The 111,551-nt window shown below is 44.1% G+C and overlaps 1 protein-coding gene across 1 annotated transcript; it reads left to right on the forward strand.

Annotated features, from left to right (window-relative positions):
- The first annotated feature begins 25,209 nt into the window (after positions 1-25,209).
- On the forward strand, positions 25,210-81,973 carry HNF4A (hepatocyte nuclear factor 4 alpha). Its single transcript, XM_082271210.1, has 10 exons — positions 25,210-25,438; positions 53,356-53,530; positions 55,952-56,046; positions 58,912-59,018; positions 60,899-61,054; positions 65,837-65,924; positions 72,801-72,953; positions 74,527-74,763; positions 78,150-78,275; positions 81,471-81,973. Exons 1-10 carry the CDS (start codon positions 25,318-25,320, stop codon positions 81,611-81,613), a joined length of 1,401 nt encoding a protein of 466 aa, XP_082127336.1. The 5' UTR covers positions 25,210-25,317; the 3' UTR covers positions 81,614-81,973.
- The last annotated feature ends 29,578 nt before the right edge of the window (positions 81,974-111,551 follow it).

The raw sequence follows: 111,551 nt of genomic DNA on the forward strand, positions 1-111,551 counted from the left end.
TGGCTGTGTGAAAATGCACTGTGACTGGCTGTGGATCAATCAGTGAGAGGCTTGAGCACCAATATTCAAGAGTCTCATTTGGGGGAGGCTACACAATACTATTGCTGGGTAACCTTTGCAGTATTCTGAACTTTATTATGGCTCAAACTATGTAACTAGGGTCAAATAGTAAACATCCTCTTCACTTTCAGGTCAAACGGTATCTAAAGGAAATTGGAGAAGCATTCCACAAGTCTCAGTGGTGACCATAAAGGAAAAAAAGTAACTACTCAATACTACTTGGATAAATCAGGAGCCTAGTTAGGACCTAAAGAAAAGTACCACTTGCTTCTTCCCTGCCCTAGACGTAAACAGTGTCCAGGTCTACATTTCAGCACCTGCCTAACCTATTTAAAGTACAGATGGACTCCCCAAGTCACAGGGGGCACTTGTACAGTTGCACGATCTGTACATATCACAAATGGTGTGTCCACCCCTACAAATACTCTAGAAGTAGCACCCTCCTAGTTAGGTTGCAAGGTTTGGCAAGGCAGATTTTGTTTTCTGGCTCTCCTGTAATCAGTTGAGCTGCGATTGATTTCTTTGGGCTTCTCTGGGTTCAGCAGGCTGCAGCTTTGATTGCTCCCCCCTGTTTTCTGGAGATTTCCAAAATCTAGTGGGTGGGAGAATCAAACAGGCTGTCTGAATTTTTATGTAGTTCCAGCCAATCCCTAGGGAGGTGTGTCCAGATGGTGGTTGGAAGATGCATATATCTATAAATTATTATTATTATTATTATACAGGATTTATATAGCGCCAACAGTTTGCGCAGCGCTTTACAGTGTGGGGAAGACAATACAGTTACAATACAATTCAATACAGGAGGAATCAGAGGGCCCTGCTCGTTAGAGCTTACAATCTAGAATATAAATATACAGTATCTCACATAAAGTGAATACTCCCCTCACGTTTTTGTAAATATTTTATTATATCTTTTCATGTGATAAGTTAACACTGAAGAAATTACACTTTGCTACAATGTAAAGTAGTGTGTACAGCTTGTATAACAGTGTAAATTTTCTGTCCCCCCAAAATAACTCAACACACAGCCATTAATGTCTAAACTGCTGGCAACAAAGGTGAGTACACGGCTAAGTGAAAATGTCCAAATTGGGCCCAAAGTGTCAATATTTTGTATGGCCACCATTATTTTCCAGCACTGCCTTAACCCTCTTGGGCATGGAGTTCACCAGAGCTTCACAGGTTGCCACTGGAGTCCTCTTCCACTCCTCCATGATGACATCCCAGAGCTTCACAGGTTGCCACTGGTGTCCTCTTCTACTCCTACATGACAACATCACGGTGCCGGTAGATGTTAGAGACCTTACGCTCCTCCACCTTCCATTTGAGGATGCCCCACAGATGCTCCATAGTCTTTAGGTCTGGAGACATGCTTATCCAGTCCATCACCTTTACCCTCAGCTTCTTTAGCAAGGCAGTGGTCATCTTGGAGGGGAGGGGATCATTAGGGAGTGGATCATGCTCTGCTTTAGTATGTCACAGGCAGTACATGTTGGCATTCATGGTTCCCTCAATGAATTGTAGCTTCCTAGTGCTGGCAGCACTCATGGAGCTCCAGACCATGACACTCCCACCACCATGCTTGACTGTAGGCAAGACACACTTGTCTTTGTACTCCTCACCTGGTTGCCGCCACACACACTTGACACCATCTGAACCAAATAAGTTGATCTTGGTCTCATTAGACCACAGGATATGGTTACAGTATTCCATGTCCTTAGTCTGCTTGTCTTCAGCAAACTGTTTGCAGGCTTTCTTGTGCATCATCTTTAGGGGAGGCTTCCTTCTGGGATGACAGCAATGCAGACCAATTTGATGCAGTGTGCGGCGTATGGTCTGAGCACTGACAGGCTGACCCCCCACCCCTTCAACCTCTGCAATGCTGGCAACACTCTTATGTCTATTTCCCAAAGGCAGGCTCTGGATATGACGCTAAGAACCTGCACTCAACCTCTTTGGTTGACCATGGCGAGGCCTGTTCTGAGTGGAACCTGTCCTGTTAAACCGCTGTATGGCCTTGGCCATCGTGCTGCAGCTCAGTTTCAGGGTCTTGGCAATCTTGTAGCCTAGGCCATCTTTTTGTAGAGCAACCATTCTTTTTTTCAGATCCTCATAGAGTTCTTTGCCATGAGGTGCCATGTTGTTGCATCAAGTCTGCTGCTAGAGAGAGCAAGAGGACTTAATTCTTCTATAAAAGTGGCAGTATGGGTAAAGCAGTGTGTCTGCTTCCACAAATAACCCGGTGAGGCCAAATGAGAGTTGTCCTTATCTACTGTGAATAGTTCAAGTTGGAGTATCCCACTATTCCCTTCTCCCATCCAAGGTCCACAATAAATACCAAAAACCAAATCCTCTGGACTATTTATTGAGTAACGAGCAACTGGGAGTAAGGATGGATGTGTGAACTGTCCCCTAGTGACTGTCTGCAGGTAATCAGAGGAGGCCCAAGAAGTCATCACACAGCAAGTCCTACGGGGACAGTGCTACATATGCCCCAAAAGCTTTCAGATGTTTGAACTGAAATTGTTGCATTCAACATTTAAGTACCATCCATGGGCAGAATTGTAGTGTCCTAAGTGAGTTTTAATAAAATGCTCAGAGTGACCCCACCTGTTTTTAGGTCCACCTTGTGCCTACGTCATTGTCATCTTTAGGAAAGAAACAGACAATCACCTGTCCAGCATTCAGTGATAGTCAGGCCATCACCAATTCACAAATAAAGAGGTTCAGCTCTATACACGTGCAGGATTTTCCCAAGGGATATGCAAGAGCAGAGCATGTTGTCTGTAAAGAGAGAGCAGACAGGAGTAAAGATGGTGCCAGCATAAAAAAGGGGCAGCGCTATCAGGTGCAAACATTGCTCTACCTGAAAACTATTGTACAAATTATGCTTATGTAGCACTGCCCCCTAGAGGGCTGCTGGATATTAAACTTTAGGAATTCCCCTGGGTTACCCGTTGCAACTGGTTGCAGAAACTTATCACTTTAAGTTCTTGGCTCAGTCAAAGATCAGTCCAGGGGATGTTGGTTTTGTGGTTTTATTTAAATTGGGATGGGAGAAGGGATGATTTAACTATTCACAATGCTGAGGACTCTAAACTTGAGAATGCGGCAAGGCCGCTGCTTCATCCTGCCACTTGAATGAAGATGAGATAAGTGTTCCCATTACATTTCTCTTTAGGGTACTCCCCTAGTACCCCCTTTCTCTCTGGGCTAGCTGACACCCATCCACTGACTCTACACTCCAGAGTGGTCTTCTTCCTGGGCAGACCCGTGGACAAGTTCCTCTGTACTCACGGTCACTGTTTTTCCAGATTCTGCTGTGCCCCAACTCCTGTAGTCACCTCTGGGTTCAGTCTCAAGCCCCTGGTATACCAGGCCGACTGCCTGTGCCACCACCAACTGTTGCAGAAGAGAAGACAGCTGCCACCCTCTTTCTGGGACCTGGCTTCCCGCCCAAAGACCTCTACCTCATGTGCCCCTGGCTTTTTTATACCCTGTCCCATAATGCACCACTGTCTGTGCCAACCCATTGGGGCAGTACCAAAAGCCTGTGTACCATTGGTCAGGTTTCCTCCAGCATCCAACGTGCCTCCCCATTGGAGCTGCTGGGGACACTCTTTGAGATCAAATGAATACACACTGGGCACACTGAGCAGGCCTAACTATCAATGTTGCTCCCTGATAAGCAGAGAGCGTATAAGGTTTGCCTGTTGCTCTGCTGATAAGCAGACAGAGCCAAAAACTACTCTGCCTACCTAGCACCTACCTAGGAGGGTGCTACACCTATATAAATTAATATATAAACACTCAGTGGTGTATTTAGGTTTTGTGCTGCCCTAGGCCTGACTAAACTTGTGCACCCCCTAATTTACATCTGACCCACCCCTTCCTGTAAAGGCCACGCCCTTTACTGTTTATGACCTGCCCTGTCATCTGTGATCCACAGACCCCAAGTCTATCAGTGCCCATCAGCGTAGCCTCATCCGTTCCCGTACATTCATCAGTGCCCATCTGTGCAGCTTTATCAGTGCCGCCTCATTACTACCCATCAGTGCAGCTTCATCACTGACCGCTTTATGGGGGTGCCAGACTGATTTGCCTCCTGGACTCTGCCCGCTGGCCCAATTCACCCCATAAGACTGGCACTATACTAAAAGTGTAGAGCAAGCCGGCGGAGACCCTTTTCATGCAAGACCCAGGAGAAGGCTGTTTTTTTCGTGCAGGGTGCAGCTTTTTTGCTGCCCCCCTGCAAAGTGCCTCCCTAGGCCTGGGCCTTGTTGGCCTAGGCCAAGATACAGCACTGTAAACACTGAACACTTTATTATTAATGACTAACTGATGCTCTTTCGCTCTTGGAAGCAAAGCCTTTTATCCATTGGGGGATTAAAAAAAAAGTCCCAGCATGCTCTGCCTCATGATTCTTCAAAGCAGCGGTCACATAACGTGGGGGCTTTAATACTACACAGGTAACGTATTTTCTCTTACTCCATCCAGAACTCTATATTAAATGTTGGGTGGAGACAGCCATGATGTGGGAACAATGGACAGCTTACTCAGGAACTACAAGTCATAACGCGCCCATTAGCTCCCAGTATTTGTCAGACGTGATATAAAAAGAGCAAACAATAAACCTTCACCCAAGAGTTATGTACTCCTGACACGCACAGAGATCTCATGTGACTTTTATTGCTGGATTTCACAGATATTCCCAACAAGATGAATTTTATCACCGCTAATTATCACTAAGCAGATCTCCTGTAGGCGTAGAAAAGATAAGAGTTTAAAAAAAGAGGGAATTGAATTGCTACGTTTTCATGTTTGATTGGGGTATAATTCTAATAGTAAAAAATGTTTTTAAAAAAATTCATGTCACTGTCCCATGTACACAGAGTTATTGTATACAAAGCTATAAATGATGTCTGATTAAAGGAGGAACCAGAGGGCCCTGCTCGTTAAAGCTTGCAATCCAGGAGTTTACAATCCCATGATAAATAAAATATGTAATTGCCTAATGCAGCTCTGTATTCATTAATATGTATGTAGCACCCTCCTTGGTAGGTGCTGGTGGGAGAGTATAGTTTTTGGCTCTGTCTGCCTATCAGAGGAGCAGCAGGGAAATCTATATTGCTTTCTGCCTACCAGTGAGCAGGATCTGTGAGTTAGGTCTGCTCAGCGTGCTCAGTGTGTGATTCGTTGGGTCTAGAGAGTGTTTTACACTGGCCCAATAGGGAGGCATGTTGGACAGTGGGAGAAAACCTGACAAATGGATACATAGGCATTGATACAGTCCTGGTGATTGGTAGGGAATGGCTGTCTTGGTGCATTCTGGGACACTGTATAAAAGCCAGGAGCACATGTGCTGCGGGGTCTTTGGCTGGTGAGCATAGTCCCGGAGGGAGGGTGGCAGCTGCCTCCTCCTCTATAGTGGTGGTACGTGGTCGCAGACGGTCAGCCTGGGGATCAAAGGAACGGAACTGAACGCAGAGGTCCAGGAGAACTGACTAAAGGGGGAGAGACACTGGAGACCCTCGAAAAACAGTATCATGAGAACAGGGGATCGTGTCAAGGGGCCTGACCTGAGGGGGCCACCCCGGTGTAGGATAGTCAGAGGACAGGTGTCAGTGTGTCAAGTGAAAGGGGATACTAGGAGAGTACCCTGAAGAGAATTAGTTTGTCAAGTCTTCTGGATAGAAACTTAATCCAAATTTACCTAGCGGCAGGGTGAATCAGCAGCCTGGCTGCATCATCAGACAGGAGTCCTCATATCCTGTGAATAGTTAATTTAGAGTATCCCACTATTACCTTCTCACATCCCTATTTAAGATAAAACACCAAAAACAACTACAAACCCCGGGACTGTTCATTGACTGAGCCAAGAAGTAAAGTGTTAAATTGTGAACACCAGAGTTGCTAACGGTAACCCGGGGGACCCACAAGTGTAATATCCAGCAGTCCCCAAGGGGGCAGTGCTACATATCAATATTAAATGCAAACTATTGTTGTGTGAGGGATCTATTGTTGCTAGGATGGGGTCTATTTTTGTGTGGGGTCTATTGTTGCTGGGGTGGGATCCATTGTTGCTGCATGGGGATCTATTGTTGCTGGGGTGGAGTTCATTGTTGCTGAGGGGTCTATTGTTGTGCGGGGGATCTATTGTTGCTGGGTGGTCTATTTTTGTGTGGGGGGTCTATTGTTGCTGGGGGTGTATTGTTGCTGGCTGCAGGGGATCTATTTTACTGCTTTTCTTGTTATCATTAATAAAATCCATAGAAATTATTTAGCACCAAAAAAAGATACTTGGTTCTGTATTCTCTAAAAGGGGCAGTACTGGGAGGTGGGTAGGGGTTGAACCAAGGGACAGTGCTCAGAGGTGAATAGGGAGCAGAGACAAGGGGTGACTCAGAAGGGGGAGCTCCTGCACCTATTCCCTGAGAAAAAAAAAGCCCTGCTGATAGGAGGAGACAGCAGGGTGACCAAGAAATTAACTCATGAAAATGTGGCTTCTCCTTTCACTGTCCAATCATAGGTTGCAGGAGGAACAAGACTTGTAAGCAGTTGTGGAACTACCAGAGTTGCAGCAGTCACACTTGCGACTGGGCCCTGGAATTCAGCCACTCCCGCCGCCCGCCGCCCGATACTTCTAGGCAATGATCGGGGGAAATATGTCCCGGATATAGTTGTACACTGTGGGCGCCACCATTCGCTGCCGCTAATCCCATCCCTCCATCCCACCACCCCTCTGCCACTGATCCCATCCTTCCACTATCCCCCCACCATCCCTCTGCCACTGATCCCATCCCTCCATCCCACCACCCCTCTGCCACTGATCCCATCCCTCCACTATCCCCCCACCATCCCTCTACCACTGAACCCATCCCCTCACCATCCCTCTGCCACTGATCCCATCCCTCCATCCCCTCCCACCACCCCTCTGCCACTGATCCCATACCTCCACGATCCCCCCACCATCCCTCTGCCACTGACCCCATCCCCCCACCATTCCTCTGCCACTGAACCCATCCCCTCACCATCCCTCTGCCACTGATCCCATGCTTCCATGCCATCCCCCCACCATCCCTCTGCCACTGATCCCATCCCTCTGCCACTGATCCCATCCCTCCATGCATTTCCCCCCACCATCCCTCTGCCACTGATCCCATCCCTCCCATCATCCCTCTGCCACTGATCTCCTCCTTCCCACTATCCCTCTACCACCATCCCATCCCCTCCCACCATCCCTCTGCCACTGATTCCATCCTTCCATGCATTTCCCTCCACCATCCCTCTGCCACTGATCCCATCCCTCCCATCATCCCTCTGCTACTTAATTCATACCTCCCACCATCCCTCTGCCACTGATCCCATCCCTCCAGCACCATTCCTCTGCCACTGATCCCCTCCCTCCACCACCATCCCTCTGCCACTGATCCCATTCCTCCTCCACCATCCCTCTGCCACTGATCCCATCCCTCCCACCATCCCTCTGTCACTGATCCCATCCCTCCATCCCATCCCCCCACCATCCCTATGCCCCTGATCTCATTCCTCCCCCACCATTCCTCTGCCACTGATCCCATCCCTCCCACCATTCCTCTGCCACTGATCCCATCCCTCTAACACCATCCTACCCCCCCCATCTCTCTGCCACTGATCCCATCCCTCCCACCATGCCTCTGCCACTGATCCCATCCCTCCCACCATCCCTCTGCCATTGATGTCATCCCTCCCACTATCCCTCTGCCACTGATCCCATCCCTCTACCGCTATCCCATCCCCCCCCACCATCTCTCTGCCACTGATCCCATCTCTCCCCTGCCACTGATCCCATCTCTACGACCATCCCTGTGCCACTAATCCCATCCCTCTGCCACTGATCCCATCCCTCTGCCACTTCCCCCATCCCTCCCCCACCACCCCTCTGCCACTGATCCCAACCCCCACCACCATCCCTCTGCCACTGATCCTATCCCTCTACCCCATCCCTCTGCCACTGATCCCACCCCTCTACCACCATCTCTCTGCCACTGATCCCATCTCTCTACCACCATCCCTCTTCCACTGATCCCATCCCTCTACCACCATCCCTCTGCCACTGATCCCATTCCACACCACCATCCCTCTGCCACTGATCCCACCTCCCACGACCATCCCTCTGCCACTGATCCCAACCCCCACCACCCTCCCTCTGCCACTGATCCCATCCCCCACCACCCTCCCTCTGCCACTGATCCCATCCCCCAAACCACTATCCCTCTGCCACTGATCCCCCCACTGCCATGGATCCCACCACCGCCAATAATTCCATTCCCCCACCACTGCCACTGATCCCATCTCTCCCTCCCACCACCACCACCGATCCCATTCCCCCCCCACAACCACTACTGCCACTGATCCCAAGGGGGCACTCAGGGGGATGTAAGGGGGCACTCTGCGAGTACTGTTTTAGTACCTGCAGAGTGCCCTCATATATCTTCCAGAATGCTCCCTTACATCCTCCAAAATGCCCGCTAGTAATAGTTAGGTCAGTGGCAGAACTACCAGGGTCTTAAAGGTCGCACTTGCGACTGGGCCCTGGCGTTCCCCCACCATTAGGAGGCCTCAAAACGACAGGAGGGGGCCCGCTGCAAACCATGATTTCTTGCACTGGGGCCCTTAAGGTTATAGTTATCCCTTCTCCTTATCCCTTCTCCTTCCATACCTCTGCCACTGATCCCATCCCTCCACCACCATCCCATCCCCCCACCATCCCTGTGCCACTGATCCCATCCCTTCCACCTTCCCTGTGCCACTGATCCCATCCCTCCATCTATCCCCCCACCATCCCTATGCCACTGACCCCATCCCTCCTCCACCATTCCTCTGCCACTGATCCCATCCCTTCCACCATTCCTCTGCCACTGATCCCATCTCTCTAACACCATCCTATCCCCCCCACCATCTCTCTGCCACTGATCCCATCCCTCCCACTATCCCTCTGCCACTGATCCAATCCCTTCCACCATACCTCTGCCACTGATCTCCTCCTTCCCACTATCCCTCTACCACCATCCCATCCCCCCACCATCTCTCTGCCACTGATCCCATCCCTCCCACCATCCCTTTGCCATTTACATACATAGTAGGTGAGGTTGAATAAAGACAATAGTCCATCCAGTTCAACCTGTGTAGGCATGTGTGGCTGTAATCATCTCCCATACCCCTGAATGTTCTGATCCTTGAGATGTAAGTCTAAGAGTCTTTTGAAAGCCACCATACTACCCGCAGAAACCACCTCTTGTGGTAGAGAATTCCACAATCTTGTAGCCCTAACCGTAAAGAACCCCCCGCGTTGCCTGAGGTTAAAACGCTTCTCCTCTAATCGCATTGTATGCCCTCGAGTCCTCATGCAATCCCTTCGAATGAACAGCTTTTTTTCTAAGCTGGGATCCCCATTAAGATATTTATAAATTGCTATCATGTCCCCCCTCAGACGTCTCTTCTCCAGGGAGAATAAATCGAGCGATTGTAGACGCTCTTCATAGTCAAGGTCCTCCAATCCCCTAATTAGTTTAGTTGCCCTTCTCTGGACTCTCTCCAGCTCCAACACATCCCTCCTGAGGACTGGCGACCAGAACTGGACGGAATACTCCAGATGCGGTCGGACCAGAGTTTTATAAAGTGGAAGGATTATAGTCTTATCTCTGGAATGCATCCCTTTCTTTATGCATGCTAATATTCTGTTGGCTTTGGAAGCTGCCGCTTGACATTGCATGCTGTTTCCTAATCTATCATCAACCAATACTCCCAGATCCTTCTCCATTTTTGATTCCCCCAAGGGCTCCCCTCCTAACGTGTATTGTGATTTTATGTTTTTAGTCCCCAAGTGCAAAACCTTACACTTCTCCACGTTAAACCTCATTTGCCATGTCGTTGCCCACTCTGTTATTTTGTCCAGGTCATTCTGCAGGATATCTGCTTCATGTTGTGAAGTTATTGCCCTGCCCAATTTTGTGTCATCTGCAAAAACTGATATCGAACTACTGATCCCGACCTCAATGTTGTTTATGAATAAATTGAACAAGGTTGGTCCCAGGACTGAGCCTTGGGGGACCCCGCTTACCACCTCAGACCAGTCTGAGTATGCGCTGTTTATTACTACCCTTTGGACCCGCCTTTTTAGCCAGTTCCGTATCCAAGAGCAAACCCTGCTATCGATACCTGCAGACCTTATTTTATAAATTAAGCGCTTGTGGGGAACTGTATCAAACGCCTTAGCGAAATCCAAGTACACCACATCCACTGGTCTCCCCCTATCTAGCTCACAGCTCACCTCCTCGTAGAATGTAAGGAGATTGGTTTGACAAGAACGCCCATTTGTAAACCCGTGCTGATTACTGCTGATGATGTTGTTGTCCTTAGCAAACTCTACAATATAGTCCCTTATCATCCCCTCCAGAAGTTTACATACTACTGATGTCAAACTGACAGGCCTATAATTTCCCGGGATATGCCTCTGGCCCTTTTTGAATATTGGAATCACGTTAGCTTTCTTCCAATCCCCTGGTACATCTCCTGTCCTAATACTGTCAGCAAAGATCAGGAACAGTGGTCTCGATATAACTTTACTGAGTTCCTTGAGTACTCTCGGATGTATGCCATCCGGTCCTGGTGATTTGTTTGTGTTAAGTTTATCCAGCCTTTCCCTGATTTCCCCCTCTGTTAGCCATGGTGGCAAGTCCTGTTTATTACTACTAACCATACAGTCATGGTCAGTGTACCCCTCCTTTTCCTGTGTAAAGACTGACGAGAAAAAAGCATTTAGCACGGTTGCTTTTTCAGTGTCCTCTGTAACCATCCTCCCACTATCACCGCCATTGATCCCATCCCTCCCACTATCCCTCTGCCACTGATCCCATCCCTCCCACCATCCCTCTGCCACTTCCCCCATCCCTTCACCACCATACCTCTGCCACCGATCCCATCTTCCACCACCACCATCCCTCTGCCACTTATCCAATCCCCCACCACCGACCCTCTGCCACTGATCACATCCCTCTACCACCATCCCTCTTCCACTGATCCCATCCCTCTATCACCATCCCTCTGCCACTAATCTCATCTCCCCCACTATCCCTCTGCCACTGATCCTGTCCCCCACAACCATCCCTCTGCCACTGATCCCATCCCTCTGCCACTGATTCCACCCCCCACAGCCATCCCTCTGCCACTGATTCCATCCCCCAAACCACTATCCCACTGCCACTGATCCCCCCCTACCACCATTGATCCCACCACCTCCACCATCCCGCTGCCACTGATCCATCCCCCACCACCATCCCTCTGCCACCGATCCCATCCCTCCACCACCATCCCTTTGCCACTGATCCCATCCCTCTATCACCATCCCTCTGCCACTAATCTCATCTCCCCCACTATCCCATTGCCACTGATCCTGTCCCCCACAACCATCCCTCTGCCACTGATCCCATCCCTCTGCCACTAATTCCACCCCCCACAGCCATCCCTCTGCCACTGATTCCATCCCCCAAACCACTATCCCACTGTCACTGATCCCCCCTACCACCATTGATCCCACCACCTCCACCATCCCGCTGCCACTGATCCATCCCCCACCACCATCCCTCTGCCACTGATCCCATCCCTCCACCACCATCCCTTTGCCACTGATCCCATTCCTCCACCACTATCCCTCTCTATCACTGACCCCCCCCCCCCACCACCATTGATCCCACCACTGCCACTGATTCCATTCCCCCACCACTGCCACTGATCCTATCTCTCCCTCCCACCATCAACACCACGAATCCCATCCCCCTCACAACCAATACTGCCACTGATCCCAGGGGGGCACTCAGGAGAATGTAAGGGGCACTCTGCAGGTACTGTTTTAGCACTTCCAGAGTGCCCTCTTCTATCTTCCAGAGTGCTCCCTTACATCCTCCAAAATGCCCGCTAGTAATAGTAAGGTCAGTGGCAGAACTACCAGGGTCTTAAAGGTCGCACTTGCGATTGGGCCCTAGCATTCCCCCACCATGTGGAGGCCTCAAGACGGCAGGAGGGGGCCCGCTGCAAAACATGAGAAAGGGCCCTGGGATGTAGTCGTGGGGGGCGCCCTTCATGGTTTCTTGCACCAGGGCCCTTAAGGTTGTAGTTACGTCTCTGCTTGTAAGTGTTACTTGAAATGAAAAAAGAAGAAAAATAAATTTCAATCCCAGTTGACACCTTCTGAGGAGAAACGTGTCAAGCGGAGCCAGCCGTGTCGTCATTGCGCGCAGACCGCACTGCAGACAGCCGTGCTTCCATTTGTTTGATGCCCATTCTAAGCATTTTTCATGTAAGTGCAATTCTTTTTAAAATAAATGTAATTGAAAGGTAATACACTATCAGTCCTCTTCTCTTCTTCTCATCCACGGGCCGAGAGTCCCTGTCTGACAGGGAAGGTGACATAGAGTCCACTCAGTGGAGCATTTCTACATGCCTTCTGACCACTGGTGTCTGGTAAGTGGCCATTTAACCCACTGTTGAGCACGCTGGTGATGCTTGCAGCACCCAGAGGAGTTTATGAATGGCACCTTCCCATTTTTAATTTAAGTGAACTTTTTTTTTACTTTTGAATTTTAATTAGTCACAGCGTTTATATGGAACTTTTTTAGTGATGGATATATGAGGAGGAGCCCGGAGCCATTCATAAACCCGGAGGAGTTTATGAATGGCACCTTCCCATTTTTCACTTAACTGAACTTTAATTTTACTTTTGAATTTTAATTAGTCACAGCATTTATATGGAACTTTTTTAGTGATGGATATTTGAATGTCCTTCTTTTCACAAGAGAAGTTTTCTTTTTTTTTAATTTCTTTCTGTTATTCACTTATCCCATATGTCACGTCCATTTTGTACATTTTAGGTGCAACATTTGCAGGAGCATTAGGTGATTGGCTTATGTATGTTTGATCGCCATTTTTTCCTGGATTTTTCATTGGGAATTTTATTATTTAATCATTTGTGGTTATGTTATGTGATTTAAATTTGTTTTAGATAGCACACACTTTTTTTTTTTTCACTCATTTGTAAGTGTTACTTAACTGCAGCAAAAAAAAAAATCAGGTCTCCTGCCCTCCAAGACAGGGCTGTGCTATGTGGCTGAGTTGTGTTAATAAAAGAACTGGATGGAAAGACATACAAATCTAGAGTGAAATCACAAAAGTGGTGTCAGCCCTGTCTAACTCTCTTTTGTTAAACTGCAGATTTCCTCCACCTCTCATCTCCACAACATAAGGGGAATTGTTTTGTAGTTCAAGATAAGAACTGGGAGGGCTGATTAGACTCCCTAAGAATAATGCAGGAAGAATCCACAGGACATGGGACAGTTCTGGAATTCTGGCAGGATCAGCTGGTATTTTTTGCACATATCAAAATCCCTACTCTATTCAATGATGACATTTCCATTTTGAGTAAATACTGATGTGTTAAATTGCACAGCAGTTTCTCATTTTCTTGGGGACCCGCTTTTCCATTTCTGCTGCAACCCATACTAAGCCCATTCACAGTTTCCCAACCTCCTACCTATTGAGTTTCTATAATGTTTAATAAACTAACAACTGGGGGATTCAGCTGTGACAACTCCGTAATAGCCCTGGTGGAGGGGATAGGAGGGGAAAATGAAAACCCAAAATACCATATAAAGATATCTCCACCATGTCTACTATTCTAAGAAAATCAGTTATTAAAGGAGGTGGCTTTTAACCCCTTAAGCCCCGGAAGATTTTACCCCCTTCCTGACCAGGGCCTATTTTGCGATTCGGCACTGCGTGACTTTAACGGACAATTGCGTGGTCGTGCGACGCTGTACCCAAATTAAATTGACGTCCTATTTTTCCCACAAATAGAGCTTTCTTTTGGTGGTATTTGATCACCTGTGCGATTTTTACTTTTTTGCGCTATGAACAAAAAAAGAGCGTAAATTTTGAAAAAATAACAATATTTTTCACATTTTTTATATGAAATTCCCCCCCAAAAAATGTAAAAATCAAAATTTTTTAACATTTTAGGTCAATTTGTTTTCTGCTACCTATGTTTGGTAAAAAAAAATCGCTAAGCGTATTTTGATTGGTTTGCGCAAAAGTTATTGCGTTTACTAACTAAGGGAAAGATTTTTGTCATTTTTATTGTTTTTTTTTTTAACGAGTAATGGCGGCGATCTGCGTTTTTTTTTTTTTTGCGGGACTGCGACATTGCGGCGGACAGATCGGACCCTTGACTGACATTTTTGACACTTTTGGGGTTACCAGTGACATTACTACAGTAATCAGTGCTATACATATGCACTGTTACTGTAAAAATGACACTGGCAGGGAAAGGGTTAAGTTTATTGGAGAAGGAGGGGCTAAGTGTGTCCCTAGGGGCGTGATTCTAACTGTGCAGGGATGTGGCTTGTTGTGTAACAACAGAGATATACGATCCTGCATAGCAGGACTGTATGATCTCTGCACTTACACAGGGGAGAATGACAGGTGGCTTTGTTTACATTAGCCACTTGCATTTCTCCCTCTCCACGGGGAGATCGTGAGTGACCGGCGGACATCGGGCCCGCCGGTCACTCGCACGGACATGTTAGTCACTCGCGTGGACAGCCCCTAGAGGCTCACAGGCTAGCGACGTAGATCTACTTCACTTTGCCTGTGAGGGGCTGACTGCCGACGTAGATAGTCGTGCGGTGGTCGGCAAGTGTAAAGAACATCAGGCATGCAAAACAAAGCTCCCTTTAGTTGATATACATTTGCAAGCAGCCACTTCCAGCGCTAAAAGGTCCTCAGTGGTGTAGAACAGCAAGGACAACGGTAACCTCAAAAACCTAAGCGGATACTGCCTTCCTCAGACGGGGTGGTCCAATTGGTACTACAAAAAAAAAAAAAAAAAAATGGAAGGCGCACACACCTGGTGCATTACTATACAACCATTTATTCAATAAAAGAAACAGTAAAAAAATGGGTACTCACAAAAGAGGTGAAAGGAACAAGCTATAAAACTATACACAACACTGGACAGTGTCAACACATGTGTCGCATTGCGGGGTAAACAGCTGATGCGTTTTGGGGGCGCACCCCTTTCATCAGAGCTAGGCTGATGAAGGGGGTGCGCCCCCATGAGCACCTCAAGGCAACTGCCTAAATGAGAAAATCCTAATTCAAAGGATACGTCCCCAAAATGACCGGGAAAGAAAAGAAAATTATGTAATGATATAATAATATGATCAAAAGAAATACAAATGTAAACATTAAACATAGTTTATTATTTTTTATTTTTATTATTTAAAAATTGTAGAAAAAAAAAAGACACATGAACATTGAGATGGCCATAAAGGCCTCATGAGTTCTGACTCACCATCATTCAAACAAAGATGGCCGCTGCATTGCCAATGCCATCTCCTATAATAAACAGAGGTACCTGAGGAGCGGGTGTGTGGGCGCCTCTGAGACCTGGAAGTGGCCAGAACGATTCCCAATGCAGCCATGTCGTGCCCGGCCTGAGCCCAGTGGGAGCACACAGAGGAATTGTGTGCCATCTCCAGATGGAACAGGAATTCCAGCACCAGGGAGACATCGTTTTAAACCTTACACAGAGGTAGAGTCAAACTTTATTTGGGGGGCATTTTCTAGGTTTATTCAGATTTGAAGAGCTATTTTAAATTGTCAGAGAAGTTAGGTTTTCCATCACAGCTCTCTCTGGACAGAAGAAGAAAGGAAAAATGTAAAAGTTGCTTGAAATATTGAAGAATTGAAATGTGCCTACAGTCACTATGCATGCTCCCATCACAGAACAATTGTTTCATGAATGATAGTTGAACAGATTTGTATACTCTCATTGGGTGAACTTTCTTTTTTTTGTGTCTGTGGAGCAAGGAGGAGAGGTGCTGAGGTTCTGATTTGTCTTGGGAAGGAAGGGGGGGCAAGGGTGAGCAGTCCATCCTAGCCAAAAGATTTTTTTGGTAAGACGGGTTGGCCAGAAAACAGCAGGAAGAGCATACAGACATATGCCTGCTCCCCAATTCGTCTGGCTGGATTGACATTCAATTCACAGGGCCATAAAAACATTTAGAATTTTGTTAATTCAGATAAAAAGACAACAAAAAATTACAGTCGAAAACGAACATTGATTGTAAGCTCCTTAAGGGCAGGGACTGATATGAATGTATAATACACATGTAAAGCACTGCCTAAATTGACGGCGCTATATAAAAACCTGAAAATAATAAGTAAATACATTTCCCCATTGACCAATGAAAAATCAAACATTCCTTTTTTAAATAAAATCAAATAAATAAATGAAAAAAAGTTATCATTTTATGGCCAACTTTACTTCTTTGCTCCCCCAACCATTCAGCCACCAGGAGAGATGAAAAGCCCAGAGTAAGCTATGAGTAAGCTATGAGTCACCCAAGTCTTAGCTAATGCAAGGCTATTGCCAACTTTATATAACAGTTCTGATTGGCCCAATATTGCACCAGGGAGGAAGCCACTTGCTCATTTTTAAAGTCCCAGTTATTTCTATCATCTTCCAGCACTGAGTCGTGCAAAAGGAGAAAAATAAAGGTAAGTATATCCTTTGCTCTGAGTGGATAAAGCACAGGTTTGCTTTAAGTTAGGTAAAAATTGCTCTTATAGTGTCATAGATGAATTGCTGACCAAAGAAATATATATTAATTTCATGATTCTACACCAGTGGTCTCCAAGCTGTGGTCAAAGTTTGAATGTATCTGGCCCTTGAAATTAATGATGGGTCACCATTCCTCCTACTGACACCATTAATGGGGCACTATTCCACCAACTGGCACAAATGATGGGGCACCATTCCCCCTACTGGCATGATCAATGGGTGTACTGTTCCACCCACTGACACCAATGATGGGGCACCATTCCCCTGACTGACATGATCAATGGGGGCACTATTTCACCAACTGACACCAATTATAGGGCATCATTCCCCCTACTGACATGATTAATGAGCATACTATTCCACCAACTGACACCAGTCATGGGGCACCATTCCACCTACTGACATGATCAAAGGGGGGCACTATTCCACCAACTGACACTAATGATGGGGCACCTTTCCCCCTACTGACATGCTCAATGGGGGCACTATTCCACCAACTGACACCAATAATGGGGCACTATTCCACCAACTGACACCAATGATGGGGCACTATTCCCATTACTGACAAGAGCAAGGGGGGCACTATTCCACCAACTGACGCCAATGATGGGGAACCATTCCCCCTGCTGACATGGTCATTGCAGGCACCATTTCCCCAACTGACATCAAGGATGAGGCACCAATCCCCTTGCTGACACCATCAATGGGACACTATTCTACCAACTGACACCAATGATGGGGCACCATTCCCCCTACTAACACCATCAATGGAGCACTATTCGTCTTACTGATATCAACAATGGGGCACTATTCCTCTCATTGAAATCAATAAAAGGGCAGTTATGCAGGGACATTTTTTAGTCCCAATGGCCACCGTCTGATCCCCCTAAAGCCTAAAAGACAGTAAGGAGGCCCTTTGCTTGGAATGTTTCGAGACCCCTTGTCTACACACTCAGTTAATATATTTACCAAGCCATAAACTAGATAATCACTGCTTACTGGAACAACCTGTTTGCCATATACAGTTTTCAAAAATGATCTTCATGGTAAAAATATCTGTAGTACTTCACCCATAAACAAACACTAATGGAGCTCTGGTATTTTAAAACTGTTGAGTCCACAAAGCATGGGAAACAGTCTGTGGTCACCTAATCCTCACACCTATATGAGCTTCGTGGACATCCCATTCTACAACCATGGGTATTATTATGGAGTACCCCAATAATAGTCTCTACTCTTCTAGGAAGGCTTTACACACGATGGAGTTTATCTATTGGAACTTTTGCCCATTCAGCCAAAAGAACATTCATGAGATGAGGTACCGATGTTAGATTAGAAGATAAGGCTCAAATATTGCAGGCCAACAGCATACCTTCCCGACACTGCCTGGTCCTTGTTGTTCTCTGGACTATGGCTGGGGTGGACCACTTATATGTTGGTTCTTTTGCCTTTCCTATCTTTAAAGTGTTGTAACTGATGTATATAGCCATTGCCCTCTAGTTTTTCTTTGCTGCGTTGTTGTTCAGTCTTACAAGAAAGATAAATGCTTTGCCTCGAATTGTCAACAATGTACCATTTCGTCTCTCTCCCTGTGCGGAGATCACTAATACCCACATTGTCAGTTCATCTGTTGGCGGTAGCCTTTATGTCACCTTATAAAAATGTTTGAATGCAAGAAGACCAGGCTCGAAATCTGTATTCTAATTTAGAGATGTTCAGTAGGGCTGAAGTCAAGGCTTAGCGTAGACCACTTGAGTTCCTCCATACCAAACCCATCAAACCATGACTTTATGGAGCTGGCATGTCCACAGGGGCACAGAACAGAAAAGGGTCTTCCTCAAGCTATTGTGATAAAAATGCGTATTTCTAATGGACCACATCTACACAGTAAACAACCCACCTGGCCCTCAATACACTATAACACAGGTGCTATGGTATGTTGTGAAATAAAGTCAGGAAGGTTTTTTCATGAGTGGTTACTTTCTGATGATCCAGAAAAAATGAATGGGAAGATGCAATGCCACTCAAAATGTACCCTTCCACACAGGGCTGCTGTTAGAAATTGCGGGGACCCGTACAGACTACCTGGCAGGGCCCATCCCAAGAAAACATTAAAGATATATTTAGCTAAAATGACAACAAAATCACTATTAGCAGACACAAATATAACATAACTCACATAATTCCTGCTAAATCTAAAAAAAAAACTATGTTAAATAAAAATGAAGATGAGATGAGAAAAATATACTGGCTGGGCAGTTGGAGCTCCTAGATCAGAAAGACAGAGAGAGAGAAACAAAGTTACAAATAAACTCCTGAGCAGAGATAACATTAGAGCCAGTGCTGGGAGGGGGGCCCACACAGGAAGGGGGATTAGTGAGGGACAACTGTCTCTTTCTCAGCAGATAAAAGCTGATAGCAGGGAGAGGGACAGATCAGATTCAGATGCTGGAGGAAGATTTCTGTATTTGTTGTCCATCACTAATCCCCCTCTCTGTGTGGGCCCCCCTGTGTGCTTGGGCCCCCTACAAGAGGGCTGGTGCCCCCCCCCCCCCCCTATCAGCGGCCCTGCTTCCACACTCTGCACTGTATGTAAATAGACTTTCAGTTGTACTATTGCCATCTGTGTACCTGCTGGGGAGATTTTTCTTTACTTCCTGTCTATGTGGGTGCAAGGCTAAACAGAAACTGAGAGTATAGCTCTACAACAGGGACTATGGCAAAAATATAAACATAGTTTCTAAAACATTAAAGGAGATCAATGATTTTTTTTTTTATTGTTGTCTTTGTCTACATTTGGGAGATTTTTCCTCTCTTCCTTTCCAGGGTGACAGACAGAACAGAAAGATAATCTTCTCTATGGGGAGCAGAGAAGCCATTCTCAACTAGGGTTCCTCCAAAGGTTACCAGTGGTTCTTTGGGTTGTGGGCTGATTGACCTCCCATTGATGGTGCCTGCATAGTTCTAGGGCCAACGTCACTAGATAAAGCCAGCTGAAAGACACAAAGGGGGCATTCTGACCAACAATGTAGGGGTTATAGACTTCCTACTGACCAGAGATGTATAGTAACTAAGTAGAACTACTTTCCTAGAGTAGAATTTTTTTCTCCTACTTCCACTTTTACTTCACTACATTTTTTCGATGATTTCAATACTTCTACTCCGATATTTTTTTTTGTGCTGCATAGTTACTCGTTACTGTTATAAAAATTACCACTGCCAGAACAGTAGATGGCAGGTTTCATGAAGCTCAAAACATGTGTATTATCAGCGAATACAAAAATAAATGCTACTGTATGCATAAATAAAAGCTGCATTTGAAATAATAAAAAACAATATGATGTTCAAACTTTTGACTTCTTTCTTTAATAACTACATAGCACAGTACTTGTACTTTTACTTTCAGAACTTGAGTAGCAATTTTTTTTTAAAACTACTGGTACTTTTACTTTCAGTACTTGAGTAGCAAAATGAAAAAAAAAAAACTACTTGCAATACTTAAGTACAAAAAATGTTGAATACTTTAGTACTTCTACTCAAGTCACTTTTTGATCGAGCACTTGTACTTTTACTCAAGTATGGGTTTCGAGTACTTTATACAACTCTGCTACTGACCACCAATGTAAAAGGGGCATTTTGCGTACTAACCTTGGATAAATTGGATTTAGCAGGGGTTCCCCAAGACCTCAATATTATTTTTGGGGTTCCCCTGGGGTAAAAAGACTGAGAAAGGCTGCAACAGAGGTTCTAACTCTTTCCCATCCTGTCTCTAAAACTGTAAAGAAAGTGTTGTATGGAGTTGTCCTCTAAATTCCTGAGATTGGGTGGATGTCACTCTCTCCTTATTTGTCTTGCAGTGATTAGTCCTAGCCTTGGCTTGTTGAGCACTCAGTTTGAAGTTAGTGAGCTGTGTCCATTCTTCTTCATGCTGTGCTGTGTATCAGTGTACTATTGTGTGTGTCCATTTGTCTGGGTTATCTTTGTGTACCCAGATAGGGCACAGTGTGTGTGTCTTTCTGTCCGTTCACTAGTGTTGTTTATGTGTCACACACGGGTTGTGTCTCTACATGCGTGCTACTTAAATTAATCAGACTCATCAGGATCATAAAAGAAACAAATCTTGATCTCTGATTTATATGCTTTGAGATACCTGTACATAATGGATATTAGGTATCAATGGCTACGTGGTCATTTCTCTAACTGTGCTGATGTATCACTACAAAAAATGTGTTTTATTTTATTGTATTTTTAGAAAAAAAAAAAAAAGAGAAAGAAATCTAAAATATAACCGCACCAACTTTCTTCCTGTATAAAGTTTTCATTATTTGGTCCAAAATCCAGGAAGACTTTTTTTTTTTCTTTTTTTTTTCTTTTTTTCTTTTTCTTTTTTTTTTATACTACAGGATGTTTTTCTTACAGTTCTTCTATGTGTAAAATTCCAATATTAACATCTTTTTATGATTTTGAAATTGTGTTAACTATAGAGATTTGTACATTAGCCATTAGAGGCAGGTCTCATTAGCTCTTTTTAATTACTGTCGTTCAATGTAAAGTTAGTCACTAAAATCTCATACCATGGTAAAAACATTTAAACAGTCACCTTCAATATTATTAAATCTGCATCTTTCATTAAAGTGATACTAAACACACACTGTTTAATTTACATTGCCCCTTCTATTTCTGTATATGAGAAAGAATGAAAAATACAATGTCCCACTGGGGCGGTTACCATGGACATGAAAAAGTGTCAGTGCCACGTCCCTTTCACATATTTCTGTATGTGGATGACAGCACTGTATTTATTTTAACCACTTAAGCCCCGGAAGATTTTACCCCCTTCCTGACCAGGGCCTATTTTGCGATTCGGCACTGCGTGACTTTAACGGACAATTGCGCAGTCGTGCGACACTGTACCTAAACGAATTTGATGTCCTTTTTTTTCCCCACAAACAGAGCTTTCTTTTGGTGGTATTTGATCACCTGTGCGATATTTTGATCATGCGCTATAAACAAAAAAAGAGCGTCAATTTTGCAAAAATAACAATATTTTTCACATTTTTTTTATATGAAATTCCCTAAAAAAAATGTAAAAATCAAAAATTTTTAACATTTTCGGCCAATTTGTTTTCTGCTACATATGTTTGGTAAAAAAAAATTGCAAAAAGCGTATTTTGATTGGTTTGCGCAAAAGTTATTGCGTTTACTAACAAGGGGAAAGATTTTTGTCATTTTTTTTTTTAACGAGTAATGGCGGCGATCTGCGATTTTTTTTGCGGGACTGCGACATTGCGGCGGACCGATCGGACCCTTGACTGACATTTTTGACACTTTTGGGGTTACCAGTGACATTACTACAGTAATCAGGGCTATACATATGCACTGTAACTGTAAAAATGACACTGGCAGTGAAGGGGTTAACTTTTTTGAGAGGGAGGGGTTAAGTGTGTGCCTAGGGGCGTGATTCTAACTGTGATTGGATGTGGCTTGTGGTGTAAGAACAGAGATCAACTGTCCTACATAGCAGAGCTGTATGATCTCCATTCTTACACAGGGAAGAATGACAGGCGGCTTTGTTTAAATCAGCCGCCTGCCTTTCTACCGGTGTAACGGACAATCGCGAGTGCCCGGCGGACATCGGGTCTGCCGGGCACACGTGCGGGGGGGTCCGTTACTGAGCGGCACGTGCTCGCTCCCTAGAGCCTCACAGGCTAGCGACGTAGCCCTGCGTCGCTTTGCCTGTGAGGGGCTGACCGCTGCCGTAAATAGTCGTGCGGCGGTCAGCAAGTGGTTAATAATAAAAAAAAAAAAAAAATATAAGTACCCTTTTCCTAACTGATATACAGCTGTCACTACTAGCAGCTAGTAGACTACTGGTCACTTGTTAAAAAAAAAAAAAAAAACAGCCTTTGGAATACAGAGTAAAAATAATTAATATCAATAAACTGTTTTAAATTGTCATACAAATATATATTTGTAATTAAACCTTTATTATTTTGTGATAAATGGTGTGGGTGGATTTTTGCCAATCACTGGCAGTAGCCTGTGTCTTAGAATAATAGGAAGGTGAAGCCACCATTAATCTACATGTAATATCCCATCCCCAATGTGTTTTTTTTTTTTTTTTTATTCTTGCAAAGTCAACAAAAATACAAACTGTATAAATGATAAACAGCGGTGAACAATGGGAAAACAATACAAAACAGAGACGGCCCCGATACGAGTAGAATACACATCTGATCACCGACAATACATAGTATGTTCACATTTTAAGGAGAAAAGTCATGCATTAGGCGTAATAAATTGAGATTTAACTGAGATCAAACATGAGCGTGGGCCCGGGGGCTTTGCCACACAGGACCCATCCCCAATGTGTTTAGCTGGCTAGTGGGCATGGAGGAGGAGATAGGGAGTGTGCTGTCATTTACTACTCTGTATACGCCCACATGTGTGACTCTATAGTCACATGGGCTGCTCATATATGATAGGGAGGAAATGCTCAGCATAGAAACTGAAAACTGAGCATGTGCAGAGTTGCCACCTCACCTGCAAAATCTGCAACTGCATTGGGGACATGAACAGAAGGGGGAGATAAAGAGCTGCAGGATCAACCAGTTTTTTTGCAGAATACATAAAATGAGTCTCATAGTGACTGAGTGAATATGAAGAGCTTGTAATACACCATTTATTGATAGTTTTTAAATGATGTGGGTTTAGTGACTGTCAAGAAAATGGCTGTAGGAGAGCTGTCAACATTGCCAGTAATACCAATGGGTGCATCCGGCGCATCCCTGTACGCCCTTGCGTAAGAATGGTGATTGCGCATGCGCGAAGGCGCAAAGACGCGAACGCAATGCGTGACAGACACAGCCTCCTGCTGGCCTATAAAAGGTGGCTGTGGGATCCTACTCATTGCTGGATTATCTTCAGCTCCCCAGTGTTCTTGTGCCTCCTGTGTTCTGCTCTTGGATCTCCTGTTGTGACCTGGTTTGCTCCTGACTCTGCTTGATCTCCTCCTCCTGGTTTGACCCTTGGCTTCCTCCATTCACCTTCCTCCTGCTACCTACCGTGTATGACCGCGGCTTGCTTCAAAGACTTTGGCTATCCTGTCTTTCTCCTGTGCATGACCTCGGCTTCTACCACGATTTCCACTGCCTGCTCCAGTCCCAGACCCCGGCCAGTTCCTGTCTCTTCTACTAAAGACTACTCCGCAGCACAAGGTTGCCCAACTACCCCAGAGCTCTTGAAGACTTCCATCCTGTTGTGCTTCCAGCTCTTCCAGCATGCTCCTTGATTCCCTCAGGATCCACCCATCTGCCTCCAGCTGGTAACCCGTGCCACTTGGGGCGCTACACCCTCTGTACCACCTTCAGGGGTGTGCCACACTGAGCCGCAAGGGGAGCCCTCTCAGCACTCCGACTTCATAAAATAATATTTTAACGCGTTTCTTAAGAGGAAACATAGCACTTTGGGAATAGAGACCAATATAATTTACAGCACACATTACTTTGTCACAACTGGAGAGGTTGTATTGTTCTAAGCCAATCTGAACAGAGTGATGAGCTTGTATTGAGGCTCTACTTGCCTTCCCACAAGAGCTTGCAATCTAAATGATTTAATGGAGGACACTGACATCTAGAACCAGGGCCAAGAAGCCATTGAGGGTCCCTCTGGCTCACTAATCTCCATCTCAAGGGTGATTCCATAATTCCTTATATATATATTGCCTTTTTTATCTTGCTTATAGTTTATATGTGAAATGACTCAAAAATGTTCAAACACTCGTCCTCCCGGTATTGTTTGACAGATGCCAATTTTCTTTGGTTAGTGCTGTTCAGTGTATTTATCATTGATTCAGAATGATCTACTAGTACCTGTCTACATACATCCCTGTGATAGCTGAATGGCATTTCTCAGGGGGGGTATTCTGATGGTGACAGCTGTGAACCATGCCAACATAATCTCTGCTAAGCTAGTAACTTCTTGTCTCCATCAGAGGCCCATGTGACAGGGTGACAACACATGAGCGCATTTGGGAGACAGGGACAGAGTGTTGTCACCCTATAACAGGAAGTACCTAAAGAAGGACTCTCATGGCAGGATCACCAGGTATTAGTTTACTAAAAGCTGCAAAACTATTTCAAACTTCAACATGTTAAATCTGAGATGACATTTTAGTGATTGGGTTTACATATTTAAGTGCTGTTAGCTGTTGTTTGCTAGAAAGGCGACAATTCATCAAGTGTGTGAATGTTCCGGTCGTTTGGATTTTAGATTGCTATAAAAAAATCCATTTACCGACAGGAATATAAAGTGTCAATGCAGCCGTAGTAGCCAAGCTTGTCAATGAAAGTCTCAGTAAGCTGTGTATCTGTAGAGGAGGAGGGGAGGAGGGGGGTATACAGTGTATACTCAGAGTATGATTAAAGATTAACCCTGAACTCCACCCATACACAGCTATAGGCTTCCCTGCTCAGGTAGAGTGCTACCTTCACTGCAATGTAAGGCCATTGGTGGAGGAGACAGCTGGAGTCCATGTAATAGAGATCAGAGGCCAATAACCCCGGAGTGATCCACTGCTGGAGGACAGCCGCTATTTACTGATGATAATGAGAGATTCCAAACCTTTAATAGATATGGAAATGGCAGATTACACCGAGGCTCTGGATCCCGCTTACACCACGCTGGAGTTCGAGAATATGCAAGTGCTGACCATAGGGAATGGTAAGACTCCGGGCTCTGTCTGGGGGCATCATGGGGGTAGTTATAGGAAATATATTCATTATGATAGGTGACCAGGGAGACGTGACTACACTGTCACCTTATCAATATCTATCATTGTGTATCATTGTACTGAGCCGTGACTACACTGTCATCATATCATTGTGTATCATTGTACTGAGAGGTGACTACACTGTCATCATATCATTGTGTATCATTGTACTGAGAGGTGACTACACTGTCATCATATCATTGTGTATCATTGTACTGAGAGGTGACTACACTGTCATCATATCTTTGTGTATCATTGTGTATCATTGTACTGAGAGGTGACTACACTGTCATCATATCATTGTGTATCATTGTACTGAGCCGTGACTACACTGTCATCATATCATTGTGTATCATTGTACTGAGCCGTGACTACACTGTCATCATATCATTGTGTATCATTGTACTGTGAGGTAACTACACTGTCATCATATCATTGTATATCATTGTACTGAGAGGTGACAACACTGTCATCATATCATTGTGTATCATTGTACTGAGAGGTGACTACACTGTCGTCATATCATTGTGTATCATTGTACTGAGAGGTGACAACACTGTCATCATATCATTGTGTATCATTGTACTGAGAGGTGACTACACTGTCATCATATCATTGTATATCATTGTACTGAGAGGTGACTACACTGTCATCATATCATTGTACTGAGCCGTGACTACACTGTCATCATATCATTGTGTATCATTGTACTGAGCCGTGACTACACTGTCATCATATCATTGTGTATCATTGTACTGAGAGGTGACAACACTGTCATCATATCATTGTGTATCATTGTACTGAGAGGTGACTACACTGTCATCATATCATTGTATATCATTGTACTGAGAGGTGACTACACTGTCATCATATCATTGTATATCATTGTACTGAGAGGTGACTACACTGTCATCATATCATTGTATATCATTGTACTGAGAGGTGACTACACTGTCATCATATCATTGTGTATCATTGTACTGAGAGGTGACAACACTGTCATCATATCATTGTATATCATTGTACTGAGAGGTGACTACACTGTCATCATATCATTGTGTATCATTGTACTGAGAGGTGACTACACTGTCATCATATCATTGTATATCATTGTACTGAGAGGTGACTACACTGTCATCATATCTTTGTGTATCATTGTACTGAGAGGTGACTACACTGTCATCATATCTTTGTGTATCATTGTACTGAGAGGTGACTACACTGTCATCATATCTTTGTGTATCATTGTGTATCATTGTACTGAGCCGTGACTACACTGTCATCATATCATTGTGTATCATTGTACTGAGCCGTGACTACACTGTCATCATATCATTGTACTGAGAGGTATATCTATCGGTATGATTTTCTTTTTTTGATAAGCTCTTTTATTTAGTCACAACTGGTCAGCAGTTGCTATAACCTTGCAGTGTTACCTAAAGCCTTCTATACACATTACAACCTAATTGTACAATCTCTATACAATCACCTCTTCATACATGAAATCTATGTGCTGTGATTTTCTTCAGAAACAACCCATTTTACCTTCAATAAATATTCTAAAAATGAAGTTCATTGGGACGGGTCACACTGGATGTGGTGCAAATTCGCCTCAAATTCTCATTGCATCAAAATCACAAACCTGTTGATGTGAACTGATTGCGGAGTGTATGGTAAGTTAATGACAGCCCCGCAATCAGTTTACAAAACTCAGCGTGATTTGCAGAATCCGATTACATGAGTATGAACGCCCATGCGATCCGATTCCGGTCCGGCCAAAAAAAGGGTCCTGCATGAGTTTGGTCCAAATGCAATAAAAATGAAGCCATACGGTTACAGCAATGCAGGGCAAAACGCATGCGATGTCTGACATCACACTCGTGTGAACCGACCCTTAAACATAAAATATAAAAATAAAATAAAAGATAAAACTGTTCACCTTTAGGTCAGAGAAATCCCCTTCCTGCCACAAAATGTATTTTTCTGATGGTCAGCATCATTCCGTCTGCACTGTCTGATCCCAAGTTGTCCTGGACCCTCCTATCCTTTGGTTGGACAGAGGAATGAGAAGCGGCATGTAGGGGGGTACAGTCTATATTTTATATTGCAGGTGGTGCTCATCCACAGCAGCAGATGGGATAGGATTTTGAGAGAAGACATGTTTCTCTATGATTTCCTTGGTCACTTGGGTAGTGATCTGTGATCCTGGTGGCCATCTTGGCTCAGGTAGTGTCTATTTAGGACTCTGACCCCTGAGTTTAGCATGCCTTATGCTAGTGGACAGGTTAGAGACAGATTTCCTGTCTGGCAGGGACAGGGAGAGTGACAGCAATAGAGAAAGGGACTACGTCTACCTCTTCAGGAAGCTTCCCATTTGGGTCGGACCAGCCAGGCCGCACTTTGTTCTTCATGGCAGACACTGCCGTCATCCCTGTGCCTTCAGACCACTAATAATTCACTGCAGTGGCTCCAGGCAGTGAGATTCCTGCTGGGCCTGATTATTCTGTGGACTACTGTTCAATACAACATTGTTTGCAAATCGGGACTCTAAGGGGTTGATTTACTAAAGGCAAATAGACTGTGCACTTTGCAAGTGCAGTTGCTTCAGAGCTTAGTAAATGAGCAGAATCTCTACTGACTTCCATCATCCAATCATATACAAGTAAAAATGCTGTTTTTTTTTTTTTTTTTCCCTTGCATGTGATTGGGTATTCTTTGACAAATTAAGCTTTACCTCATTTACTAAGTTCTGAAGCAACTGCACTTGTAGAGGGCAACTGCACTTTGCAAAGTGCACAGTCTTTTTGCCTTTAGTAAATCAACCCCAGTGTATTTACTGTCTGCTACACCACACTGCGCCTACCAAACAAGCACATTGATGAGCTAAACTCTATGTCACTCGGCTCTCTCCTCCTATCAGCATGCTTCCAATCAGTATATGGAATGATTCTTCCTCTCACTCTATCATAGTGATGTACAGGGACTGCATAGAGCTGATACCAGGTCATATTCAGGTATTCACACTGATTGCAGTTATAAATACAATTAAGAATGAACTATTGATTACAGAGCTGCAATAACAGGTCAGCTGTACATGTAGCTAGGCAGGCCCTCGGGCTACATAGTTCTTCACAGACCTAAATTATATTGTACAATCAAATTGCAGGTCGGTGTTGGAAACATTTACTAACTTTGTCTGGCATTTCCACTTGAGTGTCAGAAATCAAAAGTCAACTGAAGTTGATACTTGTCAATTGCCTGACGTCATTTGCTGTTACCCGGCTCCTGAGTGCACATGGCAGCTTTAAATAACTGAGCCCTGCAGTTAGACTGTGTAAACCCTAACTTCTTTTATTTGCTCCCTTTGATTTGGTAATTCTACTTTTTATAATTCTATAAATAATTCTACCTTTTATAGCATTTTGTTTTACTGGTTTGAAGTACAAAAAAAACACCTGTGGATCCTGCCAGAAATCTTGTGGGCAGATAACTTAAAGCGTTTATAAAGCCTAAACATTTTTTACCTTAATGCATTCTTTGCATTAAGGTAAAAAATGTTAAGGTGTAAGCATCCCCCCCCTCACCCCTCCATTTACTTATCTGAGCCCTCATTCGATCCAGGGCTGTGTACATCTGCAGCTCTTCTCTCCCCTCACTTCCGGGTCTCACTGGCTTTGCTGAGGCAGCGGGAGGAATTGGTTTCCAGTGTTGTCAGTCAAAGCCAGTGACGAGGGAGTGGAGCCGTGTCTCGCTGTCTGTGTCGATGGGCGCTGTAGCAGGGCTCGGGTGCGAGCACGCACAAGTGGCTTCCCATGGAGGCTCGTCTTGAGTCCATTTATTGCAACATCCCAACAATGATACACACAGGACAGGCAGGTACAGGAGGTCGACGCGTTTCATGCAAATACACTGTGCTTATTAATGGTGTGCAGCCATTTCTTCTTCATATATGAGTTCCATTGAAGTGAGTCAGGGCTAGCACCCATGTGTGGAGTCCAATCAGCATAATTATCTCACCTGGAGTGGCATATCCCTTGCTTCATTTCCATGGGGGCACTGGATAGAGGGGACAGGCCAGGAGTGCCGGTGTTCTGCCGAAAACTCCAACTTTGCCGAGAACTCCAATCACGTCACTTCCGGTGACTGTACATCATATATCATTTAAAATTTGGGCAACTTGGTGTTTTCACAGAACAGGGAGCAGTGTATACACTCCGGTACACGCTATAATGAGTGGACATTGTTAGTCTGCCCGCTAGTAACCAAAAACATGGCCGCCTCCAAGGCGGCGAAACTAGCCGACCAACTAACAATGTCCACTCATTATAGCATGTAGCGGAGTGTAAAGGCTGCCGGTGTTCTGTGAAAACAGCAAGTGGTCGAAATCTCCAATTTCTTATGGTGTACACTCATCGGAAATAAGGTTGTTGGAGTTTTCGGCAAGTTGGACTTCTCAGGAAGTTGGAGTTTTCGTCAGAACACCGTCAGGGGACCGGAAAAGAGGAGGTTAGCAGTCAGGTAAGTATAGACATGTTTGTTATTTTTTTTATTTTTTTATTTACTTTTACAATCATATTTACTGCGGCAGTCAGCCCCTCACAGGCAGTGACGTAGGACTACGTCGCTAGCCTGTGAGGCTCTAGGGGGCGAGCGCACACCGCCGGAGGCGCGATCCCACCCCCGCTCGTTCCCTAACATGTCCGCGCGTGTGACCGGCGGACCCGATGACCGCCGGTCACTCGCGATCTCCCCCGGTGGAGAGGGAGAAAGGCAGACGGCTGATGTAAACAAAGCCGCCTGTCATTCTCCCCGGTGTAAGAACAGAGATCATACGGTCCTGCTATGTAGGATCGTATGTTTCTGTGCTTACATCACTAGCCACGCCCCTTTACAGTAAGAAGCACGCCCCTAGGGACACACTTAACCCCTTGATCACTAATAAAGTTAACCCCTTCCCTGCCAGTGTCATTTTTACAGTAATAGTGCATATGTATAGCATTGATTACTGCAGTAATGTCACTGGTAACCCCAAAAGTGTCAAAAATGTCAGTCAAGGGTCCAATCTGTCCGCCGCAATGTCGCAGTCCCGCAAAAAAAATCGCAGATCGCCGCCATTACTCGTTAAAAAAAAAAAAACAATAAAAATTACAAAAATCTTTCCCGTAGTTAGTAAATGCAATAACTTTTGTGCAAACCAATCAAAATACACTTATTGCGATCTTTTTTTTTACCAAACATATGTAGCATAAAACAAATTGGCCTAAAATGTTAAAAAAATTTGATTTTTACGTTTTTTGGGGGGGAATTTCATATAAAAAAATGTGAAAATTTTTTTTATTATTGTTATTGTTTCAAAATTGTTGCTCTTTTTTTGTTTATAGCGCAAAAAGTAAAAATCGCACAGGTGATCAAATACCACCAAAAGAAAGCTCTGTTTGTGGGGAAAAAAGACGTCCATTTCATTTGGGTACAGCGTCGCACGACCGCGCAATTGTCCGTTAAAATCACGCAGTGCCGAATCGCAAAATAGGTCCTGGTCAGGAAGGGGGTAAAATCTTCCGGGGCTTAAGTGGTTAATGTGCTTATTCTTATCATTTATCATTGTTCCCAGCTCTCTGTGGACAACAGAACAACCCCCTCCTATGTTATGGAGAAGAGAATTGGGAGAATAGTCCTACATTACTCCCACACAAGGATTGCAGGGTTTCCCGCATTGCACCAGTGTGAACCCAGCCTTAGACTTGAGAGTGCAAATTCTGGTGCAGTTCTGCATAGAAATCAATCAGCTTCCAGATTTTTTTTAGTGGAAACAACAAGCAAACACAAGGGCGCACCGGCCTACTGCATTATCCTTTAGAAGGTTTATTAAAAAGAAAAGTTAAAATACTCACAAACGAGTTCTTGATAAAAGCATATCAAACAAGGAACGCAGTCCTCAGCATTGAGATCCAAGGGCGAGCCATCCCCTGAAGTCGTGAAGGCTTACGCGTTTCGAGGCTTAGCCTCTTCCTCAGAGCCTCAAGGTTTTTTTTAGTACATTAGCTAAATAATATATTAGTATAACTAAAGGCAAAACTTTATTTTTTAGTTTTGGGTAGAGATGAAAGGAATTAGAACACCTATAAATGTTTTTATTGCTGTCTGTGTCCCCGTTGGGGAAATTCACCTCTCCTATTAGTCCTGTTTACCATTGTCATTAAAAGTGAAAGTAAAAGAAAATCCCAAATTTTGGGTTGTCCTCAGAAAAGTAACTTTCCTATGGTGACACTAGTTGTTGTCTGGGGGGCCCCAAGGGATTCCCTTAACCTCCCTGGCGGTATGATTCTTTTGGATTTTAGGTGCTGAAAGCGGTACCATTATTTTAGGTGCTGAAAGCATGTAATTCTTGTGAATGAGCAGCCCAAACCAACTGTATACATTTATTATACATATTATATATATATATATATATATATATATATATATATATATATGTATGTATACATATATTATATATATATATTATATATATATATAATGTATACAGTTGGTTTGGGCTGCTCATTCACAAGAATTACGTGTATATATATATATATATATACGTGTATATATATATATATATATATATATATATATATATATATATATATATATATATATATATATATATATATATATATATATATATGTATATATATATATATAATATGTGTGTGTGTGTGTGTATATATATATATATATATATATATATATATATATGTATATGTGTATATATATACGTATATATATATATATATATATATATACTGTATATATATATATGTATATATATATATACATATATTTACATAAAAAGTACAGTAAAACTGCAGGAAAGGGCACTGGGGGGTAATGTAATGTGATTTTATTTTATTTTGAACGATATCAGTGTGTTTGGTGCATTTTACATTCGAATTTGCCGCCGGTTCCACCCCCCGGCGGACGTCACGTCGCCGGAGACGGAAGCCGGGGCTTGCAGACGATCGGGAGGAAGCTCCGCCGCCGCACACCGCTCGCAGTCTTCGCTGGATCCCGGAGAAAGGGTAAGTAAAACCTCCTCCAGCATCCAGCGATCTTCCTAACGCTACCCCGAGTGTGACTCGGGGTTACCGCTTTTGGCACTAAAATCTAACCCCGAGTCACACTCGGGAATACCGCTAGGAAGGTTAATTAGAAAGATTTCCTCTCGCTTCCTGTTTTGACTATGGAACGGGAACTGAAGGTAAATCTCCCAAATGGGACACAGATGGCAATAAAAAAATTTTTGCAGGGGTTATAATGCTACCTTACTTTATCCAAAATAAAAAAATAAAAAGTTTTGCCTATAGTTCTACTTTAATTGAATAAGCTGAAGTTAGATGCTGATTGGCTACCATGGACAGCTGCACCAGATTTGCACTCTTGGCCCATACACACGATCAGAAAATCATACGAAAAATATCGCTTTTGAAGCGATTGTACGATAATCTGATTGTTAGTACAGACTTTTCGAGAGTCGATCACAAATGTTTATCTGATATTATCAGAGTAGACAAGCACAAAAAATTTTCTTGTACGATACCTGATCGTACGATTTTGGTTTATTCAGTACAGTTCTCGTTCAAAAATACAAAACAAATACACTACAACACATTACATCACTTCCAAATTCTTATTCTGTCGTACCAGAATTTTCGTAACTTTAGTAAACTTTTCACTTTCGATATGGAGACTAGCATGTAAAAAAAAAGCATGATCTTTCGTCTGATAATCTCATTGTGTGTACCAGGCATTAGTAACACAACCCCTGTGTATGGTGATATCTGCAGCCAGCGTCCAATCTATTGCTGAAATCTGCTCACGGAACGAGATGGGAAAGATCACATTCATATCAATGTTTTTTTTTTCTAAGAATTCTCATCACTTCCCTACAGCCAATTAGAGACTCTCTGTCCATGAAAAATGCAAGATGGACTATAAAATTGCAATAAATTATAAAACTTTGCTTATGAACGTGTTCCAGTGCTAAACTGGTAGCACAATCCTGGGTTTTGGACCAAAAGGCTCCATGACTGCTGGAATATGATTACTAAGCAACACAGTTGATTTCCCTTTACACTTCAAAAACCAAACAGTGGAATTTTTTCCCCAAAAAAATGTAATTTTTTTTTTTTTCAAACTTGGAATCGCTGGGTATTATTTGTCCATCTACAGCAATAGTGAGAGATCCTGCACCAGTCTCTGCCCTTAGTCTGCTTAAACTTAAGGGCATCTCTGCTTAAAAACCTAAGAAAAACTGTCCTTCCAAAAAACGTTCCACGCTTGGAAGCTTGTGTATTGGAGCTTCTTAATGTACAGAGTATTGAGAAACAGATACCACTATATACCCATTGATGGGTAGATTATCTAAAAAAAGATAACCCAAAAAATGATGTGTGTTTGTCTAATTTGTGAACTAATGTCTAAGTCAGCTGTTCTCATCCAGAGTTTCAGTGAACACCACTAGGGTTCCTCCAGAGGTTGCTAAGAGGTTAATTGAGCTGCGGCTGATTGACTACCCATTTGATGATGACTGCATGATTCCAGGGCCAACGCCACTTGGTAGAGCCATTTGCATAACACTAATGATCTTTTAAGCTTTCTGAATTATGACCACCGCTGTAAGAAGGACATTTATTCCACTGAAAATATAATGAAGGGTAGGGCATGTTACCCATTGACCACCAATGTAAGGGGCATTCTTCTCACTGACCACCAATGTAAGGAGCATTTTTCCCATTGACCACCAATGTAAGGAACATTTTTCCCATTGACCACCAATGTAAGGAACATTTTTCTCATTGACCACCAATGTAAGGGGCATTTTTCCCATTGACCACCAATGTAAGGGGCATTCTTCTCACTAACCACCAATTTAAGGGGCATTCTTCCAACTGAGCATCAATTTAAGGGGCATTCTTCTCAATGACCATCAATGTAAGGGCCATTCTTTTCGCCGACCACCAATGTAAGGAGCATTCTTCCCACTGACCACCAATGCAAGGAGCATTTTTCCCAATGACTATCAATGTAAGGGGCATTCTTCCCACTGATCACCAATGTAAGGGGCATTCTTCCCACTGACCACCAATGCAAGGAGCATTTTTCCCAATGACTATCAATGTAAGGGGCATTCTTCCCACTGACCACCAATGCAAGGAGCATTTTTCCCAATGACTATCAATGTAAGGAGCATTCTTCCCACTGACCACCAATGTAAGGAGCATTCTTCCCACTGATCACCAATGTAAGGAGCATTCTTCCCACTGATCACCAATGTAAGGAGCATTTTTCCCAATGACTATCAATGTAAGGAGCATTCTCCCCACTGATCACCAATGTAAGGGGCATTCTTCCCAATGATCACCAATGTAAGGAGCATTTTTCCCAATGATCACCAATGTAAGGAGCATTTTTCCCAATGACTATCAATGTAAGGAGCATTCTCCCCACTGATCACCAATGTAAGGGGCATTCTTCCCAATGATCACCAATGTAAGGAGCATTTTTCCCAATGATCACCAATGTAAGGAGCATTTTTCCCAATGACTATCAATGTAAGGAGCATTCTCCCCACTGATCACCAATGTAAGGGGCATTCTTCTCACTGACCACCAATGTAAGGGGCATTCTTCCCACTGATCACCAATGTAAAGAGCATTCTTCCCACTGATCACCAATGTAAGGGGGCATTCTTCCCACTGATCACCAATGTAAAGAGCATTCTTCCCACTGATCACCAATGTAAGGGGACATTCTTCCCACTGATCACCAATGTAAGGAGCATTCTTCCCACTGATCACCAATGTAAAGAGCATTCTTCCCACTGATCACCAATGTAAAGAGCATTCTTCTCACTGATCACCAATGTAAGGAGCATTCTTCCCAATTTTGTTTATTAAAAGTCTTGCAATCAATAAGCATAAAATCAATATACATAAATAAATATATACATATTTACATGAAAAGGGGGGAAAAAAAAATACATAGCAAATTCTGCTCTCAAATAAAGACTGCCTTTACAGCAAAAACAAAACTCACATCATGAAACACATCATTACCGGAAAAAATTATCTTAATAAGACTCACACCACCACACCAGACATCAAACCTGCGAGGTCAAGAAACAAAACCACTCCCATTATGCATGCAGCCCTTCTTCAAAAATGAAGATATTAACTAACAAAAGCTAAGGGCGTGAAAGAAATAGCATAGGAAAAAAGCTTTTCACCCAGAGATGGACAGTTCATCAAAAGCAGGTCTGATATTCCTCCACGCCCTTATCCAGACCGCTCGAGGCTCCCTGCCCTTCTCAAGACCCCGAATCTTCCCAACCTCACCCAGAATATCGTACACCACCACCTCGACAGGGAGGACTTTCTTCCGCAGGGTAATCTGGCACCGTGCATTCCACGTGAAGTAACGGACAACTATACTAACTAGAAAAAGTGTATCCAAATCAAAATCCCAGCGAGTCGGGAATGCCCCGTACACCCACTCCGCATAACTCATGCAATAGAGAAAGGGGATGCCTAGAGCCCTCCCCACCCTTTTATACACCTCTATGTTAAAGGGACACTGGAGCAAAAAGTGGTCCATAGACTCCACTTTACCAACACACTCCGCTCTAGGACAATCCCGATCATCCACAGGGCGATGCTTCAGGTTCCCTCTCACATAGAGCCTTCCATGGAAAGCGAGCCAGGCTTGATCCCTAAACTTCAAAGGGATTCTTCCTAAGTTAATTAAACGCAACCCCTCCCTCATTACGGGGCCTGGGCAATCCCTTAAGGTCAGCGACACACTGAAAGCAGAGCCCAAAATCCTCTTCTCCAGAAGCTTTCTGGGGAGGGACTTGATATCCCCCACTGTCACCTGCCACTGCCTAAGTATTTTCAGACACGGGGCAACATAAGCCGGAAGCTTGCCATGTCGGACTCTCAGACTTTTCACTGGCCCGCCATCTTCCCAGCATTGCAGAAAAGGCCTAAACCAAGATTGAAAAATACCCACCCATCCCGGCGGGGTCTCTGCTAACATATTACCAAGATTATACTTTAAAAAAAGCAGAGAAAAGAAAACTATAGGGTTGACCATTCCTAGACCACCCTCCCGCCTGGACAGGTAAGTTACATTGCGTTTGATCAGGTTCAGCCTATTTCCCCATAACAGTTGGAAAAAGCAGCTGTACACCCTTGCATAGAGAGATTCTGGCAAGATACAGACAAAGCTGACATATAAAAAGATTGGGATCAGGTAAGTTTTAATCAAGTCAACCCTTTCCCTCAAGGAAAGTTTCCATTTCTTCCAGCTTGCCACCTTGGCATTGGCATTCAACAACCTGCTTTCCCAATTTCGATGACCATAGTCACCAGGACCAAATTTGATGCCCAACACTTTAATTTCCTGCTGGGGCTCTGGGAAGGCATCCGGAAGTTCGAAGCTTTCACCCTCCTCACCCATCCAGAAAACTTCACTCTTTTCATGATTAATTTTAGAGCCAGAAGCCTCAGTGTACTGCTCTATCACAGAGACCACCTCCTGCGCCTCCTCCATCCCAGAGATAATAACAGACACATCATCGGCATAGGCCACGACCTTCAAAGGTGGCACACCAGCAATGCCCAAAGGGCAAAAAGGGCCTTGAAAAGTCCAACGATCCACTCTCTAACCTTCTTATGAAGGGGTCGATTGCGAATACATATAGCAGGGGGCTCAAAGGACACCCCTGGCGCACACCAGAGCCAACCTCAAAAGGCCGTCCAACCCAACCATTAACAAGTGGGAAGCTCTCAGCCCCTTTATACAATGTTTTCAGCCAATCAATAAACCTCCCCTGCAGGCCGTATCTACCAAGTAGCAAATACAGGTACTCATGATTGACTCGATCAAAAGCCTTCGCCTGATCCAATGCCAGCAAGTACTTTCTCCATTCAGCAGCCCTGCATCGCTCCAAAGCCTCCCGGACAGCTAAAATTGCTGAAAAGGTACTTCTGCCCTGGACCGAGCAGTGCTGATGATTGGACAACAAATCGCCTGCTACTGACGACAAGCGCCAAAAAAGAATCTTCGCCAAGATCTTTCTATCAACATTGAGAAGACTGATGGGGCGCCAGTTCTCAATTATTGAGGGGTCTTTACCTTTTGACAGAAGAATCACAGCGGATTGCCTCATGGAGGGAGGGAGAGAACCCTCTTCTAAACAGCTGTTATAAACCTCCGCTAAAAAGGGAGCCAGAATGGACTTAAAACACTTGTAAAATTCAGCTGTCAACCCATCTGGCCCAGGCGACTTTTTGGTAGCCAGCTTCTCTATAGCACGAACTACCTCATCCGCTGAAATTGGTTCCGTCAAATCCATCAAAGGCAATGTATCATTTCCCAATCCTGGAGTAGAATCCAGAAAGCTTTCCATCCTGTCCCGACTAAGGTCCTTTCTTCCCAGAAGGTCTGCGTAATATGACCTGAAGATCTCCAGGATCCCTGATCTGGACTTCACCAGGGAACCCGTACTATCCCTCAGACCTATGACCGTCTTAACTGCTATGCCTTGCTTACAGTTCTGGTAAGGATCAGGCGAGTGATATTTCCCATAATCTCTCTCCAGAACCAAAGAGGCATGCCGGTCGTATTGACACTTCCTAAGAAGAAGCTTTACCTCCGAGATCTCCCCTGGATCTCCTCCATACGAGACAAGACGATCAAGCTTCCTCCGCAAATGCTGGTAGGCAATATACATACCAAGCTGCTTCTTCTTACTTATGGCCTTGAAAAGTCCAATCGCCCTTTGTTTCACAAGCTCCCACCACTCTGACTTACTGCTGCAAAAGTCCAGAATAGAAACCTGTGCCTGAAAAAAATCCTCAAAGGATTGTCTTACCTCTACATCTTCCAGGAGAGCCGAATTCAGTTTCCAGGTACCCCTTCCCCTGGGTGGAGTGTCCGAGGCATTCAGAGTCACAGACAGCATACAGTGGTCAGAGAACTCCACCGCCCTCAACTCAGGAGCCGAGAAAGCAGAGTTCTCCTTTAAAAAAAACCTATCTATCCTACTCTGACTATTCCCTCTCTGAAATGTGAATCCCGTGCTGCCAGGGCAGTGCTTAATGTGCACATCTACCAGGCCTGCTTGTCTAACCATATCTCTAAGAAAAACGCTATCATAACCCAGCCTGTCTATGGAGACCCTCCTGTCTTCAGGCCTAATTATGGTGTTAAAGTCACCTCCAAAGACAACCTGCTGGGATGTAAAAAGGAAGGGCTTGATCTTTGTGAGGAGGCATTTCCTGTCCCATTTTGACTGCGGTCCATAGATATTGATCAGGCGCAGGTCCTGCCCCCTAACAGAGACGTCTAAGACCATGCATCTCCCCATTTCTACCTCAATTATCCGCCGGCACGTTACCATATCGGTTTTAAAAAGAACCGCTACTCCGCTGCAAGGCTCAGCCGCAAGAGACCAAAAGGAGGGACCGCATCTCCACTCCCTTTTTGCTAGATGGACATCGGCCAAAGTATTGAGCCAGGTCTCTTGCAAAAATAAAATCTCAGCATCAAACTCACTGAGCAAAAATAAGGCAATATCACGAGCTCTTGCAGATTTCACGCTGGCGACATTAATGGTCGCCACCTTTATCAGAGCGGGCACTGCCATCAGGATGATTGGGGTAGTCGTTTCTTAACCTCCACCACACTCTCATCACCCGAGACAGCTCTCTTTACACTATGTGACTCCCCCTCATCCATAGATGATAAACAAATAGATAAATCCGACACCAACTCCTCCCCTGATAAAACCGAAAATGTGTTGCCAAGAGGAACCCCTCCTGGCTCTAACTGTAAGGAAGAAACGACCACTTTACTGGTCTTCCTCTTCTTCTTTTTCTTCCTCTTTGTCCTCTCCCACCCCTCCTCATCCGAATCCTCCACAACAGAGGGTGAGACATGGGACATGGACACCCCTCCCTCAACCCCATCGACCCCACCACCATCCAGCACCCCTGCACCCTCTTGGCCGCGTTTGCGGTGTCGAGAGACAGGGACTGGAGGTGGAGTAGGCCGAGGGGGAAGATCCACTATACCCGCCCCCCCAGCAGCTTCCGCTAGTCTGGAGGATCTACGCACAGTAGATGTAGGAACAACCACAGGAGGGACAGACTCAGGGACCACATCACCAGGGGAAACAAAATCTGACACAACAGACACAGGAAGGACAGACTCAGGGACCACATCACCAGGGGAAACAGAATCTGACACAACAGACACAGGAGGGGCAGCAACAATTTCCTCTCTAACTTCAGCTGCTTCATCTTCTTTATCAAGCCTCTGCAGCTCAGTCTCCAATCCTGGCAAGTTATGCAGTGCCTCTGGGCACTGGCTATATGGATGACCCAGCTGCTGGCACAAATTGCACCGAATCTGGGTGCATTCTCTGGCCAAATGGCCTAAATCCTGGCACAGTGAGCACTTCTTGTGGGTGCAGGACGATGCAAAGTGGCCTTTATCACCACATTTATTGCACACCTTAGGCTGACCTTGGTAGAAAATGGTCAGCCTATCCCTACCCAGAAAGGCTGAGCAGGGAAGGTGCTGAACTACATCGCCCAGCACCCCCAATTTTAGTGACACTGTCCAGGCCCCTGTCCATATCCCATGCTCATCAAGGACCTTCCGCAGTGGAGTGAGGACCTCGCCATATCGGCGTAGCCATACTAATAAATCAGCCTCTGGTATGGATTCGTTACGCACCAAAATGGTCACTGATTTTATCAGAGGCTGTCTTGAAATCACTTTTGGCACCAAACCACTCCACTGCTGAAGGCCCTGCACCTCCTAAATCTCTCCCAGAAGAGATCCAAACTTTCAGGTTTTACAAACGACAAATCAAATTCATAACTCCCCACCGGGCAAATTAAAGCAAAAATATCACAGACTTTAAACCCCATTTCCAAAATCAACTCAGCCACCCTCCCCCTTACTGGTGGAGTTCCATCCCCCACCCACCTCAACTGTACCACATTCCTCCTCCTATACCCACCAAACCTCCCTGAATTTTGACCAATAACAGAATTCCCACCACCCACCCTGGTGTGACTCCCCAAAGCTGAAGCATAGCTTCCAACATTCCTCCCAGCAGAAAATCCATCCGTTTTTTTTAAATTATCTGACACACACTTAGCAGATAACGATTGCACAGATTCGGGATTGATCTGTGCAATCGAATCTTTCCTCTGCTGAGCAGGAGGAGAAATGTCATTTTTATTTTTCCCAGCATTACTAACCCCTTCACCACCACCCACCACATTCATTGCTTTAACATTAATGTCATTTTTTATACTTGCTGGGATATTTATTATTGCTGTTGTCTTCACAGCAGAATCCATAGCTGCTGCTGCACTGGTAAAAACTCCAGCTGTCATCTCCTCTTCCACTAGGACAGGGTTTTCAGCTGTGGAAATAGCATTCTGTTTTAACACAGCAGCAGGTAAAGCATTGCAGGATATTTCCATTGCTACTTCAATTCCACTTCCAGAACCATGTTGATCCCCTCCCCCATCAGCACTCAGCTGGTCAATCAGCACTGGAAGACTGGGAGGCTCAGGTGAACATGAAGCAGGCTCTTTGGAGCTGGCAGCCATTTTGCTTGCCGTGGGACTACTGGTCTCAGCCAGACCAGCAAAATCCATGCCTGGGGTGTTTAATGCAGGTCCATCCACATTCATCTGATGGTCCGGGGATTCCACGGTCAGGGATTTTCCTTGCATGTCTGTCGGTTTCTCCACAGCGGTAACTCCCATAGGTAGCTGTATGCAGAGCTCCTTCTCACCTGGGACACCATCCACTACAGCAGATGGGGCAGACATGTTGGATGGCAGCATGGTGTACTGGGATTTCTCCACCATTACTGGCTTTGCTGGCCTGTATCTCCTCTGCCCATCCTCAGGGATTTCTGATGGATCATCAGAAAAGACAAACTTGTCTGCTTTCAGGGGTGACTCCATCTGCTGGATGAATGTCAGGGATCCATGTCCACTCTCAACCCCCTGGCTGGTTGCCGCTGGTGATTCCCAGTTCTGGCATGGGGGGAGAGGTGCAGAGGCAGATGGAGCCTGGTCATCCATTAACTGAGCCTGCTGATCCACAGAACTTGCTGATGCTTGGCTGGTAAAACGCCTCTCATTGTCAAACTTTTCTTTAAATGCTCCACTTCTATCTTTCAGCCTTTCCAATAATAAAGATTGTTCCTTTACCTTTTCTTCCAATTCCTGTAACTCAGGCTTCATGGCTGTGCGATTTTTACTCCAGGCCTGGAAATACTTGGTTTTGAAGGATTTGTGTTCAGCCTTCAAAACTTTAAGTTTTTCTTCCGCTCTCCCAATCGCCCTAAAACGATTGATAACCTTCTGGCTGAAGACATCCGCATTCTCACCAGGGCCTGGACCCACAGACAGGTCCTCCACCTCCTCCTCACTAGGCCCTGTGTCATCAGGGGGATCCCTCCCAGGGCCTCCCCCAGGATCAGGCATTGTTCCTGGGCCAAGCTAGCAAGCAGGGCCCAGGCTTGAAAAGGGCTGGTTCTCACAGAGAGCTCCTTGGGTGTGTCCTCCTCCTTCTTCCCACTGACCACCAATGTAAAGAGCATTCTTCCCACTGATCACCAATGTAAAGAGCATTCTTCCCACTGACCACCAATGTAAGGAGCATTCTTCCCACTGATCACCAATGTAAAGAGCATTCTTCCCACTGATTACCAATGTAAGGGGGCATTCTTCCCACGGATCACCAATGTAAGCAGCATTCTTCCCACTGATCACCAATGTAAAGAGCATTCTTCCCACTGATCACCAATGTAAAGAGCATTCTTCCCACTGACCACCAATGTAAGGAACATTCTTCCCACCGACCACCAATGTAAGGAGCATTCTTCCCACTGATCACCAATGTAAGGAGCATTCTTCCCACTGACCACCAATGTAAGGAGCATTCTTCTCACTGATTACCAATGTAAGAAGCATTCTTCCCATTGACTGCCAATGTAAGGAACATAAGAAATACCCATTAGAAATCACCCAGGATGCCAACAAGATAGGAAAGCCTCTAGTACCCTGGAAAAGATGGGTTTTTAGTAGATTTGACCACTATAACAAATCAGGATATTTCGAGGGAAGACTTTCCAACACAAGACTTTACTGAAAGTGGCGGCAGAGCCGGGTTATCTCTGAGAGGACCACTCTACATGTGTAAACCACTTAGCTGAAGAATGTCTACAGCTAACACCCCCTGTGTCCTCCATCTACAGCAAACAACACAGGGCAAACATTCCCTATCTATAGTAAACTGCAGCCTTGTCATGTGGGGATAGATCCTGTGGCCAGAATGGCACCCTTTAGTTAAAAAGAAGAACCCAGAGCTGTGAAAGCATTTCCATGCAAGAAGACCCCTCACTTCCTAATATTTGTGGTGAGGAATTCAACCACACTTAAAGTTTTTTTAATTTCTTATAGAGTAAGGAAGAGTTAGATTCCCTGAAAAGCCTCATTTAAAAAAAAACTGCACCAAAATTGTACAATCATATTGTAGCATGCATGGTCACTTTAACCACTTTACCACTAGAGGATTTTGCTGTCTTACGTCTGGGCCACTTTTTGCGATTGGGCGCTGTGCAACATTAACTGACAATTGTGCGGTCGTGCGACGCCATACCCTAACGAAATTTACGTCCTTTTTTTCCCACAAACAGAGCTTTCTTTTGGTGGTATTTGATCACCTGTGCGATTTTTACTTTTTGCGCTATTAACAAAAAAATAGCGTAAATTTTGATAAAACAACAATATTTTTCACATTTTTTTTATATGAAATTCCCCCCAAAAAATGTAAAAATCTAAATTTTTTAAAATTTTTGGCCAATTTGTTTTCTGCTACCTATGCTTGGTAAAAAAATCCACAATAAGCATATTTTGATTGGTTTGCGCAAATGTTATTGCGTTTACTAACTAAGGGAAAGATTTCTGTCATTTTTGGTGGGTTTTTTTTAACGAGTAATGGCGGCGATCTGCGATTTTTTTTTTGCGGGACTGCGACATTGCGCAGACAGATCGGACCCTCGACTGACATTTTTGACACTTTTGGGGGTACCAGTGACATTACTACAGTAATCAGTGCTATAAATATGCACTGTTACTGTAAAAATGACACTGGCAGGGAAGGGGTTAATTTTATTGGAGAGGGAGGGGTTAATGTATGCCTGGTGCTTACTAACGTGTGGGGGGAGGTGACTGAGTGACACAAGGACAGATCCAGGGTTCAGCTATGCTGAACCCTGCAATCTGACCCTGCCTGTCACTTAGGAGATGCCCGACGATCGGGGAAGAGCAGCGGCCATCGCCGCTGCTCCTCCCCTGGCCCGACTCCCGCTGTGACTGAATACAGCGTGAGCGAGCCTCCGGCGGCGCGCGCGCCGCCGAGAAAGGGGAGTGTCTAATGACGTAGATCTACGTCGTCAGACGATAACGAGCCACTTTGCCGCAGTACTATTACCGTAAGCAGACGGCAAGTGGTTAAGTAGATAGCCACATTAAGCCTGTGTATCCTTGACCAAATTTTTTTGTTGGTGTGAATTGAGTGTAGAAGCATTAGATCCACTGTCAGTTTTTTTTTTTTTGCCCGTGTCCCTGTTGGAAGAATTCTCTATTTATCCTGGTGACCATTGTCACCGAGAAAGTAAATGGTTGCCAAACCAAAACTTTACTGTTGTCACCAGAGTAAGAGGGAACATCTCCAAATGAAGACACCTGTTCTGGTGTCCACTGTCCCCCACTGTAGAGATTTCATCTCACATCCTCTTATATCTCCAGCACAAGAAGTGAAGGAAAACTCCCCAAACAGGTCCTAACCCTTCCCTTCTCTATCCAAAACTAGAAAAAGTTTTAGCTATACATACACATTAACCTAGACTTGTCATCAACCTGGAAGTTCAAGATCAAACCCAAACTTTAAGCTTAAATTGATCGTACAAGAAGATAAAAAGGCAGTGAAAGCTCCATGTCAAAATGATTTGTAGATATAGATTTTTATACAGATGGAACTATGTGCAAATGGTGACTCATCGGTGGTCATTGAGTCTTTAGAGGTGGTTCACATTTGACTTTTGCAGTAAAAGTTTCTATTAGGAATATACCCATAGGCGTGCGCACAGGGTGTGCCAGGTGTGCCTGGGCACACCCTAATAACCCTGTGTGGCACAGATTCACCCTGTTTGAACCCCTGATATTTCAGCAAAGCCCCCTAACGGCTCCGACAATGTTTTTTAAAAAATACTAAAAATAATAAAATTGTAAAATATAATAAAAAATAAAAACTACTCACACCAGCCACTGCCCTCACACCACTCTCTGCCCTACTGACAGCGTTCACTGCTCTACTGACACCATCAGTATATATACACATGTATGTGTTTGAGCTTTGAGGTGCACACCCTAATGCAATAGGCTGTGCACACCTATGAATATACCTATAGTTGTCTCTCTTGATTGTTTGGCTTCTTCTGGACATTAATTTAAAGTTTACTGAACTGACCTTTACTGAAGAGCAGAGTGGTGTTCAGTTTTATAAAACTTTTTACATTTTACCGCAATTGGACCACTCAGATGACAGATAAGTTAAAAAATGTTTTCTGATCAGCCCGCACCCTTTTAGAAGCGGGGCCCTGAGGCTTTGTGCACACCTTTACCCCTCCCTTAGGGCCGAGTTCTTTTTGTGTCTATTGGACACTTGTTTTTGATCATATATTATTTTTTTTTGGATCATATAATATTTTTTCCATTCTTTTAATTGTCTAGCAATATGTGTTAACATATTTTTATTGCATTGAATTTCACAGTATATATTTGAATAATTTGATGATTTACGGCACAAGTTTAACAGGTGTTTATGTTATATGCACCATAATCAAGTATCACTAAACCACGTGGGGCCTTAAAATTATAATCAATATAACCGTTTACTTTGGGTTTAATCCCAAAATTGATGGCGGCTGCATGGTGATTAATTGTACACATAGGGGGCGCCATTTCTTTTGTATAAATTTTCAACTTTAGTATCGAGTAGGGACTCCTTGAGATGGTAAAGAAATACATGTTATGTAGAAATCAGTCATAGAATGCAAGGCAACCAATCCCTTTAAGGATCTCCCCAAAAAACATAGATCACAGTCTTCAGAAGTATAGTGTCTCCAGTATAAGCCCGTTAGGTCTTAGGTGTCTATGTCCATTATTTCAATGCAGCTTGTCCACACCCTCACACAGCCCCCACCTCGGTAGTGAGTTTGTCGGTAAATGGTCTTGAGTTGGGGTGAATTTAGATATGTTCTAGGGCCAAGGTTTCTCAACTAGGGTTCCTCCTGAGGTTGCTAGGGGTTCCTTGAACAATGGGCAATTTCTGCCTCTCCGATAAGTTTCCAATGACACCATTGTTCCTTTTAGCTATCTGTAAGGGGGTAATTCTTCCCAATGATGACAAGAGTAATGCCTCGTACACACGTTCAGATAATCGTACGAAAATAATCGCTTTCGACTCGATAATCTGATCGTTAGTACACAGCTTTCGACAGCCGATCACGACATTTCGTCCAACAAAATCGGAAGGGACAAACAGGAAAACTTCTGTCGTACGATAGCCTAGGGAACGACAATTGTTTAATCAGTACACTATGCGTCTGCTAAAAATTGTTCGACAGGACCACGCATGATCAGAAACACTAAAATAGCACGGAAAAAGCCTGGCTGCCATTGTTTTTGTTTTTCACCATCTGATACGTAGCGAAGCAACCAGGAAGCTTTTCCGGAATCGTACTAAAAAATCCTATGTTTATATGCATTGTTGAATTCGATATTAGTATCATGCAACAAAATGTGAACGATAAGTTGTCTGATTATCTGAACGTGTGTACGAGGCACTAAGCTGGATACACACTATACAACTTTTGGTGGTAGATTTCCTTTAGATTTACCTCCAACTGTGTAGTGCCTGCCGGATTGCATACAAATTAAAAGTGTTTAGGTCTGACCTCATAATATATGGTTTTGGTAAATCTAAAGGAAAAAATCTAAAGACAATTGTATAGTGTGTATCCAGCTTAACCACTTGCCGACCAGTCACTGGGACTGTACTGCGGCAAAGTGGCTCAATTCCGTCCAGCGACGTAGACCAACGTCGCTGGACTCCTCCCCTTCTGGGCGGCGCTCATGCGCCGCCGGAGTCTCGCTCCCGCTGTTTTTAGTCACAGCGGTAGTCGGGCCAGGGGTGGAGCAGCGGCGATCGCCGCCGCTCTTCCCCGATCGTCGGGGAATCGAGTCTGGAGATCCGCCCGCTTGTGTAAACAAAGCGGGCGGATCTCCTAAGTGACAAACAGAGACAGATTGCAGGGTTCAGCATAGCTGGACATCCGATCTGTCCCTGTGTCACTCAGTCACCTCCCCCCACACATGTCAGTAAGTACCAGGCATACATTAACCCCTCCCTCTCCAATACAATTAACCCCTTCCCTGCCAGTGTCATTTTTACAGTAACAGCGCATATATATAGCACTGATTACTGCAGTAATGTAACTGGTCCCCCAAAAGTGTCAAAAATGTCAGTCAAGGGTCCGATCTGTCCACCGCAATGTCGCAGTACCGCAAAAAAAATCGCAGATCGCCGCCATTACTCGTTAAAAAAAAAAACACCAAAAATGACAGAAAATTTTCCCTTAGTTAGTAAACGCAATAACTTTTGCGCAAACCAATCAAAATACGCTTATTGTGATTTTTTTTTTACCAAACATAGGTAGCAGAAAACAAATTGGCCAAAAATTTAAAAAAATTTTGATTTTTACATTTTTTGGGGGGAATTTCATATAAAAAAAATTTGAAAAATATTGTTATTTTTTCAAAATTTACGCTCTTTTTTTGTTTATAGCGCAAAAAGTAAAAATCGCACAGGTGATCAAATACCACCAAAAGAAAGCTCTGTTTGTGGGGAAAAAAGGACATAAATTTAGTTTGGGTACGGCGTCGCACAACCGTGCAATTGTCAGTTAAAGTCGCACAGTGCCAAATCACAAAAAGTGGCCCAGACGTAAGACAGCAAAATCCTCCGGTGGTAAAGCGGTTAAGGAGCATTCTTCCCACTGACTGTCATGAGTTGTAGATTTTTAATTTTTAGCAGGGGTTCCCCGAGACCAGAAATTTATTTCAAGGGTTCCTCTGTGTTGAAAAGGTTGGGAAAGGCTGATCTAGAGGTCTTGCCCTGTTGCAGACACGTGACGTACCTTAGGATTTCAATCGGCATTAACTGGTCGTAAGTTTACTTTCCAGAGAAAGTTACTGCTGAGTGGTCCTTACAATGCTGATTGATAAACGTATCCTACAGACTAATATTTGCAGCCAGATAGTATGTGGAATGGACATAGATCATTGCAGTGCTAGATATGGTGGTTGTGATTGTCTTTTCCTGTAGATCTAATGAAGAAACACATATCATATAATCTCTGCAGTGTGGGGTGTACAGGGAGTGGAGGGGAGAGTTGGGTGTGATCTATTGTTTCCACATCAGTGTTGTTGATTTATGGCCTATAGGATGACACAAGGGTCAGAATGGTGATATTTCTCACTTTCCTAAAAAACCTTAAACCTAAATGAATATTGTCTAGGAGCCATGTATTCTTATTGAATCTTGATATGCTTTATGTATTTCTTCCAGACCTGTTCAGTAATTCAGTGTGAGACTTTTCCATTTCCTGTAATAAAGACCGCTCACTGCTGATCTCTCTCCTTGTGCAGGGTGACTGGTCTTGTCTCCGCCCCTTCCTGTAGTTCTTTAAATGCAGCCTGCAGTGGGTGGGGCTTACTGGGTACCTCCCCCAGTTTTGCTCTCTGCACAGACTAAGTACAGCAGAGTGATGGGATAATATATGGGCTTGTTTAGACATTTGCTGTTTAAAAGTAGATACAGTATATATATATATCCTGCGTCACTATTGAGAAATCTATTTAGATGCAAGTGTCTGTGCCTGACGTTTACCATTAACCTTTTTACTGCCGCCGGCGCTGCTATACTGGCACTTCTCCCTGCTTCACCCTGCCTTACAACTCTTCCCTACCTAACTAATCCCTATAGCACCTCTCACTATAACGCTGTACACCAACCCCCCCCCCCCCACACCCCTGCACCGATCCTGACCCCTCCCTGCCCCCCCGCAAAATGATGCTCCATCCTTCTCTGCCCTCCTGCCAGGTTATTTTCTGCAGGGGAGGCACATATAGGCAAAAAAAATTTATAACTTACCGGCCGCCATTTTGACCCCCCCCCCCCCTGTAGTGCTCCGCATTGTCAATCCCCCGGGACCCCTCCCCGCACTGCACACGACCGGCTTTCCCTCCCTGCCTCCTGCCGGCTGCATCAGATCCGGAATCGCTTGCTGTCACAAACATGTGTTTACCAGTCCCCTTCCTAGGTGAACATAGTGAGCGATTGGTAGCGATCACTCCTATGTTCAGCTGTCACTGTGGCATAGTAAACAGTGTTTACATTGGCCCAGTGTATGAATGAATGGGAGCCGCTATGCAGAGGCTTCCATCCATTCATAATTATTACAGCTGAGCCTACAGAGAAAGGGAATAAACTCTCTTCAGTCTCTTTCTCTGCTTAAAAAAAGGGACATTTGATTTGAGGTCTGTTTAGACCCCTGATGTTTCTCTAACCCCCCACCACCACCATAAAAAAAAAAATGTAAAAAAATAAAAATAATAAATTGTATCCGTTTTAAAAAAAAATTATATAAAATAAAAATCATAGTAAGACCCCTTTCACACAGGCACCTCCATAGGATGGAATCAGTGGGAGATCAGTCTGCTGATCCCCCACGGATGACAGGTTCGTCTCCCCTCCGCTGTGCAGAGCGGAGTCAGATACAATCCCACTCTCCTCTATGGGGGGATCGGGTGAAAACAGACCGCCTGTCCATTTTCATCCGATTGCATTCGATCTGCCGGATGGATGGAAAATAGGACCACCATCTGTCTGTTTTTTGCGGACAGGGTCGGATAGCGGCAGATGTCAGCAGACATTTCACTGCTGACATCCGCCGCTCCAAGGAGGAGACTGGATAGTCAGATCAAGTGCACCTGAAAAACCCGACAGGGGAACCTCATTGGACAACCCATGTGAAAGGGCCCTAAGGGTGGATTTAGACATGCGTTAAATCGCCCTTGCCTCTGAAGCCCCGAGGCTACGCTCCAGGAGGCTACTGATAGGTGGTGAGGAAGCGATACGATGCCTCATCACCACCTGTTTTACCCCATTTTTGCCAACAAATGCGCTGCAACTGCATGCATTGCACTTGGTTGCGGGGCGTTTGCGGCACTTCCCCATTAATTCAAATATGTAGCAATCGGCAGGCAGCATCGCTACAAGTCAGGTCACCTTTGCCACGGGTGCAAAGCACTGCCTAGTGCAGCTTGAGGGGTGTGGTTGGTGGGTGGCAGAAACGCAGCTCAATCGTGCACTTTTGCCACTTTTTGGAAAAAATTGCAGGGCCTTAAACAAATACCGCGGGGCCTAAAAAATCAGTAGCAGCTTCTTTTTATTCTAGAGGTCATATGCTTTCAGAAAATATGTAGTTTGGGGGGGGGTTTACAAACTCTGAAAAATGTAAGTGAAAAATGAAAACATTCAGAATTTTTGAGAAATTTTTGGTTGCGTTCAATTTTCACCAATTTGCAAAAAGACGCAATGTAGAATTTACAAATATTTGTTATTTATCAACTCAACACAGGATAAGGTTCTATATGTAGTAGAAATTTAGCAGGAATTTTGTAAAATTATCTGTGTTTTTATCTGCTAAGAATAAATTTAGTGTATTTTTAGCAAAAATATTGTTTTGATAAACTTTTGCGCAAATACGACGGGGTCTAAAAAATCAGTAGCATCTTGCTTATAATCTAGAGGTCATAGGCTTTCAGAAAATATATGGTTGGGGGGAGGGGGGGGGGTCTTTCACAAATTCTTTAAAGGAAAAAATGAAAACCTTCAGATTTTTTGAGAAATTTGGATATTTACATTTTTGCGTACATTCAATCTTCACCAAGTTGCAAAAAGGCGTAATGTAAAATATAGGTTAAGCTTTAATATTTATTAGGAATTTAGCAATAATTTTGTAAAATTAGCTGTGTTTTTATCTGCTAATAATGGTTTTAGTGCCGGTTCACATTAGTGCGATCACAGAGATCGCATGTAATTCGGAGCGCACTGCTCCTAAATTACATGCAATGTCTGTGTGGTGCAAATTTCAGCCATAGAGTTTGTATAGCTGAATTCGCACCGCAATCGCACTAAACACGCATGTGACCCTTTTTTTTATCCGCAGCAGAATCGGATCGCATGGTGGTTCACACTTGTGCGATCCGATTCTGTGCGAACTTGCAGATCGCACTGCGATATGCGATCTCAACTGGGGGTGTCGTTATCTTTTAATTGACACCCCCTGCGTATCGCATATGGCAGTGTGAATTGCCAGGGGTGCGGATGCGATGCGGGAACACACTGTATATCCGCAGCATTCCCGCATCGCAGCAGTGTGAACCGGGACTTAGTGTATTTTTAGAATAAATATTGTTTTGATAAATGTTTGCGCAAATACTGCGGGGTCTAAAAAATCAGTTGGACATATGATTTCAGAAAATATATGGTTTCGGGGGTCTTTCACCAATTCTGAAAGCTGTAAGGGAAAAATGAAAACCTTCAGATTGTTTTCAGAAATTTGGATATTTACACTTTTGGTTCGATTATACTATTTCACAAAAAGGAGCAAATTAAAAAATTACAAATATTTGTTGTTTATTAACTCAATACAGGTTAAGCTTTTATATTTAGTAGGATTTTTGTAAAATTTGCTGTGTTTTTATCTGCTAATAATTATTTTAGTGGATTTTTAGCAAAAATATTGATTTGATAAACATTTGTGCAAATATCTTGGGACCTTAAAAATCAATAACACCTTCTTTTTATTCTACTGGTCATGTACTTTCAAAAATATATGGTTTTGGGGGTCTTTTACAAACTCTGAAAGTTATAAATTGAAAATAAAAAAAAAGGAAAAATTTGCCAGCCTAGTTTAAAAGTGGAGCACAAGGCCTGGCAGCAAAAGGGTTAAAGGATACCTGTCACATTGCCTATTAAAGGTCTAAAAACAGGTTCTCTTTATAGCTTACCTCCTCCGCACTCCCTCATGACCTCCCTAGACACAATTATAGAACAGGACCTGACTACTACTTCTATTAATCAATTTGGATGATTAAAGTGTTTTTTTCTTTTTGATAGCTAAAAGATCAGATTACCTTCTTGTACCAGAGTCAGCCTCCATTCATACTTGTAGGACTTTGGAGTGCAACTTTGGTGCAACTTTGACGCAACTTTCGATGGGTGCAACTTGGATAAGACTTTGGCTTTGTGATAATGGACAACTGTTGCATAGCTGTTGCATTGTTATAAGATTCAGGTACAACTTTGATGCACCTTTTAGGGGTTAACAATAAAGTCTATGGCCCTTAAGTTGCATGAAAGTCAGACCAAAGTAGTGCATGAACTACTTTGAAGTTGCTGCAACTTTAAGTCGCACATAAATTTATGGGTATCATTGGAAAACATGGGGAACGACTTGTCATGAGACTTTGATGTCCAAAGTTGCATGACAAGTTGCACAAGTGTGAATGGAGCCTCAAGGATGCATTTGCTTCTTCTGAGTAGAAGCAGGCAGCTTTAAGGTTGGTCTTGCACCTGAGGAATTTTGCTTTAAAATTGTAATTTTCAATAAAATTTGTTTGATTATCTAAAAGTAAAAGGGGATGAATTGGCAATTGGTTTCAACCAGAGCAAGTGAAAAAATTAGAGAACAAAGATGGAAAATTGTTGTTGAATCTGATGGTAACAAATTTGAAATTGTTGAATTCATTCCTGGACAAGAAATATGGTAACTAGCCTTATACGCATGAACTTGTCAAAGTTAATCCAGAAGTAGAACATTTATTCGACATAAATCGAGACATTGCAATGGTATTTGAACAAGAAGAAGTTGAAAATTAGTCCACGAAGGCACCATTGAATGGTTGGCTGAGCAATTGTTATACTTTCTCTTCCAAACACTAGAAAATAAATCTAAAGGGCCATACACACTATAAGATTTTCTGAAGACTTTTTCCTTCATTTTTAACTTTTCTATGTAGTGCAAGGGCCTGCCAGATTGCATACAAATTTAAAGTGTTTAGGTTTGACCTCATATTATATGGTTTTGGTAAATCTAAAGGAAAAAGTCTTCAGAAAATCTTATAGTGTGTATGGCCCATTACAGGTGTAAGAGCCAGCATTGCTTGAGGTGCCATCGATAATGGACTACTGTTGTTTTTTTTTTAATTTATTTGTCCCTTGTCTGTGATCTCTCACAGACCTGTAATACATCATTAGAACGTTTTTTCTATGGCTTTAGGACCCATAAAGACCCACCTACACACAGGAAACTGCAGTTGCTTGATAGCAAGATAAATAACTGATTTGTTGACTGTAGCTTCATTTGCAATCCATTAGTTACAGTTGAGGCGGTTGTCATTAAGGGATAAATCTCATGTTAACCAGCCACAACTGTGATCAACACATTAAACCTCACCTTTCGCTGAGGCTGAGATCTGATTGGTTTATGAATTTTTCCCTTTATTGTTGCAGGGTATTACACCTACAAGGGTTGTTCGTAGAACATAGCAATGTGCTAACAGCAGTGTTTCCCTTTTCTATATTTCCTTCACAGATACTTCACCATCAGAAGTGACCGGTATCAGCTCTGCAAACGGTATTGGGGTTAACTCTTTGTGTGCCATCTGCGGTGACAGAGCAACAGGGAAACATTATGGGGCGTCCAGCTGTGATGGCTGCAAGGGGTTTTTCAGAAGGAGCGTCAGGAAGAATCACATGTACTCCTGCAGGTGAGTGGAATTCCCCTGCACTATCATTATCTATAACAGGCAAATATTACCCCCTCCCCCTTTTATTCCAGCTATATAGTCATTCAATGTTGAATAATAGTGCAGTTTGTTTTTATATTAGCTTGCAGGATTTAAGCCAGCCATAGACAGATTGGAATTTGGCCAGTTAAACAGGAACCGGATGAATTTCAATCCATCTATGGGCAGGCTTCAGTACAAACAACCTCTACTGTCGAGTAATTGTCTTCTCCTGGCCAGGAGAAAACGGTGATTATCGCTAGACGCTATAGCAGCCGTTTGCGTTTATCACAAGCTAATCCAGCAGGCTGGTTTTACCCAAGTTGATTGATCGATCAACTTGGTACATTCAGTCTACTCATTAATGGTTCGAATCTCAGCTGGTTCCATCTAGGGCTGGCCTTTGGCTGGGAGAGGAAGGGGCAGCACTACAAGCTCATGAACTAGGTCTATGCCTTTAAAGTGGAAATTCAAGCTTATGTTCATTTAGGAATATTCCTCAATAGTCACAAAAAATATAAATCCACTGAGAAAAGCGAGATATATCATTGTAAAGATAGCAATGATGCCGTCACTGTGCTGTCCATAGCCTGTGCAGAGGGTAGAGCTGTGGGAGGGACTCAGCAGACTCCACCCACTACAGGCTGCCTGTAGAAAATTACAGGAGGGGGCGGAGACATAACCAATCACCCTTTACAAGGAGAGAGAGCGGTCTTTATTACACTCTGGATCACTGCACAGATCTGTAAGAAATACACACCAAGATCCAATCAGAATACACATGTCTCTTTTATTTAGACAATATTTCCTATATATATTTCCAATATTGCCGGGTGAGAACTAGGGATCGACTGATTATCGGCAAATATGCACGTTCCCCAATATATCGGAATCTGCCCCTGAGGTTACCGGTATTGCCGATATTTCAGGAAAGTGCTGTACCAGAGTAATGCCTGCAGCTAGAGGCATCACCCCGGGACCGGCGTCTTTAGCCGATGGTCAGCTGTCTTGTAATAACAACCAATGCGGCTGAGAAGCCGCTCGGCTGTCATTAAAAGGAGCTAGAGGGGATGTCCCCCCCCTCCCGCCGCATTTCGTGGCTCGCCTGGGTCTCACGTCCCACTGGCCGCCGAAGAGTAGACCCGATCAAAGCCGCTTTCGGCTCTGATCAGGTCTCCATGTAAAAACCCAGAACTGATGTCATGACATCACTTCCGGGTACTCAGGGCCAAATTCAAAAATTTTACAGCATTCAAAACATCCAAACTTGGCGTTTTGAATGCTTTTAAGTGCAGAGGAGAGATTTGGGGTCTTTTAGACCCCCCAGATCCCTCCACAAGAGTACCTGTCAAAAAATAAATAAATAAAATGTTTTAACGTACAAAAATATTGGCCTGTATCGGCCGATACTGATATGTGATGACCAAAGTATCAGTATCGGCAATAAAAAAACGATGTCGGTCGATCACTAGTGAGAACCAGGCTGTGCTGTCTGATACAGATGTCTGGATGAGTAAAATAGTGTAACAAAAAGATTCATTTTTAAATAGATAACGCTGTTATCATTTCAGCTGTGTTGTTAGTGGTGTGCCTTCCACTTTGAATCCTCACTTTGTTCCCATAATGATGAGGATCATGGATGTGTTTTCAAAGTAATCTGAGAGCACGTTGGACTTTTTCATTCCAAAGAAAAATACAAAACAGATCTAAAAGCATGCTCTAACACCTTCCTGATTGACAGTTGATTCCAATTGTTATTTCCAATCCAAACAAGTAGCTCTACCCCCCCCCTTTATCTTGCTTTCGCTGTGACTTACAGAGGATATTGAAGGGTTTAGAGGTTTGTTCCATCATGGCGTTTCGTAAGGATGTCCTAATGAGTTACTCACAGTTCTCTTGTCCATAGCTTACAGATTCCACCACCACGCTAATTCACGTTCTGTCTTTCTCTAAAAACCTTCCCTCCTAAGAACTGTGCACTCGTTGGCGTGGGTGTCAGAATCTCCACTGCTGGCTATTGTATTCAGGCAGCCCTGACACCCATGGTTGTCCGAATACATTGGTGCTACTAAACACTGAGTGTATCTGATAGTTTTCAGTCACCATTCAGCTAATAATTTTCTTCTAAATTTTTAAATCAACTTTTTTCAAGCTGGTTGGTACTTGCAGGGCCACTCTTGGTTCAAATTTTGGCTAATTTACCAGGAATCTGCTTAAATTTGACCCTTCTTTGGCTAGCCTAAGCTAATTGAGGCTGTATTGCTATTGCTTATCATCCTCACATAATAGAGTAGTAAAAACATGATCCAATCATTGTGTAAAGCTGGCCATAGATTGAAATTTGGACAGTTCAGCACCAGGCTTTAAATATACACACACCCCATCCTGTGCTTGTCATTTCAGGTTCAGCAGACAATGCGTGGTCGATAAAGACAAGAGGAATCAGTGTCGTTACTGCAGATTAAAGAAATGTTTTCGGGCTGGTATGAAGAAAGAAGGTGAGGTGCCTTTCCTGAAATAGCAACCCTGTCATTTTGTTTCTATATAAAAATGACCTGTCACCTTGTAGTCCACATAATTTTGTAAAGAAACGGAGTGATGGAAGAGTACATTCATCTTTCTCATAAAGGTCCCAGTGTAGTTCTAAAGAATGGCCTTTTTACTAGTCCTGCTCCACTACTGGCCAGATACTCTCGAATCTGTTGACTCTTTTAGTTTGGTAGTCATCTGTTCATTAGAGGTTGGGTTAAGATCTATAAAGCTTGCCATAGATGGTATGATAATAGTTAGCAATGCTCTATATTGCAGGCTAGCAATAACTGGGCTGTCTATGAATCCTTATGCCCCGTACACACGCATCGATTATTGGCCAGGAATTTTCGGCCAGCGTCGGATCGGTCGTTTTTCGGCTTGTTAGTATGATGCTTTTGACAACCGACTCCGACTTTTCGCCTGAAAAAAATCTGGTGTGCAGGCTATAAAATTTTTGTTGGCCGTCAACACAACGGCCGATTTTCGGGCAGTCAGTACAGATTTCGGCAGACAAAAATCTGATGAGCAAGACTGGGCATGCTCAGAGAAGAAAAAACACACGGAAAGTAAACCAGCACATGACATCACTTCTGAAGTAGATTTTTGTTGGCCGAGAAAATTCGTGTGCAGTCTAGGCACATTCCAACCAACAAAACACCTCTCTGGACAAAAGTCGGACAATCGGTCGGCCGATAATCGTTGCGTGTGTACGAGGCATTAGGGGTAAGATAACAAGTGCCTATGCCAGTCAAAAAATTGTGGTATGCCTCTTTAGATCCCAATTCATGGTACTGTATGACTTTTCTGTGTCTATATGGACTTTACGGTTGACATTGCTTGCTTTTACCAGGTCATTTTTGGCCATCATTGGCTAGGCACTGCAGAAGAGTGGAGCTATCAGCAACATTCAGTAAAGATCCATAAGAAATGTGTGGTGCCTTATCTCCACCTAAGAAATGTCATATTACTGTATTCAAACTAACTACTAGAGGGTTTCTGATTGGTTGCTTTTGACAGTAAAGTGCACAGTTGTTGTCACATTAGTTAGTTAGTTGTCACATTCTGACCCTGGGTTTTTTCTCAAGATTAAAGAGGATCAGAGTTCACCCAGCTTCTTCCTCCTGGTGACCTCAGATGTCAGGTTCAATTCACGGGGCAGTAATCCTGTCTGTGAGCCTGGGGACCTAGGGGTCACCATGTCTTCCCTTCTGGCGGAAGCCATTTACTATACTGTGTGACATCTAGTGTTCTAGACTCACTACCACTTCATAAATCCCAATTTTTGTAAATATTTCGGACACTTTAGTATACCATAGTGGAGTAAAAAGTCCACTCAATATGAGATTATCACACTACATGAAACATTCTCCATAAACAGCCTGGATACCTGATTGCCATGTTATATGTGCCGGTGTGACAAGACAAAATAAAAGTGACAATGTTGGCACAATATTTTTGTTTAAGTGTTACTTCAGCCCAAACAATTTTTTCAGTTTTGGATAAAAGGATGAAAGTTTAGAATCATTGTCAGGTGTCATTTGCTGTCTCTGGGGCAATGAATGGGAAGTCCTCAACAGTTACAATACTCTCAACAAGAGCAGAAGGGAAAATCTCCAACCAAGACACACAAAAAATGTTTTTGTGGCTGGATGGAGAATTACCCTTACGTCCTATCGTGGTGACGCTGTTGTTACTTGGGCAGTGAGATCAAACTTCCCCAATGAATCCCCAAATAGCCTAACCTTTCTTCTTTTGGCTGAAAATACACTTTGATGGCTTAGTACAGTGGGGCCACTCTACTGTAGGCTGCAGTTCTTTTTTTCTGACAATGGCTCCACGTGGCAGCTTCTTATCTCCAACTGGTTGAAAACTTAACATAACTATTAGATGTGGGAATGTATCTTTGAATATCTATTTCAGAGGCGTAACTAGAACCTTCAGGGCCCCGGTGCAAGAAACCATGAAGGGCCCCCCGGACCCCTGGCCGGAGCCTTTCCCTTCAAGCCTGGGGCTCTTCCCATTGATCATTGCAGGGCCCTTTATTAGGGTCCTGCAGCAGGACCCTTTCACAAGTTCTGCAGTGGGCCCATTTCCTGCCATCTTGGGGCCTCCCCATGGTGGTGGAATGCCAGGGCCCGGTCGCAAGTGTGACCTTACATACAGAGGAACTGATTTAGCATACAGAGGAACCAATCTCCTCCATTTTCCTCCTGCAGCTACAGGAGGAAAAAGGAGGACAGTGATTTCTCTACATGCTGCCCCCGCCCTCCTATCCAGGTTTACAGGGAAGCCGCACAGGCCCAATGGAGCATGGGGCCCGGTTGCAATTGCAACCCCTGTAGTTAAGCCCCTGATCTATTTCCTAGGTATGCTTTTATGCCCATAGAGGTGGAAGAAGGGGTAAAATAATAAGGGATGCAAAAAGAACTGGCCAAAAATATTCCAACCAACCTATCACCAGTTAGTTGGCTGGGAGTGTTTGCTACTGTCTGCCATAGGACTGTTATGGGCCATATACACTATCAGATTATCTGAAGACTTTTGTCTGTAGACTTACCAAAACCATATAATATGGGGTCAAACCTAAACACTTTCAATTTGTATGCAATCCGACAGGCCCTTGCACTACATAGAAAAGGTAAATCTGAAGACAAAAGTCTTCAGATAATCTGCACGTGTGTACGGGGCATTACTTGACGAAGCCAAAAGAGTGGATCGGTGACAATCATCTCATATATATAGGTACTTTTGCACAAGTGTTGGGTGCTGAAGCCTTATGCATCAGACCTGTTGTCCCAGTGTCCTATTTAACCACTGTGTTTCCCTTTTAGCTGTACAAAATGAACGAGACCGGATAAGCACGCGGAGGTCAAGTTACGAAGACAGTAGCCTGCCTTCAATTAATGTATTAATCCAAGCAGAAGTCCTATCACAACAGGTGAGTGACATCTCTATAATAATCCATCTGCAGCGCCAATAGAATGGCAGGGCCTTCAAGTGGCCTACCAAACCTACCAGCTTTCCAGTATGTATGTAGGTGAAGGAAGGATGCTAAGAAATAAGCTTAGATGGTTCTTAGTAGTGATTTAGTTAAATATATTGCTTCTGCATGATGGTGATCAACAACCCAGCAAGCAATCGGACAAACTTAGTAAATCTGGCCGTAAGTCTAATGCTTTGTAGACCTCTGCAGACCTTGTGATGTAGGTCATGGCTTATTGATTAGGAATGGTTGTTGTTTTAGGTCTGTTTGTTTAAGATTTTACCAGTGAGTACACAAACCAAGCACAGCCAGCTCTTAACATACATGGGAACATCCCTTTTTGTTTTCATGGAAAAACTTTTTGGATGGCTGGTGTGAAGCTCTTAGAAGAGTATGTTTATGTGCCATTACCTACAATTTTTCCCCAACAAAAAACATTTTTCCATTTTGCCTCTTTGAATTTTCTGATCACTACGGTCGAAAATGTTCGTCAGGATGATCCCATTAACCTCCCTGGCGGTATGATTATGTCAGGAATTTTGCACCAAAAGCGGTACCATTTTTTGCATGGAAATTTGGTGTTATGTATTGTAGGCCTACAATTCTTAGTAATTACTGACTTAAAACTGACCAAACAAGACTCTAGTAGACATCATATATATATACATATATATATATATATATACGTATACATATATATATATATATATATATATATATATATATATATATATATGTACATATAAATATATATATATATTATATATATATATATATATATATATATATATATATATATATATATATATATAATACACACACACACACATACACACATATTTAGTAAAGTAATCCAATAGGATTACACGTATCAGTGTGTTTGTGTGTTTTACTTTTTGAATTTGCCGCCGGTTCCACCCCCCTGCAACACAATGCTCGCAGGGAACGAAGCCAGGGCACACAGCATCAGACGGAAGATTCGGCCGCCGTACTCTGCCAGGATACATTGCGGGATCCTGGGGAGAAGGTAAGTAACCTCTTCCAGGATCCATCGACTTCTCCCTGGTGGTACCCCGAGTGTGGCTCGGGGTTACCGCTAATGGCACTGAAATTCCACCCCGAGCCACACTCGGGAATACCACCAGGGAGGTTAACCATTAGAGGATGGAAAGAATGAAACGCTAAAGCCTGGTACACACTAGTAGTTTTATTTCATTCAACCCAACAGGGCTGAACAAAAAAATAAATAAATGATAGCTCAGGAGGAGCCGCTGTACTAACTATTAGACATTAGTACAGCGATCTCACCTGCTGTTCTTTCGTGTTCTGAGAGGGGGGGTGGCCCCCGGCAGAACATTCCAGTCAACACCCTCAATCGTCTGCTGAGAGCGCTGATTGGGAGTCGATCGGCAGACTTTTTTCGGTAATGACCCTTTGACGAACCAACTCCAGTACACACGGACCGAATGTCAGCCGGTTTCAATTGAATCGGACGATGCCGCCCAACATTCGGCTCATGTGTACTAAGCTTAATGGTGTATGGCCAGCTTTAGACTTCCTTCTGGCACTCTCATTAGATTTTTACTGTTTGTGGATTTCTTCCTTCAAAATTTTTGTTTTCTTTTACTAGAATTTTCATACTACACATCTGCTGATAATTAGGTCATATTGTATATTGTTTAAGGCCGATAGATCTGAACGGTATGGTATGGTATTCGTGTGGTTGAACACGGACTGAATAGGCTACTCCTGGGTTTTGTACGATTGCTCCTGTGGTGCTTCACAGCCTCTGAAGTTCACAATTTCAGATAAGTACATTGGACTTTCTCTTGCAGATAACCTCATCAGTGACTATGCTGAACACAGACATCCGAGGAAAGAAGATAGCCAGCATAACAGACGTCTGCGAATCCATGAAACAGCAGCTTCTGGTCCTTGTGGAATGGGCCAAGTACATCCCAGCCTTTTGCGAACTTCCCTTAGACGATCAGGTGGGTATGTGACTTTAGAATGTTAGTGATCACGCCTTCATAAATGGTTCTACATTGTCAGCTGTATCTGTTCTGTTCACGATAAAATACAAAAAAGGGTAAGATTAAATGTGGAACTACCACACTTCATTAAAACCTTAATTGTTGGAAGAATATATTATAGTATCTGCCTCTACTACCCTTCCCCTAATGCATTTGTCAGCCACTTGATAACAGGTACTCTTTACTGGTCTTATGACCTTCCTTATGATCACTGTGCTGTCCTATCATGCGTTTGCTTGGTTTTAGATTGTGTTTGAGCAATTTTGTGTGCATGCAGGGGTGTGATGAACTCTTATCCACCCCACCCATCTATCCTGCTATCATGGGCGTCCGCAGAACTTTTTTCAGGGGGGTGGCAACATTTTAAGGTCACCGATGCTCTGTCCTTTTTCAACAATGTCATTATACTTATTTTGAGCATTTATTTTTAAAGAGCAAACAGCAGCATTTATTTTTAAAGCATTTGTTAACCTAGAAAAAAAAATGATCCTGTTCCCTTAAATCATGTTATACAGTGCTTTGCTGTATAATTTGGCCCCTTCTATCACCTAAAATACTTAGATGATCCTGCCTGGCTATGTCCTCCCCTCTGTAAACTGACCACGGTATACCATGGCGGCTGAGCCCTGACACTGTGGTCAGTTTACGTGCCTCCATCATCCTGTGTGCCCCTGTGTCTGTGTTTTATAAAAATAAGCCATTCTTTACAAGTTTTCAGAACGCCACTCGACGCTCACGTGACCCAACACCTCTCTCCACCTCTCCCCTCCTCCCCTCCCGACTGACATCAGTGAGGAATCCTCGGCCCCAGCTGTCAGACGGGGAGAGGAGAGAGCTGACGGGTCACGTGAGCGGTGTTTGACCCTCTGAAAACTGGTAAAGAACGGCATATTTTTTTAAAACACAAACACAGACACCGGGGCACACAGGATTAATAAACAGACCAGACAGGGTGGTATAAAGTGGCTTAACAATCATTTGAAAGGGGAACTTGAGATTCCAGGGGGGGGGGGGGGCATTTGCCCCCCCCTTGCCCCTACCTGCAGACGCCCATGCCTGCTATGAATGGACATTGGAGGACTGAATCCCAAACTACACTAAAGTTTCCACCTCTGAATGTCACTACTTTCTCTGTACTCACAGATCCAGGTGGGGTAGATAACCCATTTGCGCAGTGATCAAATCTGCTGATCTACGTGGCCCATTTTTGCTTAGAACTTTGGTGAGGTCCATATATGACCATTTGGCCAAACAGGTCAAATCTGGTAAAGATTTTTCTGCCCAAAACTCAATGTTCAGAGGTTCCCACAACCAGAATCTCTAGAACTATACCATGCTGTTGAGTAATACACTCTGCTGAACTCAAGCCATAATTGAAATATCAGTATTGAGTGGTACTGATCCCGTAATCCCATTCTTCAGATACCTTTTGTGTCCTGTGATGGAATCTGTGATTGCACAAACAGATAACTAAGGTAAATTCACTACTTCAAAGAGCCCATCCACTCTGAAAACTTTCATGTATATCAGATAGTCAGTGGTGGGTGCCAATAGCTAGGGAGATTCACACGTAGTGGTGACACTAATTATTAAACGCTGTCCTTCACAGGCTCTTACATCAGCTGCCCGCTGACAGAGCCACTCGTTAACCTCTGTGTCTTCACTCACCTTTGATGTTTAACTTTGGATAGTGACAATGCTTAACTGAGTTAAAGGACCAAGTCATCCCAGCATGTAAATTGTATCTAGTCTTTTATATTTTAACTTACCCGGCTTACCTCTGAGCTGTGTTTGTTCCCGATGAGGAACTTACTTCTTATGAGCCCATTTATGCTATTGCGTTTTAATGCATGCATTGAGACACACTAAAACACATGTGCTGTTCCTTATAATATAGTGTCTGTTACTGTCTCAACGCATTTTTAAAAAAAAACAAGATATATTTTTTTTCTGTGTTTTAGTGCTTTGGGTGGTCTATAGAAGTCAATGGAGAGAAGTCAATGCATATAACATATGATTTGATGCATTGGCAACAGGTATTAAATAGGGATTGACCGATTATCAGCAAAGCCAATATATCGGGGGCCGATATGCACTTTCCCCGATATATCGGAATTGGCCCCTGAGGTTACCGATATTGCTGATATTTCGGAAAAGTGCTGTACTGGAGTGATGCCTGCAGCAACTAGAGACATCACCCCGGTACCGGCGTCCATAGCCGAGGGTCGGCTGTCTTGTAATGACAACCGATGCGGCTCAGAAGCCGCTCGGCTGTCATTACAAGGAGCGGGAGGCCCGGGCAACCACCCTGCATAAAGGAAAAGGAATTGGCAGCACTCCAGGTTGAGTCAAAATCCAGATTTATTGACTGGACATCCAAATATGACAATCATGACAAGGTAGATGCGTTTCACACACTGACTGTGTGCTTAATCATTAGTAGTAAATCTACTATCAATAAATCTGGATTTTGACTCAACCTGGAGTGCTGCCAATTCCTCTTCCTTTATCAATTTTCCACGGAGGCGAGCCGGGGCATGCACCGGTGTGAGTCATCAGGCAATTACACCACCTTGAGCAGTGAGTTCTTGTCTCTTCAACCACCCTGCATGGCCGCTGAAGAGAAGACCGATCAAAGCCGCATTCGGCTCTGATCGGGTCTCCATGTAAAAACCCGGAAGTGATGTCATGATTCGGCACCAAATTCAAAAACATTACAGCATTCAAAACAGCCAAACTTGGCGTTTTGAATGATTTTAAGTGCAGAGGAGGAGTTTGGGGTCTTTTAGATCTTAGGTATCTGTCAAAAAAAAAAAATATGTACGAAAATATTGGCCAATATTGGCCAATGCCGATAAGCGATGACCAAAATATCGGTATCGGCAATAAAAAAAAACGATATTGATCGATCACTAGTATTAACAAGTCTTGGCCAAGGGCTACCACCCCATCCACTCCAATTTCTAAATTCAAAAACACATTGAAAACACCCATCAATGTCATCAGGCAATTACACCACCTTGAGCAGTGAGTTCTTGTCTCTTCAACCACCCTGCATGGCCGCTGAAGAGAAGACCGATCAAAGCCGCATTTGGCTCTGATCGGGTCTCCATGTAAAAACCCGGAAGTGATTTCATGATTCGGCACCAAATTCAAAAACATTACAGCATTCAAAACAGCCAAACTTGGCGTTTTGAATGATTTTAAGTGCAGAGGAGGAGTTTGGGGTCTTTTAGACCTTAGGTATCTGTCAAAAAAAAAAAAATATGTACGAAAATATTGGCCAATATTGGCCAATGCCGATAAGCGATGACCAAAATATCGGTATCGGCAATAAAAAAAAACGATATTGATCGATCACTAGTATTAACAAGTCTTGGCCAAGGGCTACCACCCCATCCACTCCAATTTCTAAATTCAAAAACACATTGAAAACACCCATCAATGTGCGTCAAAACACATATTAGCACACAGAGGAAATGCACATCTTCACATGACAACGCACCTGCCTAACACTACAAAAAAAATACAGCTCTACGCACACACATAGATCCTTATAGGCTCTCAAAGATATCAGTGGAAGGTCAAAGTTGATGCAACTTTTTTTTAATAAAATACTTTTTTCATCGTTTGTTACATTTGATTGCTGCTGATCTCCTGACACTTCATGTCTACATACACTCCACCAGTGACTACATGGCATTTTGCAGAGCAGGTTTTCTGATGGTGACAACATAGTTGCCAACATTTAAAAAAATTTTCCAAGGACACTTTGCATCACAGCTATAAATTACCACACCCACTTCCCTGAAGCTCCGCCCACTTTGCATAATTATTCTCGCCAACTTATCAGATTATAAAGTCTACTCCAATATAGAGAGAATTACAGGAAATTAAAAAGGGAATTTCAAACTTAATGCCAAAATAGCAGAGTTGAAATATGTCTCCCATTCAGCTGTACTACTTCTGTGTAACATTTATGGGCAGCCCGATTTCCAGGCGCTTCCAGGGACAATATAAATTACCTGGGACAGGCTCCTATTTGCAGGGACTGTCCCTGGAAAAAAGGGACAGTTGGCAAGTATGTGACAACAGTGAACATTGCATGGATAATGTGCGCTAAAACAGCCACTTGTAATTCCCTTTAGAAGACTGTGTGACGGGGTGACCATGTGGGAGCACAATTGGTACACAGGGACTAAGAGTTGTCACCCTGTAATAGGAAGTGACTGAAGAAAAGTCTTTTTGGCAGGATCACCATGGAAAGCTGCAGACTTAAAAATGATTAAAATTAACTTTTGAAATTACAAAGCTTATGCTATGTGGCTTTTAATGATTGGGTTACATATTTTAAAAATTCTACTTAAAACTAGTGGATATCTAGTAAACAAACTATTGCCAGCAGAACTCTTAGAAGGTTTAGACGCCAATCTGTAAAGAATGCAAGGTTGGAATTTTTCAGCTGCTCCTGCACTGAAGCCTATTATATGTTAACAAGGCTATGGAGTTGATTTACTAAAACTGGAGAGTGCAAAATCTGGTGCAACTGTGCATAAAATTCAATCATCTTCTAACTTCAGCTTGTTTAATTAAGCTTTGACAAAAAAAAAACTGGAAGCTAATTTGTTTCTATCCAGATTTTGCATTCTCCAGTCTTAGTAAATTAACCCCTATAAGTGTTCAATCACCTCATAAGATGACTCAAAGGATCATCCTACTTCACATCTTTTTTTTCCCTAGGTGGCGCTGTTACGTGCACATGCTGGAGAGCACTTACTACTGGGGGTTGCCAAGAGGTCAATGATCTACAAAGACATTTTACTCCTAGGTGAGCAACAAAGAAGCACTCTAATTCTGTTTGAAGTGTCTGCAACTTTAAGTCGCACATATATGAATGGTTCTCATTGGAAAACATGGAGAATGACTTGTCATGTGACTTTGATGTCCAAAGTTGCATGACAAGTCGCCCAAGTGTGAATGGAGCCTAAAGCATAAAACAGATTGCATTTTCATTAATTTGCTCCATCTCCTAATTTGTACAATTATATTTTCTAAGAAGAATTTTATCACATAGATGAGATTCATTTTTTGCACCCATGTTGAGATATTTTATATGTAAAAAAATCAGTTGATGATTCTGCATGACTTTTTACTTTGCTACTTTCTGTGCGGAGAATAGAGAACGGGGAAATTCCAAACAGGAGAACATGTTACATGAAGAATTGAGGCGTCCAGTACTGGGGAAATAGTCCACATAAATAATGACCCAAATTATTAAGCGATAAATATAATAAACACACTTTAACCACTTGCGGCAGGCTGGCTCGGCTGCGCAAACTGCCGTACCTGTGCGCCGGAGTGCACCAGAGTTTTTCTGGGGGCGAGTTCACGCCGCCGGAGGCGCGCGCCCGCCCCCATTAGGAGGCGGGGAAGCCAGTCCACAGGGCTGGCAGCCACGATTGCGATCTTTATCTCTCTCCCCTCTTCGTCCATACTTCTGTCCAGGACTGGCCTTCCATACGTGTGTCCGGTTCTGGAGACCTCACTTACAGAAAGATATTGATAAAACACGAGTCTAGAGACGGGTAACACAAATGGTGAAAGGTGAGAGGGATAATAAAAACATATCAACAGCGATTTCAGGAACTTAATATGTACAGCCAGGAGGAAAGAAGGAAAAGAGGAGACATGATTAAAACCTTTAAATACATTAAGTGGGTGAATAAGGTTCAGGATGACAGTTTTTTCAATAGGAAACCAAAATCAAGAACAGGGAGACATGACCTCAAACTACCTGGAGGAAAGTTAAAAAAAAAATCTTAGAAAGTTTTATTTTACTGAACGGGTAGTTGATGCTTGGAATAAACTTCCAGCAGAGGTAGTGAGACAGTCATCAGTAAATGGCTTCAAACATGCTTGGGATAAACACAGATCTATAGTCAGACAATAAAATTAACAAAAAAAGAAAAATAAAAAAAACATTGGCAGACTCTATGGACTACTGTCTTTTTCTGCCGTCACTTTTCTATGATTCTTATCTCTCTTTTCTTCTCTTCCTCCCTTCTTTCTTCACTCCCTCTTCTATCCTTTGTTTTTTCATCTCTCTCCCCCTTCCTCCTCTCTTCTCCTCCTTCTCTCTCTCCTTTTTCCTCTCTTCTTCTTTCACTCTCTCTCCCCCTCCTATCATTCGCCCCCTTCATTTCTCACATCCTTATTCCTCTCTTCTCTTCTCCTCTCTCTTTCTCTCTTTCCTTTTTCCTCTCTTCTTCTTTTGCTCTCCCCCCCCCCCTCCCTCCTCTCTTCTCCTCTCTCTCTCTCCTTTTTCCTCTCTTCTTCTTTCTTCACTTCCCCTTCTATCATTCACCCCTTCATCTCTCTCCTCCTTCCTCCTCTATTCTCCACCCGCTCTCACCTTTTTCCTCTCTTCTCCTCACTCCCTCTCCTTTTTCCTCTCTTCTCCTCACTCCCTCTCCTTTTTCCTCTCTTCTTCTTTAGCTCTCTCCCCCTTCCTCCCCTCTCTCCCTCTCCTTTTTCCTTTCTTCTTCTTTCACTCTTTTCCCCTTCCTCCTCCTCTCTTCTCCTCTCTCTCTCCTCTCTTTTCTTATTTCGCTATCTCCCCCTTTCTCCTCTCTTCTCTCTCACTCTCCTTTTTCCTCTCTTCTTCTCTTGCTCTCTCCCCCTTCCTCCTCTCTTCTCCTCTCTCTCACTCTCCTTTTTCCTCTCTTCTTCTTTCACTCTCTCCTCTTTCCTCCTCTCTTCTCCTCTTCCTCCATTTCCTTTCCCCTTCTATCATTCACCCCTTCATCTCTCTCCTCCTTCCTCCTCTATTCTCCACCCTCTCTCTCCTTTTTCCTCTATTCTTCTTTCTTCTCTCCTCCTTCTATCATTCGCCCCCTTCATCTTTCTCCCCCTTCCTCTTCTCTTCTCCTTTCTCTCTCTCTCTCTCTCTCCTCTTTCCTCTCTTCTTCTTTCACTATCTCCCTCTTCCTCCTCTCTTCTCCTCTGTCCCTCTCCTCTCTCTTCTTCTCTCGCTCTCTCCCCCTTCCTCCTCTCTTCTCCTCTCTCTCACTCTCCTTTTTCCCCTCTTCTTCTCTCGCTCTCTCCCCCTTCCTCCTCTCTTCTCCTCTCTCTCCCTCTCCTTTTTACTTTCTTCTTCTCTCGCTCTCTCCCCTTTGCTCCTCTCTTCTCCTCTCTCTCCCTCTCCTGTTTCCTCTCTTCTTCTCTCGCTCTCTCCCCCTTCCTCCTCTCTTCTCCTCTCTCTCCCTCTCCTGTTTCCTCTCTTCTTCTCTCGCTCTCTCCCCCTTCCTCCTCTCTTCTCCTCTCTCTCCCTCTCCTTTTTCCCCTCTTCTTCTCTCGCTCTCTCCCCCTTCCTCCTCTCTTCTCCTCTCTCTCCCTCTCCTTTTTACTTTCTTCTTCTCTCGCTCTCTCCCCCTTCCTCCTCTCTTCTCCTCTCTCTCCCTCTCCTTTTTACTTTCTTCTTCTCTCGCTCTCTCCCCCTTCCTCCTCTCTTCTCCTCTCTCTCACTCTCCTTTTTACTTTCTTCTTCTCTCGCTCTCTCCCGCTTCTTCCTCTCTTCTCCTCTCTCTCCCTTTCATTTTTCCTCTTCGTCTTTCTTCACTCCCCCTTCTATCATTCCCCCCTTTTTAGGGGTAAAAGAGAACAGGGGATGAGTTCAGGAATATATCTCTCGTTTTTTTTTTCCTGCCCCCCTCTGTCTATCCCCCTCCCCCATCGCTCTCTCTCTCCCCATCATAGATAGAATCATTCCATGGGTATCAAGTCACCAGTCTCCAGGTTACTGTTTTGTTACAAATACCAGTCACCTGACATCATGTTTATGGCCCGTTGTTAAGATAATGTGTGATATCTTTATATGTTAAACATTAGTGACCCTGTCCGATAAGCATCCGCATTGAAGAGAGACAGACAGAGAGAGCACTTAGGCACACCTGCAAACAACCCCCTGTGTAATTTGGGATTGCTGTGAAGGATAGGAGTTGGGGGAAGGGGGGGGTGCATTAAACACAGTTTTGCACCTTAAAACAAAAAAAAGCTTTTTTTCTGTTTTTGGACACAGCACAGGAGGGATTGAGGCCTCTGTCAGGTTTTTATTGCTGTTCCTGAACCCATTGAGAATAATTTCCTTCACTTCCTGTGTGGTCACCGAGAGAGCAAACCAACCAAATCTTTTCAACTGGGTCACAGAAAGTGATATTTTTTTTTTAATTAACAGAGTGGAGATAAGTGGGAACCTGTATTATATCTATGTGACCGCAGAAACTTGTAATACTTACCTCCAGAGACATAACTATAGCTATGGCAACCAAGGCATCTGCTATCGGGCCTAGTAGTTGGAGGGGCTCCAATGGGGAGGTTGTTGAGTGTGCCTGTGCAGAAAATACAGAATCAGTACTGTATCATTAACTCCAACCCTGAGCTGTCCCTTGTCACAGATCTCCTCTGCTCCACCATTTATGAGTAGATTTATTGTTTTCAGAGCTTCTGGTCATCCTGACCATCACCATTATAATAATCAGATATGTGCAAGTGGTTTCGGTCTGAATGTAAATTTGGACATATTTTTGGTTATTCGGAGATTCAGATGTATCCCAATCTCCGAATAAAATAGCAACGAATTCCGTTGAAATTAATTTAATTTCGTTTCGTATATTCGTTTTCTAATGGATAAATGTTTTTCAAATTTTCAGAATGGCTCAAATTCAGATTGGTCGAAAAATGATTGACCAATTTGAATGCTGTTTGAAGAATAGCTGGTTGTTAAGGAGCAGGCCAGGAAGCCGGCCGCCGCATCCTTAACAACCGATGACTCATCAGCTGTCAGCAGGTTTCCCCGCCGAGAGCTGAAATGTAAACAAAAGAATGCAGGTGATAGAAAATTCAGTGGAGCCCCCCCAATCCATACCAGGCTCTTTTGCAAGCATGCAGCCCGACAGGCCAGGAAAGCGAGCGCCCCCTCCATCCTAAACCATACCAGGCCTCATGCCCTCAACATGGGGGGAGTGCTTTGGCCCAAAGCCCCTTGCCCGCCTGTTAATGGGGACAATGGCCTCTTTCCCACAACCCTGGGCTGTGGATGTGGTAGTCTGTGGGCAGGAGGGACTTATCAGAATCTGGCCAGATCCTGCCCCCCCCTCCCCCATGTGAATAAGTATGGGGTACATAGTACCCTTACCCATTCACCAAAAAAGTGAATAGAGTTTTTTTGACAAATCCTTATTAAAAAATAAAAAAACAATGTCCCTCGATGTAGATCCATCGTCAATCATGCTGCCCGCTGGACCTAAATATTTCCTGAATAGCCAAGGGCAGAGACATTCGATGATGTCAGCGGGTGACCCGGCCACCTTGTGATGTCATCGACCCAGCATGCCCCTCTGCCCCAAAGCACCCCCCAATGTTGAGGGCATGTGACCTGGTATAGTTCAGGAGGGGGGGGGGGCGCTTGTCCCACCTTTTTTCCTGGCCTGCCGAGCTTCTTGCTCAGATAAGGGTCTGGTATGGATTTTGGGAATTTCTTCTGCCGGTATTCTTTTATTTACATTTCAGCTCTCAGTGGGGAATCCCGCTGACAGCTAATGAGTCATCGGTTGTGAAGGACACATCGGCTGGCTTCCCATCCCGCTTCTTAACAACCAGCTATTCGTAACGCAGAAATCGAATCAGTCGATCGTTTTTCAACCGATAACAATTTGAATTGTTTCTAAAATTTTAGAAAATTAATAAAGGAGACTAAATGAAACAAAACTAAATAAAATGGATCAAATTATGAAACGAACCAACGAAATTAGTAACAAAATGAATCTACTCAAAACAAAACAAATTTTTCTGTTCTGCACATGTCTAATTTGAATCCTCTATCTCTAACACTGTCTTCCTAAAGCTATAAACTAATAGGTCGCATTTTAAAGAAGTTTATTTTAATGTTAAAAAAAAATTGTGCATTAAAGCACTTATTTTGGTATTATTATTTACTGACCTGCAAACCACAATGTTCAGCACTTGCTGGCTAGGGTGGTGGAAGGGCATAAAATTTGCATCACAGCCCCAAGATCCCCAAAAAGTTCAGTGGATGCTGAAAAATGCTGGTGAGCTACTTAGTAAAATGTAAAGTTTGTTCCGTGCACTGATGCTCTTCACAGCCAACATTTATCCACCACACTGGTCCCTAGTGTATAGTACTGACTATGCTGACAGCTCTTTGAATTACCGGTACACTATAGTCTCAATTGACACAAATGTCACAGAGGGAGGTCACTAGGATCCCCAACAAAATTTTCGTATGGGGCCCATGAATAGTTGTTATGCTCTTGCTTACTTAGCAGCAGCTCCAGGCTCCCTCCAGCTGCCATAAACCCAACACGGCTTCCATGGTCTGTCAAAGAGCGGGATCTGTGATCAGACAGAGCTACTCATTGGCTGGTTATGCCCAGAGATGTATAGTAACTAAGTAGAACTACTTCACTACTGTACTTAAGTACCGAAAGGCAGTATCTGTACTTTCCTAGAGTAGAATTTTTTTCTCCTACTTCCACTTTTACTTCACTACATTTTTTCGATGATTTCAATACTTCTACTCCGATATGTTTTTTTTTGTGCTGCATAGTTACTCGTTACTATTATAAAAATTACCACTGCAAGAACAGTAGATGGCAGGTTTCATGAAGCTCAAAAAAATATGTATAATGTCATGTGTACTTTTGACTTTTTTCTTTAATAACTTTAACTTTAACTTTAATAAACTTTTGACTTCTTTCTTTAATAACTACATAACACAGTACTTGTACTTTTACTTTCAGTACTTGAGTAGCAATTTTTTTTTTTCAAAATTACTGGTACTTTTACTTTCAGTACTTGAGTAGCAAAATTTAAAAAAAAACTACTTGCAATACTTAAGTACAAAAAATGTTGAATACTTTAGTACTTCTACTCAAGTCACTTTTTGATCGAGCACTTCCACTTCTGCTCAAGTCACTTTTTGATCGAGCACTTGTACTTTTACTCAAGTATGGGTTTCGAGTACTTTATACAACTCTGGTTATGCCTGAGCGCCATTCCATACCTCCCAATTTTTTGAGATGGGAATGAGGGACACCTATTAGAAAAAGTATGTAGGCATAGGACACACCCCCTGCCACGCCCCCTTAAAGAAGAATTATTAAAAAAAAAAAAGATTAGATAAGCCCAAGAGTGCTTTTTCTTTTTTTTTTCTTTTTTTACCTGTACTATCCCTGCTGGCTTTTGTAATGTACAGATGCAGCAATTTAGAAATTGGATGAAAGGTTTAGCACTGGGAGCCACTTTTTTTGAAAGACAAATAGTGAATTTAATATACAACTATACAGATCAGACCAAAATGAGGGAAAAATTAAGAGGAAAGAGGGACGGGGGGCCTTTGTTCCAAATCAGTGATAGTCCCTCGAAATCAGGGACAGTTGGGAGTTATGCCATTGGACTACCAGGCCACCAGCATTTTCATAAGGAGCATTTAGGAATGGCATCCTTCACATTTTTTTTTTTTTTATATAGTCTCTAGGTCACAATCAGTTATCAAGTGGTCACTGTTGGAATGTTTCATGTAAAATTTTGGGAAAGTTGAGAGAGTGTCAACTAAAAGATGCCTAGTGTCAATTTATTGCTCTGGCCTACCTCTAAGGAGCCTAAAGGAAATGTATTTTTTCTTTAGGAAATGACCGAGTGATACCAAGGAACTGTCCGGAACTTGAAGTGGGGCGAGTGGCGGTGAGAATCCTGGATGAACTGGTGTTTCCATTCCAGGAGCTGCAGATTGATGATAACGAATACGCCTGTTTAAAAGCAATCATCTTCTTTGATCCTGGTACGTATCGAGAAAATTGCATTTATTATTATGAACACCCTGTTTGTTCACGTAACCCAAAGGAGTGGGTCTTATTCCAAGTGGATGAGGCCCTCCAAATGTTATCAGCCACCGCTATGAGATGAACAGATGTGAACACTTTTAGAGAATTTTATGGAACAATCCAGACCCCCCTGCTCTGTCTTATGTTCCCTTTGAGAATCAAACATAGAGCCAACGGCACCAATACTATGGCTCCTGTCTTCCAGCATGATACATCTGTTTTCTGTGCTGGTAGTTGGGAACCAATGTGTCTAGGAGCTGTCCGGTGGCAGCTGGTGCTCCATGGGCTGGGGGGGGCGTCAGACGGACCACACCATACCCCCCCTTCCGGACCACACCAGCCCGCACACCATACTCCCCCCCCCCCCCCCCCCAGTCACCAGCTCACTCACCCTCTTACCGTACACATGTGGAGGGCAGTCAGCAGGGGTGCCGGCGGCGGCTGCAGTCTCCTGTGTCTCCTCCCTCCTTCTCCTCGGCCAATGGTATAGCTTCTCCTTTCGGTCAATCGGGAAAGGGTCTCAGGACCCACTTCCTGATTGGCCAGGAGGAGAATCTGTGTGACAATAGCGAATATTAATTTCCTATTGTCACACAACTGGGTGGGCTCAGAGTGCAGTGCTTTGTGCCCCGACCCCACCCTTTTTTGAAGCCTATTAGAGCCTCTGGCTCTAATCACGTGCTTCAAAAAAGAAAAACCCCATTGAAATCCATGCGTCCGGCATCCTGCATGTAGATTAGGGGGCTGGACTCATGGATAAGGGGGTTGGCGCCCCTGCGCCCCCCAATGGATGGGCCTCCCCTGGAGCTGGCCAATGTGTTACCCCAGAAAAAAACTACAACCCACCACTTGTCATAAAATATATCAACAGTCAAAATTATTTTTTTTGTTGAGTTTTTAATAAAATTCATTTTTTTTTGCTGCCATTGTGGTAATGTCTTCATTTCCTTTCCTAGAGACACAATATGAAGAGAGGCGGGTAGTCTCTTAAAAATCTCCTCTTACATACCTATCATTGAAACAGGTATTCACTTGGGGAATTTTCCCCCACCTCCTGTTCTAGTGATAACTGTAACATTTTTACAGTTTTTATCACTGTTTCTCCCAGGGGCAATGGTGACTAGGAATAATGGAGAGGGAGAATGTTCCCATTGGGGACACAACAATAACAGGTCTAATGTTTTCCTATCCTGCCTAAAACTAGAGAAATTATTGCCCTAATTCTTAATCATTCTCTGAAATGAATATTTAAAACACGTAGCCCAACTCTGACATCTAATAGCACCAGGATCTCTGGCCCAAAAGAGGCCACCACACTTTGCGTGTCTTCTCCCTGGGAAAACTTATATTGGCAGGACTGGAGCCAGGAGGAGATCACAAAATCTTCAGCAATCTGGTTTGGAGTCAAACCTGGCCCTTTCTATAGAAGAGCATGGTGTTGATGAAATTCTGGTGCAAATAAGAAATGTTTACGAATTATATAATATTAATAAAAAATAATGTATATATATTTTTTTACCTGTTGTCAAGATGCCAAAGGATTGAGTGATCCTACGAAAATCAAGAGAATGCGATATCAGGTTCAAGTGAGTTTGGAGGATTATATCAATGACCGACAGTATGACTCTCGAGGAAGGTTCGGAGAGCTGCTCCTCCTCCTGCCCACTCTTCAGAGCATCACCTGGCAGATGATCGAGCAAATCCAGTTCGTCAAACTGTTTGGAATGGCGAAGATTGACAACTTGCTGCAGGAGATGTTGCTGGGAGGTCAGTATAGCGCCTAAATATCCATCAACCATTTTTGCATGCTGTTCCACAAGAAAATATTAACACGGATGTAAACCCTAAAAATGTATGTATTTTATTTGTTTCCTTTTGGTCTGTTAAATATACCACTGGAAACGTATTGTTATATCTGATAAGTTAAAAAGCCTGTTGAGCCTGCCACAAATTCAGTGAGCTCCTAACTTCCTGTGCTATCTGCTTCTACTGCACTACAAAATAGTTATATTGCTTCCAGGTCTGCCTGTGAACTACAGAACACCTCTTCCAATGTTATGGGGGTGGAGAGGTGTTTAGCAGTCCTGTTCTTGGATGACTATGCTGCTTCTCCATAGATATAGCACAGTGTTTCTCAACCTTTTTTCAGTCAAGGTACCCTTTAAAATTATGGACAATCTCGAGGCGCCCTCCAAAATTATGGATAGTCTTAAGGCGCCCCATTCTAAAATGTAAAAACTATTCTGATAGTTTTACATAATGCAGCAACATCAATAAATGTAGGACACCCAACTTTAAAGGTGATTTATTCTTCCAAAGCAAATATACTTTTGCAAACTGGTACTGACTAGTATTCCAGTCAGTGGCGGCTGGTGCTCAAAATTTTTGGGGGGGCGCAAACAGAAAAATGTAATAGGCATTGCTTTGCGGCAAAAAACGCTGTAAAAAATTGCGTGACTTTGAGGTCACAAAAGTGTGAAAGGGGCCTTCAGTAATTAAAGAGGTTGTAAACCCACATATTTTTTTTTTTCTTCACCCTGAAAGAGAAACACATAATGAGCTAGTATGCATCGCATACTAGCTCATTATGAAATACTTACCTTAGAACGAGCCCCCGCCGTGCCGCCCGCTCCCCTGTATGACGGGCGACATGTCCAGTCGCCCGTCTTCCGGGATCGCGGCATCCGACCATCTGATTGGCCGGAGCCGCTGTGACGTCACTCCCGCGCACGCGCGCGGGAGCTGACGGTCACGGCATGGGACTCTGAAGAAACGGCAAGAGCGGCCGTTCCTTCAGAGCGCATGCACCAGTGACGTCACTGGCTGCACGTAAGGTAAATATCTCCTAAACGGTACATGTTTAGGAGATATTTACAGTACCTATAGGTAAGCCTTATCATAGGCTTACCTATATGTACAACTTGCAGAGGAGGGTTTACTTCCTCTTTAAGGTATAGTGTTCCCCCTTTCAATGCAGAGAGACCAGCGTGCCCCCTTTCAATGCAGAGAGACCAGCGTGCCCCCTTTCAATGCACAGTGACCAGCGTGCCCCCTTTCAATGCACAGTGACCAGCGTGCCCCCTTTCAATGCACAGTGACCAGCGTGCCCCCTTTCAATGCAGTGACCAGTGTACATGCCCCCTTTAATGCAGTGACCAGCGTACATGCCCCCTTCAATGCAGTGACCAGCGTACATGCCCCCTTCAATGCAGAGATCAGCGTACATGCCCCCAATGCAGAGACCAGCATACATTCCCCCTTCAATGCAGTGACCAGCATACCATTCCCCCAATGCAGAGATCAGCGTACATGCCCTCAATGCAGTGACCAGCATACATGCCCCCAATGCAGAGATCAGCGTACATGCCTCCAATGCAGTCACCAGAATACCATTCCCCCAATGCAGAGATCAGCGTACATGCCCCCAATGCAGTCACCAGCATACATGCCCCCAATGCAGTGACCAGCATACATGCCCCCAATGCAGAGATCAGCGTGCGTGCCCCCTTCAATGCAGTGACCAGCATACATGCCCCCAATGCAGTGACCAGCATACATGCCCCCAATGCAGAGATCAGCATGCGTGCCCCCTTCAATGCAGTGACCAGCATACATGCCCCCAATGCAGAGACCAGCATACATGCCCCCTTCAATGCAGTGACCAGCATACCTTTCCCCCAATGCAGTGACCAGCATACATGCCCCCAATGCAGTGACCAGCATACATGCCCCCAATTCAGAGATCAGCGTGCGTGCCCCCAATGTAGTGACCAGCATACATGCCCCCAATGCAGTGACCAGCATACATGCCCCCAATGCAGAGATCAGCGTGTGTGCCCCCAATGTAGTGACCAGCATACATGCCCCCAATGCAGAGATCAGCGTGCGTGCCCCCAATGTAGTGACCAGCATACATTCCCCCAATGCAGAGATCAGCGTGCGTGCCCCCTTACTTACCTGGAGCAGCAGCGGCGGCGGGCGGCTTCTCCTCAGTCCCGGTGACCGGCGGTGCGTCTCCTCCAGTCCTTCCGCTCCCGCCTCCTCCTCTGCCAATGTCATGGGGTTTGCCTTGCGGTCAATCAGGAAGCGCGTATCGGACGCGCTTCCTGATTGGCCAGGAGGAGGATCGGTGTGACAATAGCGAATATTCATTCGCTATTGTCACACAATGGGTGGGCTCGGGACGCACTGCTCTGCGCCTCGGGTCCACCCTTTGCATCGCCCTATTAGAGCCTCTGGCTCTAATCAGGTGATGCCAAAAAAAATCCCCATTGAACTCCATTCGTCTGGCGCCCCTGCATGCAGATTAGGGGGGCCGGACGCATGGATGGGGGGGCGGCGTCCCTGCGCCCTAAGTACACCGGCCGCCACTGATTCCAGTGTTTCTCTTCTCCCTCAGTTTTTCTCCATCACTTAGCTAATGAGACCCCAAAGCTGATGGAGAGAGGCAAGGGTGGGTCAAACAAGGAGGATGTAGGAATTGGACATCCTCCTTATCAACTAATGATGTCATTGGTCGTTAGGAGGTTGGCAGCTAGAAGGTTGTGGCTTTGTGTAACTAAAAGGCAGGCTTTATCCACCCACCAGCTTGTATATAATTTTGGGGCAATTTTTTTAGGCATTCTGCCAAGGCACCCCTGAAGCAGAGGCCTTCCTGGTTGAAAAAGGCTAATATAGCACACTGAGGAACTGTAACCACCCAGGTCCAGGAAGTGTGTTATCGGCAGTATCATGAGTTGAAAATAAAATAAAATTGCAAAAAGAGAATGCACCCACCATGTTTACGAACCTGTAAGCTTCAATATATTACATTTTGCTCTTAGGGTTTCAGTACACTTTAAAGAAGTTTTTATAAAGGTGCAGAGCTGTTATCCTAACCATAACTCCATTACCTAGTAGGTCATTGATCAGGTCCTTTATACTTCTTCTAGGTCGGTAGCTCTCCAGGTAGTGAAGCCAGGATGATACACACAAAGTGTGTTCCTTTAACAACCTAGTTATCAACTGCAACCCCCATTTTTCGTGTCCTTCTACTGTACAGGGGTTATTCAGCTGCCATCTTTATATCTCTAGCCTACATGACTCTGCTGTATGTGTACCATACTACACCCAGCACTGACATCCATTACCATCTCTATGTTCCTCTGTCACAGGATCAACAAATGACGCCCCCCATTCTCATCATTCTCTTCACCCCCACCTGGTCCAGGAACATTTGGCAACCAACGTCATAGTGGCCAACAACACGATACCATCTCAGCTACACAATGGACAGATGTGTAAGTAGGCAATACTTCCCTCTTTACAGCCTAGTAGGATTAAAGTGTACCCCAAGCTCAGAGGTGGGCTTTTTTATTCTGAGCGCTATTTAATACGTTTTCAGTATTCTGACTTGGCACGCTGGCACCAGACTTTCTGTCCATTATGTGATATCCCTAGGTCAAAAATTACCATCTCCACCAAATGGAGCCCGTTAAAGTAGAACTATAGGCAAGATTTTTTTTTCTTTTTCATTTTGGATAGAGCAAGGGAAGGTTATAACTCATGTCAGATTTTTTTCGCCATCTGTGACCCATCGTGGAGATTTCCTTTCTCTTCCTCTCCCATAACCAAACAGGAAGTGAGAGGAAATCCCTGCAAATTAGGGGAATCTCTTGGGGAACCCCACCAGAAATAAGGTGCCCATTGGAAGATTTCCCCTCTATTATTTTTTTAAGGACAACCCAATATTTGGGATTTTCTTTTACTTTCACTTTCAATGATAATGATAAACAGGACATATAGAGAGGGTGAATCTCCTTAATGGGGCCACACACAGCAATAAAATCTGACTGGTGTTCCATTCCATCTCCACTCGATCCAAAACTAAAAAAAAGTTTTGCCTTCAGTTATACTTTAAAGTGGAACTTTAGTCAGAAAATGAAGTCCTGCTAGATCACTTCAGGCCGGCCCCTTTTGCAGGTATAGATATGTAAAACATTAAATAGAAGTGCCCATAATGTTTAAAATCAACCAATACACTGCCTCACCCTGTTCTGCACATGCTCAGTTGCTCTCCATTTTTAGGCATTTTTTAGGCACTGCTGAGTTTGTAGAGGCCGATCTGCTGACAGCCTTCAAGTAGAATTAAATTACAGCCAATGAAGCTGCTTCTGTTCGATCTGCAACTGCTACAGTGATGCTCGTGTGATCATGACACCAGCCATTTGTTGGCTTGACAGTTTGGTTGAGGACACAAGCAAATTTGACAGTTAGCAATCCTGGCATTCCAGGAACGTAACTGTTTTTTTTTTTAAACCGTTAAAAGGTAACTCCACTTGCTTGGGGGAAAAAAATAGCAAATAAAGAAAAAATAAAATAACGTATACAATTGTGACACAAAATGTCAATTGTGACATATTGTGATTGAATGTTATTAAAAAATTACCTTTCCTTTTCAATCTGCAGCTCTGTCATTTTCTGAAAATGCAATGCAATATGGCTACCTGGAGGTGTCCTGTATGTATACAGGATGACCCCTAGAGACATAATTTCCTGCTTGTGTGATTGGCTGGCTGATTTTCCCAGAAGTCTGCACTAAGATACAAGTCAGATTTCAGGCATCCCCTGCAACAAAAATGTCATTTTTGGTGAGATACTCCCAATAGGAACATGTCCAGCAGCTTTTCTCCTTAGTGCAGCTGCACAGCTGACTGATAATTATGAAACCACTCCCATTAGACCCACTCGGCACAGGAGGAACAAACAGTGATTTCTTCAGAATAACAAAGGTAGGAATCTGCACTAAAGTTTGTTATAATCCTTGCAATGTTTTTTTCCCAATAAAAGTGGAGTTACGCTTTAATATAAGTGTCCATAATTTTTAAATTCCAGCAATACACTCTTCCCTCCTCTGCACGCACTCAGTTGCTCTCCATTTTTAGTCATTTTTTTCTTGAGTTTGTAAAGACTGATCTGCTGACAGCCTTAAACAGAATGAAACCCTTCTTTACAGCCAAGGAAGCTGCTTCTGTTCGATCTGCAACTGTTATGGTGCTGCACATGTGATTAGTGTGATCATGACACCAGCCTTTTGATGGTTTGACAGTTTGGTTGAGGACACAAGCAAATGTGACAGTTAGAAATCTCGGCATTCCAGAAATGTAACTGGTTTTTTTTAAACTGTTAAATTGATGGGTTTAGTACCGTTTTATGATTTACTGCTGGAGCTCTGGGCTTTAGCAAAATGGTGGCCTCCAGCAAGAAGAAACAGGAGCAATATTGGAGGCAATTTACCGTAGGGTGATCAGACATCCCTGGACAGAGGACACTGTCCCCATACCAAATTTGTCCCGGTTTTGTCATCGGATTTAGGGCGGGATTAACATAGACAGGGCATCCCATGCTGGCTGAGAAACAGCCTGGTGGCTCAGATGCAGACGCCCCCTGCTGGACAATCTCACTGCCGCTCCTGCTGCTGTTCAGTGGAAGAGAAGCAGAGCCAAAAATTGACTGCGTGGACGGCTGAGAACGGGAGATGAGTAGATGGGGGGGCGGGACTACTGTTTGTACACAGGTGATGGCAGTGGGGGGGTGGGGGTCAGAGCTGATGCAGCTGCATGGAGAGATGGAGAGTTTAGTTATTGTGGGTGAAGATCTAACAGGTGGCTGCAGAGATAATCTGTGAGAGAAGGGTGCAGAGGTGAGCTATGGATGTGGAGGTAGAAGTGTCCTCTGTGCATAGCAAACCTCCGAACCCTGTACTCTATGCCTAACACCCTCCTGTATATTATGTAGTCCTGTGCCCAGCGCTCTGTGTATTATGCACTCCAGTGCCCAGCGCTCTGTGTATTATGTAGTCCTGTGCCCAGCGCTCTGTGTATTATGTAGTCCTGTGCCCAGCGCTCTGTGTATTATGTAGTCCTGTGCCCAGCGCTCTGTGTATTATGTAGTCCTGTGCCCAGCGCTCTGTGTATTATGCAGTCCTGTGCCCAGCGCTCTGTGTATTATGTAGTCCTTTGCCCAGCGCTCTGTGTATTATACAGTCCTGTGCCCAGTGCTCTGTGTATTATGCAGTCCTGTTCCCAGCGCTCTGTGTATTATGTAGTCCTTTGCCCAGCGCTCTGTGTATTATGTAGTCCTGTGCCCAGTGCTCTGTGTATTATGTAGTCCTTTGCCCAGCACTATGTATATTATGTAGTCCTGTGCCCAGAGCTCTGTGCATTACGCAGCCCTGTGCCATTTGCCAATAAAAAAAAAAATATGTCCCCGGATTTCATTTTAGAAATCTGGTCCCCTTAATTTACAGCACACTCTCATTTTTGTGACATTATAATAATGTGGAATGTTAAAGAACTTTTTTTTTTATCAAGTTGGTATAGGTAAAGTTCCCCTTTAATAACCTGACCTCCGGAAGGTTTTACCCCCCTTCCTGACCAGGCCAAAGCACTCGTCTGTCATGTTTTACAAAATGTATTTTTCTTTTTTTTTTACAGCTACGCCAGAGACACCTCAGCCATCCCCACCAGCAGGCTCAGGAGTAGAGCAATATAAGATAGTTCATGGTGCCATCTCTGCTCTGTCCAAACATCCCACCTCGATTCCACAGCCAACCATCACCAAACAGGAGAGCATGTGATTCACTGCCATGACATACTGGCCTTACAAGACTTACTGACTGCAAGGAATGCCCAAATTATGGAAGAAGGCCGCTTGCTTCAAAGCCTGAACTACCCCCTCCCCTAAAGATAAAAGCCATCTCTGCCTTATACGAGTGAGATTTCTGGATATTTTTATGTTTTAGAACTTTTCGCATTCACTTCTAGCCTCTAAAACTTTTATATGTGCCATTTAAAGACTTAAAGTGGAAATATAGAAAGAATATTATTCTGCTGCCACTGGTTGCCAGTAGGTTGAAGACTGGATGAACCCAAAAATGCCTACTGGATCTTCTAGCACTGTGACTTTTTGTAAGCATAAATGTGCAGTGATTTTAGGAGTGGTGATGCTTCATGGCGCTGCACCCGGAACTGTGTCTCAGTCAAGATTTGGGCAAAACTGTTGAATGGAGCTCAACACCAAACGCAGGACAATGCCATATCTCTCAGCGATACCTGTTTAAGAAGAAAACATTGGATACGTGGACTGCCTAAATCTCATAAAGGGTGAAGACCAAGTATGGCTTCTCTGAAATAAGCAAGGGGATTGGCAGAGCTAAACAATTGCCCTACGTTTAGAAGCAATATTCAAAAAGAACTGTCCAAAGAAGTAAAGTGGACCATATAAGGGGATTCTCCAAATTGGGGCAGTCACAAGAGGCCCTAACAATTTTGGGGGTCTGTAAAAGGATGATGTGCCCCACCCTGATTCTGCAGGTGGCTATAGACTGATACCTAGTGTGCGTAAATATTCTTCTATATCTAAACAGCCTTAACTACTGTGAAATTGTCTTCCCTCTCTAGTTATTTGTTTTAAAAATGTACTATAAAATGTTTTTTTTTTTTTACATTGTAACTTTTTTTTTTTGCTAAGTAAAGTAAAATATTCAAATTTGGATAGATTGCATATCCACAAAATGGATGCTGCATGTGTCAATTACATGTTTGTAGTGTGCAATAAACAACCCCCAGGTTCACACAGACAAAGCGTGCATAGGGTATGACACTGGTCTCTCCCCCCCCCCCAAAAAAAAAGGGGCCCCTATCCTTAATTCCCTCATGGCACAAGGCTCCTAGGGACAAGATACTTAGACAATTTTGATCTCTATCAGCCAATCTGGAGTGTGGGTTTGCCGTCATCCCTAAGAAATTTTGTGTGTGGGTTGGTACCTCAGGCCAAGTTGGTGGGATTTTTTAGGCAGGTAATGTTAGTGAAGGTAATACACAATTGTAAAATACGACAAATATTTAATGTCTAGTATCAAGCAGTGTACATAAAGAGTACATACGAGCCTTAAACTCGGAGCCGAAACGCGTAGGGAAAACGCAGGAGAATCTCTCTGACAAGACAGAGATCTATCCTAAATAGTCACCGAGTTAAACACTTGTCACGAAAAACTTCTTAACTGCTCACATCTCTTCACCTGGGTCTATAACCCATCACTATTAACTATGTATTCTTTATGTACACTGCTTGATACTAGACATTAAATATTTGTCGTATTTTACAATTGTGTATTACCTTCACTAACATTACCTGCCTAAAAAAATCCCACCAACTTGGCCTGAGGTACCAACCCACACACAAAAGGGACAAGATACTTAAGGTCCACGTTGCCAAATTAGGTGGTGGCCCACCTATACGGATCAGCAGGAGCCAAGCCATGAAGTACTAAATCAGGGTTCTCAATAGATTTTTTCCCTTATATACACTATATTACCAAACGTATTGAGATGCCTGCCTTTACACGCACATGAGCTTTAATGGAATCCCAGTCTTAGTCCATAGGGTTCGATATTGAGTTGACCCACCCTTTGCAGCTATAACAGCTTCAAGCATTCTTCCAGGAAGGCTGTCCACAAGGTTTAGGAGTGTGTCTATGGGAATGTTTGACCGTTCTTCCAGAAGCGCATTTGTAAGGTTAGGCACTGATATGGAATAAGAAGGCCTGGCTCGCAGTCTCTGCTCTAGTTCTCGGTTCTATCGGATTGAGGTCAGGACTCTGTCCAGGCCAGTCAAGTTCCTCCACCCCAAACCCGCTCACTCATGTCTTTATGGACCTTGATTTGTGCAGTGGTCCAAAATCATTTGGTGGAGAGGGGATTATGGTGTGGGGTTGTTTTTCAGAGGTTGGGCTTGACCCCTTAGTTTCAGTGAAGGGAACTCTTAAGGCGTCAGCATACCAAGTCATTTTGGACAATTTCATGCTCCCAACTTTGTGGGAACAGTTTGGGGATGGCCCCTTCCTGTTCCAACATGACTGAACACCAGTGCACAAAGAAAGGTCCATAAAGACATGGATGAGCAAGATTTTGTTGGAGGAACTTGACTGTCCTGACCTCAACCCAATAGAACACCTTTGGGATGAATTAGAGTGGAGACTGTGAGCCAGGCCTTCTCGTCCACAGTGCCTGACTTCACAAATGTGCTTCTGGAAGAATGGTCAAACATTCCCATAGACACACTCCTTGTGGACAGCCTTTTCAGAAGAGTTGAAGCTGTTATAGTTGCAAAGGGGGGCCAACTCAACATTGAACCCTACAGACCAAGACTGGGATGCCATTAAAGTTCATGTGTATGTAAAGGCAGGCGTTCCAATATTGTTGATAATATAATGTATTATAATAGCATGTTATTATGGTGCCCCTACCCTCCCTGGGCATGATCCTAGTTTTCAATCCCCTGCTGTCAAATTGACCGATTAGCCATAGAGTTATAGTCTAGTTAACTGACATATTGATGTTGATAAATTTGACCGGGGCATCTAAGCTTTAATTGACTCTGGTCACGTATGAGGTTGTCTACTTAAAGCAAAAACATGAAGGACATCTTGCCACCAAAACCAAATTGGGAGAGACCGACACATTCTGATCTTCTCAGAACTTTTGGACACTAAACAATCACCTGTCTACACCTAGCTTCTGCCCTCTTTTCTCATTGATGCTCCTGTCGTTTTAGGCACAAAGTACCTACAGCCTTGGAAATTGAGGCTCTATAGGTTGAAACTACACCCTACTGAAAAAACAATTATCAATAACTGTGAGCTAAACGATTGATTGTTGGGTAGGTACCAATTGGACCAACCCTCTTCTTTCCAGCTTGAACACAGTATTGGCGGGCTTCCACCTTCTTATTGAAAGTAGAAAACTCCTTCTGCTTGGACAGATTGGATGCTTCTTTGTTCTTGTTTTTCATAAAAAAAGAAAAAGAAAAAATTAAATAAAAATATTTTTACCAGAAAGTAGAAAACTCCTTCAAGCCAATCTTCCTAAAGAAGCAATCCCACTGCCGGGAAATTCTTTCACAAATTGTTCACTGCCAATACATAACACAAAACCCTTCATTTTTAAACACACACAAAACAAACTTTTATATTTTAGTTTGGAAAATACATTGAGGCTCTGCAAAGAGCCACGAAGTGCACTAAAGCCTCGTACACACGCAACGATTATCGGCCGACCGATCGTCCGACTTTTGTCCAAGTTGTGTTTTGTTGGTTGGAATGTGCCTAGACTGCACACTCATTTTCTCGGCCAACAAAATTCTACTTAAGAAGTGATGTCATGTGTTAGTTTGTTTTCTTTGTGTTTTTTCTTCTCTGAGCATGCCCAGACTTGCTCATCAGATTTTTTCCTGTCGAAATCTGTACTGACTGCACGAAAATCGGCCGTTGTGTTGACGGCCAACAAAAATTTTTTAGCCTGCACACCAGATTTTTTTCGGCCGAAAAGTCGGAGTTGGTTGTCGGAAGCATCATACTAACAAGCCGAAAATCGGCAGATCGGACGTTGGCCGAAAATTCCCTGCCAATTTTCGATGCGTGTGTACGGGGCTTAACCAATTTTCTGTTCTACCACCACAGAGTAGCCAGACTTTGAAAGGTTGGTTGCTAGGACTTACCAAACAAATGTAACAATGAATGACCTGTTTCAGCCCCTGAGCATTATGGGAGAGGCCTTTTACAATACAAACGGGACCAATGCATGATACCACTGCCAGAACAACCCTTTGTGCCATTCCATGTGTAGATATGTGATATTGTCACTAATTTATTTGTCCCTTTCCAACGAATGCACTCACTAAATTATTTTTGTACATTTTGCCGATTGTTAAAAATTTTACAATTTTCTATGTCAGTCATGTAATTTAGGATTTATATCATTGTTCTTTTCGTGTTGTTTTTTGATGCTTAATACTGTTTATTACAAGCCTCACTTTTGGAAATGTTTTAAAGTAGAACTGCCCATGTTGCACGTAGCAGCAAATTTGATTCTCCATTGCCATATTGCTGGTAAATTTTTATTGTATTGATTGTGTTGCATCTGTGGGTATGAGAAGACAACAATGGCTTTGGGGGAATGGCTGATGGTTTGAAATAGGACCATTTCAGACAATTACAATTGTGTCCCCAAGGTTGCTATTGGGGTTGTCAGAAGTACTCTGCCTTATGCAACACAAGCATACCCGTTCATCCATCGATTCTATGGAGAATGCCCAATCATGAGTTGGATTGACCTCAATCTGAGATCTTAAGTCTACAGCTGGTTTTATGAAATAGAAAGTAGAACCTGATCAATTGTCCTTCATATATGATATGAGGCCCTTTGTGTTCAGCTGTTTTGACCTCATTTTTAATATAATAGCCTTTTTATGCAAATAAGAATGTTTCCTTCCTATAGTTTGATATGAATAAACAAAAACCTTTTTTTTTCTATCTCCATGTCTCTTGTATTTCCTTCGTAAAAAAAAAAAACTTTAAAGAGAATGTAGGCTCTATAGTTGCCACTATACGTTTTTCTTATCACGCATAGCTTTAACATGCTGTGGTCCTGATCATCCCCTACTTTAGTGGGGATAGGTAAGTAATTCAGATTGAGCAGAAGAAGTGGGCAAGAATCCAATCAAGGGATGGAAAAGGAGGGCTAAGGGGAAATTGGAGTGTGCGGGTCATTTGGAGCAGAAGGAGAGTGCAGGGGTGTTCCCACTGACACTGAAATAGACAAGAAGCTAAAATCAAGACCTTCAGGAAGTACGGAGAGGGGTGAATGTAATGTGTAGTATGCCATTATCTTCCCTTCACCCTCCTATGTCAGCACTGCAGTACAATTCCCGCCCTAGTACATTGAAGGAGGTGGCCTCATAGATTGATGTGGCAGAGGTAACAGTAAACTATACAATTGAAAGGCAAGGGGGGTAAATGAAGGTGTGTGAAAAACAGCCGGTCCCTAGTTTGAAATACTTACCCACCAGTCTGCTAACAAACCAAAAAAAAACCTGTCTAACAATATAGGTTAAAAACAGGAGTTTAGTTAACACACATTTGCAAATGCATGCGGAAGCTGCAAGGCCAACAACAAGGCATCCTGCGTATCTTGCAGAACCTAACACTAAATAACACTGCTCAACCTGAGTGTCTGAGTGTCTTCACAAAAGGAAGGACATGCTGCTAATAGATGGATGGGAAACAGATGGGATTGGAGATCGCCCAATCCTCCCCCATCTGCTCCAATCCATGACTGGCAATGAAAAACGCATGGCTGTATAATAGCCATGGGGTGCAAACTAAATGTGATCAGCTGGGAAGTATTTCAAACTAGGGACCGGCTGTTTTTCACACACCTTCATTTATCCCCTTTGCCTTTCAATTGACTATTTACAGGGATGGAGACACAGAGCAGTGCTCGCCAGTTCTCACATAAAGTCCTAAAATTGCCCATTTCTTGTACAGTAAACTATACATGACCCTTAAAGTGTATCTAACCCTGAGAACAAAGGTGTCATTTTTTTCAGCTTAACCGCTTGCCGACCGCCGCAAGTAGATTTACTGCGGCGGTCAGCCCCTGCCAGGCAGAGTGACGTTAATTAACATCACTAGCCTGGGAGGGTCTGGGGAGCGAGCGCGCGTGCGCGGAGGCGCGCTCCCGCTCCCGCGCGGTCACGGACCCCCCCGCGCGTGTGACTGGCGGACCCGATGTCCGCCGGTCACTCGGCGATCGGCGGGGGAGAGGGAGAAAGTCAGGCGGCTTGTGTAAACAAGCCACCTGTCATTCTCCTCGGTGTAAAGACACTGATCACACGGATCTACTATGTAGATCCGTTGATCAGTGTCCTTACAGCTCAAGCCACAGCCAATCACAGTAGAAAGCACGCCCCTAGGGACACACACAGCCCCTCCCTCCCAAATAAAGTTAACCCCTTCACTACCAGTGTATTTTTACAGTAACAGTGCATATATATAGCACTGATTACTGTAGAAATGTCACTGGTAACCCCAAAAGTGTCAAAAAGGTCAGTCAAGGGTCCGATCTGTCCGCCGCAATGTCGCAGTACCGCAAAAAAATCGCAGATCGCCGCCATTAAAAAAAAAACAACAAAAATGACAAAAATCTTTCCCTTTGTTAGTAAACGCGGTAACTTTTGCGCAAACCAATAAAAATACGCTTTTTGCAATTTTTTTTACCAAACATAGGTAGGATAAAACAAATTGGCCGAAAATGTTAAAAAATTTAGATTTTTACATTTTTTTGGGGGGGAATTTCATATAAAAAAAATGTGAAAAATATTGCTATTTTTGCAAAATTTACGCTCTTTTTTTGTTTATAGCACAAAAAGTAAAAATCGCACAGGTGATCAAATACCACCAAAAGAAAGCTCTGTTTGTGGGGAAAAAAGGACGTCAAATTCGTTTAGGTACAGCGTCGCACGACCGCGCAATTGTCCGTTAAATTCACGCAGTGCCGAATCGCAAAATACCCCCTGGTCTTTTAGCAGGAAAATCCTCCGGGGCTTAAGTGGTTAACAGTTCTTAGATGTGGCGGTGCATTAGATTTACGGTATTTTTCAGGCTTCTTTAACTTTATTTTTACCTGGTAATGCTGCCAGTAATACACTTCCTTTCCTGTCCTAGGTTGACAAAACTCCCTCACCATACTGTATCTATAGATGAGCAGAGTTGTCACCCTATTTTATGCTAGGACCTCTCTACTCTTACTCTAAGATCATCAAAAAATATAACATTTTCTAGTTCTGGTATGTATTCCTTCAATACAAGTGGTGTAATTGCTATAAGTCTATCCTAACACTGAGTTGCAGCATACCAGCTGAAAACTGAAATCATATTTACAGTTGGTTCTGTGAAACCATTGTGTTAGAAAGTTCATCCCTCAGCTAGGCCTACATGGTGGGTTGCACCAGTGTGGTGATGATCATTGATGGTCAAATAAGCAGGTAGGTGGTGGTGAGACAATAGCAGAAAATCTGCCAAATGCCATAATCAATGTTAGACTACCCTTGGGCATGCAGGAATCTCCTATATAATGAAGGCTCATCCTCTTCGGCACTGGGCTGTATATTGTGCGGTCTGACATGGTACTTGGTACTCATGTAGAGAAGGGTCACGGTTGATAACAAGTCCTTCTAACATTTAGAAATGCTCATTATTGCCCTTTAGAGCTTCTCTAGATAGCCCTGGTGCCCCATATAGCCTAAACGCCTGAGTGCAATGCAAGGCTCCAATTTTGGTGTGGATTTGGAATATTTATGGTAACTCTTAGGTCAGATTTGGGCAAAATGGCTTAAAAACCTGTGTAGACTTCCTTGTGTGATTTGTAAAAAATCACGATCCGTTTATCTTTACAGCTGATGTGAAATATCTGAACAGAGCATAGATTGCAGCAGTAAACAACCACTCGGCATGCAATCGGCCATAAAACAGAGTAACGGGGTTGTTGGTAGGAAAGGTGACTACGTGGCAATGCTGATACAGCAGAGATTGTGTGCCAGGGTGCGCAGCGTCGTCAAGAATCACTGAAAAACATAACGTCATATTATCTTAACTGCATAGTAACCACTGTAAAAAAAAAATATCAGTATTAGCTAGCCTGTACCTAGGGGGAAGTTAATAAGGAGTATCTCTAGCCAAACAGCTTAACACACATAGAGGTTCCACCTGACAAATTTTTAAAATTCTGGTAATGTGCAGTTTACCTCTCCCCCTGGCCCTTAATGCTTTAAATGAACCAAACAGAGGCCAAAGTCATTTTGTGTCTGATCCACCACTGTTGTCTAGTGAATGGCTTAGTCTTTCTCAACCTTTTCAACACAGAGGAACCCTTGAAATAACTTTCTGGTCTCAGGGAACCCCTGCTAAAAATGACCATATCTACAACTCATGATACATTAGTGTGATAGTCAGTGGAAAGAATGCTTCTTACACTTGTGGTCATTGGGAAGAATTATCCCCTTACAGATAGCTAAAAAGATCAATGGTGTCATTGGAAACTTATCTGAGAGACAGAAATTGCTCATTGCTCAAGGAACCCCTAGAGCAGGGGTCTTCAAACGATGGCCCTCCAGTTGTTCAGGAACTACAATTCCCATCATGCCTAGTCATGTCTGCGAATGTCAGAGTTTTACAAAGCCTCATGGGACGTGTAGTTCTGCAGCAGCTGGAGGGCCGTAGTTTGAAGATCCCTGCCCTAGAGGAACCCTAGTTGAGAAACCTTGACTTAGACATTCTGGTCCAAAGGGGAGTATATGCACAGAAGGAACTTGCTACTGCTGCCTACACTTTAGTTTATGTTTACATACTGGAACCCGGAGAACTGAGCCAGGCCGGTAATCAGCCGTTAACAACAGCAAAAAAAGGCAAGTTCCCAGGTATGACAATCTCCTTTGGATCTACCAATAACTTTGTAGTGCAGGGACCTTGCTGGTTGGACACAAATTGATGGAATCATTGTATTACAAATATTATGTCGTTTTAGTAACTCTAAAGGAGATTGTAAAGTCTGTTTTAACATGTATAGCTGTATATCTTAACCTTTTAAAATCCTGGCACCCTTTAAAAGTAAAGTGCAATATATTGAGGCCCTCCAGTCTAAAATGTAAAGAAGTAAAATATTACTGAGCAAACACCGTGATGAAATTAACTTCACATCTGAAGCCCCCCTTCATCAGAGGTTCCCTCTTCAAAAGTAGTCAACCTTCACATCATTGCCCCCCTTTACAGCAGAGGTTCTCCTATCACATCAGAAGCCTCCCTTCACATCAGAGGTTCCCCCATCACATCAGAACCCCCCTTTACATCAGAGGTTCCCAAATCACATCAGAGGTTCCACCATCACATCAGAAGCCCCCTTCACATCAGAGGTTCCCCCATCACATCAGAGGTCCTCCCATCACATCAGAGCCTCCCCCTTTACATCAGAGGTTCCCCCATCAGATCAGAATCCTGCTTCACAATAGAGGTTCCCCAATCACATTATGGGTTCCCCCATGAGATCAGAGCCACCTTTTACATCAGAGTTTCCCCCATCACATCAGAAGCCCTCTTCACATCAGAGGTTCCCCCATCACATTAGAGCCCCCTTTTACATTAGAGGTTCCCCTATCACATCATAGGTCTGTAGTATATTAACACAGACTACCATACTACAAGGTCCTCCCACCACATCAGAACCCCCTTTTACATCAGAGTTTCCCCCACCACATCAAAAGCCCTCTTCACATCAGAGGTTCCCCCATCACATTAGAGCCCCCTTTTACATCAGAGGTTCCCCTATCACATCATAGGTCCTCCCACCACATCAGAGCCCTCTTTTACATCAGAGTTTCCCCATCACATTAGAAGCCCCCTTCTCATTAGAGGTCCCCCCATCACATCAGAAGTCCTCCCATCACATCAGAAGCCCCCTTCACATTAGAAGTTCTCCCATCACATCAGAGCCCCCTTTTACATCAGAGTTTCCCCCATCACATCAGAGGTCCTCCCATCACATCAGAAGCCCCCTTCACATTAGAAGTTCTCCCATCCCATCAGAGCCCCCTTTTACATCAGAGTTTCCCCCATCACATCAGAGGTCCTCCCATCACATCAGAAGCCCCCTTCACATTAGAAGTTCTCCCATCCCATCAGAGCCCCCTTTTACATCAGAGTTTTCCCCCACACATCAGAGGTCCTCCCATCACATCAGAAGCCCCTTTCACTTTAGAAGTTCTCCCATCACATAAGAGCCCCTTTTTACATCAGAGTTTCCTACATAACATCAAAGCCCCCCTTTACATCAGAGGTTCCCCCATCACATTAGAGGTTCAACCATCACATCAGGAGCCTCCCTTCATATTAGAGGTTCCCCCTATCACATCAGAGCCCCTCCTTACATCAGTGTCTGCCTTTACATCAGAGTCACCTCCCCCCCCCAATCACAGCCAATTTGACCCTATACATCAGAGGCACCTATGCATGGATCCTCCATCACACCAGAGCCTCACCAACACATCAGTGTACCCCATCACCACAGAGTTTCCCCCCATCACTGGCTACATTGTTAGCACTTCTGCCTGGCAGCACTAGGGTTGTCATTTTGAAACCCAATCACAGCACTACCTACCTGGAGTTTACATGTTCTCCCCATGCTTGCATGTGTTTCCTCCGGGTACTCCGGTTTCTTCCCACACTCCAAAGAAATGTTAGTAAGTTAATTGGCTCCTGTCTAAATTGGCCCTAGTATGTGTCAGTGGCGGCCGGTTCGTTAGGGGCGCAGGGGCGCCGCCCCCCCTATCCATGCATCCGGCCTCCTAATCTACATGCAGGGGCACCGGACGCATGGAGTTCAATGGGGATTTTTTTTTTTTGCATCACCTGATTAGAGCCAGAGCCTCTAATAGGGCGATGCAAAGGGTGGACCTGGGGTGCAGAGCAGTGCGTCCCGAGCCCACCCATTGTAAGACAATAGTAAATGAAAATTTGCTATTGTCACACCGATCCACCTCCTGGCCAATCAGGAAGCGCATCCGATACGTGCTTCCTGATTGGCCGCAAGGCAAACCCCATGCCATTGGCTGTGGAGGTGGAGGCAGGAGCAGAAGGACTGGAGGAGACGGGCCGCCGGGACCGAGGAGAAGAAGCCGTTCGGGGGACTGAGGAGAAGCCGATCGCCGCCGCTGCTGCTCCAGGTAAGTAAGGGGGCACGCACGCTGATCTCTGCATTGGGGGAATGTATGCTGGTCACTACATTGGGGGCACGCACGCTGATCTCTGCATTGGGGGCATGTATGCTGGTCACTACATTGGGGGCACGCACGCTGATCTCGGCATTGGGGGCATGTGTGCTGGTCACTACATTGGGGGCACGTATGCTGGTCACTACATTGGGGGCATATATGGTGGTCACTACATTGGGGGCACGTATGCTGGTCACTACATTGGGGGCATGTATGCTGGTCACTACATTGGGGGCATGTATGCTGGTCACTACATTGGGGGCACGCACGCTGATCTCTGCATTGGGGGCATGTATGCTGGTCACTACATTGGGGGCATGTATGCTGGTCACTACATTGGGGCCCGTATGCTGGTTACTACATTGGGGGCATGTATGCTGGTCACTACATTGGGGGCATGTATGCTGGTCACCACATTGGGGGCATGTATGCTGGTCACCACATTGGGGGCATGTATGCTGGTCACTACATTGGGGGCATGTATGCTGGTCACTGCATTGGGGGCATGTATGCTGGTCACTGCATTGGGGGCATGTATGCTGGTCACTGCATTGGGGGCATGTACACTGGTCACTGCATTGGGAGCATGTATGCTGGTTGCTGCATTGGGGGCATGTATGCTGGTTACTGCATTGGGGGCATGTATGCTGGTCACTGCATTGGGGGCATGTATGCTGGTCACTACATTGGGGGCATGTATGCTGGTCACTACATTGGGGGCATGTATGCTGGTCACTGCATTGAAGGGGGCTAGCACGCTGGCCACTGCATTGGGGGCATGTACGCTGGTCACTGCATTGGGGGCATGCATGCTGGTCACTGCATTGGGGGCACATATGCTGGTCACTGCATTGGGGGCATGTATGCTGGTCACTACATTGGGTGCATGTACGCTGGTCACTGCATTGGGGGCATGTATGCTGGTCACTACATTGGGGGCATGTATGCTGGTCACTGCATTGAAGGGTGCATGTATGCTGGTCTCTGCATTGGGGGCATGTACGCTGATCTCTGCATTGAAGGGGGCATGTTCGCTGGTCACTGCATTGAAGAGGGCATGTATGCTGGTCACTGCATTGAATGGGGCATGTACACTGGTCACTGCATTGAAAGGGGGCACGCTGGTCACTGTGCATTGAATGGGGGGCACGCTGGTCACTGTGCATTAATAGGGGGCACGCTGGTCACTGTGCATTGAAAGGGGGCATGCTGGTCTCTCTGCATTGAAAGGGGGCACGCTGGTCTCTCTGCATTGAAAGGGGGCACACTATACCTTAATTACTGAAGGCCCCTTTCACACTTTTGCGACCTCAAAGTCATGCAATTTTTTACAGCGTTTTTTGCCGCAAGCCAATGCCTATTACATTTTTCTGTTTGCGCCCCCCCCCCCCCCCCCCAAAAAAAAAATGGTATGTGTATGTATGAATGTGAGTTGGGGCCTTAGATTGTAAGCTTCTTGAGGGCAGTGACTGATGTGAATGTACAATTATGACAAAACCACATATTTGGGTTGTTTATTTATATCCTGCATTCAGTGGACCTTGGTATAAAATACCTTTTTTCCCTTCAGCCAGGAGAGCACTATTTGGCGTGGCTGCCCCTAAGACACAGATGATCCAAAGCTACTCCTGAAACCCACGGACAGTTCACCTTTTTTGGGTCGATTTGGAGACATTCATCACTCACTGACCCTGACCACTGAACTTATGGAACATTGTATGAGCTTTGCCTCATAGACTATTGTAGGTCGGAGCCGGACAGTCTGCTACTGGGGTCTCCTGCTATTGTCTGTTTCTTAAGGTATTCTGTGTTTATACGTAGGATAATGTGTGATATACTTTGTTTTAGCCTTGATGCTGGCCAGTCTGGTCATCCAGGCTGGTTTAAGTGCTAAGTTAATTAGCATGTTAATTATAACATTGTCTAGGTCTGGATTCCCATACATCTATTGTTTCTATCCAGATGGCTAGGTAATTAGGTCAGGTTAATTATGTTTCTGTATACAATTTCATCTGCATACGATAATGTATTCAGGCTCACCTGACCAGGTGGGACATATATTCGGTGTGAGTTTATTCAATAAAAGTTCCTGTTGTACCCTTCATCTAGTTTCGACTGATGTTTGGGTATGCAATTGCTGTGTTGCTTTATTCTTCTTCTATGCTTGCTAGGATTTTGGGAATGATCGACTCAGCGCTCCAGGCAAAAAGGGCTATAGTCACTAAGTCCCTAGCTGGTCTTTCAGTGAAAGAATGGGTATTCGGGATACCAGCGTTCTTTACAACAATATATATGTAAAGTGCTGCGAAAATTGTCAGCACTATATAAGTACCGGTAATTAATAAATAAATCACAGAACCCCTCCAAACACAAAGTCCTCTATTACAAAGTCCCCCAACCACACAGCTCCCTTTTCACATCAAAGCCTGACCTTTTGGCTCTGTGGCAGAGGGTAGGAGGTGGAGAAGGTCTGGAGAGGGCAGACTGTCTTCTCCTTAATGCTGGGAGTGGCCCTGCATACCCTCTGCCCTGGATCAGAGTAATGCATTGCCATGGAGTGGCCGAGCTAGCTGCCATCACAAAAGCAGCGAATGATGCTGTGTGTCCTGACCCTACAGCATCATTCTGCCTGGGGAAACCCAGATGGCACCCCAGGCCCCAAGCTAATGTAGCACCCTCCTAGGTAGGTGCTAGAGTGAGTATAGTTTTTGGCTCTGTCTGCCTATAAGAGGAGCAGCAGGTAAATTCTATATTACTCTCTGCTTAACAGGGAGCAGGATCTCTGAGTTAGGTCTGCTCAATGTGCTCAGTGTGTTATTAATGTGGTCTGAGGGAGTGTCCCCACTGATCCAATGGGGAGGCACATTGGATAGTGGAGGGAATCTGGCCAATGGGTACACAGGCTTTGATACAGCCCCAGTGATTGGCACAGACTGCTGTCTTGGTGCATTGTGGGGTGTAGTATAAAAAGCCAGGAGCACATGTGCTCAAGGTCTTTGGCTGGTGAGCAGAGTCCCGGAAGGAGGGTGGCGGCTGCCTCCGCTTCTGCAGTGGTTGGTGTACGGTCACAGGCAGTCGGCCTGGTGAGCCAGAAGTGTGGAGCTGAACCCAGAGGTCCAGAAGAGTTGACTAGGAGGAGTTGAGACACTGGAGAACCTGAAAAGCAGTATCATGAGTACAGAGGATCATGTCTACGGGCCTGACCAGGAAGGGGGCCACTCTGGAGTAGAGTAGTCAGAGGACGGGTGTCAGCTGGTGGATAGAAAGGGGGTACCAGGCGAGTGCCCTGAAGATAAGTGCTAAAGAACATTACTTCAGATTCATCTAGTGGCAGGATGAAACTCAGATTCAGAAGCTTCTATCTGAATTCTCAGATAGAAGTCCCCAGCATTGTGAATAGTTCAAGTGTTGGAGTATCCCACTCATCCTTTTCCCATCCCCATATAAAATAAAACAACAACAACCCCTAGACTGTTCATTGACTGAGCCAAGAAAGTAAAGTGTTAAGATTCTGCATGCAGTTGCTATCGGTAACCCAGGGGATATATCCAGCCACCCTCAAGGGGGCAGGGCTACACTACGATGCCCAAGAATGCTAAGTGCCACCAGGACAGAAACTGTCCAATGCAGACACCTGTTCTGGTGACAACTAAGAAGGGATCCCCCACATGTTGGAGATATTTCCTCTCTGTGCCTGTTTTGTCTCTAGGGAAGGAAGTAACAGCCCATTCAGACTGGCGCGATCCGACTTCGAGGGGCGACCTGTGAAGTCGCGGTGCACAGCGTGCACTGCGACTTCGGCGCGACTTGCAGGGACTTCACATAATGGAAGTCAATGCAAGTCGCTCCCAGGTCGCCCCAAAGTAGTACAGGACCCTTTTTCTAAGTCGGAGCGAATTGTGTCGCTCCTATTAGAACGGGTCCTGTGCTAATCAATGGCGAGCAACCGAGCGCGACTTGTCAGGCTGACAAGTCGCCTGACAAGTCGCGCTAGTCTGAATGGACTCTAGGGAAATCTCCCCAATGAGATAAGCCAAAATAAAGAAATAAAAACCTGATAGTAGTTTTACACAATCCCTATACTAATGTTAAGTGTGATTTAGCTTCACACGAGAAAGATTTGCTAAAAAATGAGAATCCATGCAATAAGTTGCCCCTGTTTTGTACAATGAGTCAGTGTAATCAGCTCTACTTTAAAATAATCTGGTAGAAATGTAACTATTAATGGTTGATGCTTGTGAAATCTCTTCCAGGAGGCTTCTGGGTAAGTTCAGCCCGTTAATTACACAAGTACAGGTTGTCCGCCAATGATTGCGCTGACTCAGGCAGATAAGTCAATAAGTGATCCTGCAATTCTCACAGTGAAGATGAAAATAGTTATTTGTGGCACAAACATTAACATGACATGGTTAGATGTTAACAAGTGCGGGGTTAATCTGCTATCACCTGTGCTTTTCTGGGAACATCACAAGTTGGGCGGGTGTCATCATTAGGAGATATTCTCACCTTTAAAGTGAAGCGTTGTTGAAAAATAACACTGTATATAGTACTAGGATATTAGGAAATTGAATTGCACATTGCTGGATTAGGAAGATGGATGTAGGTCTATAGGCGTGCACAGGGGATGTCTGGGCACACAATAATCACCCTGTGCGACGCAGATTTCCCCTGCTAATATTTAACCAAAGCACCCCAATGGGGCTCCTAAAAAAATAGTAAAAAAAAAATATATAAAAATAAAATTGTAAAAAATACTACAAAAATAAAATAATAAAAATAAATACAACTAAACTACTGACACATCCACTGCCCTACTGACACCATCCACTACTCTACTGACACCGTCCACTACTCTACTGACACCGTCCACTGCCCTACTGTCACCGTCCACTGCTCTACTGATACCATCCACTGCTCTACTGACACCGTCCACTACTCTTCTGACACCATCCTCTCCTCTACTGACACTGTTTACTGCCCTACTGACACCATCCACTGCCCTACTGACACCATCCACTGCTCTACTGACACCATCCACTGCTCTACTGACACCATCCACTGCTCTACTGATACCATCCACTGCTCTACTGACACCGTCCACTGCCCTACTGACACCATCCACTGCTCTACTGACACCATCCACTGCTATACTGACACCATCCACTGCTCTACTGACACCATCCACTGCTATACTGACACTGTCCATTGCTCTACTGATACCATCCACTGCTCTACTGACACCATCCACTGCCCTACTGACACTGTCCACTGCCCTACTGACACCGTCCTCTGTCCTACTGACACCATCCACTGCTCTACTGACACCATCCACTGCTCTACTGACACGTCCACTGCTCTACTGACACCATCCACTGCTCTACTGACACCATCCACTGCTCTACTGACACCATCCACTGCTCTAGTGACACCATCCACTGCTCTACTGACACCATCCACTGCTCAACTGACACCATCCACTGCTCTACTGACACCATCCACTGCCCTACTGACACTGTCCACAGCTCTACTGACACCATCCACTGCTCTACTGATACCATCCACTGCTCTACTGATACCATCCACTGCTCTACTGACACCATCCACTGCTCTACTGACACCATCCACTGCTCTATTGACACCATACACTGCTCTATTGACACTGTCCACTGCTCTACTGACACCGTTCACTGCCCAACTGACACCATACACTGCTCTACTGACACCATATACTGCTCTACTGACACCGTCCACTGCTCTACTGACACCATCCACTGACCTACTGACACCATCCACTGCTCTACTGACACCATCCACTGCTCTACTGACACCGTCCACTGCTCTACTGATACCATCCACTGCCCTACTGACACCATCCACTGCTCTACTGACACCATACACTGCTCTACTGACACTGTCCACTGCTCTACTGACACCATATACTGCTCTACTGACACCGTCCACTGCTCTACTGACACCATCCACTGCTCTACTTACACCGTCCACTGCTCTACTGATACCGTCCACTGCTCTACTGACACCGTCCACTGCCATACTGACACCATTCACTGCTCTACTGACACCATCCACTGCTCTGCTGACACCGTCTACTGCTCTACTGATACCGTCCACTGCTCTACTGACACCGTCCACTGCTCTACTGATACCGTCCACTGCTCTACTGACACCATCCTCTGCTCTACTGACACCATCCACTGCCCTACTGACACCGTTCACTGCCCTACTGACACCATCCACTGCCATACTGACACCATCCACTGCCCTACTTACACCATGCACTTCTCTACTGACACCATCCACTGCTCTACTGACACCGTCCACTACCCTTCTGACACCATCCACTGCCATACTGACACCGTCTACTGCCCTACTGACACCATGCACTGCTCTACTGACACCGTCCACTGCTCTACCGACACTGTCCATGTTTTAATATATTTTAAAATGTTTTCTACATTTATTTATAAGTGTGTGTTTGTATGTGTATTACATACATACATACAGTATACACACACACACACCTTGTTTGAGCTTTGGGATGCAAACGTTAATGCAATAGGCTGCGCACACCTATGTGTAGGCCTTAGTCTGTGCTTTCTTAAACTGACTGCCAAGTAAGACGTTCTGCCTTCTGCTTCACTATCACCATCTGAGCAGTGTCAGTGTTGTAATAAGAAGAGGATTCCCCTGCACTGTATGTGTGCAAGAATCACAGATTGTATCTCACTACAAATCAGTTCCTGGTATATGGAAACCTATTATAGTGGAGTGAAGGTAGACCCTGGAGGGGGCTGAGAATGAAGTCCCCTGCTGCTGACCCAATGGGTGCCAACACAGAATATAGGCTCAGGGCTTCAGCAAGGAAAAAGGGGAGCAGGGAGCATAGAGAAGGGGGGGGGGAGGGTGGCCTATTAAAAGAACTGTTCACTGTGCACTGAATGAGACAAAGTGACCAGATCCAAAAATTATATCTGTATATAGTATGAGAGGGAGGGGGGAATACAAATGTTTATGGGACACCAGTTACCTAAATGTGTTAGATATAACAAGTACATAGGGAGTTGGAGCACTGATGTCATTGTACATTATTTCAGATATAAATGGACCACAGAAGATTGGTTGTACAGTGCCACCTAGTGGTGGTAGAAATAGTATCTAGAAAATCCCCAATGGCAAAGTGAACCTCTAGGACAGGGGCAGGCAACCTTTGAGAGGCAGAGATGAACCTGGACAACATGAAAGAGATCACCGGGGTTCGGCACCCTGTTTTTGTGCAAAGAAATTACCTAGCAAGTCCTAACTAAATAGTGAGTAAATATTAGAAAAAAATATAACAAATGTCACTGTAAAAAAAAAATACATTTAGCCTACCTTAAAAGTGGACAGTGTTTCGTTTGTAGAGCAGTGGACGGTGTCAGTAGAGCAGTGGACGGTGTCAGTAGAGCAGTGGACAGTGCCAGTAGAGCAGTGGATGGTGTCAGTAGGGCAGTGGACGGTGTCAGTAGAGCAGTGGACAGTGTCAGTAGAGCAGTGGACGGAGTCAGTAGAGCAGTGGACAGTGTCAGTAGAGCAGTGGACGGTGTCAGTAGAGCAGTGGACGGTGTCAGTAGAGCAGTAGATGGTGTCAGTAGAGCAGCGGATGGTGTCAGCAGAGCAGTGGACGGTGTCAGTAGAGCAGTGGACGGTGTCAGTAGAGCAGTGGATGGTGTCAGCAGAGCACTGGACAGTGTCAGTAGAGCAGAAGACGGTGTCGGTAGAGCAGTAGACAGTGTCAGTAGAGCAGTGGACAGTGTCAGTAGAGCAGTGGAAGGTGTCAGTAGAGCAGTGGATGGTGTCAGTAGAGCAGTGGACGGTGTCAGTAGAGCAGTGGATGGTGTCAGTAGAGCAGTGGACAGTGTCAGTAGAGCAGTGGACACTGTCAGTAGAGCAGTGGATGGTGTCAGTAGATGGTGTCAATAGAGCAGTGGACGGTGTCAGTAGAGCAGTGGACGGTGTCGTCAGAGCAGTAGACAGTGTCAGTAGAGCAGTGGAGGGTGTCAGTAGAGCAGTGGACAGTGTCAGTAGAGCAGTGGACGGTGTCAGTAGAGCAGTGGATGGTGTCAGTAGAGCAGTGGACAGTGTCAGTAGAGCAGTGGACGGTGTCAGTAGAGCAGTGGATGGTGTCAGTAGAGCAGTGGACGGTGTCAGTAGAGCAGTGGATGGTGTCAGTAGAGCAGTGGACAGTGTCAGTAGAGCAGTGGACAGTGTCAGTAGAGCAGTGGATGGTGTCAGTAGATGGTGTCAATAGAGCAGTGGACGGTGTCGGTAGAGCAGTAGACAGTGTCAGTGGAGCAGTGGAGGGTGTCAGTAGAGCAGTGGACAATGTCAGTAGAGCAGTGGACGGTGTCAGTAGAGCAGTGGATGGTGTCAGAAGAGCAGTGGACAGTGTCAGTAGAGCAGTGGACGGTGTCAGTAGAGCAGTGGAAGGTGTCAGTAGAGCAGTGGACGGTGTCAGTAGAGCAGTGGATGGTGTCAGTAGAGCAGTGGACAGTGTCAGTAGAGCAGTGGATGGTGTCAGTAGAGCAGTGGACAGTGTCAGTAGGGCAGTGGACAGTGTCAGTAGGGTAGTGGATGGCGTCAATAGAGCAGTGGATGGTGTCAGTAGAGCAGTGGACGGTGTCAGTAGAGCAGTGGACAGTGTCAGTAGAGCAGTGGATGGTGTCAGTAGAGCAGTGGACAGTGTCAGTAGAGCAGTGGATGGTGTCAGTAGAGCAGTGGACAGTGTCAGTAGGGCAGTGGACAGTGTCAGTAGGGTAGTGGATGGCGTCAATAGAGCAGTGGATGGTGTCAGTAGAGCAGTGGACGGTGTCAGTAGAGCAGTGGACAGTGTCAGTAGAGCAGTGGATGGTGTCAGTAGAGCAGTGGACAGTGTCAGTAGGGCAGTGGACAGTGTCAGTAGGGTAGTGGATGGCGTCAATAGAGCAGTGGACGGTGTCAGTAGAGCAGTGGACGGTGTCAGTAGAGCAGTGGACAGTGTCAGTAGAGCAGTGGATGGTGTCAGTAGAGCAGTGGACGGTGTCAGTAGAGCAGTGGACGCTGTCAGTAGAGCAGTGGACGGTGTCAGTAGAGCAGTGGGTGGTGTCAGTAGAGCAGTGGACAGTGTCAGTAGAGCAGAAGACGGTGTCAGTAGAACAGTAGACAGTGTCAGTAGAGCAGTGGATGGTGTCAGTAGAGCAGTGGACGGTGTCAGTAAAGCAGTAGACAGTGTCAGTAGAGTAGTGGATGGTGTCAGTAGAGTAGTGGAAGGTGTCAGTAGAGCAGTGGATGGTGTCAGTAGAGCAGAGGACGGTGTCAGTAGAGCAGTGGATGGTGTCAGTAGAGCAGTGGAGTGTGTCAGTAGAGCAGTGGACGGTGTCAGTAGAGCAGTGGATGGTGTCAGTAGAGCAGTGGACGATGTCAGTAGAGCCTTGGACTGTGTCAGTAGGGCAGTGGTTGTTGTCAGTAGGGCAGTGGATGGTGTCAGTAGAGCAGTAGATGGTGTCAGTAGAGCAGTGGACGGTGTCAGTAGAGCAGTGGACGGTGTCAGTAGAGTAGTGGACGGTGTCAGTAGAGCAGTAGATGGTGTCAGTAGAGCAGTGGACGGTGTCAGTAGAGTAGTGGACGGTGTCAGTAGAGCAGTGGATGGTGTCAGTAGAGCAGTGGATGATGTCAGTAGGGCAGTGGATGGTGTCAGTAGGGCAGTGGACAGTGTCAGTAGAGCAGTGGACGGTGTCAGTAGAGCAGTGGATGTTGTCAGTAGGGCAGTGGATGGTGTCAGTAGGGCAGTGGACGGTGTCAGTAGGGCAGTGGATGGTGTCAGTTGAGCAGTGGACGTGTCAGTAGGGCAGTGGATGGTGTCAGTAGAGCAGGGGATGGTGTCTGTAGGGCAGTGGGTGGTGTCAGTAGAGCAGTGGACGGTGTCAGTAGGGCAGTGGATGTTGTCAGTAGGGCAGTGGATGGTGTCAGTAGGGCATTGGACGGTGTCAGTAGAGCAGTGGACGGTGTCAGTAGAGCAGTGGATGGTGTCAGAAGAGCAGTGGACGGTGTCAGTAGAGCAGAGGATGGTGTCAGTAGAGCAGTGGACAGTATCAGTAGAGCAGTGGATGGTGTCAGTAGAGCAGTCGATGGTGTCAGTAGAGCAGTGGACGGTGTCAGTAGGGCAGTGGATGGTGTCAGTAGAGCAGGGGATGGTGTCAGTAGAGCAGTGGACGCTGTCAGTAGAGCAGTGGACGGTGTCAGTAGAGCAGTGGGTGGTGTCAGTAGAGCAGTGGACAGTGTCAGTAGAGCAGAAGACGGTGTCAGTAGAACAGTAGACAGTGTCAGTAGAGCAGTGGATGGTGTCAGTAGAGCAGTGGACGGTGTCAGTAAAGCAGTAGACAGTGTCAGTAGAGTAGTGGATGGTGTCAGTAGAGTAGTGGAAGGTGTCAGTAGAGCAGTGGATGGTGTCAGTAGAGCAGAGGACGGTGTCAGTAGAGCAGTGGATGGTGTCAGTAGAGCAGTGGAGTGTGTCAGTAGAGCAGTGGACGGTGTCAGTAGAGCAGTGGATGGTGTCAGTAGAGCAGTGGACGATGTCAGTAGAGCCTTGGACTGTGTCAGTAGGGCAGTGGTTGTTGTCAGTAGGGCAGTGGATGGTGTCAGTAGAGCAGTAGATGGTGTCAGTAGAGCAGTGGACGGTGTCAGTAGAGCAGTGGACGGTGTCAGTAGAGTAGTGGACGGTGTCAGTAGAGCAGTAGATGGTGTCAGTAGAGCAGTGGACGGTGTCAGTAGAGCAGTGGATGGTGTCAGTAGAGCAGTGGATGATGTCAGTAGGGCAGTGGATGGTGTCAGTAGGGCAGTGGACAGTGTCAGTAGAGCAGTGGACGGTGTCAGTAGAGCAGTGGATGTTGTCAGTAGGGCAGTGGATGGTGTCAGTAGGGCAGTGGACGGTGTCAGTAGGGCAGTGGATGGTGTCAGTTGAGCAGTGGACGTGTCAGTAGGGCAGTGGATGGTGTCAGTAGAGCAGGGGATGGTGTCTGTAGGGCAGTGGGTGGTGTCAGTAGAGCAGTGGACGGTGTCAGTAGGGCAGTGGATGTTGTCAGTAGGGCAGTGGATGGTGTCAGTAGGGCATTGGACGGTGTCAGTAGAGCAGTGGACGGTGTCAGTAGAGCAGTGGATGGTGTCAGAAGAGCAGTGGACGGTGTCAGTAGAGCAGAGGATGGTGTCAGTAGAGCAGTGGACAGTATCAGTAGAGCAGTGGATGGTGTCAGTAGAGCAGTCGATGGTGTCAGTAGAGCAGTGGACGGTGTCAGTAGGGCAGTGGATGGTGTCAGTAGAGCAGGGGATGGTGTCTGTAGAGCAGTGGACGGTGTCAGGTCTAAACAGGAACCCGATGTCTCACTTTTGAGACAGAGAAAGAAGACTGAGGTCCAGTCCTCAATCTTTATCTCTGCAGCCTTAGCTGCACAGAATGAATGAGCAGGAATAGTTCTCTACAGAGCTTCCTGTTCATTCACAAACTGATGCATAGTAAACAATGTTTACTAGACTTCAGTTATGAATAAACACAGTGAGTGATTGTTACTGATCACTCACTGTGTTCATTCTGAAAAGGAAGGGACCAGTAAATGACATATTTACCAGCCTCTTCCACCCTCTCCATCCTGAAATGATCCCCCTCTGCATCCAGCGGGGGAGGAGAGGAAGGGAAGCCAGAAGTGCTGTGGGGGAGGAGGAGGCGGGAAGACCAAGGGAGCACACAGGGGACCTGAGCAGCAGAAGAAAGCAGATCCTGGACAGGAGGGGCGGCAGGGGTGACATTTACTGGAGCTGATCCCCTGCACTTTCCCACTGGTGGGAGAGAGAGCAGGAGAAGCTGGCTTTCAGCTGGGACAGGAGGAAAACACAGGGATAGTTTCCAGTAAATGCTGCCCCACCGTCCCTTCTGTCCATGATCCAGGAGTTAGCAAGGATGGGGACACCATGTCACAAAGCTCAAATCATCTCACCACTGGTTTCTTCAACATGACAATGAGGTCACTGTACTCCAATGGCCTCCACACTCACCACATCTCATCCAATTGAGCACCTTTGGGATGTGGTGGAATGGGAGATTTCTATCACGGATGTGCAGCCGACAAATCTGCAGCAACTGCGTGATGCCATCATGTCCCTATGGACCAAAATCTCTGAGGAATGTTTCCAACACCTTGGTGAATCTATGCCACCAAAAAATAGGGCAGTTCTGAAGGCAAAAGGGGGTCCAACCCGGTACTAGCAAGGTGTACCTAATAAGTGGCCAGTGACTGTATGTCACTTTTGTTGCCAGCGGTTTAGACATTAATGGCCATGTGTTGAGTTATTTTGAGGGGACAGTAAATTTACACTGTTATACAAGCTGTACACTCACTACTTTACATTGTAACAAAGTGTCATTTCTTCAGTGTTGTCACATGAAAAGATATAATAAAATATTTACAAAAATGTGAGGGGTGTACTCACTTTTGTGAGCTACTGTATAGTATAGTTCTTGTATAGGACACTCTGGTTGCTATGGGTAACATATATAGTTCTTGTATGGGACACTCTGGTTGCTATGGGTAACATATATAGTTCTTGTATAGGACACGCTGGTTGCTATGGGTAACATATAGAGTTCTTGTATAGGACACTCCAGTTGCTATGGGTAACATATATAGTTCTTATATAGGACACTCCAGTTGCTATGGGTAACATATATAGTTCTTATATAGGGCACTCTGGTTGCTATGGGAAACATATATAGTTCTTGTATAGGACACTCTGGACACTCTGGTTGCTATGGGTAACATATATAGTTCTTGTATAGGACACTCTGGTTGCTATGGGTAACATATAGAGTTCTTGTATAGGACATTCTGGTTGCTATGGGTAACATATATAGTTCTTGTATAGGACACTCTGGTTGCTATGGGTAACATGTATAGTTCTTGTATAGGACACTCTAGTTGCTATGGGTAACATATATAATTCTTGTATAGGACACTCCAGTTGCTATGGGTAACATATATAATTCTTGTATAGGACACTCTGGTTGCTATGGGTAACATGTATAGTTCTTGTATAGGACACTCTGGTTGCTATGGGTAACATATATAGTTCTTGTATGGGACACTCTGGTTGCTATGGGTAACATATATAGTTCTTGTATAGGACACGCTGGTTGCTATGGGTAACATATAGAGTTCTTGTATAGGACACTCCAGTTGCTATGGGTAACATATATAGTTCTTATATAGGACACTCTGGTTGCTATGGGAAACATATATAGTTCTTGTATAGGACACTCTGGTTGCTATGGGTAACATATATAGTTCTTGTATAGGACACTCTGGTTGCTATGGGTAACATATATAGTTCTTGTATAGGACACTCCAGTTGCTATGGGTAACATATATAATTCTTGTATAGGACACTCTGGTTGCTATGGGTAACATATATAGTTCTTGTATAGGACACTCTGGTTGCTATGGGTAACATATAGAGTTCTTGTATAGGACATTCTGGTTGCTATGGGTAACATATATAGTTCTTGTATAGGACATTCTGGTTGCTATGGGTAACATATATAGTTCTTGTATAGGACACTCTGGTTGCTAATGGTAACATATATAGTTCTTGTATAGGACACTCTAGTTGCTATGGGTAACATATAGAGTTCTTGTATAGGACATTCTGGTTGCTATGGGTAACATATATAGTTCTTGTATAGGACACTCTGGTTGCTAATGGTAACATATATAGTTCTTGTATAGGACACTCTAGTTGCTATGGGTAACATATAGAGTTCTTGTATAGGACATTCTGGTTGCTATGGGTAACATATATAGTTCTTGTATAGGACACTCTGGTTGCTATGGGTAACATATATAATTCTTGTATAGGACACTCCAGTTGCTATGGGTAACATATATAATTCTTGTATAGGACACTCTGGTTGCTATGGGTAACATATATAGTTCTTGTATAGGACACTCTGGTTGCTATGGGTAACATGTATAGTTCTTGTATAGGACACTCTGGTTGCTATGGGTAACATATATAGTTCTTGTATGGGACACTCTGGTTGCTATGGGTAACATATATAGTTCTTGTATAGGACATGCTGGTTGCTATGGGTAACATATAGAGTTCTTGTATAGGACACTCCAGTTGCTATGGGTAACATATATAGTTCTTATATAGGACACTCTGGTTGCTATGGGAAACATATATAGTTCTTGTATAGGACACTCTGGTTGCTATGGGTAACATATATAGTTCTTGTATAGGACACTCTGGTTGCTATGGGTAACATATATAGTTCTTGTATAGGACACTCCAGTTGCTATGGGTAACATATATAATTCTTGTATAGGACACTCTGGTTGCTATGGGTAACATATATAGTTCTTGTATAGGACACTCTGGTTGCTATGGGTAACATATAGAGTTCTTGTATAGGACGTTCTGGTTGCTATGGGTAACATATATAGTTCTTGTATAGGACACTCTGGTTGCTATGGGTAACATATAGAGTTCTTGTATAGGACATTCTGGTTGCTATGGGTAACATATATAGTTCTTGTATAGGACACTCTGGTTGCTAATGGTAACATATTTAGTTCTTGTATAGGACACTCTAGTTGCTATGGGTAACATATAGAGTTCTTGTATAGGACATTCTGGTTGCTATGGGTAACATATATAGTTCTTGTATAGGACACTCTAGTTGCTATGGGTAACATATAGAGTTCTTGTATAGGACATTCTGGTTGCTATGGGTAACATATATAGTTCTTGTATAGGACACTCTGGTTGCTATGGGTAACATATATAATTCTTGTATAGGACACTCTGGTTGCTATGGGTAACATGTATAGTTCTTGTATAGGACACTCTAGTTGCTATGGGTAACATATATAATTCTTGTATAGGACACTCCAGTTGCTATGGGTAACATATATAATTCTTGTATAGGACACTCTGGTTGCTATGGGTAACATATATAGTTCTTGTATAGGACACTCTGGTTGCTATGGGTAACATGTATAGTTCTTGTATAGGACACTCTTGTTGCTATGGGTAACATATATAGTTCTTGTATAGGACACTCTGGTTGCTATGGGTAACATATATAGTTTTTGTATAGGACACTCTGGTTGCTATGGGTAACATATAAAATTCTTGTATAGGACACTCTGGTTGCTATGGGTAACATATATAGTTCTTGTTTAGGACACTCTGGTTGCTATGGGTAACATAAATAGTTCTTGTATAGGACACTCTGGTTGCTATGGGTAACATATATAGTTCTTGTATAGGACACTCTTGTTGCTATGGGTAACATATATAGTTCTTGTATAGGACACTCTGGTTGCTATGGGTAACATATATAATTCTTGTATAGGACACTCTGGTTGCTATGGGTAACATATATAGTTCTTGTATTGGACACTCTGGTTGCTATGGGTAACATATATAATTCTTGTATAGGACACTCTGGTTGCTATGGGTAACATATATAGTTCTTGTATAGGACACTCTAGTTGCTATGGGTAACATATATAATTCTTGTATTGGACACTCTGGTTGCTATGGGTAACATATATAGTTCTTGTATAGGACACTCTAGTTGCTAATGGTAACATATATAGTTCTTGTATAGGACACTCTGGTTGCTATGGGTAACATATATAATTCTTGTATAGGACACTCTGGTTGCTATGGGTAACATATATAATTCTTGTATAGGACACTCTGGTTGCTATGGGTAACATATATAGTTCTTGTATAGGACACTCTAGTTGCTAATGGTAACATATATAGTTCTTGTATAGGACACTCTGGTTGCTATGGGTAACATATATAATTCTTGTATAGGACACTCTAGTTGCTATGGGTAACATATAGTTCTTGTATAGGACACTCCAGTTGCTATGGGTAACATATATAATTCTTGTATAGGACACTCTGGTTGCTATGGGTAACATATAGAGTTCTTGTATAGGACACTCTGGTTGCTATGGGTAACATATATAGTTCTTGTATAGGGCACTCTGGTTGCTATGGGCAACATATATAGTTCTTGTATAGGACACTCTAGGGCAACATATATAATTCTTGTATAGGACACTCTGGTTGCTATGGGTAACATATATAGTTCTTGTATAGGACACTCTGGTTGCTATGGGTAACATATATAGTTCTTGTATAGGACACTCTGGTTGCTATGGGTAACATATATAGTTCTTGTTTAGGACACTCTGGTTGCTATGGGTAACATATATAGTTCTTGTATAGGACACTCTGGTTGCTATGGGTAACATATATAGTTCTTGTATAGGACACTCTGGTTGCTATGGGTAACATATATAGTTCTTGTATAGGACACTCTTGTTGCTATGGGTAACATATATAGTTCTTGTATAGGACATTCTGGTTGCTATGGGTAACATATATAGTTCTTGTTTAGGACACTCTGGTTGCTATGGGTAACATATATAGTTCTTGTATAGGGCACTCTGGTTGCTATGGGCAACATATATAGTTCTTGTATAGGACACTCTAGGGCAACATATATAATTCTTGTATAGGACACTCTGGTTGCTATGGGTAACATATATAGTTCTTGTATAGGACACTCTGGTTGCTATGGGTAACATATATAGTTCTTGTATAGGACACTCTGGTTGCTATGGGTAACATATATAGTTCTTGTTTAGGACACTCTGGTTGCTATGGGTAACATATATAGTTCTTGTATAGGACACTCTGGTTGCTATGGGTAACATATATAGTTCTTGTATAGGACACTCTGGTTGCTATGGGTAACATATAGAGTTCTTGTATAGGACATTCTGGTTGCTATGGGTAACATATATAGTTCTTGTATAGGACACTCTGGTTGCTAATGGTAACATATATAGTTCTTGTATAGGACACTCTAGTTGCTATGGGTAACATATAGAGTTCTTGTATAGGACATTCTGGTTGCTATGGGTAACATATATAGTTCTTGTATAGGACACTCTGGTTGCTATGGGTAACATGTATAGTTCTTGTATAGGACACTCTAGTTGCTATGGGTAACATATATAATTCTTGTATAGGACACTCCAGTTGCTATGGGTAACATATATAATTCTTGTATAGGACACTCTGGTTGCTATGGGTAACATATATAGTTCTTGTATAGGACACTCTGGTTGCTATGGGTAACATGTATAGTTCTTGTAAAGGACACTCTGGTTGCTATATGGGTAACATATATAGTTCTTGTATAGGACACTCTTGTTGCTATGGGTAACATATATAGTTCTTGTATAGGACACTCTGGTTGCTATGGGTAACATATATAGTTTTTGTATAGGACACTCTGGTTGCTATGGGTAACATATAAAATTCTTGTATAGGACACTCTGGTTGCTATGGGTAACATATATAGTTCTTGTTTAGGACACTCTGGTTGCTATGGGTAACATAAATAGTTCTTGTATAGGACACTCTGGTTGCTATGGGTAACATATATAGTTCTTGTATAGGACACTCTTGTTGCTATGGGTAACATATATAGTTCTTGTATAGGACACTCTGGTTGCTATGGGTAACATATATAATTCTTGTATAGGACACTCTGGTTGCTATGGGTAACATATATAGTTCTTGTATTGGACACTCTGGTTGCTATGGGTAACATATATAATTCTTGTATAGGACACTCTGGTTGCTATGGGTAACATATATAGTTATTGTATAGGACACTCTAGTTGCTATGGGTAACATATATAATTCTTGTATTGGACACTCTGGTTGCTATGGGTAACATATATAGTTCTTGTATAGGACACTCTAGTTGCTAATGGTAACATATATAGTTCTTGTATAGGACACTCTGGTTGCTATGGGTAACATATATAATTCTTGTATAGGACACTCTGGTTGCTATGGGTAACATATATAATTCTTGTATAGGACACTCTGGTTGCTATGGGTAACATATATAGTTCTTGTATAGGACACTCTAGTTGCTAATGGTAACATATATAGTTCTTGTATAGGACACTCTGGTTGCTATGGGTAACATATATAATTCTTGTATAGGACACTCTAGTTGCTATGGGTAACATATAGTTCTTGTATAGGACACTCCAGTTGCTATGGGTAACATATATAATTCTTGTATAGGACACTCTGGTTGCTATGGGTAACATATAGAGTTCTTGTATAGGACACTCTGGTTGCTATGGGTAACATATATAGTTCTTGTATAGGGCACTCTGGTTGCTATGGGCAACATATATAGTTCTTGTATAGGACACTCTAGGGCAACATATATAATTCTTGTATAGGACACTCTGGTTGCTATGGGTAACATATATAGTTCTTGTATAGGACACTCTGGTTGCTATGGGTAACATATATAGTTCTTGTATAGGACACTCTGGTTGCTATGGGTAACATATATAGTTCTTGTATAGGACACTCTGGTTGCTATGGGTAACATATATAGTTCTTGTATAGGACACTCTTGTTGCTATGGGTAACATATATAGTTCTTGTATAGGACATTCTGGTTGCTATGGGTAACATATATAGTTCTTGTTTAGGACACTCTGGTTGCTATGGGTAACATATATAGTTCTTGTATAGGACACTCTGGTTGCTAATGGGTAACATATATAGTTCTTGTATAGGACACTCTAGGGTAACATATATAGTTCTTGTATAGGACACTCTAGTTGCTAATGGTAACATATATAGTTCTTGTATAGGACACTCTAGTTGCTATGGGTAACATATATAGTTCTTGTATAGGACACTCTAGTTGCTATGGGTAACATATATAGTTCTTGTATAGGACACTCTGGTTGCTATGGGTAACA

The sequence above is a fragment of the Pelophylax lessonae genome (genome assembly GCF_965119305.1).
Source record: "Pelophylax lessonae genome assembly, chromosome: 11".
Classification (NCBI taxonomy): domain Eukaryota; kingdom Metazoa; phylum Chordata; class Amphibia; order Anura; family Ranidae; genus Pelophylax; species Pelophylax lessonae.

Bases quoted from the DNA above. Each gene is read 5' to 3' on its own strand.
- HNF4A (XM_082271210.1), top strand. From the start codon at position 25,318: ATGATAATGAGAGATTCCAAACCTTTAATAGATATGGAAATGGCAGAT. The intron at 53,531-55,951 runs GTGAGTGGAATT...TTGTCATTTCAG, and splicing joins AATCACATGTACTCCTGCAG to GTTCAGCAGACAATGCGTGG. The intron at 72,954-74,526 runs GTACGTATCGAG...CCTGTTGTCAAG, and splicing joins AATCATCTTCTTTGATCCTG to ATGCCAAAGGATTGAGTGAT.